Source organism: Tachypleus tridentatus, chromosome 1 (genome assembly GCF_004210375.1).
Source record: "Tachypleus tridentatus isolate NWPU-2018 chromosome 1, ASM421037v1, whole genome shotgun sequence".
Taxonomy (NCBI): Eukaryota; Metazoa; Arthropoda; class Merostomata; order Xiphosura; family Limulidae; genus Tachypleus; species Tachypleus tridentatus.
In genome coordinates this window covers 60,580,944-60,725,122 of record NC_134825.1, presented here as the reverse complement: position 1 = coordinate 60,725,122, position 144,179 = coordinate 60,580,944, and the positions used below count along the sequence as shown (strand labels likewise).

At 34.2% G+C, this 144,179-nt stretch overlaps 1 protein-coding gene and 2 long non-coding RNA genes across 4 annotated transcripts; all 3 read left to right on the top strand.

The window, feature by feature from the left end:
* Positions 1 to 25,507: 25,507 nt before the first annotated feature.
* Positions 25,508 to 96,564, top strand: LOC143249733 (uncharacterized). 2 transcript variants are annotated; one of them, XR_013027923.1, is made up of 3 exons: positions 25,508 to 25,638; positions 26,577 to 26,821; positions 95,507 to 96,564. It is a non-coding gene; the product is annotated as an uncharacterized LOC143249733 (long non-coding RNA). The 2 variants fall into 2 exon arrangements; XR_013027922.1 differs by lacking the exon at positions 95,507 to 96,564 and adding an exon at positions 31,327 to 31,499.
* An 8,581-nt stretch (positions 96,565 to 105,145) lies between these two features.
* LOC143249727 (transcription factor Sox-3-like) lies at positions 105,146 to 108,985 on the top strand. The gene is given in 2 exon segments (XM_076500049.1): positions 105,146 to 105,938; positions 105,941 to 108,985. Coding segments are annotated over 2 exon segments (1,041 nt in total). The 5' UTR covers positions 105,146 to 105,496; the 3' UTR covers positions 106,540 to 108,985.
* A 16,992-nt stretch (positions 108,986 to 125,977) lies between these two features.
* On the top strand, positions 125,978 to 140,731 carry LOC143249723 (uncharacterized). The gene is made up of 3 exons (XR_013027920.1): positions 125,978 to 126,451; positions 136,315 to 136,416; positions 139,424 to 140,731. It is a non-coding gene; the product is annotated as an uncharacterized LOC143249723 (long non-coding RNA).
* Positions 140,732 to 144,179: the final 3,448 nt, after the last annotated feature.

The following is a 144,179-nucleotide window of genomic DNA, read 5'->3' as shown; positions in this document are numbered from 1 at the left end:
TACATTGGATCCACGGAGGTAAATTGTTCGGGTGTGACATCAAGGAGACACGAAGAGTCATGACTCTGACTTTGGTAGAATATAAATTATATCTCAAAGATCAAGTTAAATAAAAATAAGTTTCAAAAACTACTGTGCAGATACTGATACTATTAAGTAATATAGTAAGCATAATTAACATCGCAGAATGACATGTATAGTGTACGGGGGTGCAACAAAACGTATGTTTAGAAAAAGGATCATCGTTACATAAATAAAAACACTTTCACACTTCCGGATTAGTTTATCGAATTTTATTCTGGAAGCGGTGCAACTTTTGAATGGAATCCTGATTAGAGTATCCAGTATCTTCTGATTATCTATAGTTCTCACTTAAGTTGCGATAGGTTAGTTTAGGAAAGGCCATTTAGACCACAGCAACGAAAACAGACATTTCTTTGTCAGCTATATTTACTACTCGCTGCATCCATGTCAAAAATATTTTTGACAAAGATTTTTGTAAATCTTTTGAGTTTATCTCTCCTTCCAGATTTCGCTTTTATTTTCATGACTTGAAGACCTAGAAGTTAACATTGTTATTAGGCCTATAAAAATTGAATACAAAATAAACAGCATTGGTTTTTTAACTCATCTACTAATTACTTTCTGAACATCATAAATATATATATCTTTATTTTACACAGACGATAATCGTACTAAAAAAACACTTTCTCGAATATTCCACAGATTACATTATTTCGATAATCTATAACGAACGCGATTTATTTGAATAGCCAGATCAAATGCTTGGTGACAGGACGACGTCAGATTCGTTTCATGCATTCATTAGCAATCGACAGTCGGACTAGCACTAACCTTCTAGAATGATTTCCATCCTATCAGTTGATATTTGTTTAACCAAATACACATTCCTATGGTTGACACGTCTTAAAAATACGTTGTAACTAGTTCGTTATAACGTTCACATGCGTAGTGAATCAGTTTCCTTGAAACAACTCTTGAATAATGTTCTCATTTAAATAAATCCTTAAATTTTCTGTTTCTCCCGAAATGTGTCTAACCATGACCTCGTGTTGTAGTTATAAAAGGCTGTAATATAATTTACTTACAATGCCAGCGGCATTATTTTGAAGTTTTATAATGTTACAGTGTTACAACAAAGTCAATTTAATGTGAAATAAATGTTGTTTTGCTTAATATCTATTGTAAGATAACTTTATAGATACTTATTATGTTTTACTATTTCAAATGGAAACAAATCTTATCGTCAAAAATTTTGGCTGAAATGCTTGTTCTGTTAACCACAAACATACACAAAAGAAGGTGTGGGACAATGGTGCAATAAGGAAATGCTGTTGTAACTATTATTGGGTTGTGTTGTTTTGTAAACTATGTTTCATATGTAATGAGAATGTAACCTTATTTGTGATTGTTCTAAATTATATGTCAAAAAGAATTGTAGGGAACAATAAAACATGTTAACTCTACTAGAAATAACCGTAGTTATATGAACATAGATACATGTAAAAGAAACTCGTGTTCATTGCGCTTCCTTGTCACTTAGTTCTTATTGAAATCAGTTTATGACCAAGCTTCTAGCCTGAGAATACATAGAAGAAAGAAATTTGTGATGGATTAACCATATGTGCCAACATTCAGGACAAAAAAACAACAACAACGCCGATTCTATTACGAGACTGCATATTACTGTATATGTAAAAACGGTTAATATGGACAGAGAAAACACTATGTAGAAGAGCGAACAACGTTTCGACCTTCTTCTGTCATCGTCAGGTTCACAAAGAAAGAAAGAAGTAACTGCCCGATAGCTGACCACATGTTTGAAGGTGGTTATGTAATTGAGTGTAGGAATGTAGAGGGCGTGCTTTGATGTTTGATTATATTTATTAATATAGGTATAAAGGTGTTCCTTTGTATTGGTTTATTTTGGGCTTGAGTTGTTGTATAAGTAAGGCTTCTTTAATTTTGCGTTTGTTTATATTTGTTTCTTTATTTAGTATTTGGGTGTTTTCTATGGTTATGTTGTGTTTATTTGATTTGCAGTGTTCGAAAACATGTGAAGGTGATTTTTTATGTTCTTTGAATCTGGTTTCCATTCTTCTACCTGATTCTCCAATATAGAAGTCGTGGCAGTTATCACATTGTATTTTATAAATAATGTTAGTGTAATTTTTACATAGTATAGACCTTAGTTTTGTACCTGGTTTTTGAATAAATTTGGTATTAACAGTTACCTCTTTCTTTCTTTGTGAACCTGACGATGACCGAAGAAGGTCGAAATGTTGTTTTAACAAGGATGTTTAATCTATTTGGATTTCTATTAGTGGAAAAGGTTTTCAGTAGTAAGTCGTCACAAATAAACAATGAGATTAAGATTTCAACTGTTAATGAGATCATAATTGTGGATGGTTATAGTTTATAGGTTGGGAAATACTATAGTCAACCATGGTAATGAAATACTTTTCGGAACTGTTTGCAATGGTTCTCTTCACCGATTGCTCAAAGAACCTACTAGACATAATGCTATATTCCACTCATTGTTAACTTTTAATATAGAAGTAGTTGAAAAGGTGGAAATTGAGAAACTTATGAATGCAAGTAACCATTCCTCTATCAGGTTCGATGTTCTGGTGCATAAGAACATCAAGAATAATTATATTTTTATCAGAAATTTAAAAAAAAAACAAATTTTGAAAGGATACGACAATAATTATCTGTTGTGAATTGAGTACTTGAGTTATTTGAAGATACTGACCAAATATGGAAAAAAATTTAAAGATAATTTTGTAAATATTGATCACAAAGCTATCCCTTATGGAAATAAATAATGCATGTGAATTACCATAATTTGAATTATAAGTATAATTAGGATGGGAATAACCTTAACAGTGTTAAGGGCAATATTTACTGAAACAAACCAAATAAAGGGTTGTATCTACTGAAATATTGAATACAAGTCTAAAGAGGTTATAATTTCATTGTACGAGTCACTGGTTAAACCATGTTTGGAGTTCTGTTCAGTCTTGGGCTCCTTACTTTAGGAGAGACATTGAAATGTGAGAAAGAGCTCAGAGGAGGGCTACTAGAATAATACCTGGAATGAGGGAATCGTCATACAGGAAGAGGTTAAGATCTCTGAAATTGTTTTCTTTTGATAAAAGAACAGTTAGAGGAAATTTGATTGACATGTTTCATTTATTTTTTAACAAAGTTGTTGCCCTTTAGAACGGGTTGAATTCGTGTGCTATGGAAGCAGTATATTTAAATGTGTGTGTTTTCTTATAACAAGGTTACATGGTGCTGTTTGTTGTGTCTACCGAGAGGAATCAAACGCTTGATTTTATCGTCGCAAATCAGAAGACTTGCCGTTGTTCCACCGGGGAACAAAGTTAAGTGAGTTTAAGAGAAAGGAATATGAATAATAAGTGCTGGCTTTGAGGTTTTTTCGGTTTGATTTGAATTTCGCGCAAAGCTACTCGAGAGCTATCTATGCTAGCCGTCCCTAATTTAACAGTGTAAGACTAGAGGGAAGGCAACTAGTTATCGCCACCCACCGCCAATTATTGGGCTACTCTTTTATCAACGAATAGTGGGATTGACCGTCACCTTATAACGCCCCCACGGCTGAAAGAGCGAGCATGTTTTGCGCGACGGGGATGCGAACCCGTGCCCTTCAGATTACGAATCGCACGCCTTAACACACTTGGCCATGCCGGGCCAGTTTTTAATAAAGTAAAATATTATTTGATATTAGATTCTTCATAAGAGCACTTGCTTCTTAGGCCTGGCATGGCCTAGCGCGTTAAGGCGTGCGCTTCGTAATCTGAGGGTCGCGGATTCGCGCCCGAGTCGCGCCAAACATGCTCGCCCTCCCAGCCGTGGGGGCGTTATAATGTGATGGTCAATCCCACTATTCGTTGGTAAAAGAGTAGCGCAAGAGTTGGCGGTGGGTGGTGATGACTAGCTGCCTTCCCTCTAGTCTTACACTGTTAAATTAGGGACGGCTAGCACAGATAGCCCTCGAGTAGCTTTGTGCGAAATTCCAAAACAAACAAACAAAACAAAACTTGCTTCTTGTTGTATTGAAATACTTATAATTTAATAACAACGATAGATGCCGGACTTTTTATGAGAGCCAATGGCTTAGGCCTGATTTTATATTACATGTTCACAACTGCGCTTGATCCTCATGTCCATATGCGTAAGCCATTACACACCTTTTTAAAAAAAACCAGTTTAACAGCTGTTGAGCTAACTAAACAAATAAATATAATTATATAATTAGTAAAACATACAAAATGAATCAATTTATTGAATCCGATGGTGTCTTAGTAGTTAACGTGTCAAGTTGTAGATCCGAGGGTTTATGGTTCGTATCCATTTGCCATATAAGATCAAAGGGTATGTGAATAATCTTCAAATCTTTCTCTTACACTAGCCGAAGAGTTGGCAGTAAGGACTGCCTTCCTTCTAATATCTCATTTCAAAATGAGGGGCAGATATCCCTTGTGTAACTTTGCGTGAACATCTAAAATAAATCAAAGCGATTGATTGATTATTACGTTTTTCTATAATAATAATAATAAACGACGTTCCATAAGTCGCCTTCCAATGGTACAGTGGTATGTTTGCGGATTTACGATGCTAGAAACTGGGTTTCACTAGCCGTGGTGTGCAGAATGCAGACAGCCCATTCTGTAGCTATGTGCTTCATTACAAACTAACACTACACTCAACAGGTGAACATCATAAAAGTAAATCATTGGTATTACTTTTGGGATATTCTGAAATAGGAGAAATTTTTATTTTGTGTCTGTGTCTGTAAAATTTTAAAAAAATAATAATTAATAAACACAAAGCAACATTAGAATACAATTAAATATTTTTATTTTATTTTGTTTAGATGAATGAGAAAAGTTGTAATTACAACGTTTAAAATAACAAGTCCAGGTGCGGATAGAGCTTCCCAGTTTAGATTATATGATCTTTGACTGATCTCGGTACACGTGTCACATTGATCCCTCTCCTGTATTCCATATTCTCCATGAAGTAAAAGGTCCAATTTCATAAAAAAAAATTCAGTTTTCCAATTGGTTTCAAAAGTTGGTATTAAAATGCACATTGCAAAACATTCTACGTTGCGCACAAAATTAAATTGAACTAAAACCCCTTGAATGAAAACAAGTTTACTATAATCAGTCTTAGAAACATGATTTTTCTTATCCAGGTTACATTCTTGATTAAGTATAACTATACAGCTGGTTCATCGAGTCTTCTAATTTTCTTAGTATTAACTTGTTTGTTTACTTTAGTGCAACGCTACATATTTATCTACCTCCGCTCTGTTCACCATGAAGAACTGAACCCTGGATTGTAACATTATAAGTCTATGAACTTATTGTTGACCTAACAGAGGGACAAACTGATTGTAATCTAATCAAAAACATTTTAGGATTGAAAAAAATGGCGGGGCAAAAAGAAAAAGGATTAGGTGTGTGACAGGAATGAATGAAATTAAAATAGGGGACAAGCTGGTAGGTAGACTTACAGCATTGTTAATAATTTTATTAATGGTCAACATGTAGCATGATGATGGGTAAAACATAATTCAAGGCCTAAATAACTAATAAATGAATATCAATGCTACAAATATATTTATCAGTTTGGCCGCCAATTTTCATTTTATTTATTTAAATCGCACACTCATTCCTTTTTAGCCACGCCTTTTTTTCACACCTAAGGTATTTTTGATTAGATATCATAACGTTTTGTCAATACACATCAACAAACCACAACAAGTAAGAAAGTGACATTTGATAGTCATCAATATTAGTTTTAGGGTCGCAACCCCAATATTCGGAACAGATCTTTACTTTACTGAACCAACTATACTATTTAAAATATATGTTGGTATTTTGTCTTCTCCTTTATAGTACCACTATGGAATTTAGATAAACAGTTTCTCATCATCAACCCCATGCAACAGATACAACCATGTCAAGCATCATTATTTATACTAATTGCTAAAGCTAAGTTAATATCATGTGACGCTAAAAGCTCCTTAATTAAGATAATTTCATAAAATGAAGTAAATTTGTGTTGAAAAGTTGGCATTGAATAATCAGTGGTAACCGTCCACTTGTTCGATTATTTTGAAAGCTTGAGCTACAAACTGCTAATTTAGTTTGCTTGTCTTAACCAATACTTATGTATCTGCATGTCCTTTCATCTTATAGTTTCACTGTTATAAATCAATCGTTTTTAATCCGAACGACAAAAATTGGAAAAGATCCATTTTTACCTTAGATGAAACTGCAGTAAAAATATTAGAGCGATAGTTCAAGGGACTTTTTGTTCAGGCATGCGCATAAAGTTTCATTAAAATTGAACGATTTTTGTTGAATAATTTTGCACATACACGTATGACTTATATTTACAGCAACTTAGGCCCTTATTTGTAGATTGAAAAGATTTATCAGTGTAAAAGTTAATTGTATTTTTCTATCAAATAAAGTTTCAGTTCTTTTGGTGCGAATAAAAAAGAAGACACTCAATGAAAAAATATGTATAATCTTTGAACATTAGAATGTACACCAAAAGATAATTAAGACAATTTTAAAATCTCATATCTTGAGATTTTGTATCCTGTGTTCTGTGGCTCTTTGATGTGCTGACAGTTGATTATTTTCCGTATCAGCTGCTCAGAGTAAGTTGTTCATTATATCTTATGATTCACAGCTTGAGTCCATACTATAAGGTCTACCTTTTGTTCTTGGCATACAAAGCCAGCTTCTGTTCAGTAATAGTAAGGATACTGAAAGCAAACTGTTCTTATTGTATACATATTTCTTTGATGGTTCATGGCTAGTCTTTAATTTAAGCTTTTAGTATTATTTAATTTATATTCCATAGTTAGATGTAATAACTGAATATTCTGATCATCAGCCTTTGAATTTTGTTGATCATTTGCTACTCAAGCAAAAAGAAAATACTCCATCAAATAAAGTTTTATGAAACTATAGACCTTCTTTAGTGCGCCTGATACATTTCAAGAAGCAGAAAGTTTAGTTTAAGAAAAACCATAAGAAATATTGATCTTATTTGTGTTTACATAACTGTTTTTGTATAAAACATGATAATAAAATATAATTAAAATAAGCTTTCTTTATTATTAAGCACAAAGTCACACAAAGTACTATTTGTATTCTACCCACCACGGGTATCGAAATCCAGTTTCTAGTGGTAGTAATTCGCAGATGTTTCGCCGTGCCACTGGGGACGATTAAAATAGGGCAGTTAGAATAGAAAAAATACAGGGTAGACATAATGTGCCTATATATAAATAGTACACGAATTTTAATCGAGAATACTTTATTCAACCAATCTTTACGTGTTATGCGATTAGAATAAAAATTTTGATTCTGTAATTAGCACAAGTGTTTATAAGACTTAAATATCTCACGCTTGATTTGAGAACCAGTTGTAGCTTATTAAAACAAACTTACATGATAAAGTTGAATGATGACGGTTACGGTCTTTATGTTACCGGGAAGATGCTGGTCAAACAAAGATCAAAGTCATCTAGAAGCTTTAAGAATAGCTATAAACTTACAATAACACAAGTTATTAATCGTGTTGTTATAGGTCACATATTTAGTTTTATTGTTTTGACCAATTCATATTTTGATATGTGATTTGAAAAGCTTTACCTTACAATAGTTTATATTTCAAAGTCGACCAGTATCTGAAAAGCAGTTTCTTAACGAATTGGAGCAAAGTTTTTATTAAAATAAAACGCTATTATTGAAATGATAAAGAAGGTTCCCAATGGAAATAAATTATCTCGGTAGTCAGTTATCATTTTTATACCACGCAAGAGAATCCCAGTTGCTATTCAACTGTGTAAAAGTAGGAGCTTTTGTGTAAGATAATATATAACTATTTTGTTAAAACCCAGTAGCTTTGAGTAAAATAAGTTATAACTTTTTTTGTTAAAGCTCAGTAATTTTGCGGCCCGGCGTGGCCAGGTGGGTTAAGGCGTGGGACTCGTAATTTGAGGGTCGCGGGTTCGAATCCCCGTCGCACCAAACATGCTTGTTTTTTCAGCCGTGGGGGTGTTATAATGCGCGGTTAATCCCACTATTCGTTGGTAAAAGAGTAACCCAAGAGTCGGCGGTGGGTGGTGATGACTAGCTGCCTTCCCTCTGGTCTTACACTGCTAAATTAGGGACGGCTAGCACAGATAGCCCTCAAGTAGCTTTGTGCGAAATTCAAAAAACAACGTTATTATGTGATACGGATCGATCCTTTGTTGGTTAAAAAAAATTTAACCGAATTCCATTTTTCTATTATTTATGAAGAAATAATTGATATTAGTACGGGATTATTTTTTTTACTTGGAACGATCTGTGTTTCAAAAAGTATTTTTTTTATAACTAAGCAAGTTATCTTCTTCATCAGAGCTCTGACTAAGCACGTATTTTGAATACGTACTTCAGTAACCGCATCTTGGTTTCTCCCGTTAGCCTGGTGTTGTATGTGGTTTGTAAGAACCAATTGAAAGCTCTTCCAACGCAGTTCAAATCACAGAGAATTTATATTATCATCAGACCAGTGAGTCCATTGAACAAGCCGAGAGACAGTGAGAAATAGACAAAATCTTTTACAACATACTGTAGCCTTTCTATACATTGTCAGCAAAGCGAGAAAAATAAAAACGCTATCTATTCACAACGTTTTCTGCCTTTGTTCATTACTTACTACAGGTTCAAAAGCTCGACAAAGCTTGTTTTATGTCCGATCCATTATTCTCCCTGTTGTAATTGCACACTTCAAGCCAACCAGTCTTACATGGTTGCACACTTTATCAAAACGCGCACTCGCTTCCACCAGGCAACACCGTCGAACCGAAAATGTACCCATGGGCAAGTAGCGAATGAATGTTATGCACCCTGAAGGTAATGAGTTTTCGTCGCAGAAAGCGTCGCCTCCAGATAAACGAAACAGTAGAGTACGCAGTTCAGACACAAACTCATTCTCTCGCTAGTATCGTTATAGAGTAGACGCGTTTTGTGCGGGCGGTCGCGAACACACTTCGAAATTATAGAAAGATTGGTCTGGAAGTATGGCTACCTGCCAACCTTAATGAAAGAAGAGCAAATTGACACTAGGAAATTGCAAATGATTAGGAAGGATACAGATGCTATACATAGCATTGGATAATGATTAAAGTAAGTTAAAAACTTTCGATTGTTTACTATAGAGATTAAACTGACTTCGAAAAAAAATGCATTGTCTTGATCGCATCTTAATAGAGGCGTATGAATAAGTAACGTACAATGTGTTTTACTCTCTAAACCAAACATTTATTATAAGCATAAGAACAGAAATACCTTCAGGAATTATAAAACACACGTGAAGCAAGAAAATAATATGCAATAGAACAATTATGTAATTGACGAGTCGTTCTTTACTTTCCCATACGATACTGAAACAAACATATGCCATTCAAAACTAGACGTCCAACTACAAATGGGATGATTCGTTTACGCAGTGAGTTTTGGTTTACGATAATCTGGAACCAGTAAAAAATCTTTCTGAGATGACTATAAGTGATCACAAGATAAATATAAAAGAAATGTGCAGTATGTATAGCACATTTACAGGAATGGACTACAATGAGGTTGCGAATACGACTTTTGCTAAGATTAACCTTTCTGTTGATGCTTTTGCCTTGTATATGTGAGATTATCATTTGCTAAGTTCACCTTTGATGTCTATAGTTCAACTAATTATATATTTATCACTGTAAGTAAACACATGTTTTTTATAAAGTGGTCAATATTTCACAATGAGTGTGCTTGTAAAACTTTGCGAAAAAAGAGAAAAACACAGTATTTAACTATCTACCTATCTGTCTATCTATCCTTGTCACGTATCTGTCTGTTATGTAACTTTTGCGGGTTTTAATTTTTTCAGCACAACAAACTTTAAATACTTTGATCTTTCTACTGACATTCTGTCTTCACTTTGTTCAGATCAGTTGTTAGAGCTTGTTACGATACAGATAATGTTCAGATCAGTTGTTAAAGCTTGTTACGATACAGATAATGTTCAGATCAGTTGTTAAAGCTTGTTACGATACAGATAATGAGTGATAGTCATAGAAACACTTCACTGCCAAGTAATGTCCAAAGCAAGTATTTGTGAAAACAGGGAAACAGTTGTATGTATCTTATCGTTAGGAAGTGCAAACAGAATGTTGTGGTTATTACTGAAACAGTTGTATGTATCTTATCGTTAGGAAGTGCAAACAGAATGTTGTGGTTATTACTGATACGCGATGTCACTTTGCACAAATTATTTGCAATGTAAACTGTTTCACATATTATAAGCCATGTTCAATTTATCAGTGTGAAACTTGTATGATTTCTATACATCCGTAAGAATACGTTCTGATGGCTTGTGAATCTTGATTTGTTCTCGCTGACTGTTTGAAAACAAATATCTCAGTACTATCCTCCTTGCATTATATATGTAAAAACAGCTGGTATGGATAGAGAGAATACTAGTAGAGGAGCGAACAACTTTTTGACCTTCTTCGGTCATCGTCACAAAGAAAAAAAGGGTTACTGACCAGTAGCTGACCACATGTTTGAAGGTGGTTGTGTAATTGAGTGTAGGTATGTAGAGGGCGTGTTTAAATGTTGGATTATATTTATTAATATAGGCATAAAGGTGTTCCTTTGCATTGGTTTATTTTGGGCTTGAGTTGTTGTATAAGTAAGGCTTATTTAATTTTGCGTTTTTTTATGTTTGTTTCTTTATTTAGTATTTGGGTGTTTTCTATGGTTATGTTGTGTTTATTTGATTTGCAGTGTTCGAAAACGTGTGAAGGTGACTTTTTGTGTTCTTTGAATCTGGTTTCCATTTTTCTACTTGTTTCTCCAATATAAAAGTCGTGGCAGTTATCACATTGTATTTTTATAGATAATGTTAGTGTTGTGTTTGTCAGTGTAGTTGTTACATAGTATAAACCTTAGTTTTGTCTGGTTTATGAATAAATATGACATTCCAGTTAATACCATATTAAACTCAGTTATGAGCTACTGTAAACCTGCTGAATTTATGAGTCAAAGTAATGGTCGGGAAACATAAAAAATAAAATCATGAAAGAGATATATTTTAAATGCTCATGAATAAAGTCAGAAAATAATTAAAATAAATTATAAAGGGAACATGAGAAAGTTATGAGAACTTGTTTGCTTGTTTTAAAGTTCGCGCAAAGAAACATGTTTATTTGTTTGATTTTTTTTAATTTTGCGCAAAACTACATGAGAGCTATTTATGCTAGCCGTCCTTAATTATAGCATTGTAAGACCTAAGGGAAGGCACTTGGTCATCACCACTAACTTAAAGGGCTATTCTTTTACCAACGAATAAGAGGATTGACCGATACTTGTAACGCTTTCATGGCAGAAAGGGTGAGATTGTTTGGTGTAACGACAATTGGAACCCGCAACCTTTAGATTTCGAGTCGAACGCCCAAACCGCCTGACCATCCCGAACCTGAACTAGGAAAGATAAAACGATTTATTCTTTTAATTTATTTCACTACATGTCTGGCTGTTTTAATAAAAGGTCCGCATGGTAAAACGATAGTAATTTGATATAAAATAGTTAGTTATTTGCTATGATGAAGTATTAAAAATAACAGTAACTGTTTCGCAACAGTGTAAATTGAATAGTAATGGATGAACAAATTAGCGATAGCTTCCAGAGTTATATAATACTCATAAAACTTCTATTTGTAAAATATTACTATCAAAGGTTTTATAGGGCATGTTGTGCGTAGGTAAATTATTTTGTATTTGATATTTTCAAAATAAACATCATCTTTGCGACAGATGGGCCAAACGGCCGGGTCAGACACTCCAGTGTTCAGGTATAATTATCTCTAGTTCATTAGACCTGTCGATAAGAGAGAGATAACAACCATTTATCAGCACCAGTCATCTACATGACACTTCTTAGCCAAATAACAGGATTGGTTTTTAAAACCTGAAGAGTTTTAAGCGGCACATTGCGGCTCGAACTCGAATCTTGATTTGTAATTTAACACGATAACCACGAGAGTATGTCCGACTCAAAGTAACTAAATTAACCTTAAGAATGAACCATGTGTAAAATTTCGGCATTTGAAGTATTAGAATGCTATTTTGTTTTTTTTCTTTTAAATTATTTTAGTGTCTTTGCTAGCACAATCTTGCTGATAAACTAAACACCAGCTATCCATATACTTTCTCGCAAACAGTAAGTATATCCTACTTAAGTGTTTTGTTTTCAAGTTACCCTTTACAGTTTCTCTTGTAAATGATAAATATATTTCTTTAAATGTAAAGTTACATAACTATTATTCGCATCTACGACTTCGATTTTTTTTCTTTTCCCGAAACTTTGAATTCATTGTACTCTCGAATTTGAGTTGTTGTTTTTTTGCCTTTTACACACTAGAAGCAAAACAATTTGGCCCTGCATAGCCAGATGGTTAAGGCACTCGACTCGTTATCTGAGGGTAGCGGATTCGAATCCCTGTCACACCAAACATGGTCGCTCTTTCAGTCGTGTGGGCTTTATAATGTGATGGTCAATCCCACTATTCGTTGGTAAAAGAGTAACCCAAGAGTTGGCGGTGAGTAGTGATGACTAGTTACCTTTCCTCTAGTCTTACACTGCTAAATCAGGGACGCCTAGCACAGATAACTCTCGTATAGCTTTGTGCAAAATTCCAAACAAACCAAAATAATCCATAGAAGGGGCTGTCGTAAGTTACGTGCGTGTATGTGTTTTTCTTTTTGCAAAACCACATTAGGCTATCTGTTATGTCCTTCGAGGGATATCGAATCCCTAATTGTAGCGTTGTAATTCCACAGGCTGATCTCTGTTTCAAGTAAATTACGAGTTTCGGTTTGTTTTGTTTGTTTGTTTGTTTTTGAATTTCGCACAAAGCTACTGGCTATCTGCACTAGTCGTCCCTAATTTAGCAGTGTAAGACTAGAGGGAAGGCAGCTAGTCATCACCACCCACCGCCAACTCTTGAGCTACTATTTTTACCAACGAATAGTGGGATTGATCGTCACATTATAACGCCCCCACGGCTGAAAGGGCGAGCATGTTTGGCGCGACGAGGATGCGAACCCGCGACCCTCAGATTACGAGTCGCACGCCTTAACACGCTTGGCCATGCCGGGCCACATACTTGTTATACAGTTCACGTGTTATGAAACATACTGATGGATTATGGCTGTGCTTGATCAAGTTAAAAATGTACAGTGTTAAACTGCTTCATTGAGTTAAGAACAAGAATCGGCCGAATTACTATCTTTTATATATACATACACACACATAAGTTAAAGTTTTGATTTATACACCTTTGTATATATGCATATGATAAAGTTTTGATATATACATATAAATCTGCGGTGAAGTTTTTAGGCTGAAATTACATGGTTTGTGATACTTTTAGATAAAACATATTATTCTCTCACTTTTTTAGTTTTGGTATTCAGCTGAAGACTGAACAGAACGTTGTAGAGGTGCTGATAAAACCCAAAGTTAGGAATGTCTTGTATTATAGAGCCGTTAGCGCAACATGATAAATAGTCTTTCGGTTGTTGCTCTTCGTCTATTGTGAGTTCTAATAAAAGCTTGCTGATGTAGATCTTCTCGTCTATCATAATCACGCAGTTAAAGACACACATACAACCAGAGTTTTGTAGATGTAATTTAGAGGCGCGTATTACACAAGATAAAACTTCAACGGATCCAGAGGTGTAGAGGATACTTGACGTGTAAAGAGTACAAGGTTTTATTTTTTATAATGACGTTAGCGTGTAGAGAGTATAAGGTTTTATTTTTTATAATAACATTAACGTGTAGAGAGTATAAGATTTTATCTTCCATAATAACATTAGCATGTAAAGAGTATAAAGTTTTATTTTTTATAATAACATTAGCGTGTAGAGAGTATAAGATTTTATTTTTCGTAATGATATTAACGTGTAGAGAGTATAAGGTTTTAATTTTATAATGATATTAATGTGTAGAGAGTATAAAGTTTTATTTTTACAGTGACATTAGTGTGTAGAGAGCATGAGGTTTTATTTTTCATAATAACATTAGCGTGCTCAAAGTATAAGGTTTTATTTTTCATAATGATATTAACGTGTAGAGAGTATAAGGTTTTAATTTTATAATGATATTAATGTGTAGAGAGTATAAAGTTTTATTTTTACAGTGACATTAGTGTGTAGAGAGCATGAGGTTTTATTTTTCATAATAACATTAGCGTGCTCAAAGTATAAGGTTTTATTTTTCATAATGACATGAGCATGTAGAAGGTAAGACATGTTTGTTTGTCTGGAACTAAGCGCAAAGCTACACCACGAGTATCGAAACTCGATTTCTAGGGGTATGATACCGTAGTCACACGGCTGTGCTACTGGAGGCAGTAAGGCATATTGTTTTCACTGACATTACCAACTTCAGAGTGTTTTTTTATCACACTAACAGCTTTCAACAAATATGTTTTGTTTATTTTTCACACAGATATTAGTGCCATGAGAGAATTGTTTCATTTTTTTTTCCTCATACTGACATTTACATGCAGAAAATAAGGTTTCATTATTTCACTCGTACATTAGCGTGTTCAGAGTGCTGCTCAGTTTTTACTCTGATATTTGCGTGCAAAGGGTAAGATTTTTTCACACTGACCTTTGTGCGTAGAGAGTAAGATTTTGAATTTACTTCACATTGTTGCTTATACACACTCGATTGCAGGAGTCAAAAGAGCCATCAGACTGTTTTAATACAATAATAATCTTGTTTACATTCGCTTGCATTCTAGTTAGTCCTAAAACCTACTTTTATTCACGTTTTTGTTTGTGTTCATCGTGACCTTTATACAACAATAATTCGTTCTAGAGCTGAGAATCATTGTATTCCGTACTATGCAACCAGGATATCATCAAGACATGAATATAAGTAGGATTTTCCCAATTAACTATCATTCAGTGAATGATAATTGATGCCACTTTTAATGGAGCCATTTTCCGCTTTTACTAATTCCTGAGATGATGGAAACTCTTCCACAAATGATAACATTTTCAATATTATGCCTCTGTCTACCTTAAACAACGACGCCTGTTGCTGTCAAATACTCTGATCCACCTAAAATAAGTTTCACATTATTATTCTTATGTTTATTAGCAAAAATTGTCAGAATTATTTTTTGTTCTTGAAATCCTGGATCTTTGCTTCTCATTTTATGGATTCAATTGGATCACCAACGATCGATATTTGTAATGAATAAGTATTGACAAAAATAGTGAAAAGTCGTCTTTCTCGTGCTATTTGAATTTGTTCTTGAAGTTAACCACAAAGCTGTACCATGGACTGTCTGCGTTCTCTCCACTACTGGTATCGAAACCAGGTATCTAACGTTGGAAATCCGCAGACGTACCGTGGTGCTACTGGGGGGGTCATGCTATTAGAGATTGTTCCTAATAATATCTGTAAACTATTATGTATATTTGAAATTGTCAGTAATATAAAAACTATGCATTAATTTTTTAAAAAATCAAAGGCAAAATTAATGTGATAGTGCTGGCATCTAGCGAACAAAAATAAAATGTGTGGATATTTTGTTAATAACATTTTATTGTGTGTTCATACAAAACTAATGCGTTATTTAACATTACTGTTATTGCTCAAGAACCAATAAAATTCCTAAGTGACACTTTGGATGTTCCTTGAAGAATACGAAAGCTAGTTATTCACTGTCTTTAACTATTTCTCCAATATATTTGAATATCTTCAAAAATAATTTATTTACTTCGTCTGCTGTTACAAATTTCACATAGATATAACATTCTCATACCTTGTGAATTATGCCTACTTTAATATTTTTGCATTTGTGGATTTTAAATATTGTTGTTTTTAGAAAGTTTTACTTTGAAACTTGCGCTCTTAAAATTTTATTAGTAACAATTCTATGTTTTTACTGATTAAGTAAACCCTCAGTGGAACAGCAATAGACACAGCAAATAGCGCAATAAGAATTTGCTCTAAAAATAAACTGTTCAAATGAAAAAATCTTGAAAATAATAGATTCATACCTTTTCATTCGTCTCAGACCCCCGCGAGTCAGTAATACGTTTAGAAGTTTACAACGCTAAAATAACATAATGTTTAGGAAAAATAAGAGACTTGTTGGTCTATCTCGGCTGTACTATCTTCTAAGCCAAACTAAAACTATTAGATAAATAACTTAACAAATTTAAAGCCACCCCTTATCATTCATATATCTATCATGCTTTCTACTAAACTCACTCAGATTTACTACATCCACAACATTCGATGGGGCAATCATCCTACTTGAGAAATAAAATTGTCTTAGCTGAAGATAACTTCTACCTTTATGACTCCTTGTTTTATAATTCTCACTGTTACGTGTGAAAAATGTTTATGTATCAACGTTATCAACTCCTTTTACAATCTTGAACATTTGAATCAGATCCCCTCTAGATCTTTTTATTGAAGAAAAAACATTAAGGATGTTAATTTCTCCTCATATGACAAACACTTCATCCAAGTAAATAATATGTAATATTAAATTTCAGGAGAAATTCTGAACATAATTATAACGAAGAGAAAACTTCATTTGTAGAACAAACTCTGTTCAGGTTGCAGAAGACACTTGAAAGTGTCCAAAGTAACTTAATGGTATAAGCGTTGAGATATATTATAGTTTGTTCCATAAGTGCGGTTTTTTATTTCTTTTGAACGTTTAACACAATATTGTATCCTTTTTACATTGCTGTAACTGTTCTAAATGATAAAATGCCTCCCAGTGGCTCAGTGGTAAAACTTTGGATTCATAGCGCCAAAACTCAGGTTTTTATACCAGTGGTAGACACAGGACAAATGTCCTATTGTGCAGCTTCATCATTAACAACACATAACTAAAGAAATGATATAATTCTTGTTTTGTTTTTGTATAGTATAGCCTTAAATGCATTCAAAAGTGTATTTAAAAAATACATGCATTCTGGGTAGATGATAAAAAAAATTGTAGTTCAAACTTGTTATTACACCAACTACGTGTCTAACTGTTTGTTAAGTACAAAGCGACACGATGGGCTATCTGTGTTCTAACCAGTGCGGGTCTTTTGTGTTTTAAGCCGTAACACACCGAGTTGCTGGAAGGCGGATGTTTAATATTAAAGAGAAAATACTTTTGTTATTATACATGAAAGTTGTGTTTGTTGTTCTAATGAGAGAAGGTGAAAAGGGCTTTGTAACTAATTGTACTGTTTTCAGGAAAGTATTTATGAACCCTTCAATTATACTTGTCATAAGAAATTAGTATTAGGCCTATTGTATTTTTAAACGTTACATTCTTAATCAAGTCCTTTAGAGATTTTCAATAATTACTACAATGTGTAATAAGAGTATACCAACCACTCTATATTTGCGATTCCCATTGCTGAGTACTCGTTTTGCTCAATTCCAGAGCTCATCAGGCCGGTTGTGATACAAAAAAACACAATAGTGGCCAGAACACTATTTACATAAGCCATTTGATACAATAACATCGTGTATATCTTTTTACAAGCCAGAAAATATACTTACATTTTTACTTGCTATGAGACATTAATTACTATTAGGCCTTTACATTTTCAAACAATACATTCCTTATCTAGTCACTTTTCAACAATTAGAAGAACTGTGAACAGTGGAAAGTAAAAACAAGTAGTCATTATCTTCAGTATTTAATAATATTGGTATTTTAAAATATGTTATGAATTTCCGTACAGACTCTCCGTAATATTCTGTCCTGTTGACGTTTTTACTATTTCATGTTTCCACTAATCACAATATACTTGTCTTTCTAAAGATTTATTTTTACTTGTCTGTACTAATATCTACTTCTGTCTACATTAAAATTTAAATCAACTTGCTAACCAACAAAAGGTGAAACATATGAAATAATTCTGATACTATATTATCGTTGAGCGATATAATAATAATAATAATAAGCAATTTGTTTTGAAGTTTTGATTTATAATTTTTAAAGTATCCTCGTAACCAACAAAAGCAAAAAATGCAGAATGAATATATTGGAATACACGCAATATAATTTGTTACAAAAGCTAATATCTAACTATACTTTTAAGGACAGATGGCAGCAGTTGTCAATAAAATGTACTTCAGTCAACAACATACCAAAATATATTTACAGCCAAAGTGTGAAGAATTCGGTAAAAGGTACCTGATACAATTCATTGTTTACCATTAAAGAAAATCAAAGAAATTGAAACGTGATTTTATGGTGTGCTAACTCATTGTTTGATATAATAATTAGTATAACAAACGTAACTCAGATTGAATTTGTTTGTTTGTGGTTGAGCACAAAGCTACACAATAGGATATCTGTGTTCTGTCCACCATGGGTATCGAAACCCGGTTTCTAGCGGTGTGAGTCTGCAGACATGCTGCTGAGGGTAACTAAGGTTGAAAAAACATAAACTTGTTCGAGGTATAATACCTTGTGTTTATCTTCTACGATCTTATTGTTTTTAACCAATTACTAAAATTTCCGTGCGCTGGCGATAAACTTTTCATGCATAGCAATAGCATTTTAAAGGTAGGTACCTATATCAGTATCATAGTACTGTCTGTTTTATGTCCACGTAACTACTAAAGGATTTTCACTAAAACTGACAATTACCTCTACGGAAACAATGAACACTGAAAAATACTATGTATCAATAATAATGTTTCTGGAAGCTTTTGTCAACATACAAAATGTGTGTTCATTATTAAGTGTTCTAGTCTATATTTCAGATGGGATTCTTCCACTAAATCTTCATTCAGTGAACAATAAACAATGCGGTTTTTCTCGGAACTGTTCTTTCCTCTTACTAGTTCTTGAGTTGACAAACGCTCCCTCGCGTCTCAGAACGGCTGGTATGAGTACTAACACTTTTATTGATAAGGAGAGAACAACGTTTCGACCTTCCTAGGCCATCTTCAGGTTAAGAAACTCTCCTTCGGTTAATTACATCTCTAATATTATTCTTCAAATCATTCTAAGCAACAACACTTGTTAGTATCAAAGCATTTGATTTATCTGGACAGTTTTAATATTAGTCTTATTGAGGCGTATTAGTCGAATTATGTCAGATATTTCTTCTCATGTAGCAATGGTGCAAAATATCAGTGCGAATTGGGGAAAGAATGTAAACAAAGTAAAATATATGTGTTTAAAGTAGCAGAACATTTGTTGTTTTAAACCTGTGCTATTCAAAAGACTATTGCTATTCCTAAAGTATAGTTGGTTTACAAAAGTGAACTGACCTGAATTGTGAATAATTCAGGAAGTTGGACATTTTTAGATGCTGTTTCTTAGTGGGGAATTAACACATTATTGTTTGTGCTGCCATCTAGTGCCATTTTTGCAGATCTTATTTCTCTCTCACTTTTTTTTAATGTAAATTTTGGTTCTACCGCGCATGGAAAAAATTTCAATGGCAGTTCTAACAATCTGTCATACAAAATACTTCATCTCTTTTTTGTCTATTGTTTGTTTTAGTATTGTCTTAATAAAGCAGAAATGAAACATTAAAAAAGAAATAAAATTAGTCTTACACCGCTAGATTAGGGACTGCTTGCGCAGATGGTCCTCGTGTAGCTTTGCGCGAAATTCAAAACAAAGAAATAAATAATTACATCCTGACTAGAATCTGGAAAAGAGAAAATTATGCAAGAAGCCTATCAGGTAAAAATCAAGGCACATTACCTGAAAATATAATAAAAATTTACAAAACGTACATTAGACCTATAATAGAATATGCATCTCCTGCCTGGATAAACATAACACAAAAATATTTACACAAACTACGAAAAATGCAAAATTCAATCTTAACCTCAGCTTATAAAGTATCACGTAGTACTTCATCCACATTCATACACAAGTATGTGGCCCGGCATGGCCAAGCGTGTTAAGGTGTTCGACTCGTAATCCGAGGGTCGCGGGTTCGAATCCCAGTCGCACAAAAACATGCCCGCCATTTCAGCCGTGGGGGCGTTATAATGTGACGATCAATCCCACTACTCGTTGGTAAAAGAGTAGCCCAAGAATTGGCGGTGGGTGGTGATGACTAGCTGCCTTCCCTCTAGTGTTACACTGCTAAATTAGGGACGGCTAGCGCAGATAGCCCTCGTGTAGCTTTGCGCAAAATTCAAAACAAGCACAAGTATGCAAACATAGAGACAATATCTGATAGACTCTTACATAATGCACTAAATTATTATAAAAAAATGATTTATTATGTGATCGCGACAGATACTATGTACGTGATGAACATAGTCCTAAGTTCCTATCTACAATGAATACATATCAAGAAATATGAACCAAGCTTGTCCCCATGAACTAAACGTTTAAAACTAGTATAATATTCTTACTTTTTATATTATTATTTTCCTCATTAAATATATATAAACTGTTGTTGTTTTGAATTAAGCACAAAGCTACACAATGGGATATCGGTGCTCTGCCTACCACGGGTAACGAAACCCGGTTTTTAGCGTTGTAAGTCCGCAGACATACGGCTGAGCCACTGGGGGCCTATAAATAGATAAATGAAATAATGGAAATATATATACATATACACAAAAGAAAAAAACACATAAATAAAAAAAGGCAACTCGAGACAACACATGGACATTGCCCTGAAAAGTGCCGGAGTACTGTGGGCTACTCTGACCCAAATGTACTACTACTACAACATAGTAGTAGCCGACACAAAAGTTAGGGATGGAGGAAGAGGTCTTGTGCACCTGACCCTCCTGGGTATCTAAAGTTCAGCATACCCAAATACCCACGAAGAAGAAAGTGAAGCAAAGCGAATACAGGAAAAACTTTAGTTTTCCTTCCAAACCAACAGTTTTTTTTTATTATTTTTAATATATATTACAAATCGAAGTTCCAGAATTTGTGAATATTTGAGAGGTCTTATGGTACTAACTGTATAATTTACGTATAATTATTATAATACATACATCATAAAGCACTATCAATGAACATATTAATTTAAATTTGATACGCTTGTTCGCTTCTTTTTTGTGGGTATTTGGGTATGTTGGATTTTAGATACCCAGGAGGGTCAGGTGCAAAAGACCTCTTCCTCCATCTTGAACTTTCATGCCAGAGATTACTATGCTGTAGTTGTAGTGCTTTCGGGCCAGAGATTACTATGCTGTAGTTGTAGTGCTTTAGGGCCAGAGAAACCCACAGTACTCCGGCCCTTTTCAGGGCAATGTCTATGTGTTGTCTCGAGTTGCCTTTTTTATTTTCCTCTTTTATATTTTATATTTTATTCTTTTATACATTTTTTCATTATTATTTTTTATTTTTCGATCTATTTATATATATTTAACAAAAAAGAAAGAAAACAAACAATAAATATTATACCAGTTCTAAGCGTCTAGTGCATGGTGGCCAGCTTAGTTTATATTTCTTAAATATGTATTCATTTGGGAGAGGTGTTTAGGACTATGTTCATCATGTATGTAATATCTAATACGTTTGTATACAAATGTGCATGTTCATCTGCGCGCACGCGTGTGTCGACTTTCCACGAGCAAATACTCCAGGGGTCAGCAGTAAGTTTACAGAATTACAATGGTAAAACCTACGAGCTCGATTTATTGCAGTAGACAGAAGGCAGATAGCACTTGGTGTAGCATTTCGCTAAAAGCAAGTGAAAACTATAGACAAAAATGTATGCGTCTTGTTAGTCTTAACTTCAAATTATTATTTTTTTTACTGTATGAAGGAAAAAGACAAAACTTATGACAATAAAATAAAACAAATGTTTTAAACTATCACAACTGTCAGAAGTCATTTTCAATTGCTCTTTACACACGAAATGGGGAAACTTTTCACATCTGTCATGCTTTTCTTTGTCCATTTCTCAACGGCAAAAACCGTCGTTTTCATTTAATGTCAGACTCTGATTTTGCAGTTGGCGTCAGATGGCGTTGCGCTTGGTTAGTATCTTTTTTTTTATTCTTATTCTTTTCTTAGCATCTGTAGAAAAAAAAAAAGGCCTCGTTTGTGATCTTTCTTTATGCCATTTGGGTTCAAAGTAAATCCACTAAACAAAGGTATTACGCCAGTATACATACAATGTGTTATATAAAACAGTAGTGGGCTATCTTCATTTTAGTCAATAGTATCGACTTTATTTTTTCGACTGTTTAATCTAGGATTATCATTGACTTTTGTGGCTGCTTTATTGTTGTATATTGTCATTTTTTGGCCGGTTGTACATATAATTTTGAAACAACTACTGTTGTCTTTGAGGGTGTTATTAAGCTAATAGCACCAAGTTCACTTAAAGAAAATGTTCATGTCCAAAGCACGCCTCCTCTTTGTAAGCTCTTTATTTAAATTAGTAGAACAACAGTTCACAAATGCCACTTTTACTATTGCAGTTCCCCAGGCTCTATTTCAATATTTTGATCCCATAGATATTCATAGGGATATGACCGGCATATTTTTGTATGGAATAACATGATTACTAGTTTCATTGTAAAGTTGCTTGAGGTATGCGATGTTTGAATGTATATGTTATAGAATCAATTTGTGTCAATTTTCCAGTTGAAAATCCTTCTTAATTATGTTTTGCATTGTTTCATGGGGTGCATGGATGGCTTTTGCTATTGACCTTTATATTAATGAATTCTTACCTATTATAAGACTTTATTCTTTGCTTACCACAGCTTGAGTACGACTTGCTACAGGTCTCTTTTTTGGTGGTCCTGGTAATCCAAGTTGATTCACATTTCTTTGTTTTCCAACACTATTAAGTACAAGTAATATACCTGTATTGGAAATCCTAAATCTTCAATCTGAACATGTCTTTATAATCTGAATGGTGATAATATTTTACGTGGAAAACTGTCACGATTCTTTCTCAAAAGCGATCAGTTTTCTATTATGTACCATTACTTTTCATGATATGACCTATAATTGTTTCAATTCTGAAGCTATTTGTTTGCTGATTCAGTAATACCGAAGAAACAGCTCAATTCGTTTGAATCTAAATGTTTCTATTCTTCTTTCAATAACTAACCTCATTCCTTGTTTGTACCTTCCGGTATTTCCTCGATAATACAAATTTACAAATACATTTCTAGTTCTTCACCAGTGTCGTCATACGATGCATTTAAATTTACAAACAACTTAAATTATTTGAATTCACCACCTAATTCTGATTAGTCATTACTACTAAGCATTTTTATCTTCGGCATTGTCTGTAATATTTTTAACCACTATGCGTTCGGCCGTCATACTCGTTTTATTCATTTCGAAATTATTATAAAAGACATTCAGAAAATGAGTGAAACTGTAATGAATTCCGCACCAGAAGTGTAGCCTTTTGGACATGTGAAATTGGCTCAGTATGGTGCAATAGATCACTGCGTTTTGTATCAATCACAGTGACCAATGTTTTTGTTTTACCTTGTAAAACACTCGATGTAAAGAAACGACAAAAAGAGAGTGAATTTACTTATTTTCCATTGTAAAATACATTGGGTTTTTAGCAGTAATTAGTGGGATTAATTGCAATATTTTTTAATTCTATATTATTAGAAACCTGTAGCCAACAAAATCATAAATACGTTATCAAGAATTTATTGAAAAAGGAAACTTAAGCAGGAGTTCTAGAGTCAACCACTCTTGTACATTTTTTGCTGACACCCTGACACTTGCGATGAAAATATGATTATAATATTAAATAAAGAAAATGTCCTTTTCTTTTTTTTCCTGATCGGTAAAACCAACCTATTAAACGTTACTCACGATGTAGCAAATGACAAATTAAATTACTGATACTTCCCAGTAGAACAAAAGGGCAGAACTTTCTTTCCTTTTTGTGATCCAGCCACATGCGAGCCGTGTGTTGGAAACTGCTGCTGTTGATTTGTGTAAAATACGTCAGAGGCTATTTGTTTGTGGTGAAGCGCGAAGCTACGCAGCGGGTATCTGCGCTGTGCCTGCAATGGGTATAGAACAACGATTTCAGCTTATCAGCCCTCGAGTTTATCGTTGACCCATTGGAGAAGGTACACGCATAAACTACCTTAATTTATTCTTGCTAGCTTCTGATACATAATATTTTTAAAGCCACGTTTTAATCGTTTGAAAGTCTAATTTTTGGATTATAGAATAGGAGAGAATGAATGATGTAACCCACACATCCGATTTTGTGTGATGATACGTAAACCACGGATCATCAGATTCACAGTTTAGCGCTAACCACCAGGAGAGATCTGGTTCTTAATTAATTAGAAGATTTATTTTTGAAGTAAGTGCTTTTTGTTAACAAATTCTAACTGGAATAAACTACGTTGATGATCTTAAGGGAGAGGGCAAATTTAATAGAAGTGATTTTTCTTGGTTTCCTTCTGTAATGAAATGAAACTCTTTTATTAACTCGCTAGTGTTTGGTTATAACAGCATCTCATACAGTTGTTGTTTACCTTTATTTCCTGAACAAGCAAGGACCAACCTAGTATCGATGTAATAACAACATACAACGGAATATACAAGTAGATATGTTTGATGTCCCCTGCTGATACAGCGGTAAGACTAAGGATTTACGACGCTAAAATCAAGGATTCGATTCCCTGCGGTGGATTCAGCAGATGACCCGATGTGCCTTTGTTATAAGAAAACACATATATGTGAGATTATTTTATTTACGATCAACTGCCCTACACACAATGAACACAATACAGAACATAAATGTTTAAATGAGTGTTTTCTGTTGTTGTTTTACAAGGTTTTTAATATTTCTTCAACAGTTAAGTTACTCAAACTATTTACAGCTTTATCAAGAATGTTCTAGGAAAATATGTAATGGCCCCCAATGGCTCAGTAGAATGTCTGAAGAATTAAAACTTTAAAAACAGGGTTTCGATACCTGTGTTGGGCACAGCATTGATAGTTCATTGTATATCTTTGTGCATAACTAGAAACAAACAAATATAACCACCGTGATGATCCTGCGGGACATCTTCTGGCTATGTTTCAGTTAGAACAAACAGAATTTTCTACTTTAATACCACGTATATATTTATGATTACAAACTGTTGTGAGCTCTTTTCTATCCTCAGTTTTTTTTCGTTCTTTTCATAAATATAAAGATGAATCACACGTACTGGATACTTTCTCTATTAAAGATCTATGAATTAGTAGACTGGAAATGTTAATGGCGAAATACGGATCGCAAGGCGTTGCCAAGTGTGGTGTAACACAGCCACACGCAGTAAAAACTACTCGCACAACGGCTTGACCCACCTGCGCTAACGTACTCAACTTTCGAGATAATCACCTCTGACAAGCGTCAGTGAAACATACACTCGACGAGCTTGTTGAAGGCGACATCTGCAGGGGCTTCAAACAAGCCGACGGTCTGAATGCAGCACGGGTTGATCAGAAGGAGATTCATGGTTATCTTTTAACGGAAAATCTAAAGAAATTCAGTAAGTGTGCCCTCATGATATATCTGCGATCCACTTTACGTATTAATTATACAGGACTGAGATTATCAAATACTTAAAACATTTAGTTTATAAATTACCTCGCGGATAATGGCTGACATTATGTACGGGCAAGCCTAACGGTAAAAAATTGATAATTATTAACACAAAAACGGAATTTTTACAACCAACCTAGTACTTCAACGAAGATTTGAAGCAATAAACATAATTATTGCACTATCAACATCTTTGACATTACTAACAAATACGTGTGTAAAAAAAAAGTCATACCTTAGTTACTAGAAAAAAATACCTGGTTATTTAGTTAAAGCTAAAGCATGTTGTTGCTTGGTTATAAGAAAATAATTGTTTAAACAAAACAAAGGATGTTTGCCTATTACCATAAAATCTTAGTTGTTTAGATAAAATCAAACTGTTTGTTGTATAGTTACCAGAAAATACCTGATTGTTTAGTTAAAGCCAAGCACGTTGTTGCTTTTTACAAAAATAATGTGTTGTTTAAGTTTTCCCAGTTACAAAAAATAGTTTGTCCATGGTTTTCTTTTAAATTTGTAATTACATCTGGTTTAAGATCATCGCTGGTTTTTTTCAGATTGGTCGTATTATTTTCTTATTTTGGTTTTCCATTTTGGACACTTTGCAATATATACAAATTACTGCTTTCATTTTCTTCACACGCGAATCGTTGTATGGACCGAGTGCTTTGTAAGTAGACAGAGCACACCAGGGGGAGGGAAGGTGGTAAGGTTGGGTGTGTATGTTTTTAATGCACCAGGTGTTTACGATGCCGGCTCTCTTTCTACCTGTATTATTTCAAGGTAAAGAGGAGATACTCACCTGGTACATATTTATATTTGTTGAAGTGTGTTTGAAACTCTGGATCGCTTTTCTGAATGTTTGCTTTTTCCTCTTCCATCTAGACTTTTTACAGGAGAACTTTTGTTCAGCTATTTTGTTTATTTATCTACTCCTCATGATACAACCCAGAATAGGCTCGTTATGAAGTGGCTTATGAAGGAGTCAGAAAAAGACTAGGAGTACCCTGTTTTCTAGACAATAACTAAAGGTAGGGAAACTGATACGGAAAATTCGTCTTCTGCGCGTTTGGAGTGTGGTCTTCAAGGTCGTTTAAAGGTTCTAGACAAACACTTTAGAAGCAAAAATAGTGAGTGAACATGTTCTTTTCTATGATTTCTATTTTTTTAAGCCTTTATTCTTTGATTGAAACATCTTACATTTTTTAGAACTCAGTTTCACGTGTCATACATGAACTATTATTTGAAATATAAACACGCGCAAAAGATTATCATGACATATTGCAAGTGTTTTGTTTTAAATCGGTTTTAAAAGCTGTTTTATTATACTTTACTTAGTATTATAATGGTGTACATGCAGAATAGTTCTCAATGCTACGCACAGATGGCGCGCATAAATCAATTACGTACCTAGAGAACTTGTTTGTTTGTTTTGGAATTTCGCACAAAGCTACTCGAGGGCTATCTGTGATAGCCGTCCCTAATTTAGCAGTGTAAGACTAGAGGGAAGGCAGCTAGTCATCAAGGTAAACTCATCAAGGTAGCCCACCGCCAACTCTTCGGCTACTCTATTACCAACGAATAGTGGGATTGACCGTCACATTATACACCCCCACGGCTGGGAGGGCGAGCATGTTTAACGCGACGCGGGCGCGAACCCGCGAATTACGAGTCGCACGCCTTACGCGCTCGGCCATGCCAGGCCAACTAGAGAACAACATTTTTAGTAGTACCTTTTCAACAGGTAAACACAATAAAACTCTTGCGATAATAAACTTTCGTTTTTGAATCTTGATGCTACAAACTACGCTATCTTTTGCTGACATTGGTCGTTTCTTCAAACGTGATATTATGCCTAAATATATTCAATTCCGTGTGGATTCAATACCACTTATTTAAGTTGTACAGGTAGATATGCTTTGTTTCATTATAAAGCTTTTTGTAATTAATTTAATCGAGTATATCTATATTCATCAAAGGGTAACATTTTCCAATGGGTTAGCGGAAAATTTAGAAACTTACAAAGATAAAATCCGGGGGTCGATTCCACATAGTGGACAAAAAGTACATTGTAGCTTGGCGCTAAAACAAGCAAAGAGTAACGTATCCCAGTGGGTCAACGGTAAATTTACTGACTTACAACGCTAAAATTCAGGGCTCGATTCCCCCTAGTGAAAAAGAGCACAGATAGTCACAGTGTGTAACTTTATGCTAAAACAAACAAAGAGTTACAAATCAATTAAAAAATCTCAACAAGTCACTAAATAAATTAAGAGGCGTTCAACATAAATCACGGGGAGTTAATTATTTTTACAATACTTGTTATCAGAAGTTGGGAACGACAGGCGTTGTGCACGAGAGAGAAGATACGACATCCATTTTCGGATTAAATAAGAAGGGTTATTGTCGTCGACCATCATCTATATCGACCCAAATGTTTTAATTAATTTTCCTTGTTTTGAAATTATTCTGTCGTTTAGCGTATTAATGAAGTGAAATTAATCAATGACATAATTATCTTGTTTGTTGTAATAATAATTACGTTGTATCTATCAGTGGAGAAACAAACAAATAAGATGAAACATTGTTTTATAAAAAAGAACATCACCGTGGAAACATTCTTTCCTTTTTATATCGGAGATGGTTGATTGTTGGGATTTCTATGTGTCACAATGATATTCAATATAATCCCTAAATTTTCTTTAAGCGTATTTTAAAAGATTGATTTTTTATTCCTGTTTTACAGTGCTTATAGTTGCTGAGTGTGAATCTGTGTATACCGATTGATAAGTACTGGTTTGTTTGAAATAATCTTAAACCAGGTAAATTTTCACTTCTTTAAGAGAACTTAATATTTATATATATAATAAAATAAGTTTGTTTGTTCGTTCTGAATTGCGCACAAAACTACACGAGAGCTATCTGCACTAGTCGTCCCTAATCTAGTGGTGTGAGAATAGAGGGAAGGCAGTTAGTCATCATCATCCACCGCCAACTTTTAGGCTGCTCGTTACCAACGAATAGGGGGATTGACCATCACATTATAACGCCTCCACGGCTGAAAGGACGAGTGTGTTTTATGGGACTATGATTATTAATGAAAGAAAAAAGAAAATGATTTTCAAAACGTCATTGCTAATTAAAACTACATATTTTTAGATAGAAACCTCAACTGATTTTCGGGCAGGTGGGTTAAGGCGTTTGACTCCAAACCTGAAGGTCATGGGTTCGAATCCCCGTCGCACCAAACATGCTCGCCGTTTCAGCTGTGGGGGCGTTATAATGTGACGGTCAGTCCCACTATTTGTTGGTAAAAGAGTAGCCTAAGAGTTGACGTTGGGTGGTGATGACTAGCTGCCTTCCCTCTAGTCTCACACTACTAGATTAGGGACGACTAGTGCAGATAATCCTCGTGTAGCTTTGCGCGAGATTCAAAACCAAACATATAAACAATTGATTTTCAAAATGTTCCGAAAGACAGTGCTGAAACAAATACGATATTGTTAAGCTATTATCTAATCCTAAATCATATTTATGAATAACTATATGACTTATGGCTTTAGTCTGTTTGTTTTTTTATACTAGTAAGACAGAATAGTGTTTTCGTTTGGTGAAACTTTCTGTATAATAATTTTTTTTAATTTAAAAAACATATTGATTATTAATCCGGAATAGCAACAGAACAATTCTGTTTTATCGCTAAATTTCAATAAATGTATTTTGTAAAAATTGGTCAACAATTACGAAGAATATGTTCTCGTTTACTATAATTAAACCTGTAATAACGTAGTGTTGAAATATAATAGTACTGCTTGTTGTCTGTCTGTGTAACTACTTCGCAGGGTGTGGATGAATCTTCACCAAAATTTGTAAGGGAGTTCATTAAGTCCATGCAGGGGTACATACAAATCTTTAGTTTTGCATTTTGAGTTTTGCAGTTTTTATGGGTGTTTCGCGTTTTTTCACTCGTACTTCGCCTTTTGTTGATAGATCTTCACCAAATCCAGCATGAAGGTTTTGTTGGATCCATGTAAATATACATGAAAATTTGCGGTTTCCCATTTTATATGTTGAAGTCTCCATGATCTCTTTTGCATTTTTTACAATTACAAATAAAGGTAGCAAGTTTTCATATCCTAAGATAACAGATAACCTTTCATTAATCATGAATTTGCGTAACTTCCCTCCAGAGAATGGGTTTGTTTGTTTGTTTTTGAATTTCGCACAAAGCTACTCGAGGGCTATCTGTGCTAGCCGTTCCTAATTTAGCAGTGTAAGGCCAGAGGGAATAGTGGGATTGACCATAACATTCTAACGCCCCCACAGCTGAAACGGCGAGCATGTTTGGTACGACCGGGATTGGAACCCGCGACCCTCGGATTACGAGTCGAACCAGGGGATGGGTACTCCAGCTAGTTATTGACTATAACAAAACAGTCTAGTTTAGTTACGTCTGTTAGGTTACATAAACCTCCAAAAATGAAAACGTTACAGGTGGTATTTCGAACTATTATTATTACCACAAATTTGACAAAAACTAAAACTTGATACAAATAGTTTAGGTAGAAGATGAAAACATTACAAATAATTTGTTCATAAAAAAGATCTTAAATATGTTAAACAATTACCACTTAAGGAAAAAAAAATATTATTTGATTTATTGGTTGGTTAACGCTTCAGAAATTTCAGTTCTATAATTTCCATGAATTTGTATACGAAAATATTTAGTTTCAGCTTGTCTTTAAATTCCTCGTGATAACTTATTTATTTTACTTGCTTCCATACCGAATTTTACTGAAGAACTAGTTTCATAAGCCCCTGTCGGCCGCACGTGTAAAGATTTTCTATTCACTAGACTAAACTTAAAGTTTTTTCTTTATCATTGAATGGGTGTTATTTTTCACTCTTTCCCGTCCAGGACCATCGGGGATTCTTTTATGTTGGAACGCTACAACTAGCTCGAGCAACATAACCATGCTGCAGACGGTGTGACAGGACTCTAGCGTTCTAGACGCTGCATGCCAACATTCAGATTCAAATATGAGGTATATTTATTATTCATGCACAATGAATTCAGAGAGACGAGTTGTCAGGGGCGGTGTTGATATATGGTTTGTATGCTGACTAAGCGTAGATGAACCGTAACACGCATATTTTTAATCCCCACACATTTCCCGCCAGTCCTGTTGTGCCTGTGGCCCGACGAGAATTTGCTACGTTGTGGTCGTTTGTCACCATGACACCAATGCAAGGATTAAAAGCAACAAGACGAATAGTTTTCTATTAAGCTCATCCTCGATCATTAGAACTAATAATAGATAGAAAATCTTCGAAGGTTTACGTGGGCTATTTGTGTTTATTTGATTGTTTCTATTCCACCCAATGTTATGCATAAATAATATGGTTTTGTTCATTACAGAAATACCTTGGCCAATTATTTTGTCTTACAGAATTAAGAAAGCATAACACGAAAACAAAAAGCATTTTAGATTTACTAATGATAAATCCTGTTTCTCTGCGTTTAATCAAGGGATTACAAGTTTATAGGCACTTTGTCAAACTGTATTTGTTCTGACGTACTCTTTGAATATGTTAATTCACAGTGTCCTGATAAATATTTTAATCATGCTTCTAGGAACAATTTTAAAAGTTTATGGAATAGCACGAAGTAAGCTCAAGGCAAACCAATAACCAATGAAGAAGAAGATTTTTTGTAAACCAATAACCAATGAAGATAGCAAACCTGTAAACCTATAACCAATGAAACTGCAGTGACAAACTTTGATTTAGTAAATTATAAAAGGTGATATTAAACTTGGACAAAGTGTTTGCACGTGTCACGTGTTGTATATTCTTAGACTGTATTCTATTCTTCCTTTTCAATGTATATACTACATGTAAATATTATTATGTATACATATTTACAATATTTACTCTTATCGTTTACTAGTTTATCGTAAGCATGATTACAACATGTATACATAACATGGATACTTTTTATGTAAACAGCTGTAATGTGTATAGCTGTAATTTAAACTATCCAAATGTATATATAACTATAATACACTTCGTCATGAAGTACAGTTATTATATGCATTGAAAAATAGTAAAATGAAACAGAAACCAAATTTTTACAGTGAAAAATATACAAAAAGAAAATCTTAATTTAGAGTAATCTTAAACAGTTTATTTACAGACAGGTTTGGGTATTGGGGTTTAAATACTTCATGGAAGCTTTAATCTATGATGTAAGCTGATTTAAAGTATGTGCTTAATAACTTACTCGCACAGTTCGATATCTATGATTCTATTATCATGTAATATAAATACTTACTTCCTGGAAAGTGGATATTAATTTTGAAATCTAAAATAAAACAGTTTTACTTTAAGATAATAAACAATAATTTATAAAGCGATAGACGGGCATTAGATATTACAGTATTCTGTAATACTGAGAAGAAGACCGGTTATTTGAGAACATTCACACAAAGATAATACAGCAGGATTATCTGTAAATAGTCGTCCTTAATTTTAAATCGACAGGTTAGAAGGCATGTAGTCAAACCACCAACTCTCGGGCTACTCTAATCAACAGGTTAGAAGACATGTCGACATGTCAATAAGTCGATGCTTATTGATTAACCAAAATTCATGTAAGTTTATAAACTTTTTATATTGAATCAAAAATGATTTTTTTTTCACCATTGTGCTTATCGATGAAGATATTTTGTATGAAATAATTGTAAATCGTAGATTTCCTCATACAAAAAACAACACCCACAATATATTTTTGCTACATTACAATCTGAATTTAAGGATTCGTTGATTAAAAAAACTCATATAAAAATGGATGAAAACGATCAGAATGTTTGTTTTCGAATTTCGCGCAAAGCTACACGAGGGCTATCTGGGCTAACCGTCCCTAATTTTGCAGTGTAAGAATAGACGGAAGGCAGCTAGTCATTACCATCCACCGCCAGCTCTTGGAGTACTCTTTTACTAACGAATAGAGGGATTGACCATCACATCATAACGCCCCCACGGATGAAAGGGCGAGCATTTTCTTGCGACGGGGATTCGAACGCCTTAACCCACCTGGTCATGCCGGGCCTCCGATCAGAATGAAGTCGTTTAAAGCGTTTGCCAATAACACTGTAAACAGAAATTTAAAAATGTGTTGTCTGTCAGCGAGAGAATTCATAATATGTTTCTGGTAATTTTCTAATATACAAAAGTAAACCTTTCCTTGCTTTGTGTTTTTTTTATGATTAGCTATAATGAGCGATTTGATTCTTAATTAGAGTATTTTCTACATACAAAAATTTTGTGACGTTTTTTTGAGATCTACACTATAGTGTTAACCATGTCTAGAATGAGGCGTGTTTCATAACACCGATACAGTCTGACATTTCTCACACGAATTTCTGGATATTTTTTATATTAGTGTGATTTATACATGTACTTCTAGAACTGGATGCCTTAAATTCTCATTTCGATTTGCACATTAAATATTTCACACCATACTTGAGATTCGTGCCTTCAGTATAGAAATAGACACGAGATATTTCACAGCATACTTGAGATTCGTGCCTTCAGTATAGAAATAGACACGAGATATTTCACAGCATACTTGAGATTCGTGCCTTCAGTATAGAAATAGACACGAGATATTTCACAGCATACTTGAGATTCGTGCCTTCAGTATAGAAATAGACACGAGATATTTCACAGCATACTTGAGATTCGTGTTCTTAGAATAGGAATAGACCTGAAATATTTCACACCATACTTGAAATTCGTGTTCTCAGTATTGGAATAGACACGAGATATTTCACAGCATACTTGAGATTCGTGTTCTTAGAATAGGAATAGACCTGAAATATTTCACACCATACTTGAAATTCGTGTTCTCAGTATTGGAATAGACATGAAATATTTCACACCATACTTGAGATTCGTGTTCTTAGTATAGGAGTAGATATGAAGTATTTCACACCATACTCGAGATTCACGTCATCAGTATAGGAATAGAAATGCCATTCAGTTTCGTTTTAAAAGTCTGGATGAACTCGGACGACGTATCTCGCGACAGTTTTGATAAAGTCTGCGAGTTGAAATTTCTCGTTGTACCAGACAACTATATGTACTGAAGACGAACTAGTTGATAACTTAATGTGAGCTGTTACCTGAAAACCTTAAAAAAAAAAGACGCTTGGTAAACTAATTTCCTAAGATATCTTTAGTATGAAATATAAATGAAGTGTAATTTAAAATCCAAAGAAATGTGTATCACACTAAACTTTCATTGCTTGACTGGCGTTCATAAGTATTATTTTAAAAACAACAGAATAGTGTTTCTGACTTAACTTCTGGTGGTATCCTTCGAATCTAATATAAACTACACATGTCATACGTGCTTAAAATTTAAAAACTGAATATTTATGTTTTTAATTTTGTCGTAGAGAGTTGGGATCTATGTTTTTCTTTGATTGTTGAATTTCGCGCAAAGCTAACAGAAGGCTGTCTGCTAAAGTAGTTCTTAATTTCGGAGCTACAGACTAGAGGGAAAACAGTTAATCAATACTTCCCAGTGCTAACTCTTGTCAGACCAAACGATCTGATTTAACTTCCATCATCATAACACAGCTACAACCCTGAAATGCGGCTTGCGTTTTTTGTTTTTGCCAGCAACAGGGTTCAGACCAATAGTTGGATCTAATGTTAGGCTAGTGTACAGTGCAGTATTTAAATCTAAATAATTCTGCTTCCATCGACTTCATACACATACTTGTCTCCTGGTTCACGTACAGTCATCTCGATCTTCGTATTTTACGCGTACTTCTGGTTCTCCTGTTCAGTTATACGAAGGAATTCTGTGTTAGTGTCATAACTTGCTGCCAATAGTTACTGAAGCACGAGTCTGGAAACGTAGAGTGACATCAGTAAAAACAGTTGTTGACAGTCGCTGATGAGAAGGACTGGAAATCATTGGAGACAAAGAAGTAGTAGATTAGTAAAAACACAAAGAGTACTACTCCTTTAAACACCACTACTGGTTACCTAGTATTACTACTGTTGAATTTATCTGTAGAGACGTATTACTTTAAACATAACAACAGGCTACTCAGTATTGTTACTGTTGAATTTATCTGTAGAGAAGTATTCCTTTAAACATCATTGCTGGTTACCCAGTATTTTTATACTGCTGAATTTATTTATAAAAAAGTTATCCTTTAAAAGACACTTACTTTTTGCCGGTATTGTTACTGCTGAATTTATCTTCAGGTATGCATTCCTTTAAACAACATTAGTGGTTACCTACTAATGTTACTGCTGAATTTATCTGTAGAGAAGTATTCCTTTAGGCTTACCCAGTATTGTTACTGATGCATTTATCTCCAGGACAGTATTAATTTAAACAACACTACTGGTTACCTAGTACTGTTACTGCTGGATTTATCTGTAGGGAAATATTCCTTTAAACATCACTACTGCTTACCCAGTATTGTTACTGATGCATTTATCTCCAGGACAGTATTACTTTAAACAACACTACTGGTTACCTAGTACTGTTACTGCTGGATTTATCTGTAGGGACATATTTATTACTTTAGACATCGTTACTGGCTACTCAGTATTGTTACTTTTGAACTTATCTGTTGGGAAGTATTCCTTTAAACATCACTACTGGTTACCTAGTATTATTACTGTTAACTTTATCTGTAGGGATGTGTTCCTTTAACCATCATTACTAGTTATACAGTATCTTTATTGCTGAATTTATTTGCAGGGAAGTATTCCTTTAAACATTACTACTGGTTACACAGTGTTGTTACTGTTGACTTTATCAGAAGGGAAGTAAGTATTCGTTTAAATAGCACTACTGGTTACCTAGTATTGTTAATGTTGAATTTATTTATAAAGAAGTTTTCCTTTAAAAGTCAATTCTGGTTACCCGGTATTGTTACTGCTGAGTCTGTCTCTAGGGATGTATTTTTTTAAACAATACTACTTGTTACCTAGTATTGTTACTGTTGACTTTATCCGTAAGGATGAATTCGTTTAAACACCACTACTGGTTACCCAGTATTGTTATTGCTGAATTTATCTATAGGGATTTGTTCCTTTAAACTTAAGTGCTGGTTATTTGGTATTGTTACTGCTAACTCTGTCTGTGAGGATGTATTTCTTTCAACATCTCTACTGGTTACTTAGTATTTTTACTGTAAAATTTATCTGCAAAGAAGTATTCCTTTAAACATGAATACTGGTTACCCATTATTGTTACTGTTGATTTTATGTGAAGGGAAATATTTCTTTAAACATTATTGCTGGTTACCCAATGTTGTTACTGCTGAATTTATCTATTGGGATTTATTTGTTTAAACACCACGACTTATTAGCCGGTATTGTTACTACTGGTTTTATCTGTAGAGATGTATTCTTTTAAAGAACACTACTGGTTACCCAGTATTGTAATACTGAATTTATCTATAGGGATTTATTCCTTTAAACATCATTACTGAGTTTCTAGTATTATTATTGCTGGTTATGATCCGTAAGGAAATGCTTCATGCAAAGTTTCTGAATGTAAAAAAACATTTTATTAGTGTTGTTCATTACGACTGATTTTGACAGTGATATGAAGAACAAATAATTACTCATATTATGAAAAATAATTTATCTTCTTTTGTCGAATCAAGGAATATTTACAGGGTAAACAGTTTCTTACTCCCTAATTTTAAAAATGTGTAAGTTTCTGGACTCAACCGGGGCCCTCGGTAAACCTGAGGACTAAAATGCCTGCCCTCTAACTTCCCGAAATAAGGTGTCATTATTCACGAAAGTATATATGTGTGTTTATATGTTGTTATTTTTATGAGGAACATCAAGTCCCTTATAATTAGAGGTAATCATTTAGTATAGTGATATTAAAACAGGCACTCAATATTTCTGTGAAGAAACCTTATTCATTGATTTTACTCAATGTACATCAAACAAGTCTCAATGGATGCATTATAAAAGTGTCCGTATAACCTAGCGATTTTCAAGTAGGAAGTGAGGCTTAAGTCGTTGGTCGAAAGTTCTCATTGATTGACTAAATGTATAAAGCCACTACGATTAATTTAGTATCTGAAAGAATTACCAGTAACACGACAATGTAACAACAAGGCCTTTATTAAAGGAACACGCAACTACAACGAAGTTTCGGTTTGATATATGCTCACGAACTTATGTAACCTTCAAATAATAAATTAGGCAGTTCGATAGAAAAATATGTAAAGTATATGAACCTATCGTCACTGACTAGTTTGAGAAACACACACATTAAAGAATAGAAAGATAAAATAAAGTGATATATTTTGTAATTGCTCTACAGAAGACAAATGATTTTATAATAACTAGAAATAATGAGAAGAATGAAAACATGCAGCTTAAAAGTAATAACCTGAAAGTATCCAACACAGAATTGTAGACCTACATGTTTTGTTTAAAACACTTTATCAGGTCGTAATATGAGGGTAGCGGGTTCGAATATCCGTCGTACCAAAGATGCTCGCTCTGTCAGCCGTGGGGACGTTATAAACTAACGATCAATCCCACTATTTGTTGGTAAAAGTGTAGCCCTAGAGTTGGCGGTAGGTGGTGATGACTAGCTGCTTTCCCTCTAGTCTTGCACTGCTAAATTAGGGACGACTAGCGCAGATAGCTCTCGTGTAGCTTTGCATGAAATTCAGAAACAAACAAACAGGTTTTCATTTATAAATATATTCATTTTGTGAAATAAAAACTATATAAATAAGGTGTAAAAAATGGAAATACTGAAATATAATAATATTTAGTCAGTGGGTAGTTTAGATGTAATTATTTTTATCTCTTTGATAAAGTTTATCCCAAGCTATGATGACCACGACTGAATAACACAACCTTTATATTGTTACGTTCAGTTTGATCTACAATGTATTAATTGGTCAGTGTTAAGTTTTCACAAACGTAAATCACTGTCATAGGATAAATAACAATTTTCTTTAACAATAATAATACTAAACAACAAGAGCAACGGTAAACAAATGAAATATTTTAAACGTTTTGTATTTTCCTTTTTGTTGATTAGCTCAAAGTGACACCACGGGCTATACGGCTATCAGAACTCGGTTTTTAGCAGCCTTTAGACTTGCCGTTCAGCACTGGAGAACGGTGGGGGCTTGGTGTTGCTATGAACGCTCTTATCGGATGTTGGAAGTTGAGACGTAATGTCATTTCCGTTTTTTTCCTATTCCAATGCACAAACCACTAAAGCATGTTTCTTATACTCTCGCGTAAAACAACAAAATTCCAGACTAGATTAAACCAATACTGTTTATTATATTCCTTCCGTTACCAAACAACAACAAAAAACCGAAACAAAACAGGAATTTTATGTATGTTACTAAAGATTTAAACATTGTGGTAAACACATTGTTACGTATTATAATTTATTTCGGACGAGTCTCAGATGTATCATGTCTCCCATGTTACGTATTACTCTTTCAAATAACCGGAAATTTTAATTTAGAAATATTAAATTTATGATATTTGTCAACAAGATTGGTAAACATAATTTTCTTTTTTCAATACAACTATATTTTAATATACAAAGAAAAACAATAAATTTTATAATAACTGTTTTTACTAATAGTTGTTAAAAATAATGACTTACAACAGTTTTATAAACATACAGACAATACTGAGTTTTGTATCCGGTCTAGAACTGAATATTTTATCAACGACTCAGGTCCACGACGATATGCCTACGGACTTATAAGGCTAACAACTTAGTTCGATACTCGTGGTGGACAGAGCACAGATAGTCCATTGTGTTGCTTTGTGTTAAACTACAAACCAAATAACTAACTGAGCATTGCAGTTAATATTTCCATACATTGAAAATGATTTGAAAAAACAACAAAAACATACTGGCAAACACTTAACATGCCTGCAATTATTCATAAACATTTGAACTAAACGTACGGACGAGTGATGAACGTCCAAAACGAAACAGATCATTAGAGTTCTGATGAGTATTTGAATATGAAGCACGAAGAACTGGAGTGTCCTTGAGTACTTCAGTGAAAGTTGCAATTTTGTTTTCAATTTCGCGCAAATCTACACAAGGGAATATATACATATAGCTGTTCCTAATTTTGTATTGATACACTAAAAGGGCAGACAGCAAGTCAACAGCACCTACCGTCAACTCTTAGGTTAGTTTTGTCTGATTGTGGTTGATGTTATTTTCAGCGTAAAGTTATATAATGGGCTATATGCATTCTGTTTATCGCGGAGAATCCGAACCCGGATCTTAGCATGTTCGGAAACTTACCGCTAATCTGCCGGAGTATGGTTGTCTTTTTTAATTTGGCTCATATTATTTTAATGCTCACACAACCCTGAAGTTTGGAGATCACTTTGGCAACATTGGGTCGCGAACCATGAACTCTTGAATTTACCAACCAGAGCCGGCTCATCAGAGCATAAGCATTTCGTGGTTTGAAAGTCTTCTGATAGTGGAATGGCTTTCAATGAATGTTCTATTCCGTATCATAACAATATCACGATAAGAATGGTAGGGGAGAAAATTGAACGTGAAGATGATTAACTGGAAACATCAGAAGGCAGAAGCTATCTGTGTTACATCCCGATCTGTGTTACATTCTGATTTGTGTTACATCCCAATCTGTGTTACATCCAGATCTGTGTTACATTCTGATTCCGAGGCTATGGTTACACTGGTTTTGCCCTTACAGCGCACGTCCGTGTTCTGTAATAATTTGCACGAAGTCATAATGTAAGTAGAAATAATAGATTTGCTGTGTACTTATGAAGTGTACTATTTAACTTTTTAAAAGTTAAAATAGAATGTATCGTATATTTAGTGCTATAAATACATAAGTTACAGAAAAACTGGAACTTTTTAAAAGTTAAAATAGAACGTGTCGTATATTTAGTGCTATAAATACATAAGTTACAGAAAAACTGGAACTTTTTAAAAGTTAAAATAGAACGTGTCGTATATTTAGTACTATAAATACATAACTTACAGGAGAAACTACAACGTTTTAAGAGTTAAGTAAAGCGTATCCTGTGTGTGTTAAGGCTATGAAGTACATCGAGTTTAGAATAGTATTGTCTGTAATAAAAATATTTTCGCCCATACATAATCCGGCTGGAGGATATGGCGATTCGTGCGGTAGGAGAGAAGTGTATGAACACCGGATTGTACAGCTACGTTCGTTCACTCCGACCAAACGATAAGAAAACGAAACATCGTCCTTAACTAATATCTATTAAAACATCTGCAAATGTAGTAGAATTTGTATACCGTACGTAGGTTACGTAAAGCTCAACTAACTTAAAAACATATATAGTATCAACACGTGTATAGTAATTGATACATGACGGGTCTACGCTGTAAAAAAAGTTAAAAGAACGAGGATAGTCGATATTGTTTCAGCCTGAGGTAGGTATAACAATGGTGATACTTATATTGTTTCAGCCTGAGGTAGGTATAACAATGGTGATACTTAATGTGGATAACGATGTAAATATATTGAAATAAGATGTAGCTGTTGATATTTTGGTACGAAGTACAAGAATGATACCTGCTGTGATAACTAAAATACTATTTTATGTAGTTAGTAACGTTCAGGATTGAGGCATGATAGTGATATCTAATGAGAAAACAATTCTTAAAAACATTAGAAGATTAATGAGGTCGTTAACGTTTCGTAATGATGTACAACAATGGTATCTAAATTAAAAAACTACTAGGAAAACACCAGGTGTAAACATACCAACGAAGCGACTGCTATAAGTTAGAGACAGTGATTGTTTATTTGCAAAAATAGGGTAGAGCTGGTAGTTGTTTCCTTTTCACTTTTTTTTTTGATACATTTAGTGTTTATTGTTTACATTTTTGTATTATTGGTGACTCTCTGAAAGTTGCTAACAACGTCTGCCATGAATTGGTTTTGTTATATTTCTTGTGTCGGTGTAAAGTATATTAACTGTTAATAAGATATTTATTGTTTGTGTGAATCATGCTTGCACCAAATGGTGACACTGTTCATGGTAGTTTTTACCACCACTTATGTGAATTGTATTTACAAAGTGTGTCAAAATCTCCTAAATGAAATTTAACTACCCTCATTAAAAAAATACCCTTTTCCCCAGTGGATCAGCGACAAGTCTGAAGGCTTATAAAGCTAAACACAGCGATTCGATCTTCATGATGGACATGACACAGGTAACCCATTGTGCAACCTGAGTTTAAAAACTAAAAAACACACCAAAAAACAGTAATAATAATAAGTTTTAAAAGAAATGAGGTTATAGCTTAGATGTAACCTTTAGTTACGTTAATATGCTATCGGTAAAGAATGTATTTTTAATTTCATACTTTTGCCATGTTGAACTTATCCAATAAAATTAGCTGAACTAACATATTGCATTGAAACTACAGCGTTTTGAAGACTATGGAGAGGGAAACGGGGAAGAGGGTTATTTGCAGTAAACGAAGCGTTAAGATAAGACCTAAATCGATTCCTCAAACCCCAGGGGTTTTATGATATCGAGTTTACGCCATGTTCAAATAATCGAAGTAATCAGCATAAATTTATTGACTCCTGAATTATGATGAGTTCTCCTGAGACTCTTGTAGTTCCATTATTATCAGGGGTGTGGCGCAACACGCCAGTAAGTAGGAAGATATGTATATATATAAGTAAATAAAACAGGATTGGCACTATAATTTATATCAACTGTATGTAGGCAATTGATACAAACTATATACCAATGACAAAAATGTGTATATAAATTAAAACCAAAAGATTTAGTATGAATTTCAAAACCAAAGCCGTTAAATGTCTCCTACAGTTTCACTCAAAAACGTAAGGGGTTTTTCGTTCAGCAGACAATTTACGAAAAAGCAAATTAATAACGAGATAGTTTGTTTGTTTTTTGAATTTTGCGCCAAGCTACACAGGGGTTATCTGCGCTAGCCGTCCCTAATTTTGCAATGTAAGACTAGAGGGAAGGCAGCTAGTCATTACCACCCACCGTCAACTCTTGGGGTACTCTTTTACCAACGAATAGTGGGATTAACCGTAGCATTATAACACCCCACGGCTGAAAGAACGAGCATGTTTGGTGCGACGGGGATTCGAACCTCGCGACATCCAGATTACGAGTCGAACGCCTTAACCCACCTGGTCATGCCGGACAACGAAGTAGTTGTAATGAAGATATGATACTGGTTAAGTGTTGGGTGTTTTTATACATATTTGATTATTTCTCACTACCTATGGAGCAGAATATGTGGCACCGCAGAAATATTTATGTAATACATTTATATTCTAGTTTAAATATATCAAAACTAACGGACTTCTGTCATATATGCACTACAAGTGTTAGTAAAGACTAGGGACATAGTAGGTGAGAAGAAACAGTTTTGCTAAGTAGGGTTGACTTGTAACTAGCGGACTGGAAGGCCTACAAAAGACAGAGTGTCGCTCTTGACCTTTCTACCTTCTGTTTTCTTACTGATCCCGTGTTTCTGTGATATGTGTGTTTGTGTTTCGCGTTACTGTAAAATAATAAGATGTGCGGATATGTATCGTTTATTAAGATATATCTTTAACTTTTTTAAAATGTGCTCCTTAAGATGGCGCTCTTGAGGCGAGCACAATCAACTCGGGAGTGAAAATTTAAAATATTTCTTTTAAGTGCAATGTTGTTTGTAAAATTGAACTAAAATATCATAACGATTTGATCATTTGTTTATTTTATAATAATTTTCAACAAATATTCGTTCTCAAGAACACTGAACATATAATTAAATTACTTCTAGAATACTTAATAAAGCAGCATGGGAATTATGCCATAATATTTTACCCTCTAATTTACCTGACCAGCGCGTTATCCCTTTACACTAGCCTCGGTAAAGTACAAACTTATCGCGAAAGTGTGTGGCAGTGTTAGTGAGGCTGTCGTAAAGAAACTCATCCAATCGTGTCTTGACGTTGTCTGCGCACCGCCTCGTTGGCGGGGCTTACCTGGCGCATGCACTGACAATAAGTAGGTAACTCAGCATTCAACTTTCCGGTATTATCTGTATTGAAAATATACCTGTTATTACTGACATCTTTTAAACATCAAATTAGAAATTCTTTAGCTGATTTTCAATATAAACTGTATTGTGTTCGAAATACATCTTTAGAAGATGATTGTAATTGCTACAAACGCTAAACTTTCTGTTTAGAGGTATACCCAATGAAATATATGTATATTTTACTCTTCGTTGCGAGACATGAGTTATGAATAATAAAACATTAGCGTTTTTGTGATAGATATTGCACTGTCTAAGAAACATAATAGCTTATAGACGTGTCATTATTTGTATAGCGAAAAGTGTTATCGTATCTCAATTAATTACAGTTGTAATTACAATCATCTATAACTTGTAGTTCTTACAAAAGTTCTCCCCCTCAGATCTGACACAACTGTTTTTATAGTGTTACTGCAGTAGAGCGCAAAATTTCCATCGCCAGACTTGTAGGAGTGTATTAATTTTATAGCTAAAGAATTACTTATCACACAGTAATGCAGTAACGCCCAGCAAAGTTACACTTAACTATTTCGTAATTAATTGCTTAAGTCGAGAAATCACTAGAAAATTTCACTTCGTGAAGTTTCATTTACTTAAAGTTCTTGGGATATATTTGATGCTTATATTTTGCTTTTTGTTGCTTCGAGTTTGTCATATAATTATTTTTTATTATCTTTAGTTATGAAGATTTGATTTTTTTTAGTAAATCATGTATATCCGAGAAATTAAACTTGAAAACAAACGACGTAATATTTGTGTGTTTTTTGTTAAACACAAAGGTACACAATGGATTATATGTCCTCAGATCACCACGGGTATTCGAAGCCTGATATTTACCGTTATAAATTTTTAGTTTCCGCTGAACTGCGCGGGGTCAAGATATAAAAGAAGGCGCTGAAGGACATTTTCGTTCGTAACTGGTATTAATTTAACTGGTTCTTTGGTTGTGTTGAAGTAATGTCTTACGCAGCAACAAAATGCAAACCATTACCTCTCAGATTTATAATTTTGTACATGTTACTTTATGATGCAAATTTTGACAAAATGTAAAACATATGTTTTTAGAAACGACACTCAATTTGTAAACGAATAAATAAATAAAATAAAAACCAATTGTTTACATACAGACAGATAAAGAATGACAAACATAACACACTAAGGAACGAACTGTAAATTTCCAATCTACAATTCCATAAACGTCGAAAATAGAAATGAAATATATAATTTGGTAAAAATTATAATAATATTTCATAGATTTATTTAAATGCCCATTAGTTTCCAAAACGATTAACCAAAGCTTAGACCAATGTCACACCCAGCAGTAAGTTTATGGACTTGCAATGCAACGATCCAGTATTCATTGTCCGTGGTCGAGAGAGCACGGAAAGCCAGCCTATGGTGCAGCTCAGTGTTTAACACCAAACAAAACCTATGTCTTTTTCGAGTTTAATCTGCACGGATGTACATCATTTACTGATAAACTTTCAAATCTTTATAATTCAATATCGGAAAACAAACAAATAAAAAAAGATAAATAATATTGAAAAAAAAACATTCCTGTACAAATTAAGTACACTGAATTTTCAAAACCAATTCTTAGAAATGTGCTCAATAGACGCTCTTGGCAGATCTCTTGTTGGAAGGGGGTGAGAGAAATCAGACAATTGCCCCTCACCCTCACATTCCTCCAGAAGGGCTTAACGCTCAGTGGGTGTTTCATAGACCAGTAATGGGATTCAATCATTACATTAAATAGTGGTTACAAAGATTGATTCAATCAGAGAGTCTGGCCATCGTCTGACCTTCCTTCCCCCCATGTTTTTATTTAATAAACCTTGAATAAGCGTCCGTTCCAAACGACTTTAGTCATCTCGAGAAGAAAAGAGATAGTTTTTAAGCGGCTGCATTTTGTGTTCTAAATACTCCGAGATTCAAATATGTTTTTTTTTCTGTTTTTCACACTAGGATTGTTTGTTTGTTTGTTTGTTTTGAATTTCGCTCAAAGCTACACGAGGGCTATCTGTGCTAGCCGTCCCTAATTTTGCAGTGTAAGACTAGAGGGAAGGCAGCTAGTCATCACCACCCACCGCCAACTCTTGGGCTACTATTTTACCAACGAGTAGTGGGATTGACCGTAAATTATAACGCCCCCGCGGCTGAAAGGGCGAGCATGTTTGGTGCGACCGGGATTCGAACCCGCGACCCTCGGATTACGAGTCGAATGCCTTAACACGCTTGGCCATGCCGGGCCTTTCACACTAGGAACTTTAATATTGTAACTCAAAACTGTTATATTTTCGGATGAACACGTTTTTAAAGAATAAACAAATTTGAACGTTTTTATTTTCTTTTTACGAATGTTAAGCAACTGTATTTGGTTTTGTTCTTTAATAATTACAATTTACTGACTTGCGTTTTTAAAACAGATCGAAATAGTTAAGTTTTACTATAATGGACGTTGCATGTATGTCAGAATCTATGTATTTAATTAGTACTCGTTCGCCATTCACTGAATGACACTGTGAACAAAAATCCATAAAACATTTAACACTTTGGGTATTTAAGATTCAGACAATTAAAAGAAAAAAACTGATACGTGCAACAACCCTTTCTTTGTAATAGAACACAGTTCTAAATAAAAGTACTTTCACTTGGACTGTAGTGAGGGTTTGATAACTTACTGTGTAGCTTTGTTTTAAAACAAACAAGTCCAATGCTTGAAATTAAAATTAAATTTAAACTGTTTCCTAACATATAACATGAAATATAAAATTAGAAGAAATTATTTCTTTTCTATATGCTGTGTTTGTTTCAGCACAAAGCAACACAATTAGTTATCTGCGATCTGTTTACCAATAGGAATCGAACTCCGGATTTTAGTGATGCAAGTCTGTATACTTACCGCTTACTCATTGGGAGACCTATACGCTATCTTGAATAATGAAATGAAACAGGAATTGAAATACCTTTTTTGTGTTGTTTTTTGTCTTGCTTCATAGCGAATCAAGTAATCCAACAGTAAAATTAGAAACTAGGTGATTTCGTACTGTTGTAAAAAAAAAAAAACTCTGTCGAAAAATTAAAAAAAAATGTTTTCCAGCATTTCCTAGCAAACACGCAACGAACAACTTTTCAAAAAAAGGAAATAATTGTAGGCATGGTTAATATCAATACTATTTCGATGAAAAATCCAAGCTATCTCAACATAGACAGTGTTATTGTCTGCCTGGTAAAAGATAAAGATTCAGAAGAAATAAAATATATATATATAACAAATAAGAGATATCAGAATATACTCAGATAGTCTTATCTGTATAGCAAGCTATAGTTTTTCTTTTACTTTATTAAGTTTTCTTAGTTGCTATAAACAGATTGCCTGAAATCAGTGATCACGAGAAAATCCACTTGTAGAGAAAAATATATCTGTAAACCTGAGTGAACCTGACGACGACCGAAGAAGGTCGAAACGTTGTTCGCTCCTCTACATAAAAATTTTCTCAACCAAAACCAGCCGTTTTTACATATATATAGACTGAAAGAGACTGTAATTCTTAACCTTACACTAGGACTATTTCACACCTATTTGAGTGTGTGTTTGTGTGTTTTTCTTATAGCAAAGCCACATAGGGCTATCTGCTCAGCCCACCGAGGGGAATCGAACCCCTGATTTTAGCGTTGTAAATCCGCAGACATACCGCTGTACTAGCGGGGGTCGCCTATTTGAGAAAGAGAACAAATGAAATACAAAAGCTTTCTTTAAACTCTCTCTTTCACACACAAACACACAGATATGTGTAGAAACGTGTGTCTATAGCGTGTCATCTTAACACCAGAAATAGATAACCCAAATTTTAACTATCCTGAACAAAGCTTAAAATTGTACTCCATTTTACTACCACAAATGGACTGCTACTGTATTTTCTGAGTGCTTAACTAAACTTCCGTTAAAAGTAGGAACCAGTACTTTGTGAACTCTAATCCTCCTGGTGCTAGGCAAGATTATAAACCTCTATTTGTTCACAGTTTTTCACTACTTCAATCCCGTACTTGTACACACACACACATACACAGCTTTTAGTGTGTTGATTGAGTTACCGTTATAGACCATCACTTCTGAAGTTACATGTACGTTTTCAACAATACCTTTAACTTGATTTTACTGAAGCAGGAAGGGGTGCAGCACGGTAACTCTAGGTGCCAAGGTGTGTGGCAAAGGGAAGAAGTAAACCTCAATATAGTGTATGTTTTTCTTTATGAAATATGACCTGAGCGCCACTTCCTTTTCGAAAATGCTTCTGACGGTATCAGAACATGAAATAACCAAACATGATAAAAATTATAGTGTCATATATCTTCTACTTGATTATTTTATAGTGTAAAGGTAAACAGACAAAAATAAGCTTAAACAGTGGTGCTAAGACAGTTAATTATGATGCTTATAACTAAGTAGGCTATTGTTTATTGCTAAGCCTATATGATCTAATAAAATGGTAACTTATAACAATGGATTTTTCTTTCGTTTTTATAAGCTTGGTCAAATAATTATGAAGATAATTCTTAGAAATAGTTAACGTTCATTCTCAGTAGTCTTTGTTTGTTGTTAAGCACAAAACTAACCAAGGGGTTGTCTGTTCTCAGTTCATGTCGGGTACCAAAACCTGGCCTTCAGATTTGCTGTTGAATGGTCGGAGGAGGACTTGTCAGTAATCAAATAATGGGTTGTCGATTGGTTACTTAATTGACTAGCTTGTCATCCAGTATGATGAGCTACATTTCGCTCTGAACTGACAGTAGAGTAAAAATTCGAAGAAAAGTAAATGAGGAATTTGTGTATGTTGTTCATACAGTGGCAAAAATGTAAAAAGGGTGCATTCTGATTGCAGGGTTAGATCCCTCCTGTCTCTGAAGGTTGGTGCTACTCGTTTGTACCGCAGAGTTCTACATCTTTACCATGGGATACAAGAGTTTTCCCAAGACCCCATGTAATAATGTACCATTGTCGAACTGTCCGTAAATATTACAAGAACACGACAATTATTTCTGTCATTCTTCTTGATTGTGTCTCCATTTGGTAAAAAAATGTTTTCAATGAACTTAAAGGTCACATTCGCCATCTTAATCCTCCTCCAGCACCAGTTAATCCATTGCAGACCATATTACCTAACGATTCCGTTACAACCAAATACGACAATGCAATGTAATCACAACAATTTAGTAAAATAGTTTATTTTTATGTTCATAAATGAACGTGGTGGATACATAGCATATAAGAAGGACATTTCGATTGCTGTACATATTAATATATACTTTGCCTTGTTCGTGTACATGTATAAAGTAAACATTAATCTTTTCCAACAAGCTCCATTGTTTTCGTTTTATGTACGAAAATATTATATCCTATTCATAAGGATTAGTACTATGACCATTTTCTGGTTTTCTTGGGAATATCACGTGTCGTGTTTTCACCACCTTTTTTTTTCATTAATTATCATCTTATTGACAAAGAAATTGGCAAGTAATTTAGTTCATGTTTTTCTTTGGTGTTTAACTAATTAATTTTTTTTCATCCGTTTTGTTTCCGCGAGAAAAAAAAATAACTTGGAAACTTGACAGTTTTTCTTTACGAACGTTTGACTCACTTGGCACCATGACTGTTCTTCCTCACAAACAAGAATAAACCACTAGCCACCTAGTGGCAAGCTGTTGTATTTGTTGAATAACGCGAAAATTTTTATACTCCTATAAAACAAATAATAAAATATGTAATTTTTCTCTAATCTTTAAATTATGAAGAATAACATCACTAAAACAATCTATAACACGCTTAAACTTTAATTATGTCAATGCGTATTTATGTAGTTTGAGCGACACGATTCATGGTTTGTATTAATAAAACTTAACGCTCCAATCTAAGATTATTAGTTTATTTGTTATTAAGAGCAAGTTTAAACAATAGACTACTTGTGCTCTGACCTCCAAGAATGTCGAACTCTTACTTTTAGTACTATAAGCTTTCAGACTTATCGCTAAGCCACTGAAGGGTCTAGTTTATGAGATAAGATCAAGTATAACCCTTCACAGTTCTTGGCTGAGCCTCTATTTTAAACCCAGATTAAATTTTTTGAATGATACTTTAAAATTTGACTTGTGCAATTAGTTTGAAAAAATATCACGGGATTTTTAACTCATAAACGAATGATGTAGAAGGTTCAGAGAAGTACAAGTTTTGAAACTGCAAACTAGAGTATCCAGCACTTTAATTACCGAAATGTTACAGGATATTGCATGAAAGGTGTAACTGTAGTGTTTCTTATCGATATTTATAGCAGGGAATGACCACGTGGTTAGGGCGTTCAACTCGGAATCTGAGGATCACGGGTTCGAATCCCCTTCACACCAAAAATGCTCGCCCTTTCAGCAGTGGGGGCGTTATAATGTGACGGGCAATTCTACTATTCATTGGTAAAAGAGTAGCCTAACAGTTTGCAGTAAATGGTGATGACTTGCTGCCTTCCTTCTAGTCTTACAGTAATAAATTAGTGGCTGTTAGCTCAGATAGTCTTTGTGTAACTTTAAACGAACTTTGAAAAAACAACAACAAATAAACCCATGAATATTACTTTTGAAACGTTAGTATTTCCTATGGATATAATTCAACTTTTGAAACGGGTAACGTGGTATCACTGGATATCACTTTAGCTCTAAAAGCAAATAAATGTATTACTTACTTTGAATATTTCTTCAGTTATAAAAGTAAGGATAACCGTAATGTTTATAAATATTATTATATTTTCTGAAACGTGTAAGTGTAATGTTTCTGAATAATACTCAAGTTTTAAAACTAGACTTTGAAAGTTTTTAAAAACTACAAGCTTTCGAAACCATAAAAAATGGTGTTTCTAAACGCTGCTATGGATTTTAAAATTTTTGAAACGTTTAAATATAAAATCGTAATTAAACAAAATTTTGAAATAAGACAATACTTTCCAAATACTAACTTTTCCAAGTATCGTTTTATATTTACAAAATATTTCCTTCGTACTTAGTGGAACATTCGCCCACTTTTATAAACAACATGTAAATTTTTGAATAAATTATATTCCAAAATTAAACAAAAGTCGTATATAGTATGTACTGACGTAAGGATAGTTAGATTATTTGTTAGAAACGCTGTCTTGATAACATTTTACGAAAGTATAATTTTACTTGTTGAAACACAAAAAAGTGACTCTCGATAGAGGGCTTGTTATAAAATAATATTTCTTATTTACTGTATGTTCATCGATGGCTTATCGCCTGAGCGTGAGAACTTATATTTCCACAATTCGAGGCCCCAATCCCGTAACAGTACAGCGTAGTCAGTATGTTGGGTATCTTTGCGTTAAAACAATGCATAGAAACAATCGATACCACTGTATTTGGTATAATGGTATGTTACTTTGAACACAACATAGTAGAGTTATTGATATTCGCTCATTTTAATACTTAACATGAGTATTAAATAAATACACGTAAGAGAATAAGTTACCCAATTATACAATTTAATTTTAACACAGAAATGAACATTACTGAATTATTTTTTCTGTTTCGTCCTCAAATAGGTATATATATAGGTATATACAAAAATATATTTTTCTGAAATATGTTGGTGAAACAACATTTTTCAATTGAGGAACCAACAAAAATGATTCCATGGTTTATTTAGTCTGTTCAATGGACGTAAGCTAATTCAATTATAAAAAAATGAATCCACATTTGTATGCATTGAGGAAGAAAGATAGCTCTATTAACCTTACGTTACAATATACATAAGAGTATTAAACACTAAGCTATATCATAAACATAATACATATATAACGCATACTACAAATTGGTTGCTCTGTTAATTAAGTGATCTGACTTTCGAATGTCATCAGTGCATTCTAATAAACAGCCGGAAATCCTTCAGATAGATATTTTAAAATGGTCTAAACATCAAACTAAGATAACTCCCTTTTGGTTACAAATATAAAAAGATATTTTCTCCTTAAAAAAATTACAAATAATTCAATAAAAAAAAGACATGTATGTCCAGAAACCAAACCAACAATAAATATTAGAGTATTAAACGAAATAAACTTACATATTCACTGGTGATGTGTATGCATACACAACTACATGTATTCATATCCCATATCTACACAATTCGTCGAGCAGGGGAACCCGACAGGGCGAGTTTGAAGTTCACCTTCATGTTGACGACCTCTGATGCTCATAACATATGCCCACGTAAATCTCTGGAAGTCCACCAGAAGATAACAAAGGCCTTTTGTGGCGTTCTGAATTAATGGTTAGGATAATGGGCTTTATACTTGGGTGACCATCTTTCATTCCGGATCAGAGAGACTTTTAGGTGATGGTCTTATAAAGACCCAGGTACTAAAATGTTGTCTGTTGATGCAAACTGAGAGAAAAAGAAGAAAAGAGAACACATCTGCTTCACTAACTTCTAACTCAGAGAGATTTGTAACGTAAACTTCCAACTGACCATACGTACTGAAACTATAGTGTTGTTGTTGTTTTGAATTAAGCACAAAGCTACACAATGGACTATATGTGCTCTGCCCACCACGGGTATCGAAACCCGGATTTTAGCGTTGTAAGTCCGCAGACATACCGCTGAGCCATTGGGGGGCTGAAACTCTAGTGTATTGAATAACATTAAACATAACTTCTAGTTGTCATTACATACTAAACCTACTATGTACTAATAATTAGCACAAAAGAGGACAAGACAAATTTTATTTACATTATTTACCTCTCTCTTTCTTATTATATATACACACACACATTTTAATATCAGAGCGGTGAAAAACCAGTAACAATTAGTCTTATCGTGTTTTCTAGTGTGTTTATTTCACAGTAAGTGGCAATTTTGGTGGACAGGAAGGAAATATTATAATATCAATCACTTTGAACCAAAATAATTCTTTAGTAACAATTGTTTTCAATGAAACACTAATATTTTTATAGTACGTAATGGGAATAAAACTGTTGTTGACAAACGTGTATTTTTCGTTCTGCGCTATCTATTTATCAGTTATGCACAATAACTAAACCATGAAAAGCAATGCTGGAGATATACAGTAAGCCATCGTTTTATTCGTTTATTGTGATGCAGAAAAGGAAGTGAAGTTCTTGGAATACAAAGCAGCCGTGTGGCAAAACAAATTTATTATTTTCTTTGTGGCTAGGTTCGGTAAACAAATTAGTGGGAGACGTAATGGGTGAAAGAACTTGTGACATCGATAAGTACAGCTGTGTTATTGAAAACAGCTGAACCAAGCAGGGCACGCTTTGCCTTACCTTTTCACCGAAATAATCTTATAGAGATGTGAATGTCTGCGAGTATCGAAACCCGATGTATTACGTTATAAGCTCTAAACTTGTAAATGGATTCTTAGTAAACTGGAAGCTGATCATTCCGTGTTTTTATTTTTTTACGAATATTTAATAGAACGTTACTGAAACGATCAAATTTCAGCAAATTATTGATAATTTATTTCTTGAGTAGGAAAATAACTGTCTTCTGTGGTTCAAATGCTGCAAGCAAACAAACAAGTCTTAGAAAAAGAAAATAAAACTAATAAGAATAGTATAAAGAAAAGATAGAAATGAATTATAGCTTTTTAGAATTAAAAAATATAGTCTATAAAGTTACATGAATACTGTAAATGGTTGAGTAAATGGTCAGTCTTAGATGTTTTATCGTTTCTTACATCGCTCTGAAAATCAGTATAGAAGTTAACCCGGCTGCACGTGCACTAGGTTTGACCACTAGAATGCCCTGTCAGAATAAACCATGTCTAATCTAGTGGTCTATATATCACAGGATGTTAAACAGGAGCTCACGTGACGATGACACCTGGCCTGGAGACCACGTGAGTGACAATGTAATGGTGTAAACTAAAGGTAGAAGCCATTGGTGCGCTTCAGTGAGTTTCAAAGGAAGAGTAGTTGAGGGCTAGGGGTTATGAGGTGATTAACTTACGGAAAACTCATGAATGGCCAATGAACAGCATAGTTTTTGCCCTACGTGTGTGTGTGTAAGGCTCGTCCGTTCTACGAGACTGTATAGAGCTTTAGACTCTTCGAACAATGATGCTACTAGTACGCTTGACTGCAAGAATCACAGGCTTTGAGGAACTTAATGTTGTCTTGACCCCCTCTGGTCAGTAGGACGAATCTTAGTTGTAAACCCAAGATTACCGTTCTGGAACCTCTAGTCTTGGTATGGCTAAAGCTATATGAAAAACTCGACCTACTTTTAAGAAATAAGACATCATTCCAGCAATATGGTGATCACTCACCTCTCCCACAACCATCAGTTCCATGCTCGGCAAAGGAATCTATTTTTAGTCGCACGAGTTGTGAGAGGACACCACACTCGTCAATCTTCACGTATCCACTCTCCCGCAGGATTAGTGGTACAAATGCAAACAAAAATTGAATCTTTTTTCCCAAATGAAGTGTCATTCTTCTTGGTAGAGGGGAGAAGCGACATCTGGGTTGAATTCAGCTAACATCGGAAGACTGTATAAATTAGCGTGTTGAATTCTATAGGCGATTCGTCTTCTCTATACTACTCATTGAAGTTTTCTTTTCATAAGCAGTTTCGATTGGAAGGATAGAGGGAAACGTTGCTGGTGGTCCGAGTTAAAATAATCCTCCTATGCATCAAATATTATAATACCAGTAACTTTAGTCTGAGTCAAAAAGCTGTATATGCACTGTTTGTTATAATACCAGTAAGTGTTAGCTATGGTGGTCATCTAGACTTCTGCTCGAACTGAAAGATAATAAAATAATTAATTTAATTGAGAGAGAAAATATAAGAAAAAGAAGTTTTAAACTACTCCAGGCAGTAACTGTTTTTAACAAAACCTACTTGTGTAAAAGTAGGTACAAAACCTTAGATGAAGCTAGAGACATTTACTTATAGAGGTGATGGTATAAACACAAAACAGTTTAGTAATGGTAATTTTTAACATGGATGAGATTTTATCAGAATATTTGATCAAGTATATCAAAAACAATAAACGTTGCACATAAAAGAGAGGTAAGTAAAACTATTATACAAACTACACTGTGAAATAGTAATGTGTAACTTAGTGAGAGAAGTATCTAAAAAAGTAAGGTCCATACAGAGGCGGAGACACACCAGCTATTATATTCACCTCTGTTTACAATTAATTCACAAAATAAAACAAAGAAAAATAAATAAAAATTCGTAGGAAATTTAAAACAGGGTACAATTATATAACTTATAATCAATCAAGACAGAAAAAAAGTTTAGGACCATTGATTAGCAAAGCTTCTATCATTTCTCTTCTCTTTATATGAGTTTCACTTCCTGGAGCTTATTGATGTTTTCCGATTTTGGCTTCTTTTAACAAATCAAAACGCAGAACGATATCTTGTTTTTTCTTTAATTTCGCCCATAGGACTTTTTTTCCTTAGTGTTTCTTAATTTATTAACTAATTCTATCTGCAGCGACATCTGGAAATTGTGTTACAAAGGTGATTATTACCAAAATTATAGGCCCAGCATGGCCAAGTGGGTTAAAGCGTTCGACTCGTAATCCAAGGGTCACGGATTTGAATCCCCGTCACACCAAACATGCTGGCCCTTTCAGCTGTGGGGGCGTTATAAAGTGACGACCAATCTCACTATTCGTTGGTGAAAGAGTAGCCCAAGAGTTGGCGGTTGGTGGTGATGACTAGCTGCTTTCCCTCTAGTCTTACACTGCAGAATTAGGGACGGCTAGCGCAGATAGTCCTCGTGTAGCTTTGTGCGAAATTCAAAAACAAAAGAAACAAACTAAAATTATAAAAAATTTTGCAGATGTAGCAGTCTGGAGAAGCTCTCCGTTCATGTAAATCTGGGGTTGTACTTTTTGATGTTTCGTTGATTTTGAAAATATCACTAATTGTGTCTTTGCTGTGTTTATTTTAATTCTGTATTTATGGCAGTATTCACTTAATCTGTTTAGTTGAGATTGTAAGTTAGTTGCGGCTATTTCTGGTGTAGGGGCAAATTGCTACATCATCAGCCAACTGTGACGAGTATCCATGATTTGGGTCTTTCAGTGGCATATTATTCACATACATGATGAAGATAATATGACTAACCACCCCTCCTTGAAGGACATCAGCTTTTGGAATGAAGAACTCCGAGAAAATTCCCTCTACGTTTTCCCTACACTTTCTATTTTCCAAAAAGTTTGATAACCAGCGAATAATTCCACGCGGTAGTCCCATTTCATACATACGGAACCGAAGACCATTGTGTCATACAGTGTCGAATGCTTTCTCGATATCGAGGAAGCAGGCAACAGTGCATTCTTTTTTATTAAAGCTATTTATTATTGTTTCAGTTAATCTATTTAAATTATCTAAATCCGTTTTGTTCCTCAGGTAATTTTGAAGTAATCTCCAAAAATGTGGAGAGTCTATTACTTATTATTCTTTCAAGAATTTTGCCAACACAGCTGGTCAGGCTGATCGGTCGATAACTATTTGGCTTATTAACTGGTCTACCTTCTTTGTGGAACATTAATATATTAGCTTGCGTCCAAGAAACTGGAATGGATCCAGAGTATAGAGATAAATTAAATATGGATAATAGGTTGTCAAATAATTTTGGAGTGCCTTTTTTGAGAAGAGTTGCTTGTATGCTACCATTTCCTGATGCTTTGATTTTGATTGCTTGTTTGAGTTCAGTTAGTATGGTTTTTTTGGTGAGCAGTAGGGTATTATAGTCATATGTGTTATTAGTGTTACTGTTAACAATATTGACTGGAAAATGTGGTTTGTATAATTCTGTGTTATTTGTTACATGATTGTTTACTTTGTTGTAGTAATAGTTGTTCATGTCTAGGTCATTATGTATTTTAAATGTGTTTTGTAGTTGATGTCTGAAAGCTTCTTCTTTTTCTTTGTTGGTTTGCGCTAATGTGTTGTTATGTTCCAATGTTGGGTATTTTCTTGTAGTGGGTTCATTTGTGAATCTTTTTAGGTTTAACTGGAACTTTCTAGGGTCGCTTTGTTCGTTAAGTTGGTAGCACAAGTTATCTCATTTTTCTTGTTTTAACAGTTTAATTTCTGCTATAATTTTATTTCTGATGTTGTTAATTTGTGTTTTTATTTCTTGTTCTATTGTTGCCATGAACTGCCTTCTTAACTGTCTTAGTTGTTTTATCATTGTTAATAGTTGTTTGATTGGTTTCTATGCGTTGTTAGTGGTTGTATGTTGTTGTTTTGGTACAGTGTCCATAGCTGCTTTTAGAAGGCACTCCATGATTATTTGACTGTAACGATCGATTTCAGATTCGTTATTTGCTGTATGCTTAATTTTGTCTGGTAGTATGTTATTTAATACTTCTTGAAATTCCTGCCAATTTGCTTTTTTGTAATCAAATTTGTCTTGTCTGTAGATTTTATCTTTATGGGGGGTGAGATCAAAGACACCATATTGGAAGATGATCGCTATCAACATCTTTTCCACATTAAAATTTATTAGCTTTTGTCTAACATCACAGGAGGTGAGACAGATGTCTAAGATATCATTTGAATTTGTCGCATAGGCAGTAGGCGTAGGTTACTATCGTGAATAAAAGTTATGTTATTATCATCTATGAATTGTAATAGGTGTCTGCAATTTGAGTTTGTGGATTTGCATCAAAAGTTCTTATGTTTGCTATTCAGATCACCTATTACAATTGCATTTTGGTTGTGCAAAATTTTTAGGACTAACAAATGATTCTAAACTTACCTGGATAAAGCAGGTAAATAACATAAAAGCTAAAATTTGGCGAAAACTAAACTATGTTAGGAGTCTAATTGGTAAATATTATGGAGCAACACCTGAAAACATCCTTAAAATATAGAAAACATATATAAAACCTGTAGTAGACTATGCAGCTCCTGCATGATTAACGTAAGTGAACAACAACTGCGAATCAAACTACAATCATTACAAAATACATTAATTACAACAGTGTATAAAGTACCCAAAACCACTTCCTCAAACTTTATGCATAAATACTCAAATACACAAACAATACCAGATAGACTTCTACGTAGTACAATAAAATATTTTGATAAAAATTGGAAAAAAAAATGAACTGTTGTGCGAACTAGACAGGTATTGCATATATGATGAAGAGAGTCCTAAACACCTCTTCCAGATAAATTTATACATTAGATCTTTAAGTTAAAATCAAGTTTAAAAAAAATAAATAAATAAAAAATATGACAAACAAAAATAATAATAAAAAACTAGTGCTAAAATAAAACAGGCCACCTATGTTCTAGACTTATAAAAAAAATAAAAAAACTGAAAGAACAATAGACATGGACATTGCCCTGAAAAGGGCCTGAGTTATGCTTATCACTCTTGCCCTCTGTATTTACTTTAAATATATTAATAAGTCCACTCAAACAATGTAAAGGAAGGAGGAGAAGGTATAGTGTACCTGACCATCCTGGGTATGCAAATATTTATATACCCAAACACCTAGAGAGAGAGAGAGCGAATTCAAACAATGTAAAGGAAGGAGAAGGAGATCTTGTGTACCTGACCATCCTGGGTATACAAAAATTTATATACCCAAACACTAAGAGAGAGAGCGAATTCAAACAATGTAAAGGAAGGAGGAGGAGGTATAGTGTACCTGACCATCCTGGGTATACAAAAATTTGGGTATTTATATACCCAAACACCTAAAGAGAGAGAGAGCGAATTCAAACAATGTAAAGGAAGGAGGAAGAGGTATAGTGTACCTGACCATCCTGAGTATACAAATATTTATATACCCAAACACCTAGAGAGAGAAAGAGCGAATTCAAACAATGTAAAGAAAGGAGGAAGAGGTCTAGTGCACCTGACCATCCTGGGTATACTAGTGCACCCAACCATCTAGAGAGAGAGAGAGACTAAAATTATAATATGATGATATAATCATCAGTTTAATTGTCTATTAAGAAAAGTAAGTGAATGAATACTACAGTTTATATACATGTTGTAAAACAACTGAATTAAATGTGAAATTGTGAATAATTTTAGATCTAATGAGTTTTGTGAGTCTTTAAGGATCGGGCGTTCCTTAGCAATGAGCAGATTTTCCCTTAATGTAGAATTTAAGGTCTGAAGTTTCTGTGGTGATGACAGAGAAATCGATATGTGATACTTTTTAATTCGCGGGAATTACGAATCCATAAAAGGAAGTGAGATAATGAGGGGAAATTTGGGGACTGTGTATACATTAGCTAGTGGTTGAAATTTGTTGTTTAATAAATTGCGTGTAATTTTCGTTAGAATATTATTATTTAATACGTGTTTATGTGGAAGAATAATAAAATAACAAGATATAAATAATGTACTTTGGTGTAACAATGATATAACCAGATTACATTTGAAGAGTGTGTTTGCACGTGTGTTTTCTTATAGCAAATCCACATCGGGATATCTGCCGTGTTCACCTCATTATAGCGTTGTAAATCCGTAGACTTACTGCTGTTTGAAGAAGTCGGGGATAAAACTATTGAAATTGTTGTAGAGGCTAGTAAAAGTTCTTTTATGATACACAGGGGTAGAACAATGTTTACTTTTTTGGTAATCCTGACGTCTGTGAACAATAAAGAATCATTTTCTTCGAGTTTGGATGTGAATTTTGATATTGGGGTGTTGGCAATTAAGGTAAGAAAGGAACTTGAAAACGTGGCTTGATTGTCGAAATAGCAAGGAAGTATAATCAACATACCCTTTGCGAAGGACAAGCTTGAATTCACGTGGGCAGTTTTCTAGCCACTTGCGTTCATGATAGCATAGAAAACTATTGGTTATCGACAGACCCAGTGGGGATCCCACGGTGATTCCTTCTAACTGGTCATAAGTGACGTCATTAAAGAAGAAATTGTTTATCCTTGTGGAGAGGATAAGAAGTTCTAGGAGTTGTTTACGAGAGAAACCAAGATACTGTTCAGTGCCTCTGAGAAAGAAAAGTTCCATGATTATATTTACAGTTTCATCATGGTGGATATTGTTATAAAGAGGTTCAATATAAAAAAAACAAACACTGACCATAGCTTATTGATCAGCAGAGGGAATTTTAGGGATTTCAGAAGCAAAGGTAAAATAATCGGTAACTGTATATTCCTTCAAGGTGAGGGGTACAAATTTAGAGAGGTTGTGTACTTTTGGTAGGTCATAACGAATATCGGGTTTTGTGCTACATTTGTGGGCAATTTGTTAAAAAGTCGTTTCAGAGAAAATGTTCTGACTTTTGAGGGTCTTGAGAAAACGTAGGATCTTAAAGGTTAAGGATAGCAAGTCTGTTTCTGTTTTTTTTTTTTAATTTACAAGGGTCATTAAACTAGTGGTCTATTTTTTCAATACATTCAGTTTTTATTTTTCATAATGACGATACTATTTATTGCCTTTCTCTGGTTTATTAACAATGATGTCTTTTTGTTTTTAAGTAAATAAAAAAATTTCTCAAATTCAGTTTAGTATGATATACAGACCTAGTCTTTGTGTTAGTATAATACAAAGACCTAGTCTTCGTATTAAACACTAATTTCAGTTTATAGATCAAGTATATAAACTTCATGGTTCGTGTATAAATATGTGTTGTGATAGTAAGGTCACGTACATCGAAAAAACTAAATCCACGTGTAAAATAGAGTCATTGAACATTTAGGAGTATCCAAAAGAACCACCCACCCACTACTTAAACTAAGCCACCATTCATTTCTTTACAGGTCATAATATTTCATTTGACGATTTCTCTACCATTATCACAGAATCTTCAAAGCTTGACCTCTACATTAAAGAAAGTCTACTCATAGCTAGAGACTGACCAATTCTTAACGACTTACAAACTTCTTTAGATCTAAAACTGTTCAAAATTTTCACACTTATATATATATATATTGTATCTCAGAACAGCTGATATGGGCATTAGTACTTTTATTGATAAGGAGAGAACAACGTTTCGACCTTCGTAAATCATCTTTAGATTAAGAAAGAGAGTTTGCAAGTGATCGTTGCTGGACACAAGTCTTAGGGATTTTATTGATGTTAGGTTATTAATTAGTATAAGTATAAAAGTGTTCCTTTATATTGGACTAATTTTGGTTTTAGTTGCTGTATAAGTAGGGATTTATTGACTTTGCCCTTTTTAATATTTGTTTCCCTACTTAGTATCTGGGTGTTTTCTATGGTTGTGCTGTGTTTATTTGATTTGCAGTGTTCAAAAACGTGTGAAGATTTTTTTTTGTTCTTTGAATCTAGTTTCCATTTTTCTGCTTGTTTCTCCAATATAGAAGTCGTAGCAGTTGTTGCATTTTATTTTATAAATAATTTTAGTGTTTTGTTTGTCAGTGTAGTTTTTATATAGTATGTACATAGTTTTGTACCTAGTTTTTGAATAAATTTGGTGTTTACTGGAATGTTGTGTTTTGTTATAAGTTTTTTTCCAAACGTTGGTTATTTTTTCGCTGATGTTGGGAACACATGGTATGCAGCAGTGTGAGGTTTTAGAGTTTGTTGTATCTTGGGATTTACTGTTGTTTGTTTGTTGTTGGTCTAGATGTGTGCATATAATATTTTCTACTGTTTTTAAAGGAAATTTGTTGATATCAATGAAGTGTTGTTTTATTTTGTTGATTTCATCGTTAATTTCATCAGGTGAACATAGTTTTGTGGCTGTGTTTATTTGGTTTCTTAAAATGTTGAGTTTTTGTTTTGTTTCATGTGCCGAGTCCTTGAGAATGTATAATCCAGTATGGGTGATTTTTCTGTGGATATATAAACATTATTTTATGTGTTCATTTACCCTTTTCTTAATAACTAAGTAATCTTATGATTATATAATTATATTATAATTTTAGTAATAATTTTCTTTGTAGCACAATTTTCAGATGTCGCTGAAGATAGAATAAATTATTCCGAAACGTTCGAATCTCAAATAAAATATTTTACGTGGTATCAACTGTCTTCATCTTCGTTACTTAGCTGTTACCAATCATAAATACAGTTTGATATTGTCTGGTATTTAGTAACAGCTCTTTCAAACCTAAAATATTCATATATTACATAAAGATGTTTAAAGATCAGAGATTTATAGCTCTCAAGACAGAGATGTCTCTTGTGCTTAATGACATTGAAGAATAAAGAATATAGATAAACTTGGGGCGTCTTGTAGTGAATATCCATAAACATAAATGTCAGTAACAAAGACCATCCAGTACATAATATATTCAATAAAGATATTGATTTGGAAAAGCAACAAGATTCAAGTGTACACAAGTTGCTTTTATAAGATATCCTTTCAACAGGTGCATACCACGAGCATCTAGAAAGTAATGAAATAGGCATCCATGCCATTCAAGTCGCTGGATCTAGCGCCTATGGTTTTCTGTGCGATTAAACTGTTTAAACTGGCGTTGGATAGTCGTCGTTCTCGTATATTAGTGGATTATCGAAAGTTAGCTGGGAAGAGTGGTGTGTTTTGCACATGTAAATCTCTTTACGAAAGCTTTTGCTATGGAAACTAAGCAGCAGAGTTGTTGTCAAGTGCATTGTCGTCAGATAGAGCGTGACCAGACGTAGCGACATGACCTGTAATGACGTTGTGAAGCTCCAAAATCTTTTTGTTTAACATACTTAACCATTTTTATATATGTACATTTATATTTGTGAGTCTTACATTTTACTTAAACATTTATTGGATAACGATTAAAAACAAAAATAACTTATTAGATACCCTATACAATAAGCTTTAGAATCACATTTACGAAATAATTAAAATGTGAAGATACACACCTATCTTTCTTGTACAGGTTCCTAAGCATTATTGACACAAGCAGACTTAAGTTAATAACAACGTAGTATGTTATTGATTCAGGCGTTATAAATGAAATTAGAAAGACTGATCGCTCTGATTTAAATTACGTGTTCATCCTGGTACTCTGAAGTGCATAGAATTGATGAAGGATGATTAAAATTTTAGGTGATGAATGAAGATAAGGCACGTGCCGTGACGTGCACAGAGAGTTTACACCATTTTATGTCCGATAAAAGTAATCCTCTTGGGTAAAACATTGAATTTTAGCCTTTACAGAAGCCTAGAGGCTAGACAGCCAGGAGATTATGTTTATTCAGAGGAGGGAAGACGAACTGATTAGGTTCTCTCCTTTCTCTCTATTCTTCACTTTTATTTCCTTTCATGACCAGGTGAAACTTTAACGTGATGAAATGTTTTTTTCTCAAACTTATGTATTCAATGGATTGATTTTTTTTTGATTGCCCAAATTCACTACTTTTTCAGGTTTACACTGAAAGCATCACGCTTATTTGATAACAGATAAATGTCATGTTATAACCAGTTTTGAGGATTGAGAATTACAAATAGTGTCGTGCATATTTTTGATATATCAACATTAAAAGTTCTATTGGTTTTGTTGAAAATTTGGAAACGTTGATTTATTCGAAGTTGTTTCTGATGTTATAAGTTAAAAATGGGCGCAACTGTCATATCACGAATAGGGTCGTTATGACATGACCTCTGTCACTGTTACATTTCACTAAGATACTTTTGTTACTAACAAAAGAGTCAGAAATGAATATAAAATGTTTATATGCAAACATTAGATAAACATCACAGTTATTCTAAGCATAAACTAATTAGATAATTAGATGCTCATTTATATTCATAACTGAAACAAAGCATATTTATTATTTTAAAATCTGGGCTGTCCAACTGGTGGTCATGGGCCTCATCCCGCTTGTGATATTGTTCTAACCTTTCCATCGATCAAAATTAAATAATTAAGATAAAAATAGAGCATCGAGTGACTTTAACATTAATACTTAGTTGCATAGTGTTGTTACATACTATTTTGGCACTTAATACCAATAAATACTGAATAAAAACCAAACTGAAAATAACGTGATCCGTTGCAAGCACAATTTTGGACAAACCTGTTTAAAAGAACATCATAAACTATTCAACATAAATATACTCTTAAGCACCACAAAGATATTGCAAGTTGTGTTATCGCAAGTGTCATAAAATATTACATATTATGTTGTAAACGAAACACTGAAGAAAACTCGGAAGGACAAGATAGCAAAAAAGCAACAAACAAAAAGTTTATTCTTTCGTGTACAAAAAATTGGTTTCTATGGAGTAAAAGAAAAATCATGTTGAATTAGAGCGGAGAGGTTTGTTTGTGGTTTTGAGCAAAGCCAAACTGTGCAATTTGTTGGGTTCACTGCAAGAAATTGAACCCAAATGTTAACATTGTAAGTTCATAAAGTTATCTCTTTCCCACCGTTAGGCTAAGAGCGTGAAAGTAATGAATAAAAAAAATTATAACTCCAAATTTTAAAGGAATAAGTATCATAAATGTTATTTTAAAGACAATTGTTATAATGATATGAACACGAACAGCATCTGAAAGAGAAATAATTAATTCTTATAACGGAAAATTCATGACGTGAATAAAGAAAATATTTACAAATACTTAAGACATGGAAAAACCGTGAAATTAAGGAAAATATAAATACGGAACGATATAGAACTTGAATGCGTGAAGAGATATAAAATAAAATTTAATGGTTGGAAAAATCATGTTCAAAATTTAAGGAAATCAGTAACAGTTTTGAGTTTGAAATTACAGACGGTTTTGAGATTGAAAATGAACAAGTGAAAAACAATGAACAATGTAGAACGACGAAAAAACAGGTGCTGTAAAGGTCAGATGTTATGGATGATATAGACTGAGGAAACTATAAACACAGTGTTGGAACATTATAGACAATATACATCGGATGAATTATCGTTTACATCAAAAGTGGAAATACTATAGACTTATAGATAAAGTCAAAAACAAAACTGGACTATGGTGGAAATTGTAATATCGTGAACACCCTAAAATTATAATACTGTAGTAATATTAAAATATTGTGGTCACCCTAAAACTAGAATACTTTAGTAATATAGACACAGTGTAGGAAGCCTTTGTGAAGTTATACGAACGAACTACAGTAGCTTAGTGTTCTTTATTGACATATGTATTTGTTATTAGTCATTTGTTTCACTACTTTATTTAAAATATGAAATGATGGAATGTAAATTGTCGATACTTTAAGATGTTAGTAACTAGCTCATACAAAATAAAAATAAACAGTAACATTCTACGGAAGAGATGGATCACATGTATGTTAGAAGATTAAAACCATGGTTAATTTTGGTAGAAAAGTGAAGTCATAGAAGCCATTGGATTTTGTAACCAATAATTAAAATATTTCTTTCTAACCAATCAAATTGCACCACGTGAGATGAGATTTTGACTTTAAGTGCTGAAAAAACAACACAAATTTTTCAAACGTTGCGTAAAAGAACTATACAACTCTTTCCACCGCTAGTTAGTTTATCATAAAAAAACTATACAACTCTCTCTACAGTTAGTTAGTTTATCATAAAAGAACTATACAACTCTTTCGACCGTTAGTTAGTTTCTCATAAAACGAACTATACAACTCTTTCGACTGTTAGTTAGTTTCTCATAAAAAGAACTATACAACTCTTTCGACTGTTAGTTAGTTTCTCAAATGTCCATGATGATATATTCTTCAATATATGACATGCTTAACCCCAGCCGGTTTGTTTTCACATATCATTATGTCATTCTTTTTTATGTTAAACAAGCCATTCTAAACTAGGTGTTTAGGTTTTTATATTAGAGAATGCTGCTACATAAAATTAAATTGTGCAAAGAGTTCCCAGGGTTCCTTTGTTCTTACTTGCGGCAAGTTGGAGCCCACAAGAACGTATTTTCGACAGCACTACTAGACTGGTAGTTCTGCTTCACTGACCAACTGAGCATGCTGATGTTGGTCTCGAGCTTCCTTGCGTGACATGTGACTAGGATATGATCATACTCTGCTCGTCAGCCTTCAATTATTATTATTTTTTAATTTGTGAAGAAACCTTTGCCAGCGAGCCGTGCATGTAGTTGTTAAATGGCATTGTCTCCCAGTTAAACCCTAGAAGGGTTTCAAATAATCAGATAATTTTTTATACGGTGGAACTCTTATTGTTACATGTTTATAGGAACGAAGTGATTTCCTAGACATTTTTTCAAATGGGCAAAGCCGTACTGATGTATAAGTTATCTGTTTATAACATACTCATTAATTAGTTCATAACCAACTTCTTTCTCTTCGTTTATCTATTGGATGGTAATATATTCTTCTTTCCATTAATTAATTAATGCTACGACTATTTAACAGTTTCTTCATCATCTATTTATCTGTTGACTTACTGGTTTGTTTATCGTTTTAGCCCTTCTTATATATACCATTGAACGTCGTAGAATATAAAATAGTCTGTTGATATTTCGACTGTAAACCAGTAATTTGTGTAATAATGATACAGGATATGACTTGTGGGTCCCACAAAAACCTAATTCATGTTGTTAGTACCACGATGTCAAGGTAGGAACTGATTGGTATACTATCATGGTAACTTCATAAACAGAACATGATTAGTTTTGTATCAAGATGCACCAACAGGTGCATCAATTGTTGATGATACGAAAACCAACACCAACAGACTTGACTGGTGTAGCATCAAGATACGAAAACCAACATAATATGATCATTGTTGTACACCAATACTACGACAGGACTTGACTGGTGTACTATCAAGATACGAAAACCAACATAATATGATCATTGTTGTACACCGATACTACGACAGGACTTGACTGGTGTACTATCAAGATACGAAAACCAACATAATATGATCATTGTTGTACACCGATACTACGACAGGACTTGACTGGTGTACTATCAAGATACGAAAACCAACAAAATATGATCATTGTTGTACACCAATACTACGACAGGACTTGACTGGCGTACTATCAAGATACGAAAACCAACATAATATGATCATTGTTGTACACCGATACTACGACAGGACGTGACTGGTGTATTATCACGGTAATATGATCAACAGAACATAATCTGTTTCGTAGTAGGATGTAAAGAAAAATACAAGTGGCAGTTTGTTTTGCAATGATGTATCTGTCAACATAACTGGACTAACCACAGTAACGAGACCATAAACAGACTGATGAGTGTTATGTCACAATATAATGGCAGAAAGGACTCATCTAATCATTTGTTAGATTATGTCACGTTTCCTGTTGAAGAACAAATGACGACAGCAGAACGAACATTTGACACGAATGGGTACAGTAACAAACATTTAATTCTTGAACGTTTTGGGATAATCATATTCCATCTTCAATAAACTATATTGATCAGGATAGATTATTAGGTACAAATATTTATACATTTAAACATTTGATGAAAGTAATTGAGATACAGAATAAAAAGGTGATATAAATTAAAATACAACCGAATAACCAAAGGATAGAATACTGCAACAATATTATACAAGTATTCATAATAGAATTGTAACGAAGCTCTGTTATTATTTCCAGTTGGGAGTTCATTTATGATAGATAAAGTTTCTTTAACTAAAAGTTCAATGTTGGAAGATTTAGATGATACAAGTTTGAAATTCGTAATCAAGATGGGTGGTTCGTGTTTCGCTAGTTTTGCGAATTGTAGAGTTTGGTTATTTAATAGTTTTTTACTAGTTTTGCTTGATACTCCATACGTTTGCAGACTCGCAGGTGTAACTGGTGTATAGTTTGGCCCATGTAAGTAGTATTGCAACCACCAAATGCATATTTATATACGATCCTGGAATACACAAAAGTAAGCGATAGGTCTTTAGATCTGAATATATTTTGTATTTTGAAAAGTGATTAAAATATCATTTGTAGTTGAGCATATGAACTGTTCTAAAAATATATGACCTGACTATGAAACTTTGCTTACCTAAAAGAGAAACGATCAATCTTAATGGACATTTATCAACAGTGTATGGTTTTTTAGGGGTTCAAATTTACGAGAAGAGAACTTGCGTGTTAGGGCTTGAATAAGGTGTAAGGGGCAACCATTGTTTATTGTACTGTTTTGTAAGGCGGGGATTTCGGTATGAAGTTAGAACAGATGTTATATGCTCTATTGTAATGACTGTGTATAACGTTACGTTTAAAGGAATTCGAAATATAACTGTTGAATGATGTTGTTTTTGAATTTCGCACAAAGCTACGCGTGCGCTATCTGTGCCTTGTTTGTTTGTTTGTTTTTGGAATTCCGCTCAAAGCTACTCGAGGGCTATCTGTGCTAGCCGTCCCTAATTTTGCAGTGTAAGACTAGAGGGAAGGCAGCTAGTCATCACCACCCACCGCCAACTCTTGGGCTACGAGCATGTTTACCAACGAATAGTGGGATTGACCGTCACTTATCTATACGTTCCTAATTTACACGGCTCACCACCCATCGCCAACTGGATCTTTTACCAACGAATAGTGGCGAGCATGTTTAGCTCGGATTACGAGTCGCACGCCTTACGCGCTTGGCCATGCCAGGCCCCCGTTGAATAAAATATGTAAACCTGTATATGTTGTTTTACAATAAACAGATGCTGTGAAATGGTTATTTAACCTTCTGATTTGAATGTCAAGAAAAGTTCATTTACCGTTTTTTTTTCTTTCTTCAGCTTATCTGTTATCAAATAACTCTCAACTTTAAATAACAACACTTTACTACAGTTAAGTCTGTTCTGAATACTTGTATAATGTTGTTGCATTATCTTATCCTTTATTTACTTGGTTGTCTTTTAATTTATTTCATACTTTTGTTCTGTATTTTAATTATTTTGTTATGAAATATTTAAACTTTATAAATATTTATACCAAATAATCTACCATGTTCAATATAGCTTGCTGAAGATGGGATACGTACGTGCCGTAACATTTGAAAATTAAATATTTGTTACTGTACACACACACACACACGTGTCAAATGTTTGTTGTTTCTGCCATCGTTTTGTTGTTTCATATTAAACTTCGATCCCCGTCGAATGATTTTGATTGCCATGTTTTTCGTTGATAAATACAAAGACTACGCAACTAAAATTTTAAAAGTAATTATATACAACCTTTCATGTATGTTGTAACACAATGTTTAAAATAATTGTTTCACTATTTACAACTTAAAGTGACAAGTATGCAGAGTCACGCCTCCCAGTGCCAAGCGGTACGTCTATGGATTTACAATGCTGGAAATGATGTTTTGATACCCGTGATGGGTAGAGCACTGATAGTTCATTGTGCAGTTTCATGATTAACTGGAAAACAAACAAACAAACAAACAAATTCAGAGCAACAGATACGAACATATTGTACTTGTTTCACTTAGGTATTGGTTCAATAGACACAAAATTCTGACAGAAAGTGTTCGTACGCCTGCGTCGTGAGTAGTCTTTTCCTCATAATTTAAAAAGTATCACGATTAGGATAATGAAAGTAAAGTGTATTATAAATATTATACTAACGCACATCTACATACATTTTTATGTAAATTAAACGACAACTAAACTGTTTATAAACAAATAATCAAAAATAGGAGGAGCAGAAAGTGTTCGTGCATCTATTTTAATGGTCATTTGTGTAGTCTTTCAGGTGAAATACTTGGCGCAATCTCTCCTTATAGTTCTCCATGATCATTTTACAGTACGTGACTGGTATTTTCTTTCATTCTTCTTTACAGAAGGCCTCCAACTCTTGCAAGTTTTTCGGATGACGCTGATGAACCCTGGTCTTCAACTCATGCCAAACATTTTCAATTGGGTTGAGATTAAGTGACTGCAATGGCCACTCCAGAACGCTTATATGGTTCCTCTGTAACCAGGATTGCACATATTTCGATGTGTGCTTAGGGTCATTATCGTGCTGGAAGATCCAACGACGCCCAAGACGCAAGTTTCGAGCATCATTCTTGATATAAGTGCCTAATATATCAACGTATTCTTCTTTTTTTTCATGATTCCGTTGACGCGGTGAAGGCTGCCTACACCAGAAGAGCTGAATGAACCCCATAGCATGATCGAGCCGCCTCCGTGTTTAACTGTAGGGACGGTGTTCTTTGGAAGATTTCATTCCCTCTTCTTACGGAAAATATTGCGAACATCATTGTGGCCGAAAGCTCGATTTTATTCTTGTCTGACCGAAGAATACTCTTCCAATAGTAAAGGGTTTATCTACATGCTTTCTTGCATACCTCAATCGTGCTTCTAAATGAACAGGCTTTAAATATGGAATTCTACGAGGACGGCATGCTTTGAACCCAGAAGAGCGTAACATGTTCGTAACTGTAGAGGTGCTTACTTCAACCCCAGTTTCCCTTACCAGTTTCTGTATGTCATTACGTGCTAAACGAGGGTTCCTACTAACTTCTCTAAGAACCTTTCTCTTGGTTCTCTTTGGCATTTTGGTCGGGCATCCGGAACGAGGGAGGTTAGCAGTTGATCCTGTGAGCTTAAACTTGACAATCACACTTTGAAACAGTATATTTCAGCAATTAGGTTGTGTAGCAATACCAGAAAGAGACACACGAGACTTGTATTTTACAACAATTTGGTTTTTTAAATCACTGGACAGTTGTTTCCTGTTCGCCATGATGACCAAGCAGATAATGACGGAGACGGCGCGAAATTGCCGGAAGTACATTTTTTGCTGGCTAAATTCCAATAATTATGAACCCAGTGTCTAGTTTTGGAATGGTATAATGTAGTTTATTCGCCAAACTAAACAAATTTTTACTGGAATATCAATGTTTTCACACGTTCTGAACTGTACGAACACTTTCTACTCCTTTTATCTTTGGTTATTTGTTTATAAACAGTTTATTTGTTGTTTAATTTACATAAACATTTATGCAGATGTGTGTTATTATAATTTTTATAATATAACATACTTCTATTAGCCAACTCGTGATATTTTCTAAGTTATGAGCAATAAACCACTCGGGACGCAGGGGTACGAACACTTTCTGTCGTAACTGTACATATACTTCCACATAGACACAAAATCTAAAAATTATATGTGTATATATATATATATACACACACACATAGACATGAAATTCTTAGAATAATATATATATACTTCCACATAGACACAAAATTTTTAGAATTATATATACTTTTACACAGACACGAAATAACTTATGAAGATAAGTATAACAGCCTTAACTAGTGACACATTAAATTGAAACTACAATTTAGTCTAGCTAGTTTGTTATAGTAATTATATCACTGCAAATGTAATTTCAAAATATATCTTACATGCCCTGTTCTAAATACTTTTTACCCTATTACTTACTTATTTTAACTTGAAAGAGCAGTCACCTTCCTTCAACTGTCTGCAGCCAGTGAAGGATGATATAGATATGGGACGTTGTGGGCTTGAGCATCCACATTTCGCTCTCTTAATTTCTAATATTCTTATGTGAGACTAGCGAATTGGAGGTTAAGACTGAGAGACGGTGTATGCCCACCACAATGTGGGTGCTATTTCCGCAGTCACCTCTAAAACCTGAGATACATTTTATAATCCCACGTTGTAGCTTGTACCCTAGGATCTTTTTTTTTAATGTAACGTATTTTGTTTAATTTTAATGTGTTTTGTTTTGGCTTAAAATTATGGTCATAATATAATTAATCAGAAGTTAGGATTTGATGCTTCTAACGCAGTTCTTCCTCATGATGTTGTTTACTTATTTAACTTCATTCAAATGTATTTATTTAATTTCACTATTACACTGCTGGCCAAAATCTTAAGGCCAATGAATATAAAGAAAAAATATGTATTTTACGTTGTTAGACTCAACCACTTATTTGAGTTGAGCTTCGAAAGATGAAAATAAGAAAAGGGAAAATAAAAATAAAAAACGTTTTTAGCATTTAATAGGGAAAATGTGAACACTATGAAATTAGCCTAAATACTACATGGTCAAAAGTATAGGACCATACCAAAAAGAAGTCCTAAACAGGGTAGGAAATGCTCAACAAGAGGTCTCAGTAATCAGTTGCACGGCCGTCATTGCTTCAAATATTCACTTTTTCATGGTCGATACCAGCGTTTGAAGAAGACTGGCTGGAATGTTATTCCAAGTAGTGAAGATGGCTTCACGAAGATCATGCATTGTTTGGAATTGACGTCCATTTCTATAGACTTCCCCTGCCATTCACCCCCAAATATTTTCAATGGGGTTTAGTTTGGGCCAACACGCTGGATGGTCCAAAAGAATTTCGTTATTCGCCATGAAAAATTCTTTGTTCTGTGGGCATTGTGGATTGCAGCGTTGTTCTGCTGAAAGATCCAGTCATTTCCACATAAGCGAGGGCCTTCAGTCAATAAGGATGCTCTCTCCAACATGCCAATGTAGCCAGCTGCTGTTTGACGCCTCTGTTTAACCTGAAGCTCCATTGTTCCATGGAAGGAGAAAGCACCCCAGATCATGATGGAACTTCTTCCACTGTGTCGTGTAGAAAATGTCTCCGGTAGGATATACTTATCGTGCCAATGACGTTGGAAGCCATCTGGGCCATCCAGGTTAAATTTTTCCTCATCAGAGAACAAAGTCTTCTTCCACTTTTCTACGTCCCATGTTTGGTGCTTCTCAGCAAAGTTTATCCGAGGTGTTTCGTGGTGTGGAAGGAGACGTGGCCTTTGAAGACGTTTACGGTTTTTAAAGCCTTTCTCTCTAAGATGCCGTCTTATTGTTCTTGAGCTGCATTCTGCGTCCATTAGGGCCTTAATCTGGTTCAACGATCAGCTGGTGTCTTGCCGGACAACCCGTCGAATTATCCTGCTCAACGCCGGCGAAATTTTCTGAGGCCGACCACTTGAAATTCTCGTTCCGTATCCTTCAGGGTCTTTTAAGAAATTTGCAACAGCAGTTTTACTACACCCAATCTCACCAACGATGGCACGTTGACCTTGCTTTTGGAGCTCGATAATTCTGCCACGTTCAAACTCTGTCAACTTTTTAGCCTTTGCCATGTTTTTACCCAATGTAACACAGGAGATGTCAGTGGGAAATATTGACAACGCTAATCCTTGAACACAAATGACTAAATTTCGTTATGTGTTTATTGATTAAAGCTTCCTTTCAGTATGGTCTTAAACTTTTGAGCAGCTAGTATTTTGGCTAATTTCATAGTGTTCACATTTTCCCTAGTAAATGCTAAAAAAGTTTTTCATTTTTATTTTCCCTTTTCTTATTTTCATCTTTCGAAGCTCAACTCAAATAAGTGGTTGAGTCTAACAACGCAAAATACATATTTTTTCTTTATGTTCATTGGCCTTAAGATTTTGGCCAGCAGTGTATATATGTATACTTGCACACAGACACTACATTCTTAGAATAATATCGATAAATATTTTGTTTTAAGTTTTTCGTCGTCTTGAAAGTTTCTTAAACAGCTTACCTGTTAATTCTTTCGACTTTAGAGATTTGTTTACTAAACACAACCTATCCGTATGCTTTTTAAGAGATGCAAGTCATGCTTGGATGATCTTTTTGTCTTAGCGGAAGTGGCATATTACTCTTCCATGTAACCGGAAGTACGCCATTTTGGGCGATATTTTCTCTGAGTGAGTATGAGAGGATCATATTTTTTTGTTCCCGAATAATTTTGATTATATATATATGTATTAACTGCGGAATACATTTGAGAAACATGGATTTTCGATGTTTCATGCATAACTCCCAATTTGAAAGACCTGATGTTATCATGGTGACATTAACTGTCGATATAGACTATATAGTGTTTTCTGTTATTGGAATTGAGTGCATTTTCTTTTTAACCATTCAGGGAAATAAATGGAGCACTTCACAACTATTAGTACACATATTATCTCTAGCTGTAACAAATAAATTTCGTATTAAAAATTGATAAATTCACAAATATTGTTATATACAGATCACAACTATTGTTATATACAGATTATCTCCATCTTGTACTAATCGACTTTACACTGAATAAGAGAAAACAGAAAGACTTACAACTACTCGTTTAAGAGTTATTTCTAGCTCCTACATATCAAATCTTCATTAAAGACAGAAATGAACAGACAAACACGCAAATATCGATTCACAAATTACCTCTATCTCCTACTTATCAACTCTACTTTAAAAACATAAACAAGCAGATAAACACACATATTGAAATACAAGTTACATTATGTAACAAAATGTTTACTTTTTCGTGCTCCTGGGCAGAAAGTGTTATTTCCCAGTTCTTATACTTAAAGTAAATGGAAAAGACTATTTTTCTCTTCAAACTTTGCCTTTGTGACCTGGGTAACGAAATTTTCAAATTTACCCATTTTCCAGAACATTCCAGGTAGATTCAGTGCTAAGTAGCTGATAGACAATTTTCTCGAACTTACAAGAATTTTCAAGAATTTTCTAGAATGTTGTAGAACTTTTCTCTTGGCTCTTTCGGTACACCTCAAAGAGGAACACAACAGCATTAAGACCTCGCTAGAAGCCTTGAAGTATGATGAGTATGGCTGGGAGGTTATCGGAGACTTCAAAATAGTGACATTCCTGATAGGTCTCTAAGGAGGCTTTACCAAGTTTCCTTGTTATCTTTGCCTTTGGGACAGCAGGGACACCGCAGCGCACTACAACAGGAAGCACTGACCACAACAGACCGAGTTCTCTGTGGGGAGGCACAATGTCAAGTGTGAGCCACTAGTGGACCTCCAGAAGATGTTGTTCCCACTATTGCATATAAAACTGGGTCTTATGAAACAATTTGCCACAGCTCTTGATAAGGAGTCTGCAGCCTCCAAGTACCTCTGAGACTTCTTCCTTAAGCTGTCTGAGGCAAAGGTAAAACAAAGCTGATGTCTTCGTTGGACCACAAATAAAGAAAATTCTGGAGTGCACAGAATTCCCCAAGAAGCTTAGTAGGAATGACACAGTGCTTTGGGGCTTCTTGGGCAATAACAAGGCCGAAAATTATGTGGAACTGGTCAAGGGTCTGGTGAAAACTTCGGCAAAATGGGCTGCAGGATGTCCCTGAAAGTCCATATCCTTGACGCTCATTTTGATAAATTCACCTCTATCAAGAAGCGTATAACGAAAACATGATGGGAAACTATATTTGGGGGCTGATATATGAAAGTGATTTACATTACAGTCGCAAATCTCGAGAAACTACTCACTTCTTGAACATTTTTGTATGACTTTAGTACAAATACATATAAATCTTGATTCATATGTTGTTTTATTCAGACCTTATGTAAATGAAAATGTGCAAATTTGCCCGTTTTTACATATAAAATAGGTTAATTTCTAAATTTCATTATCCAGGTCACAAAAGCAAATTTTGAAGGGAATAATAGCCATTTTCTGTACTTTTACAACATAAGCAATTAAGAAATAACACATAGTATCCAGGAACAAAATTTGTGCTGCATAGTGTTATCTATAGCTCCCACTTATCAAGTCTGCTTTAAAAATAAACAGGTAAATTAATTCTAGGGTAAACAGATAATTTCCAGTTCCTACTTATGAATTTTAAATAAAATAAACTGAATGAAAGTTTACAAATACTATCATTCCAGAGGTTATTAAATAGCATTACACTCATTTTGAAGAAATTCATTAATTAGCACCCAAACAGCAGTGTAAGGCCCGGCATGACCAAGTGGTTAAGGCGTTCGAGTCGTAATCTGAGGGTCGCGAGTTCGAATCCCCGTTGCACCAAACATGCTTGCCCTTTAAGCCGTGATGGCATTATAATGTTACGGTCAATCCCACTATTCATTGGTAAAAGAGTAGTCCAAGAGTGGTGATGACTAGCTGCCTTCCCTCTAGTCTTAAACAATTAAATTAGGGACGGCTCGCGCAAATAGCCCTCGTGTAGCCTTGCGCGAAATTCAAATACATGTACAAACGGCAGTGAGTAATGGAACAGAAAATGATACTCAATAGTCTGCCTTTAGAAATTATTGAAACATTACGTAGTTGTACATCTACGAAATAGTAAGACCGTTAATCATGCAAGAGAATCAGTATGCGTTAAAATATTACAATTTAGCTGAATGTTCCTCCAAGAAAAGCTGTACGAATGTTCTAGAAAAAAAAAAAGAGATAATTTTTCATTATTCTCTTAATCACAAGCTTCAAATTATAACATAATTTCCATTTGGTTTTACACAAAATTTAATCAGTTTCCTTAGTTGTTGTTTTTAATTAAGCACAAAGCTACACAATGGGCTATCTGTGCTCTGCCCACCACGGGTATCGAAACCCGGATTTTAGCGTTGTAAGTCCGCAGACATACCGCTGAGCCACTGGGGGGCCAGTTTCCTTAGCGTGCTTGGTAAGGACGTAGACAAGTTTTATGTATCGAGTCTTATTCTGATAATAAGAATTATATTTCACACACTATATTTCTTTACTTCATTGCAATAGAAATTTCCATACAGATGTTAAGCAACTTGTTTCGGCTACAGGTCTATACTAGAATACGTTTAGATAAACATTTTATTGTTTTATTGTTAAAAAAAAAACTTCTTTCTTTGTTTCTAAGTGCAGAATTACACAATAAGCTATCTGCGTTGCTCCATTGTGAGTATCAAACAACTAATTTTAGCGTTATAAGCTTACAAGTTTACTGCTGAGCCACCATAAAACATTACTAAAGAGAAAGTTGTCATTGTTCAACAGTGAATTAGAAACACTAAACGACAAAACTATATCTTTGTGATCAACAACAGAACCAGCTAAAGAAAATAAAATTATTTTTGTATTTCTTAATTATATTAAAGGTATACGTTAATATACTCTTTAGTATTTATTTTTATTATTCGTTTACTGTAGGTAATTCGTGCTAATAGTGCCCGGCATGGCCAGGTAGTTAGGGTACTCGACTCGCAGTCTTGGGTTCAAATCCCCGTCACACTAAATATGCTCGCCCTTTCAGCCGTGGGAGCGTTTTAACTATTGATTGGTAAAAGAGTAGCCCAAGAGGTGGCAGTGGGTGGTGATGACTAGCTGCCTTCCCTCTAGTCTTACAGTGCTAAATTAGGGACGGCTAGCGCCGATAGCCCTCGAATGGCTTTGTGCGAAATTCAAAAAAAACAAACCAACAATTGCACTATTAGTATTAGTTTTAAGATTTAAAATTTCTATTAAAGCAAATAAAAACATAAGATTGTTTTCTAATTAAATACGAAGCTAAACAAGAAGCTATCTGTGTTCTGCCCACCACAAATGTCGAAAAATTAGTTTCTAGTATTGTAATTCCGCTATGTCACTTGGATGGGGTCAGAATATAAGTTTACAGCAAATTTTGAAAGGAAAACAAATAACATAAATTATTATTTACGCATTTTAATCTGTAGACTCAAAATAACTCAATAGAACACACTTGACCTGCAGTCTGTATATGAATGCTATATAGGACTTCAATTTTCGTAGTAAGTCCACGTGTTGATGATTTATTTAGAACAAAATAAGTTTGAATTTTAAATAATGTATCTTTAATACTTTATAAGAGTGAACTTTCTATATCCTTGATATATACGTTTTCTCTTTATCCCAAGTGATCTTCCGCTAACGAAAAAGGTCTAGATTTCGTTTCGTTGTAAAAAATTATTAATTTATGGCTTGGTGCCTAGTGTTCTGCGGTAGAAATTGTAATTCGATTTCTGTTTTTATATTTGCATTTGGCGATAGTAAAATACTGCAAAAACGGACTTTGAGAAGTATACAATATTAACAAATAAAATAATCGAACATTTTCGCCACAATCAAATAAAAGAATTTTAGTACAGAGAATGTTCCACGTGTTTATACAGTTTAGCTCACACCTTCCGAACTAAAAACAGCAACTGAAAGTTCTATTTTCTATTCTTTCTGTTCATACCTGTACGAAGAAGGATCTTAAATACATACTGTCTAAATGATAATATTGTAGTTGTTGTTGTTTTTCATAGACTGAACGTTTTCGGTTTCTTTTTGTTCAAACTGATCAAAAACATGATTTTACTCTGATATATGTGTGTTTCAGAAAACCGTTGTCATCTACCTTACCCACTTGCTAATTTAAAATAATTATACTTCAATATAATTAAAATGTTTTAGAGAGAAACGCTACAGATTTGCTGCATATTATTAAAGTGTAAAAATAATGCTTCCCCGAATGAGGTCTCGCTATTGGTGACGATGCCAGATGATATAAATAGTAGTTAGGTAGGAGTAAGTGTGTTTGGTGAACCGGAAATAAAAACTGGTTGTAGTAAGTCTTGTTTTCACTGCAGAATCATGGCGAACTCGTCGGTCCTTGTTTTGTGATTTCTAACGTTGACTGTAGAATATGGTTTAATATATTATGACAAGTGAAAACTATTACAATGAACAGACTGTGCTACATTAGTCTAATGTGTAATAAGTATAATGTAATGTCTCACCAATACTTTGTGAATAGTAACTCTTCACTTCGTACATTTTTATGCTTGTACATTTTGTTAAAGCTAAGCCTATCCTTTTCTTCTTTTTTTTTCCGCCATGCACTTTCTCTGTGTTAATGGATTCTCATTTCCGGTTTTTCAGCTTTTTAACAGTAAATTTCCCAGACGACCGGTGTGGTTGTCGGCCTGCTTTTAATTGATCACGTGATTTTGGTGCTCCAATCTGGAAGTATAGCTTGCTCGCGTGCACGTGTCAGAAACAGCTTCTCACTCTAATCGTGATGCGAATGTCATCAATAGAATTGAATTTAACATCATCCTCTGTTGTTCCGCATGTGACTAGAAAACGGTCCAGGATGTGACGTAAAGCTCTAATTACGTTAATTAGGGAGAGAAAAAAGTTTGGATAACAAAACTGAAATTATCATCTAGTAGCCAGTTACCAGGTTACTGAACGCAGGAAAACAAGTCTTATCAATTCCATACGTTGCTAGGTTCTGCTGCAGTACTCATCGTAGAAACTGTTATATTTATATAACTGTTTTGTTAAAGCTGGAGTAGAAATGTTCTAAAACTGTTATTTTCAAGTAGATACACTTAAATGTTGGGCACTGGACGAACTTATTCAGCAAAATATAACTAGTTTAATAATATTCAGACTTTAAAAACTCGATTCATTAACGTCAAATATTCGTTTTAAGGTTTCACGTTGTAAACACATCAAAGAGCTTTCAAAATTATAAGCTGAATTAAGCTCCACCCAATCACATTTCAAATTCGAGTGTACATATTGTAAAATAATTTTTGTTTAGCTGAGTTGAAATTGGGTGTGGCTATCTGTATATTGAATATTCAATTACTCTTGTAAACCCGTATATTTGCAAACTTCACACCTCAATTTTAACGAAACTGAAGGTCGAAGCTGTGTATTTCTTACCCTTGTTAGCTACTTTCTTTGCTATATACTATTTATAAAAACAAAGAAGGAATACAGGGATTTAAGCTCCATAGCTATTTCATCAGTTTACAAAGACATGTAAAAGAAATCTTCTAGATCATTAATTAGCCATCAGATGATATGCAGACGAAAATCACAAAAGATAAATGTATTATTTATAAATTTACATATTTAGAAGCCACCCAGAATACTGCCGCAAAAAAATGCTTAAAATTTCAATTAGGAAACAAGTTGCTTTGTAGTTGTGAACAAAATTCAATTGGATGAATGTGTTTTATTAAGGAGGATAATGTTAAAAATCTAATTACAAGGCAACTTTTAACTGGATGAAAATGATGCAAATAACGATATACTGTCGTATACCATACATTCAACATGTTTTAAACCTGTTACATTTTAACTGAAAGAATGAACATAGATATAAATGTCGTACAATCTTTCAGTTTGATTAATTTGATTATAAATAAAAATAGATTGGGCTTCATTTAACCGAATATATAAAACATAGAAAATGTGTAGAAAAGGTTGAGCATCTTTAAACTGGTTTAACATAACATTGATAAAGATTTTTTTTAATAACGTAAGCTAAAACTCACAATCTTTTAAATCAGACGAGAATAAAACACAAAAAAATCCATGATATCTGAAGTTAACAAACATGACATAAAGAAAATCCATGAGCTTTGAACAGTAACACGATTTTGTTTCTTATGAAAATTAACAGATGTTCATTACCTTTATAAACAACTAAAGATCAAACAACAAAAACAGATGCTGTTTCTACTGTCGCTTAGATCTTCCTGGCGCACGTTTAGTGAAGTTTAATAGTTACATTACAAAGTGAATTTCTCACGTGTCTTAAACATGTTTATTAAAAACTGGAGTTGAAACAAATTTACAGGAGATTCTGATCATTAATTTACAGCTAGAGTATTTAAACTTTACAAAATCAAATTATAAAAATCCAATCAATTAATAGTTAATATTGCGTATACAGCGAAGCAACACTTGATGAAAATGGAAAAACTTAAGGAAACATAAGTAGAACCAAAACATTGAACAAAATTTAAAATGAAGAATAATATTAGTTAGAGGTAATTACTTGGAATACGTACACAGAAAATTAGTAGTAAAAAAACAAAAAAACTAAAATTATTGCCAAACATATTAATAATAAGATGGGATAAAATTATTGAAAAACATTAAAAATCAAACAATATGGCATTTTTTAAGCTGTTTAAAAACAACATCATAGGGAATTTTTCAAACAACTACACGTATAATTAACCATAATCACTAACGTCAGTTTATTGTTGATACAGAGGTTTTTAAGAAACTCGTATAATGAAAATCTTATGTGGTAGCTTCTCTTTTTAAATCACGTCCACAAAATAACAGCAAAAATAAAATTGCATATAATGAAAACAGTCCCTTATATTCTACTTATTTTAACGAGTCAAGTGAAATCACTACTGTTTGTGTCTTTATCAATCACTTTAACAAGCGATACATTTTTGTTATTCTGCACTATCGTATGACAATAGAAGTGCGTGAAGTCATGCTCGTGTATCATACCGAACGTTACGGTTGAGTTTCCTTCGTTTAAAGATCCATGCATCGAATCATGACACCTCTGTTAGAAATTTGTTTTAAAAGTTATCATTAGAATCACACAAGGGGTGCGCGTTAGGGCGGTCAAAACTTTTGAAAGCGTAACAGGGAATACTAATAAGGGAAGGTTGCACCTGAATAATTGTAGGTTTTATCTCATGACCTCTGTTAAAAGTAAAAATAATTTCTCAACAAATCTTACGATGTGAGTTAGCTCGCTATATTAACAGCATTTCCTTCCCAGGCTACGGCATTCTCGTCACGTATTGAACTAAAGATTCTCCGTGAAAACGCCAATTTGATCTCGATTTCTCCCTACTTAACTGTTTCAGCTAATTGTCCTCGTTAACGAAGGAAGTTATTTCGCTATCTAATTAAGTTATAACTTCAAACACTTGCCTCGGGTAGAGAGCAAAACGATAATTATCATCGCGGTGAAAATAATTGGAAAGGACAAAATACAACAACAAACAAATTGAGACGGAAATGAAGGGGGAGTGATGGTTTAGCTTCACAGATAACAGTTATAAAAACTTCGTATTATCATCTTCTTTCTTACACACCCACCTGGTTCGTTCTTTAAAAGTTGGCCAGCTTTATATGATTAAAAGTTAATCCGAAATAAACAACAACAGCAGAAAAACATTCAAAAAATACTACCTACAAAAAACACTACCTAAAAAAAACACTACACACTACCTACAAAGCAATTTATGTAAATTGCTATACTTTCTTAAATCTTCAAAGAAAAATTTAACGACATTATAGCCTTTAGTGAGCTGTAGTGGATTATTATATGCATTACACATTTTTAACTATAAAAATTGGAATTCTTAACCTGAACGGACTCTCATATGTACGTACTCTAAACGGTCGGGTCAGAGACCTCTAGGATTTAGTATGGCCTCACTACTGGTCATCAAGGCAGTCAGACAGCAGAACCCGCTGCTGAAAGGGATTTGGCGGACTCATTCATCCAAATAACACGCTCACACATGAAAGTGCGGAGCTTGTTTAGCAGCAATATGACTCGAACTCTGGATGCTTTGATCCGCAGTCCAACACGTCAACCATTAGACCTATATGATTAAATTGAAATAAAGACAACCATACTTGACTTCAAGTACTGCGATTTTCTGCCCAATATTTGTTCCAATACAACTAATAAGTCCTCAGAAAAGAGTTTAATATTTTGTATATAAAAATATTAGTTTGTTGGTAAATAAATGCCTCAGACAAAATTATTCTTACGGTTAAGCAGCTGCAACTAGTAGAGTCAGTGTCTCTGCCAGGTTCTGCATTTTTATAGGCTGGGTGTAATTTTAATCATGTTTGCGTTGAGCATTTGTTGAGACCAAGGTCATTGAAAGAATGATTGTTTGTTTGTTTGTTTTGGAATTTCGCACAAAGCTACTCGAGGGCTATCTGTGCTAGCCACCCCTAATTTAACAATGTAAGACTAGAGGGAAGGCAGCTAGTCATCACCACCCACCGCCAATTCTTGGGCTACTCTTTTACCAACGAATAGTGGGATTGACCGTCATATTATAACGCCCCCACGGCTGGGAGGGAGAGCATGTTTGGCGCGACGCGGATGCGAACCCGCGACCCTCAGATTACGAGTCGCACGCCTTAACGCGCTTGGCCATGCCGGGCCCCCCTGAAAGAATGAATACCAACGATTATCAGAGTGAAATTCTATAAATAATATGTCAGCGAAAGATGAAATACAATAACATAAATGTGATTAGAATTGCTTGTGTATATGTTTACATTATGTTATTATATTCTGTATTTTATATTTATGATTTCTTTCATTGCCACTTCGAAGGAAGCTTTTAGTATTTTCCTTTTCGGTGTTTTTAATGTGAAACATAATTTTAAAATTATTTATTTGGGACACGTGCAGAGACGTCACTAGATTCTTACAAGATACGGGGCTTGAGCCAATAGGAAATGGAATTTTTGAAGGTTCAATATGATATCAGTGATGTCGAGAAACCCACTTGTTGAGAAATTTATATGCAAAAACGGCTCGTTTGGGTTGAGAAAATATTTTACATAGAAGAGCGAACAACGTTTCGACCTTCTTCGGTCATCGTCAGGTTCACGATTTTCTCAACCCAAACGAGCCGTTTTTGCATATAAATTTCAATATGATATCGATCGTGGTTTTCTATTCTGATTTTTGAAGACACCAACTGGAGATTCGAATCACTGTCAGTGATAACTGGGGCACGGGTTTTGTATACTACTGCCTAGTGACCTCTGAACGCGAGACTAAAAGAACAGGCCAGAAGCCCAAGGTTCGAGCATAGCTATTTCTAATTTTGAGCCTCTTACTAGATCGAGTGCACTCACTATCTACACGGCTATTTTTGACTCTCATGATTATAACTCTTCCATCCCAGTATATCGAGTGGATAAAGCGGCTACAAATCAACTGCAAGTCATTGATCTTTAGTGAGAAAAAAAAATAATTACAGGGCCTTATAAAACAAACATTCAGCTATTGTTTCGGACACAAGTCTCATCTCTAGTAACGTGAAGCAGATTTATTTTGGTATTAACATAAAAAGCATGGAATTGCAGTTTGATACCCTACGGTCAGTCACTTTTGGGGGAACTAATATCTTGAGAAAGTGATTGTTGGAGAAGCAGCCTCAAGTGGTATTTAAGAAACGATCTGAAACTATTTTATTCATGTATTGAGAGGGATTAAAGCTTTTCACTACAGATACAAAAGTAATGGAAAAATGTGAACCTGACTGAGGTTTGGTCTCTCTACTGTGTTGCTGTTACGCACCACAAAATTATAAATCTTAAAACCTAATGAGGAGATGATCTGAAATGCATTCCAGTTATGTGAACACCTAAATACTGCTTTCAGTGATTTCTTACTTATGAGGCCCGGCATGACCAGATGGTTAAGGCGCTTGACTTGTAATCTGAAGGTCGCGGGTTCGAATCCCCGTCACACCAAACATGCTCGCCCTTTCAGCCGTGGGAGCTATATAATGACGGTCAATCCTACTATTTGTTGGTAAAAAAGTAGCTCAAGAGTTAGCGGTGGGCGGTGATGATTAGCTGCCTTCCTTTAGCCTTACATTGCTGAATTAGGAACGGCTAGTTCAGATAGCCATTGTGTAGCTTTGCATGAACTTCGAAAACAAACAATCTTACTTATGAAAACATATTAGACAGAAAAATATTTATCATACTTTCGGTCTGAAGATGGTGACAAAAGTTAGTGCTTATGTTTCTAACTGACGTATTGTCCTTGACACAAAGGATTCGATATCCGTGGTAGGCACCATATTGATAACTTATTGTCTGACTTTGTGTTTAATTACAAACAAAAATAAATTAACTTATTATTTGAATAATTATGTGAGTAGTATGTCAGGTATTTAAAATATCTACTGGAACTTTAATAAGCTATCTTTTAACTCAGTACTTTATTTTTTGTCATATCTTCTTCGTACACGTGTGTTATGTCTCTGGTGAGGTTTGTGCAGAACATGGTGATCGAAAAAATCATAGCATCAAATAAAATACATTGTGAAAATGTAAATATTATGGTTCAATTTCTCAATCATAAAAACGATTGCCCAGGTCATAAAAATTATCAAAATCATGCCCTATTATAGACAGCTTTCTTACAATCTTAATTAACAGGACTACGACAAAAAGATTATGAATTGTGATGGAAAAAAATTCTGCAGTCAGTCATCAATTCATCACTTTTGTTAGGCCTAAAAATAATTCTCATAGATCCGCCATTCTAAGCGCGCAATACAAAAGAATCAAAGTGAATATATATATATATGCGTGTTACGAATATTGATCATGTACAAATTTGCCTTGTGTGTTTTTATTTACTACGCATTCTCAGTCAGAAGTGGGGCTCGCCAGATTTTACCTCAAACAGCGGTTGTTTTATTTGCTCATAAGCAGTGCTGTTGTTCTTCCACTGTTAATTTTTTTTCTTTTTTTTTTGTTTCTGTGTGTGCAAACACACGAAGGATAACATCAATCGAGTCACACATGAGCTAGACCGGTTGGATTACAACTCTTGAATTAATACTTAAAACAGTATCACTTGTTATATTTTTTATTGGCAATCCGTTTTGGACTATTTAAAAACGAGGTGATTAATGTTGGTCATTATGATATTCCTTTTAAAATAGTTTGGCTGATTTAGAAATTAACTCGATTAGTTGCTTGCTACTTGCACAGGTATATTTGGTTTAGAAAATAATGCTGGTCTCTATTCACCGTTGAGTGTGTGTTTTCTTATAGCAAAGTCTCATTGGACTATCTGCCGAGCCCACCAAGGTGAATCGAATCTCTGATTTTTGAGTTCTTAATCCGTAGACATACCGCTGTACTCGTGGAAGACCCGTTCACCGTTGAATAGATTTACAATTATCTTTTTTTGTGTGTTAATTGGTGGAGTTTATAATTTCCATTTTTTATTTTGACATACGTAGCTGATTTCACGTTTTTATCTCTGGTCTCCGTCAGGTTTTATGAATTCTTATTGAAGACAGTTGAATTGGAAACATGGTATTTCTAGTAACCTGTGAATATAAGTAAGCGTTGAAGGGAATGTATTCAATAATCGTTCTTTCTTAAAACATATTCATCTATAAAAGTTTACAAATTTTGGATTCAAATGAACTGCTAAATAACACATTCCAGAGGCCACATGAACGCTACACTGTAGAAAATTACCTGGCCCTAATCTGTAATACAACAGTTAAATAAGTGATAAAAATATTTTCACTGCAACAATAAAAAAAAAAAAAAAGGCCTTCCGCTAGTACAGTGGTAAGCCTACGGATTTACAACGTTAAAATCAGGGATTCGATTCCCCCCCGGTGGGCACAGCAGATAGCCTGATGTGGCTTTACAATAAGAAAACACAAACAAACAAGGAAAAAAGAACAACAACTTTTAATTAACACACATGTGTAAAGAGAGGGCTGACTACATTGTATTAAAACTATTTTGTACTTCCAAGTCACCTGACAATTAAAGCTGTTATAAATTTTGCCGTGAAACAGTATGTATCAGAACTATATGCTAAGATTTATATACTATATAGCGTCTAGTCTTGAAGATAATGCTATGTTAATTCCAGAGATTTGGATTTGCATTTGCTCAAATCTATTATTTCAAGGTTTGAAGCTAAACCAATTCATCTTTCATAATGAAGTGAAACATCATTAATGAAAAGAGCACGTGGTGAACTTTTTATTATTGCTTAATTTACTCAGGAATTATTAGACATGTCATGAACCACAATTACAGTTAAATACACATGTATTAAGATAGTGATTTGCCCGCCAGTTTGGCTTCAGGAAAAATGAAAACCTATTTTATGAGAAAACCAGCTATCTTAAACGCCATAATAGACGTCGCATACACCTCTTGATCTAACGGCTTTTGTCTAATAATCTAATTTATATGTTGATTCTTGGATTTATCCGTTTTTGTCTTTTGGTGAAAGTGCTTCTGCAAAGCTAGCACACTCGTACAATATATAAAGTTTGTTTTAACAATATAACATGTGTTAAAAGTACATGAAATAATTTGAATTAAAAATACGATGAAATGAGAAAAACGTGTTTGAATTTCGCGTAAAGCTACACAAAGGCTATCTGCACTGGCCGTTCCTAATTTAGCAGGGAGCTAGTCATCACCACCCACCACCAATTCCCGGATTACTCTTTTGGTAACAAATAGTGGGATTGACTGTAACATTATAACGCCCACACGGCTGAAAGGGGGGAGTTTTTGGTGCGACTGGGATTCGAACTCAAGCATCCTCGCCACCTGGCCACGCCGGTGCCGTTAGAAAAATATGAGGCTCTTTGTTACTTGATGTAAGCGCAAATCCTTTCATGAAATATAACAGCAACATTTTATTAAGGCATTACTCTTACCAAGAAGTCCTGTTAAGTTGGTTGAAATGTAAATATTAAGATTTAGCTTTACTACGGTAAGTTCTGTTAACTATCATATGTACATTTAGTTAGTTAGTTATCACCATTAGATTCCATCTAGGAACATAGGGCCGCAATCGCTTGCGGATTCTTCAACAGGTATTTAAGTGAGCAGGTTGTTAGCCCACTGCACCGAGCCGTCCCTAATTTAGCAGTGTAAGACTAGAGGGAAGGCAGCTAGTCATCACCACCCACCGCCAACTCTTGGGCTACTCTTTTACCAACGAGTAGTGGGATTGACCCACTACTACACTGCCCGAGGGTTGCGGGCACAAACCCGCGACCCTCGGATTACGAGTCGCACGCCTTACGCGCTTGGCCATGCCGGGCCATATGTACATTTAATACTTACAAATACGAAACAACATTAAGAAATAGTAGTAATACGATAAAGTAAAGTAACACAAGAAATACTGAATAATATATAATAAAATGTATTACCTAAAATAAGCAAAAAGTAATTACTAAATAACACATCTGTGACACTTTAATCTACTTTAGAATGTGACACAAAACTCCAACATGCATGGTATTATATTTCACTTTGAAATAGTATTTGATCGTTTCTAAAATTATCTTACTTGGTTTCGTCATGCCGGCTGACAATGTCGTAATAACTGTGAAACGTTTTCAAACGTTTAATTTGCCCTTAAAACCCCCAACCACGTGTGTGTGTTTTGTTTATTGTTATTTTTTATTTTACAAAGTAATTTAGCTGACCTTCATTTCTCGTGCAACTTTGCGCGAAATTCAAACCAAACGAAACTTTTATCCAACTTAAAGTGTCATTAAAGTGTTTTTTGTTGCGTCAATTATTAAATATTCATTAGCAATTACTTGTCTATTTCTTTTTTAACTAAATTTTTCAAATTATTATTTTACTTAAGATTTTGTTCAATCTTCTTTTCGTTTGTTTTGTTTTGTTTCGAAGTTAAGCCCAAAGCTTTACAGTGTGCTATGCGTGTTTTGCCCACCACGGGTATCGAAACCTTGTTTCTAGCGTTGTAAGTACGCATACATATATCACTGTGCCACTGGTGGTGGGGCTCTTCTATTTGACATAAACATTAAGAATCGATACTATGGACCTGCCACTAGTCATGTTGTTTTTTCTCCCCAGGTGAAATGTGACATTTTTTTATTTTTTAACTAACGTTCGTGCTGATGTGGACGTAAAGGTTGCAATAAATACGTAGACGACAGCGTCTAGAATTTTCCGCACACTGGGAGATACATATAAAAGCGACGATTCTGCTATAGTTTATTTGAAGCCTTACGGCGCTATTGAAAAATTTTTACTTTTTGAGTACTCTACAATATGCGGTGGAAGTTGAGTGGGTCGATCCATTTATATATATATATTTATATATTTATATATATATATATATATAGACACAAGGGTGATAAAATAAAACAAACTTCTCTTTTTTTTTAATTCAAGCACGTGAACGAACCAACCCAAACTTTCATCTTTTCACAAAGACGATGACGAATGTTGCCCAGAAAACTAAACGAGAATTATTCAAGAAGGGATGTCATGTAGAGGGAACTCAACATCGGAAAAGGGAGGTAATACAGAAAGAACTCATCACAAGGAGAGGGGGGCATACAAAGGGAACTAATCACCATAGTTTTAATGCATTTCGAGAAAAATCTATCACTCCTACATGATAGAATAAAGTTTCCACGGCGAGGGAGCTCGTGCCGCACACAAATTCCGAAGGACAAGCAGTAATTCGTCTCTATTGTGTTAAGTCTCAACTAAAGATGTGTCTCCAACATAAATACTAAACTCTGAAAAGATTTTGAACTATATTATTTGTCTTGGGTCCGATTTTCAAAGAAGGACTTCTCTTATCGGATTTCTTATTGCATTGTAGAAAATAAAAATAAAAGCACTAACGCCATAACATATATTTGATACTTGGAAATATTTGGTAAAGATGCGCTGTCCTCATTTCATTGTCGTAAAAGCAAAGACTCTTCTCTGCCAGAATGAACGTTACTGCTATTAGAACGCTTAGTCGCGAAACAGAATATTGATTATATTCGTCTCAGTAGAAATTAATATTTAAGACATTTAACGAACATTTTCGTAACAAGATTTTAAATAGAGTTTTGGTTTGGTGTGTATTGAATTTCTCGCAAAGCTACACGAGAGTTATCAGTGCAAGCTGTCTCTAATTTAACAGTTAAGACTGGAGAGAAGGCAACTAGTCATCACCACCCGCCATCATACTCTTGGGCTGCTCTTTTACCAACGGATAAAAGGGCGAGCATGTTTGGTGTAACGGGGATCCGACCGTGTGACCCTCGGATTAGGAGTAGAGTGCCTTAACCACCTGGCCTTACTGGGCCTATAGAGTTTTGATTGCTGTATAAACTTTTGTCATAAAAACTAAACATAATAGGTCCTCTTAATCCCCGATAATTAGTAATGGTAACTTTTAACTCTTATTATGTCTTTCATATACTAGCCTGCTTGATGAGTACTAGTGTTGCGCGGAAAGCCTCGTTGGCACTGGATATGAAAAAGGTAGAATGATTGACATATTGTAACATGTTCCCCTTTTCTTTTACTTCTAGGTTCTTAGAAGTACTAATGTAATTTCCTCCCGTTGACACTGCGGTTGTTTTAATCGTTACAGGAACAAGAACAGTTTGCTGGTTGTTGTGGATGATAGAAAAGTTACTTGAAAATAAAGAAATACAATAAATATAAACAAATAATCGATGTTAAAATAAAAATAAAGTAAATAGATAATGTTATGTTATCAATTCTTACCCTAAAAATCAAATTGATACATGATTTAAATACATTGGTAAAAATTATAGTTCACTTGCTTACGCTCGATTCGTATTCTGAGAATCGCAACTTTGAATTACCGTTACACAAAACATGTTCACCACTTTCAGCTGTTGGGGACGTTATATTGTTACGTTAAATCCCACTATTCGTTGGTAAAAGAGTAGGCTGTGGATGGTGATGACTAGTTGCCTTCCTTCTATTCTTACACTGGCTTTCCTTGTATTCTTACACTGGCTTTCCTTGTATTCTTACACTGGCTTTCCTTGTATTCTTACACTGGCTTTCCTTGTATTCTTACACTGGCTTTCCTTGTATTCTTACACTGGCTTTCCTTGTATTCTTACACTGGCTTTCCTTGTATTCTTACACTGGCCTTCCTTGTATTCTTACACTGGCTTTCCTTGTATTCTTACACTGGCTTTCCTTGTATTCTTACACTGGCTTTCCTTGTATTCTTACACTGGCTTTCCTTGTATTCTTACACTGGTTTTCCTTGTATTCTTACACTGGCTTTCCTTGTATTCTTACACTGGCTTTCCTTGTATTCTTACACTGGCCTTCCTTGTATTCTTACACTGGCTTTCCTTGTATTCTTACACTGGCCTTCCTTGTATTCTTACACTGGCTTTCCTTGTATTCTTACACTGGCTTTCCTTGTATTCTTACACTGGCTTTCCTTGTATTCTTACACTGGCTTTCCTTGTATTCTTACACTGGCTTTCCTTGTATTCTTACACTGGCTTTCCTTGTATTCTTGCACTGGCTTTCCTTGTATTCTTACACTGGCTTTCCTTGTATTCTTACACTGGCTTTCCTTGTATTCTTACACTGCTACGTTAGGCACGATGTGCACAGGTAGCGCTCATCTTCTCATCTAGTTTTGCACGAAATTCAAACATTATGTTTCGCTGAGTGTCACTGGACACTGCCATTTTGTGTCCCTTCTCGAGACAGAGATCTTTCTTGACCATATTCCATGCTGTTTCTAAGATACTTGACGATATTTTACGCTGAACTTTGCGTTTGTGCATTATTACCTGTTACAAGGCGCCACACTTTGATGATCTTGGCTGCAAATCTCTTTTTACATAGTTCTCCAAGTTTTTCAATATTCTTTCGTTTTCATACACCATTAAGAACAAAGTATACTCCACTTTTGGGAACTCCAACTCCCTAATTAGAACACATCTGTATCATCTTAACCTATACATATCTTACATGGAAAAGGGCTTTTATATAATATATTTCAGTTTCCCTTAGTAAGCTTTCGATTTCGTAGTTTGTATTGTTTCTTGGTAATTTGTGAAGAGGGCGTAGTCAAGACTTCAACATACCAGTTTGCAGAAGGAAAAACCTGATGCTGCTAAACATAAATAGTGTGTGTGTTTTCTTATAGCAAAGCTACATCGAGTTATCTGCTGAGTCTAGCAAGGGGAATCGAACTCCTGATTTTATCACTGTAAATCCATAGACTAACTGCTGTACCAGCGGGGGACTTCATACAGTGAAGCAAGTTCCTTGTTAAAGTGGATGATGATGGCTGGTTTCCTAATCTTTGACCAGTAGCTTAAAATTAATACAACTATGTTTGAATCCTTGTATTTTTTTATCCGGCCGTTTAGTTCACGTGCTAACAGTGTACAGTTCAGACTAAACAATCAATTTCAAATTCTTTGTAACACCTGCCACACGAGCCAGCCCAGCATCTTTTAGTACTGAGTCTAGTATGGTAAATATAGTTGGTGGTCATTCCATAAACCAGTGATTTAGGGTTATGTCGATAGATCTTGAGGAAAGAAGCTTGGCACAACTTCTAAAACGAAAAAGGAAAAATACAGCACAACATAAAACAAATAAGGATATTGATGAAAATATGACATGAACAGAAATGGCACATCACTTGTCCCTTTGATTTCAGACTTGTCTTAGAGAGGTGGTAAGCGAACGCCACTTTTATTATTTTTTCATAATCATGATCGCTGCTGAAAATTCTTGAAATACCTAAATTCCCAACGTCCTGTCGTGAAATTAGCACGCGAGATTTAAAATGATAATAATTTACCGTTTTTTAGACATCCGTATTAACAATAATACTAATGAAGTTTGTACATTATCTACAGGAAGCTTCTTCCCGTTAAAATACACAAGAAATCTTGTAACATGCTTATTGAACACAGTTTACAAACCGCGTTCCACGCACCGTAATTTACACTCAGAAAATTATTTCGTACTGGATACTATAAAACGTAACGGCTCCCCACAATATTTATTTGGAAAAACTATCAAAATATTTTTTTTAACTAAGAAACCTACATATCCACCTGGGCTACTAACCGTACCTAACTGTTTTTTAATTTGAGAATAACCATAGAAATCATCCGCTTCAACTTCAATACTGTAGCTTTAGGCTTTACTGCGCCGTTAGTGTCACAAAAGATTAAAACTAATCTTTTCTTATATAAGATTTCAATCCTCCGTTTTTAAGATAATGAAGAGAATAACCATAGAAATCATCCGCTTCAACTTCAATACTGTAGCTTTAGGCTTTACTGCGCCGTTAGTGTCACAAAAGATTAAAACTAATCTTTTCTTATATAAGATTTCAATCCTCCGTTTTTAAGATAATGATACTATTGTGCCCGGTTTCTCGTTTTTTATGTTTCGCTGTAAATGCAGTAATTAACTGACGATCTTCGATTCAACTGGTGTATCAAATCGACTGGGTTATGTTTAAATAAGTTATTTCCTCATTCGATCTGGACAGAAGATGTAGCTTAACTGCTCAATTGAAACCATCATAACCACAACTAGAACATTTCAAGTAAGTTTCATTGTTAGATCGTTTTATTTTACAACGCTAAAAGATTCAGTTTTAATTTGAGTGCTTCTCTTCATATATAACGAAAATATCTTCACACATATTCATTTTTACTTTAATAAAATAAATAAAACCAGAAAAAGTAAAAATAGGCTTCATACAGCTTTGTAGATTCAAAACATTTGTGTTCTTTGAATAGGTGTAACAAAGGCGTTTATCTCCAAAAACAAAACCTGTAGCTGTGAATTACAAAAATGATATGTTTGGAAAACACTGGAATATTACAAACCCAACTATACCTGAGAAGGTGGCATTAAGAAACAGAAATATTCAATCATTTATTGGAAGTATAATTAAAATTATACAATATTGCGTATAACTATAGCAGTCTGGTGGACGTCAATGAGACATACAACAGGCATTAAAATATCCACTATTATATTGTGTCAAGTGTGCATCCAACATCCAATTAGTTTAAATGGCGAAACTTCCTTTGACGAGAGAGGTCAAGGGAAAACACCACCTACCATGCATCCTGAATTATGTGATGCGTTGTGAAATAATAAAGTGTGCAGACCAAGAATTTCTGTCATAATATTCCAAACGTATTCTGTTAATTTTTTCAGATATCTATTATGTTTTCATTTTTTATTCAAAATCAAAAATATCATTCAACTGTAATTAACGATTTCTTATCTTGAATAAAATTCAAATTGAAAGCTGACAACGTGAACGATAAACATAAATAAATTAATTATTGCATTCACTTTGTATTATTTATACTCCCTCTAAGGGATTTTAAATGTTGCAGCTGAAAATCGTTTGAAGTGTCATTCAGTGTAAATCTCTTAACGATACTCTGTTCATGGTAACTATCATAAAACGTAGATGTCACTATGACTTTATCATATTTCACAGTGTTAAAACTATGCTTTGAATGGTTGACGATATAATACTGATATGAACAGTACGAGACTGAAACGTCCTTTCGGTATTTATTAAACCATTTGACATTGCGAGGGCCTGGTATGATCAGGTAGGTTAAGGCGTGCAACTCGTAATCTGAGGGTCGCGGGTTCGCATCCCCGTTGCACCAAACATGCTCGTCCTTTCAGCCGTGGGGGCATTATAATGTGACGGTAAATCCCACTATTCGTTGGTAAAAGAGTAGCCCAAAAGTTGTCGGTGGGTGGTGATGACTAGCTGCCTTCCCTCTAGTCTTACACTGTTAAATTAGGGACGGCGAGCGCAGATAGCCCTCGAGTAGCTTCGCGCGAAATTAAAAAATAAACAGACGTCACGAGACTGAAACGTCTTTACAGTATGTATTAACCCTTTCGTCGGAAGTATAAACCGGTCTCCATATTTATTTTACAAAGTTAAAATGATAAAAACTGATTTACCAATATAATATATATTTGTAAATATAGTTTACACAACAGACCTAGTTCTTTAAACGGTACCCAAAGCAGCATTTAGATCTGGCTTTCTAAATCAGTAGCATTTCAAAAGCATAAATGATACACTAGAAACTGATAAAATGTAATCAGAAAGAAGTATCTAGATAAAGACACAATATTTAGGAACTAGTTTTTCAGTTTTGACCACAGTTGTTAAAAATGCCCTAGTGGAAACATATTTATTTATTCACTGATTGCGCATTTTTCCTACGTGTTTTTTTATATGTCAAGCTTGCTATATTTAAAGCATCCGTTTTAAGCTCCTGCAATAAACACTACGAGGCTATTACTTGCGTAAGTGTCAAATGTATCTCGGTTGAAGCAAACAATTTTCTTCGCATCACGAGAGTAAATATCTGGAAATGAACATGTAAAAATTATAAAAGTAAATTACTTATGAATACATATCGAAAGATGCAATTAAAAATACGGCAAGTATAAAACATATTTATGTGAAAGCACACTGATTGCTTTTTATCAAGAGAAATCAAATTAAACAGAAATAGAAATAAAATAATTTTCGACAGTTTTAAACTCATTCTGTTTGTTGCTCTACAGATGTCGCTCTTATCAGTTTGATGGTGCTTGGATTTAGCTTGTGGTTTTACCGTTATTTCTTAGATTCTTTAAAAATTGGAAAACAAGTAAACAAATATTTCGACAAAACTGTAACAAAAAGAAGTTTTTTATGATTTTAGACTTTTATAGTCGGAAGATATGCTCAAGGAAATAGTCGACTATCTAATCTGTATAAAAGTCAATTTGTTTTACGTCACGTCACGCTTAATTTCTCGATATAGGAAGTCATAAGACCCAAAGTGCGTTTATCCATATAGAATAATTGGATTATTATCTGCCCATTACGAGTTTAGTGACAGGAATGTACAGTTGTTATGAAACTTTATAAGTGTAGTGAGTGTTGCTAAAATAAGCCTAAAGTAAAGACGCAGTATGGGTTGGTTCACTTAGCTTGGAACCAAGTGTATAAGAGTTATCTTGAAAGTGAAAATATTGACTGAATTTTAAACTCAAATCGTTTCTGAATTAAACTATTTTCTGTTATATCACCAACATCTTCAATAAAAACAAATCTCTCTAATTAACGGAGATTGTAAATTAAGAAAGCGACGAATATTTTTCCAGTTTTATTGTCTTTACATTTCAGTTTATACTTTTGCCACACAGACTGATAACAATATTAAGTTATACTTTTGTTTCTAAGCCATTCTGGAGACGTAGTGTTACCAAAACACGTTGCTTTTTCCACATATTAGACATTGTTACTCTGATTTTTACTCATAATTGTTTTATGAATACGCCATGAATTCATTTTATGAATAGTATTAATTTTGATTGGTTCACGTAAGAGATTTAATATTATACAGTTATTTTAATATATATGTTTGTTTCAGTTTAATATAGATTTAGAAATGAACGTAACTAGTATTGTTGAATGTGTGTTGCGAATGTTCTGACTGTCCTCTAAATTTGTTGGTGAATTTCGGGTGTAAGAATCAATATATGTTTTACATTATTGCCAACTGAACTTTCGAGAGCCTTGCCTTAAAGCTTATTAAAGTAAACCAATGCAACGCGGACAGACAGTTTTATATGATGTTGGTTTGTTACAGTTAGTATACTATAAACCTCGGAAACTATAACTGCAATAAACGTTTATTAACCAGAAAACTAAAGATATTTGATCAGGAACGTTTATAAATATCAAACATTATAAGCCATTTAACTCAGTGAATTAACTTCGGTCGTCAGTATTTCTACAATAATACTGAATATCTTCGTCAGAAAAAAAACATCATGTAAACGGCGAGATGTTAACCATTAAGCGAAGTGAAACAAAATCAAGATTGCTTCTCGTGAACGTTGATCAAATATTCAGTTTCAGGCCAGATAGAAGATTCAGTGTTTTTTGTAACTTTGTAAAACTTTTGTATATAAATCATTATTTGTAATAACCGTTATTATAAATTGTATATTAAAATATATTTATGTTAAGGAAGAAAATTTTGTATATCAATCTTGTTGACAAATATCATAAATTTGATACATATTGATATTCAAGTAACTTCTAAGTTAAAGTCAAAATTTCCGGCTATTTGAAAAACATAATACGTAGTATAATAAATCGAAGACTTGTTAGGGATAAATTATATTACGTCGTTTTTGACAGGCTAGACGCTAGTCTATTTGCGTTATCTGTATAGAAAATTATGTGTAGTGGTTGTTGAAAAAGATTTAAAAAGTGCTGTAGGTCAAAGTTAACTTCTCGGTGGTTTGACCTACAACCTTTATCTATGTTACCTAGTTGTTTAAGAAAATATCAGATATAAATATGTATTTAATTTGAATGGCAATTACTAATATTTTTACTGAAATTACTTCAGTGATGTTTTAGTCGAAATTTTATCCTTTAAAGAATTTTAACTTTCTTGTAGCTTTATGCCACAAAAAACATTTAACTTTAATAACTGCAGACGAAGTTAATAATCAATATATTTCTTTATTGATTTTCAGAAACCGTGCAAGCAAGGAAAACAAGGGGAATGGTTTTAGGACTTGGATTTCTGGTGAGATAAGTATTTAGACGAGAGGAACATTAAGTGTTAATGTCAATAAAATGTGTCTTTTAAATCATACCCCGGTAAATTTATGGACTTACAATGCTAAAATTCGGTGCCCGATTCCGCGCGGTGAACACAGTAGATAACCCGATGTGGTTTGTTCTAAAACAAGAGAACAAGAAGTCAGTGAAATCGAGATTAAGTGATGACAAAAAGTGCATTTCCAGAAATGGTGCTGATGTTGTTTATTAATGTAGAGTAAAACGACTTTCTTCGCAATACAATAAAGTGCAGCAGGCATGTTTATGAAAACAATATTACGTGAAATAAATAAATACATATATTTATTGAAAGTGGTACTACTGTTGTTTGTTAATAAACATTAATACGATTATTTCAAGTTTCACTAAATTAAAATACTTTGAATATGGGGAATGTAATAATTTATACGATTATGGATATATATATTTTTCCGCAAGATAATAAAGTGCGACTCTTTCCTGTCATGTGCATCACGCATGAAAGTTGACAAGACTTGATTATTACGACGCGCTTATAACGACGTCAACAAAACGTATATTGTACAATGGTTAGTTTACCAGTACCTCAAAACTACGTTATCTTGGAATATTTTAGTTTATCATTTCTATCTCGAATATAGTCAGTCTTATATGCTCGAACTAAATGTTACACACATACATGGCCCGGCATGGCACGTGGTTAGGGGACTTGAATATTAATCTGAAAGCTGCTGGTTTGCCTTCCCGTCACATCAAACATTCTCACCCTTTCAGCCGTGGGGTCGTTATAAACTTACAATCAATCCCATTATTCGTTAGTAAAAGAGTAGCTCATGAGTTGGCGATGGATAATGATAACTAACTGCTTTATCTCTAGTTTTACACCGCTAAATTAGAGACGGCTAGCGCAGATAACTCTCCTGTATCTTTGCGCGAAATTTAAAACAAATATAAATATATATTCGTGGACAGAGACTGTATGTTGGTTACAATAAACGTTATTCTTGATTTAGTTGTTGTTTGTTATTTTTAAGTGGTTTCAATGAAGTTATCTTTCTTATAGCTGAAATGGCAATTACTTAAGTTTTATCTCCTCTATTTCCAATTGTACAAAAACGGAACAAAATGGAACAAAAATATTCGCTTGTTTCTTCAGAGAACACAAACGTAAGAACTACTGAATACAGTCCAACAATCAAGTTATTTTTACATTCATAATCTACATTTTCTATTGAATACACTAGTAGATGATGAACATGTCTCTTTATCTACCTCAGTTCCACCGTCAGTTCGTATATCTATCTATCTGAAATGAAAATAAAACGTCAAGTACATGGTGTTCAGAAATCATGCTACAAAACAAAAAACCGTTTCCGCACACCATGAATGATGTTTCACAGTATACTTCGTATCACACTTTTCTTTTTTTTGTATTTATTTTATTCTCGTATATCTCAGTCGGTATGATCTCGTATATTATTATACAATGCATGTGACGCAACATATCAAGATTCACGCGCCCTGCTGAATAGTAATCTGAACATCGTTCAAACCGTATTACAAACACGTTAGTGGAGCCATTTTGAGTTCGTGAATACAACACATACACCGATGGCAACAATAATAAAAACGACTTTGAGTACAAATCTCACGATACACGAAAGTGAATCGTTTGTATAGTAAGACTGCATGATATGTTGAAATATGTATTCTTTGTTAACATGTTCTATACGTTTGACGTTTTCTTCTTGCGTTGCCATCCGAGCTATTTTAACTTGTTGATTTTAGCCGCAGCATAATGGCTCATAAAATAACTTTGTTTTGTTTTTTTAGCTGCGATATATGGTCTCATACAATGACTCTGAGTTTTTTGTTATTGTTGTTGTCTCAACTTATGAACTTTCATGGTTAAACATACAATCGTGGCCCGAAGAGTAGAGAGGTTGAATATAGTAGTTTGAACGTCCAGCCCATCTGGTATATACATGATCAGTCAGGTGACCCTGTGAGTTGGTTCTATGACAACTGGGCAACAGAACAATTCTGCGACAGTAACTTATGTCGCAAAATAAGTCGTCGACTGAAGAAGTTGTCGAAATACAAATATTCGACAGCAAATTGTCGACAATTGTGTCATGAAATGGATTTGTTATTATATTTACATTTACTTAAGGGAATATATGCATGTTTATATGTACATGAATCAGGTTTGCAACGTATACGAATAATTTGTTGCATTTTGAATATACAAATACAAAATACAGTGATTTGATACAGACAAAATAAATTTGTGAAGCATTGAATTTATTACTTCGAAAATGAATTGAATAAGGAAAGAATATAAAAAATATTGATATTTAATGTATTATATTAAAAACTAAAAATGACGCAATTATGATTTATACAGTAAAAAAATTAGTCTTGCCAAAGAGTTGAGCTAATTATTTTACTTCGATAGCCATAAGTAGTTGCCTAGCCTATTATCGGCGTATATTACCGATATATTCGATACATTGGTATCTCCACTAGTTTGTAATATTGTTGGCAAATGGGTTGTCGCGGAATTTTCAATCGACTAATAATATTGTCAATGAATTGAGTGTCGCCGAGTTGGCTTTAGTCTTGTTGACCCTGAACCGTAGGCTCTTTTTTCACTGGTCCAATCAGTTGATGGTCTTGTAATTTTGACACCAATAAACCTGCTCTTGTCAAAAGATCATAACGTAGATTAGCATCCTTACAAAGTGCAGTTGGTTTCAAATGACGAGTCATGTCTTTAATAGATTCTTATATAAAATCATCACGGAAGGGTTTAGATCGGTAAAAGGTAACCACATCAACTAAATCGCTCTCAAATTTGAACATCTGAAAGTCATCGTGAACTGTGTGGGTGAATAAACTGTTACATTCGGACCTCACATACATTACTATAACTTTTTCGCAGTTTTTACTTGCTATAGATATCTAAACAAAGTTCTCTTTCACACCATTTACAAATAGCCAAAGCTTTGTTAAGCAGATAACGTAACTTTTTAAGATTGTCGCATTATTGAAGATGTCTTCACAGTGTTCACTGAAACACAGGTAATTCAACACTGATATTTTCATTGCATCCTCACTTCTGATGTTTCAGTTTTCTTGCAGCATACACTGAGTGGTCAGATTTTGTATATCTGTTTTAATTCCTGAACCTGATCCAACATAGCATACGTTAATAACATACAAAATAACAGTGCTTAAATCAGTTACAAGGCTCATGGGCTTCTGTACAGTTTGACTTTGCATTTTGTGTTCGAGATAACGATCCAGCTAAGTTTGATGGGAAACTTTTACTTAAAATAATTGTTTATAGCTCACCTCACTTACACTATATTTAAATTCAGTTGGTTTAATGAGGATTACAATTACTTTAGGGTATTGTGCCACAAGATTTCTATATTTTTAGCCGCGGCATATCGGCTCATAGGATGGTTTGAGCTTTCAAGTACAAACTTTTAACTCCGTCATCTTTTGATCGATTTGACATCTAATTACAGTTTTGGACGCATGACTGATTTGTTAAACCACGACCTAGATCTCATAGATTATTTTACTTTAATCCCACCTAAAATATTTTCAGTTTGAGGTTAAGTTGGTAAACATCCGAATGAGTAATGAAGTCGAATTAGGTATACGCGTGTCCAACGTTTGGTATCACAGATACACAAAAATATAGCACATAAAGAGGGAGACAAAGTTTCATAGATTAATATAGTCTAATTTTGCCTAAAATAATTTGAAGTGCCGCAGTTATTGAAGATTCTCTCTTGTTTATTAACCATGCACTCTTTTATTTATTCATTCGTTTATTTATTTTTGGTGAAAATAAATCTTATTTTTCCTACATTCTAACGTTATCCTTCTAATAGAATAGGTTGTACAGGTTTAGGTTTTGATATCAATTTTTACAAAAGTAAACCTCAATAAAAGAGGTTCGGAGAAAAATTAGGATGTGATCGCAATTTTAATAACGATAAACCTCATTCAAAATATGATATTACAAATTTAGGAGCTCCCAACTACAATAACAGCAAACTCAATCAAAATAAATTAGTACAGAAACAGATTGGAATTACAATTCTATTAAAGGCAAACTCAGTCAAAGTATTTTTTTGTATATAAATAGATGGGAATCCCAATCCCTATAAAGATAATTACAATCAAAGTAGATTAGCATGTAAACAGCTTGTGATTCCAATTTTAATAAAATCAAACTTAATCAAAACATGGTATTATATAAACATATTGTGATCCGAGTTCTAACCAAGGTAAATTCAACCAAAGTAAAGTCATATAGGACAATTATTTGTCATAGTAGATTAATGTATGATTAGATTAAGAACCCAACCCTTAAGAAGATTACCTTCTTTCAAAGCAGTACAGTTGCGAATTCCTCTTCAACCATTATGAAGATTGTGTGTGAAGCTCTCGGAACACATTATTGAGCTATGGTATTTTTAAGTAAGACAGTTTTTGTACATTGATAGCTCATGATTAATGAAGTCCAGAAGACCAGGTATATATCATTTCCAGGTTTCTGAATAAGACAAATTCGTTTAAACAAAGCTTAACTCCCGAGGGAAAAAAAACACCTTTCAAAAATATACAGGCTTTCGTGTCTTTCGTCTTTTGATAAATATTCCTCCAGAAGTTTAACGTTCTTGTATGGCATTAACAGAAGGTACCAAAACAATATATGTGACATGCATGTGGTAAAAAAAACCAAAACAAGAAACACATGTCTATTACATACATAGTTTAAAGGTTGTACTTATATAGTTTATCAATGTTTAACCCAGTTGAAGCAACCCTATCAATTATCTACCTATTTCACGATGGGGAAGAGGCATGCTACCGACGGGAAGTGCCAAATATTTCAAGAACCTGTAATGTGGCGTTTCAGTGTTTGAAAATGAAACTTCCCTCGTACCTATAAATGATGCCAAGACCGCTACTTTGTGAACACTAGAAAACAATGTGGACATACCGAGCGAGATAGTTTGGATTGGTTTTGAATTTCGCTCAAAGCTACTCGAGGGCTATCTCCGCTAGCCGTCCCTAATTTAGCAGTGTAAAACTAGAGGGAAGGCAGTTAGTCATCACCACCCACCTTCAACTCTTGGGCTACTCTTTTATCAACGAATAGTGGGATTGATTGTCACATTATAATGCCTCCACAGCTGAAAGGGCGAGCATGTTTGGTGCGATGGGGATACGAACATGCGACCCTCAGATTACGAGTTGAGTACCTTAACCACCTGGCAATGTCGGGCCGAGCGAGATAGTGTATGTGCCATAGTCTAATTGTCAGTATGACGTCCCTATCATGCTCTACTGATATTTCGGTTTATTTCGCGAGCGAGACGTGATGCACAAGATTTTCCTCACAATTACAACAATTATTGGGGTAGACTCAACACACAACGCTAAAATCTACGCTTTCAGCCGTGGGGGTGTTATAAAGTCACGCTCAATCCCACTATTCGTTAGTAAAAGAGTAGCCCAAAAGTTAGCTATGAGTGGTGATGATTAGCTGCTTTCCCTCTAGTCTTACACCGCTAAACTATCTGCTATAGAGTAGATAGCCCTCGTGTAGCTTTACGCGAAATTCATAACAAACAAACACTTCGGTCCTGATTATTTCCTGACTTTTTTATACGTCATTGTTTGGTTTACATTCTGAAGGTTTCGTGACTTAGAAGATCGCTCTTTGGGATGTAATTTTATGGCCTGTGAAGAAGTTTAGATACAATTTTTAAACTTAAAATAGATAACATGTACTAATTATACAATTGCTATAAATATACATGCACATATGTAGATTGAACACGTTTTACAAAAAATTAATTTAACATTAATTTACCTTATAAAAGGTAGTTCACTTCGTTTGTATTCCTTTATTGGGCCCGGCATGGCCGAGTGGTTAAGGTACTCGACTCGTTATCTCAGGGTCGCGGATTTGAATCCCTGTCACACCAAACTAGCGCAAATAGCCCTCGTGTAGCTTTGCGCAAAATTCAAAACAAAATTTTTAGTTACTAGTTTGTAATAATTACCTTCGTTTTAACCTACGTAATTATTTGCGTTAAATACGTCTTTGTTTATCGTACTATAGGCAATAATAGTTTGGTTTTCAAAAATACACACATTTGTAAATAATGAAAAAAGTACTGTTTTTTTCTCTTGAGCAAACGTTAGAGTCTCAGAAATATCATCTTTATATGTGTTATAGAATATCATCCAATTTAAATAACCATATAGATAGAATGAATATGAACTATAGAGAAAGGATTCTAATAGTCTCCCATGGTACAGCGGTAAGTCTCGCGATTTACAACATTAAAATTCAATTCCCTCAGCAGATAGCCCGATGTGGTTTTACTATAAGAAAACACACACATAACATTCTAATAAATATATGAAATTTCGACTCCAAGATTTAAGAATGTTATTTGTTTGTTTTTCTTAAATATACAAATCCAACAAAAATTATTCCAAGTGGCTCAGTGACACATTTGAAAGCTTATAACATTAAATACTGGGTTTCGATACTCGAGGTAGGCACAGCGTAGATAGAATTAGTCTTTTGTGTACCTCTGTATTTAATAAAAACAAACCTAACAAGTCCCATAATTTAAGCAGTAACATGTTGACTAGAAAGGTTTGTCCTTTCAGTTGCTATAGTTGATTCATGAATCAATAACCCTATCAATAGAGTGGAAGCACAAAAGTACTGATATGAGTTTCAGTCGTCGTGTTCATATTTTAACTTGCTTTGAAGATATTACGGTCCAGTGAGGCACGACAATGGTTCCATGTTCTAACAATGTCTTATTAAACCAATGATTAAGTGTCCAGAAAGAAAGTGATAGTTTACATACATACACACACATACATATATCTTTATATATAGTAAAATGAAACAAAAAGAGCTAAAAAATTGGAAAAATTGATTTTGTATTCCATGATATTTATTGAACTGACTGAAGGTGCAAATCTAATTTAATCTATAGTTTTTCAAGGAAAAATAGTAGGAAAATTTTATAATTTTAACTAAAAATGTAGATTTTAAATGAAGGCTGCTGTCTGTGAAGTTTCAAAATAACGTTTAAAATTTCAGAAGAAAGTACAAGCGGTTCAAGCATTTGTTATTAGTAAATAAACTATAGACTTGGATATAAGGATTCAAGAAATTCTTGTTAACTTGCTGATAGTGAAGATCCGAGTTAAAATAATGATAGCAAGTTAAATTTGAGTTTTGGAAATTATTTTTTGTACTCCAGAACCTTGGCCTTTTCATGGCTTAAGAATAAAGCTGAGTACATATAACGATAAAAATAGTGTTTCGATACCTGCAGTGTGTAGATATCAGATAGACCAATATGTAACTATGGGCTTAACAGCAAACGAACCAACTAAAAACTATGAAATCTACCCACCCACCCCAAAAAAACAAACAACAACAACGACTGTAAAACTTTAATAATTATGTACTTTCGAGGGTGCACTCAAAGAATAATATTGGATTCTTGAACGACACTTTATGTAACACATGGTCTAAGAAGTCAGGCCAGAAACCACAACATTCATTACAGTCGTTCATAATTTAAAGCCGCTGACCAACAGGAGTGCAACATTCAACATCACCCCCGGTCTACATCTATACTCTTAGCTAAGTAGCGGAATTGACAATTACTTTTGCATCGCGTCCACAGGCGAAACTGTGGAGCGTGTTCAAGAGCAAACCGCAGGCTAGATCTTTGAACCTTCCGATACGCAGGCCGTATGCTAACCACAAGGCTCAAGAAACAAACAAACAAAAGATACAAAGAAACAAAAATATTGTATGTTTTTTTTATCAAAACAAACTGAACTACTTAGCAGCTTGGAACGGTAAAGGTTCTAATGCAAACAAATAGGTGCAAACTAATGTGTTTTTCTATAATTCTAAGTCCTTACACTACATACTTAAAAAAGCGAGAGAAAGAGAGACTTGATTGGAATGAACAGTCATCAGACACGGATGAAGGTGGCCCGGCATGGCCAGGTGGGTTAAGGCGTTCGACTCGTAATCTGAGGGTCGCGGGTTCGAATTTCCGTCGAACCAAACAATCTCGCCCTTTCAGCCGTGGGGGCGTTATAATGCTACGGTCAATCTCAGTATTCGTTGGTAAAAGAGTAGCCCAAGAGTTGGCGGTGGGTGTGATGCCTTCTCTCTAGTCTTATACTACTAAATTAAGGACGGCTAGCGCAGATAGCCCTCGAGTAGCTTTGCACGAAATTCAAAAACAAACACAAGGATGAAGGTGAGTAACTCTTAAGTACATTTCAATAAAACTGTGGTATAAATAAACAAATCATGGTTTAATAAAAGTTTGTCTTAAGGTGTAGATTTCAAAATAAAACGTAACGAAGATTTATTGCACTACTTTAAAACTAGTATTTACCTATTATTCAATAATACGGTGTGACATTGTATATTAATTCGTCTTAACATTAAGTCAAGAGAACTTATGAGGATAAAGTTTAAGCTTTGAAAAACAATTTCAGTTATTTGACCATCTTATTAAATATTTATCAGCTATCAGCTTACATTGGTTACTTAAAAAGAAAACTAATTAATTAAGTTTATTTCACAGCGAACTGGGTGAGTTACTGTCATTAGATAAAAAAATAACAATATATGAAATTTGTGAGAAATTGCCCATATACGTTTAATGTCTAATAGACAGTCTATTTGAATTAAAATTGGTTATATTTTATGACCGAAGTATTAAACGGAGATTGAACTGCGCTTTGAATTTAGCTTATTAAATAAAATCAATTTATTATTTTGTAATATTTTCATCCTAGCGACTGGAGTAAAAATTATGTCAAAATAGTATTATCTTAAGCCGCCACTAGATCGCAGCACTAGTGCACTGACTATTAATTTTTCACTTTCTGAACATTGTTCGAGGTAGCTATTTTATATACGAAATGCACCACTTGAGTTAATAAAAATGTAGCATCTGTTAGGTGAAAGTAAACATGCATAAATGTCGACAATGAAAATATATTATACCACACATGAAAACATTTTTTTAAACTAGAAGTAAACGATAATGAACTGAATTGTTCACGTACTTTGTCAGATAATCTTTAGTGTAGGAGTTAAATGAAAACTTAAATAATTGTAATAAGAACTGTTAGCCTTTAGTTTAAATGCAGCTGACACAAATGACTTCCATCCCAACAAGCAATTCTTTAAATTGCCAATTATGATCATTGTAAAATGCCACTAAATATGAGATTTTTTCGAGACAATGTAGGCTTTGCCTCTTAAAAGAACATGTTTTTCGTTTAAATTATTTGCCCAGGTAAACCCATATGTACGATGTTCAGTAAGCCTCTATAAACCACGCCTCTCGTGTAACGTCATAGACAAAGCGTTCGTCATTCGAGCTCCTAACAAATGAACAAAAGCGAGCTAGAGTAGTTCGACAAGTTTCTGATTGGCTGTATGCCATGTGCAAGTAGGACTACTGTCAATCAATACAGCGTGGACTTGTGGTTGATTTGGCCAGAGAAAAACAAGCACTTGAACGTGCTGGACGTTTCAGTTAGAAGGCTTTTCGTATTCAACAAACTGCGTTTATACCAAGAACTCTATCCTCAGCTGTACTATCTCTCCATTGCCGCGAGAGGGCACTAGAAGAATTAACGTTCGTGAATAGGAAAAAAAAACTGGGCTGGCTAGCGTGGAACAACATGAGTTGGCGTTGAGCCCACCTGAGTTTCTCGTTTTCTGTTAGAACATCCGTCTATTACTGTTGTGTAGTTTTAATCTAACTGCAACCGTGGCCACGCTGGACCGAGATTACTCAATTTACCATCCATTTGGGATGGTCAGCTCGGCTGTAGGTGCAGGCCAGCATCATGGAATCGAGCACGAACTAAAAATGACCGGTGGTCTTCCGACAATCCATAGTCACACCTCTCTACCTATGGTTACTTGTCCTTCGCCGAATTCCTCACCATCTTCGCTCAGTCACTCACAAAGTGGAAACGAGTGTGGAGGCAGCAGCAACAAAAACAAGAAGGATGCAGATAGGGTGAAGCGGCCGATGAACGCCTTCATGGTTTGGTCTAGAGGTCAGAGAAGAAAGATGGCTCAAGAAAACCCCAAGATGCACAACTCCGAGATCAGCAAGCGGTTGGGAGCTGAGTGGAAATTGCTTTCGGAGGCTGAAAAACGACCTTTTATTGACGAAGCCAAACGACTTCGAGCAGTGCACATGAAAGAACACCCAGATTATAAATACCGCCCTCGACGAAAAACCAAAACCCGATGAAGAAGGATAAGTACCCAATGGCTACGGGTTTGATCTCAACCGACGGCCGGGCTCCCACTTCTGCCGTTCAGCAAGTCAGCCGGGAAATGTACCAAATGAGCGGCTATATGCCCAATGGTTATCCCACTATGATGCAGGAGGCATACCAGCAACATGCAGCCGCTTCGTACGGGTCTCAAATGGTTGCTAACAATGCCCTTTATTCGCGATATGAAATGGCCCAGCTGTCCACGCCAATGACCACAGGCTCTAACATGAGCATGCCTTACATAAACGGTAACTCCAACTATTCTATGCCTATGTCATATTCACCCATGCAAACCACGAGTCCCATGTCTGCCCCATGTTCCATCAAATCGGAACCTAGCCACAGCCCTGGCGTCCAGACCCCGCCGTGTGCCATGACAGCGGCAGCCGTAGCTGCAGCGGCAGGAAGAAGACCGGGTTGTACTTCTGACCTCCGTGATATGATTAGTATGTATCTGCCGGGCGATAGCAACGGTGACCCCAGTGTTCAGAGACTTCAGCTTCAAAGTCACTATCATCAAACTGACCCAATCGGAGCTGGTACTATGCCTTTAACACATATGTGACTACTAAACGACTTTAGTATATTATCAGTCCGAGGAAGTATTCACAGATGTTGAGAGATAGTGGAAGATTGATTAATGATCAGAGGCTAGCTTGTGCGCAAGTGGTGATTATAAAGAAATATCAACGGCCAGAAAAAATATTGTACAGTGTCTATTTCCTTGTCTTGTTTCAATAACGCTTGGGCTGCACATGAGGAAACCCACACTGAGGTCCAAATTCGTAAGTGTGTTTCATTCGTAGTTGTATATATAAATATATATATACTTATATAACATTGCACGTGGACACATCTTTCTTTTTGACCACGTCTGCTCAAGACCGGAAAAACGTTCTTGCTTTTTCCTTCGTAAAGTAAATATTGAATGTGTTAGTGTTAAAGAATGACAACTGAAGATGATAATCTAACTAATATAGGCGAAGAGGGCATAAAATAGTAGCCACTGAGTGCCGTTCAGGTGATCTTCCAGTTGTAGTATTGGGTGCGAATGTACGACATACGACAGGCCTGGGACGAGCACAGTTAACTCTGTAGCAATGCCTGGCAGCATCCATGTAGCTAATTTTAAAGTCATAATTTATAAGCCATTTACATGTAACTCGAGCTGGGCTAGGAATTTACTTTAATGGTATCTACATGTACATACTGTCACTGTAACATTTATTATTCTGTTGCCGATTGTTGTTTGAGGAATAAGCTGGTATGGCGAAAACAGGTAATCAACAGATCTGTAAGTTATTTAAAGTAAAATTGGTTCATAGAAGAGACAACAAAAAACAGGGTGTAAATATTTAAAATTAAAATGCGTATAAATAAAAAATAATAATTTCGATTTTCTTTTTAGAATTTAAGTTACATGTTCATACTGTATTTTAAATGGTTGGCGAACAAATGAATGTGGATTCTGATATGTTTGCGTTATTAGGTGGAACAAGATGGCTACTTGATCTATTTATGTTGTCTAATTATTGAAGGATTTTTCTTGGTAATATGTTCCGATCGTCTGTTTAGTAGAAAGGAAGGTGTAATTAGCAGAGTAAGTAATCAATTTCACATCGTTATTCTGATAAAATATTTTTCTCCGGAAGTCGTTTGAGAGGCTGTTTGTTTTCGAGTTCATATAGGTTTAAAGTAAATTTGCTTTTCGAATAATTTCCAATTCAAAAACAAATAAAATTCTGAAATCTCAAACTGAGTCTGAAAATTTGGCAAGATTTTATCGTGGTTGCAACACGTAATAAAGTATTAAAAGTATTATTCATTTTTGTCCATAAATGTGTGTTAGTATCGTTTCAGAAAATAGAAAAGAATTACCCTAAATAGCATAAAATTAATTACGTGTTGTGAGACTAAACAAAAAGTCTCCAATCAATCACCATTTGAGTTCGGAGCTGTTTGTAGTTCTTAATATTACTTCTGTTTACAAAATGAAAAATGTGAGATCCACACAAAGACATAAAATTCAGAAGAAATTAAAACGATTGTGAGCACTAGAAGTTTAAACAAGGGTTATTTAATATAGGTAAGATTATGCACTCGGATTTCTGTCTAAAATTTAAACATTAAAAGCTTCCTTTGGTGTATTTGATTCTTTTCTAAGGTATACCTTTAATATTTTGCTTGTTTCAGCCACTAAACCAATATTTTGAATTTAACCAAACAATTTTAATCGCACATATTATCTTTGAGTGATTTTATGTGTTATCATATTTCAAATGAGTCGTCGGCTTGGTGGACATACAAAAAACTGTGGTCATCTTAGTTTATTCTGAACTTTCGAAAAATACAAAATACAAATTAGATTTAAAAAATTAAAATAAAACTTGTTTTAACGGTAGTCAAATATGAGTTATAGTTGTTTATTGAAGACAATGGTAAGATATTGTTTGGTACTGTTTTAGTTACTTTATTAATCACAACGACTTTGATACACTATATTATCATTTGGAAGGGATAATTGGGCCATAATATTTAAATTAAAGAGAAAATCGTAGAAAATATTTAAAAGATTTATACGTTGAATTGTGATTTTTCGGATTAGTTTTTCCTATTTGTTTCGAAAACTCCTATTTCTCATTACTTCTAAATTGTTTTTTTTTTGTTGCTTTATTGAACTATAGAAAATGTATTTCGTCATTAAGCTATAATAAACTTTAAATTAAGTTTGGTTGTTTTTTTTAACAAAAAGTTAAAGAAAAAGTTGTTTATTAGACACAAGTGGCCTTTGTTAAATTTGAAAACTCCTAGCAATACCCAAGTAGAAACCAAGTTATATTCCGTTTACAGAAAACTGAACTGAAAACATAGAAAGTGGATATGCACATGCTTGTTTAGTAAATTAATTGTGGTCTCCTATATATATGTGTGTAAAAAATAAACAAAAATGAATCTCTAATCAGAGTTCAGACAGATGAAATGAGAGAAACTAGCAAAAAATAAATAGAAAATAGAGAGAATGAAGTAGATGGTTATATAACCCCTAATTATCTGATTTGAAACAAATTAAGGGAAGTTCAATCATGAAAGGTTCTATGGGTCAGTAAAGGTAAAGCCATAAATATTAATTCATAATTGCAACTTTGGTTTTTGAAGCACTGCATCATTGAGTTTTCACTCGAAATGGGAATAACAGGGTAAGTGTGTAGTGTGGAAACAAGCCTCTTTTATATATGTTGCAGGATACTTTAAAACGTAATGTCGTATATGGAATACAGTTTGTTACGTGTAACTCAATAGGCTGCTGCATCAGCACAAATCTTTGGACCAGGTTATGTTTTCGAATAAAAAGGGTTATTAAGTGTACACTGTACTCGTCCTAAGGCTAATAAATATCTTGGCACAATTCTATTTATGAGTCACTTTTCTTATTTTATTTAATACAACTACTAGTTATGTTTTGTAAAAGCTTATGCAGACAACTTGCACCAAAAACATTTAAACGGTTGATTACCGTGGTAATTTTAAATGTTATTTATACATTGGATTTTAAAGTTCGGCATATTTTGTGAGCCCGCCCTGAGCAGAACACAAACCATCATCTAAGTAAGACGTGTATTTGGAATGTTAAAGTCATGTATAAACTCCTGTTAATATATTGGAGACTTTAAGCTAGGATCTGATTGTAGAATATATCGATTTTTTTTTTTTGTACTGAAGATGCTAATTATGCTAACACACCGCAAAAATAGAAAAAACATAGAATGATTTTTATTCGGTATTTCATCACCATGACAAACTAAATTTTGTTATTAGGTAATCCAAAATCATTTAGCAGATTTATTTAGACGCAACGATGACTGGCAAAATCTAGTTAGGTGATATTCTTGGTATATTATAGATTACATGCGTATGATTTGTCTTTTGCAATTGACGTCCTAGTGAAAATGATAGAAGGAGATAAGCATTTATATAAGATACACATTTTTAATTATATATGACATTCAGTCTGTGACAAATTTATTATTATGCTCTTTGTTACGATATATTAAACCTCTTTAACAATGCGCTAATAAACTTTGGGAGAACAAGTTCACTTGTGACTGCTTGTCAGCGGTTGTAACCTGCAACTTATGTCTCATAATCAAATCGATTAATAAGGTACTTTTCGGTTGCAAAACGTGTGATTAAACTAACGAAACCTTAAACTAACGTTAATTATATTACTTCTGTTTCACTAGAGTTTCCACAAGCTCAGCCTTGAAGATCAATGAACAACTCAGTAACATTTGAAGAGTAAAAATTTTCGAATTCTGTCTCCCATCAAAACAGTCTGAGGTTACATAACAACATAATCTGTTCCTCGCATAAGCCGTAGCTGTTTTATTACAAAACAGTCTCATGTTACATAACAACATAATCTGTTCCTCGCATAAGCCGTAGCTGTTTTATTACAAAACAGTCTGAGGTTACATAACAACATAATCTGTTCCTCGCATAAGCCGTAGCTGTTTTATTACAAAACAGTCTCAGGTTACATAACAACATAATCTGTTCCTCGCATAAGCCGTAGCTGTTTTATTACAAAACAGTCTGAGGTTACATAACAACATAATCTGTTCCTCGCATAAGCCGTAGCTGTTTTATTACAAAACAGTCTGAGGTTACATAACAACATAATCTGTTCCTCGCATAAGCCGTAGCTGTTTTATTACAAAACAGTCTCAGGTTACATAACAACATAATCTGTTCCTCGCATAAGCCGTAGCTGTTTTATTAGACACTTACTCAACAAATATAAATTAAAGAATTGTTAACTCGAGTATTTCTGTGATACATGATACAGACTCTAAAGCAATTGAAGTGAAGTGTATAAAGAGTATATTAAGAACCGGCTTGTAAAATCGCCTTAGCTTTTCAAGCGTTCTGACAATAACTGATATCTGTGAGTTTTTTTAGGCTATCAATTATCTACAATTCAGTGACAAAAACAAAAAGTGAATATCAATGATAAAGATTAAAGGGCGGAGTGTTCTCTACGTGCACTGTATCATGATGGTTTAAGCACCCTATTTGAGTTTCTGACTTTTCTTTCGATTTGGTTTGTTTTGAATTTCGCGCAAAGCTACACGAGGGCTATCTGCGCTAGCCGTCCCTGATTTAGCAGTGTAAGACTAGAGGGAAGGCAGCTAGTCATCACCACCCACCGCCATCTCTTGTGCTACTCTTTTACCAACAAATAGTGGGATTGACCGTCACTTTATATTCCCCCACGGTTGAAAGAGAGAGAATATTTGGAGTGACAGGGATTTGAACCTGCGACCCTCAGATTACGAGTAGAGTGCCTTTGGCATCTGGCCATACCGAGCCCTCTTCTTTCGGTCTATTATCTATAATTTATAGTTGTTTTGTATCTTTCTATTTTTTCAGTAAAGCAGGAATATAAAAAGTCTAATTTTTTATTGGTCCCGAAGTATTTTTGGAAACCAACTAGTATGTTTGAACAGAACAAATGATTAGTATTATGTGTATAGCTAACTAAACACGAATAACATACGAGTTCTTAGAATTTAGGCTTCGTTGAATTTGGAGGTTGTTAAAACAGAACTTGATTCACCAGAACTGTTCCAAACCGTTTACTCTTGTAAAAACAAGCTGCATTAGGACGAAAACAAAAGCACCTGCAGTTAATGTGTTTTATGACAGTTTTTAGGCCTATTGATTTTACCAATATTTTGTCAGCTTTCAGCGTTTAAACCACAACTTTTTTAAAAGTATTATTTGTACATATAAATAGCATTTCATAGAATTTTTTGTCCCTCGTTGTCCAGCCAAACGGGAGAGTTCTGGTATTGGACGAAAAGCTTACTGAGCAGTGACAAATGTGAAATCAAATATAGTGTTGTTGTTTTTTCATGGACGTCTAATTTTGAGCCTTAATGAACAACAACACCTGCAGTTAACTCGTTTTTATAAGCATGTTTATGTCTGGTGGTTTTCTTATACTTCGCTGGCTTTTGACGTTCATAATACATAATAATAACAATATTAAAAACGCTAAAAATTTATTGTTAGTTTTTGGTAGAATGTTTGAGTATTATGAGTAAACTAAGCGTTACAATACCGTAAATTAACGTACAGTGAGTTACAATTATGAACAGTTATTCCGTAAACGTTATGCTATTTCATTGTGATTGTTTATAGCTATTTTATTGTATTGTATATGTAAAACGGGGTTTAATTTCAGCTAACGTTTCCTATAGCACAGCCTCAAGCTTTGTTATGAAGATATAAATTCTTATGGTTTTGGACTAAGTCGGCAAACTCCAAATTGTTATGTTTTTAATTATAATTATCACACTTCTGTATTTTGATTTTTATATATTTATTCAATTATTGTAACATATACAATGTTGTGTTTTTCTTTTTCTTTAACAATATTGTAAACACCTGAATCATTACTTTTACACGGCTAATATTTTTTATTTTATTTATTGTCCGATTTCCGTTGTTTTCGTAGTAGTTCGTGTACTGTTGCTTAGCACTGCTTTGTTTTGTTTTTGTGGCATAATAATAAACTTATATAGCGCATATATAATTATTTAATCTGTCATAAGACATTTTGTCAGACATATTAAATATTTTTAACACTACATTGTTAGTCTAGTCTCTTAGAGATTTAAAGAATTGGAAAAGTACTAATAAACAGTATTACGTATGTAATGATACGTATCTATGAACTGAAATAAACGATTCTTCACCTTGAAACTGCGAAATATGATCCCTGTTTTAAGAAAAAACATATAACGAATATAAGGTTGTTAATAATTTTAAACTATTTACGCTTAACTAGCCTATGAAATATCCCCCTTATTCTGCACGTGTTTGGTTTGTACATTTGAAAGTTTCGAGATCTTTGCTAATTAAACTTTTGTTTTACGTTACGCCAAAATTTTTTCTGTTGAAATTATACAGAGGTGGCTTTGCTAAATTTAAAACACACGCACACAAGTAAAGCTCCTTCAGGTTGATTATTCTCTGATTTTCACTTAGATTTGTAACTTGTTTTAGTGGATGTTTACCAATTAGTTCGCGATTAGTTTATTTTTCAAATTGCTGTCTTTAATAATAAATCTGTATATGCTTTGTTTTAATGAATGTTTCTTAATAATTTTTATGTGGCTAAGAAAAAATTAGTAATTTTTCTGAAGAAAAAGGAACGAATTATGAATATATTTTATCCATTGTCAAGTCCACACTTAAGGATGTCTTTTGGTCGTTATAATTCAATATTAAAGAAAGTAAACTAAAATTTGTGGTCATATTTTGTTTTAGAAACTGTAGGAAACCTTTGAGTTGGGTCTAAAGCAAGTTATATTCAGCTACATGTGTACGGATAGATTTTTCTGTGCATCTGTCTGTTTCCGATGGTGTTGTCCATTTCAAGCGCAAGCGTCATCCAAGTGCTTTATTTTATTAAACACTTTCATATGATAATGTATGCACATGTATCGAATAAAACAAACAAACAAACAAACAAACAACATCTGCACATTATTTCCATGGTATTGCCTGTTTTTACTACCAGAAAGAAAAAGATGAATTATGTAGTGAAGCATTATACTGTGATTTATAAGCCACAAATCTTTCTTGGCTGTTTCTTTTAGAAATACAGAATGACCCACAAAAAAAGTAACCTCATTTTTAAAGCTCAAATAATTATAGTAAATGAACATACAGACCAGCTTGTTACTATTTTATACAACAACTTAACTGTATGTTTACTGATACATTGTTTGAGATGATCAAACCCGATTTCACCAGCGTTCAAATAATCATAACATCTACAACAGAGTGCCCGACATCGAGTTACATAATATTCAATGCTGATTTGATGGAGAGTGTTGATGATCTATTGCTTTAATTCATCTATGGCTTTGAGTTTATTTTTAACCATCCTCAAATGTTATCTGAGATAAAAATAAAACTTTCAGAATCGATATTCAGAAGTGTCATAACTTAAAGGATGGGTATCTTTTATAAGTCACCCTATACTTTTCTTCTCATGCGTGGCTGTATTACTTGATAATTTTATGTGAAATACATATTTATTGTTTTAGTCAGATTAAAATGAAATACCTAGATTGATATTTGTACTAAATATACAACGACAGTGAGAAACAGAAGTGACTGTTTATATTTATTTCGGAACAGATACTTCAACTGAACTTTTGATGTTTCCGTAGGTTGTACAAAAAAAAAAAAGTCTGAATGACAGTGACACGTCTATCCGTACAAATGTAACGTATAATATAAAGAATACAAGTAATGTTGTAACAACGTATTACTTTTCTGTCCTGAGAAGCGGCAAAACCAATTAAGTTTCTGTTTCCCTTGAACAGAACAAGAGCTTGAAGAACCTTATTCACTTACATTATTGTTCTACGGATGTTTGTGTGAGTGTTTGTGTCGGCAATAAGTCTTTGATAAAAGAAAAAAGTTTGTGTATTATAGTTTTTAAGACACAGAGTTAGAGAATTCTTTGATAACTTGGTCAAAGATATTGCCACCAACCTTAGACATAAAATAAAAAATAGTGTGTTAAAAATTAAAGGTGTTTTATGCACCTCTCATGTGCAAAGTGGATATAGTATCGTCAAGGAAACAATTTTTATGTCATTACAACAAGTGGAGTGAGACCTGTGTTTCCTAGAACACTCGTTTTTGGAACGTTTCGAATTATCTGAATCATTCGTGTTTTACCTTGAACATTTTCATTTTCAAATTACGTGAGTTTATTCACGGTCGGAATGTACAGGTTCGGCATATATGTGATGTTTATATTCCGCTAACCATAACAACTCATTTATAGTTTTAAAAAGAGAGTCACATATTCACCAGAGAACGTAGAGATGAAGACTGAGTCTTTCTGATTCCTGTGGTGTTATCGATCTAATGAATGATGATTATCAACAACACATGGTAAAGTCCCTTCAAATCAATAAGTTAATCTGAAAGTAATAAGTTAATGTGCATGGCCATAGTTCACCAAAACTGATTCGATAGTTAGTGTTATATTGTTTGTTTGTTAAATATAAGGCCAAAAAATGCACATATTTTCATAAGACTAACCTTCCCTTTATATACGTTGGCTCACTGAAACATATATCATGAGAACTTAAATAAAAGGTTGGGTTATTTTAAATGTAACAGAATCTCCTTTGAGAGAATCATTATATGAATAAAATATTGTCATTTAATCATCTTAGTTTTATATGCCCATCTTTCATACATTAATATCGATACAATTACATTGCATATAATTTTACTTTTACTTCATAGCATTCTCTTTTTTAGTGTGAATGATTCATAACATGTTGTACGTTAGTGTGAATGAGTCCTATTTACCATGTTACAACATGCTGTATGTTAGTGTGAATGAGTCTTGTTTACCATGTCACAACATGCTGTATGTTAGTGTGAATGAGTCCTGTTTACCATGTTACAACATGCTGCATGCGACTGTGAATGATTTATATAGTGATTGCTCACCTCAGAAAAACAAAACATAATTAACTTCAATGAAGTCGGCAAATTAGCGATGAGGGTGGAGTGAAATTTCGGCCGTGTCAGGGTTCTAGACTTTTCAAATGGCAGGTGGTTGACTCAACTCACCGACCGTGAATCCTCCAGTATAGGTGCAATCGTGTTCGCCCGGGTATGAACTCCTGCAAAGTGTGAATCGGTTGCAGTTTGCTTTTCCTGCCGATCAGGTGGACGGGCCAGGCGACCCAAGTAAAACTTCCGCTCGTCCCTTACCTGCTCTCCAACTCCACTGATAATTTCCTGTCATTTCGTCATAAACACAATCAAACCTTGACTGTCCTGTTTTGCAAATGACTAAAAGCTCGCCAGCTAACAGTTTGTTGTTTTGTAAATCCTAAATCCTCTTGAATCTACACGCGAAATAGTACAGCTTGACGGCAAGCCTCGTTCAATCTCCTTTTTTAAATGCGGGTTCAGTCAGTAACACATTTCATTACTGCTTTGAGATAGGCGTATATGTTACAGATATACCACTATAAAGTGAATGTACAAACATTGTGTGACTCAAGTGGTAACACGAATATACAATTTCATTTTACCTGTATGTTGCTGAGAGTTAAATCGGCACGTGTACACAAATAAATTTTGTAAGTGGCATTAGCAGAGACAACGTGACAGTCTTACGTTTCTAAGAAAACTCAGTATCTATTCAGAAAAGCGATTAACTTTAAACTCTGAAGAAAATCAACGACTTCTTGTTTACAGGGGCTGATAAATACAATCAGCTAAGAATTCTATTAGTTGAAACTCATGTGATCTAGAAATAAAAATTTTAAGACGATTGAAAACTAAGAAAGTAAACAGATTTTGTATCTATTTGCCCACATCACATGTTAGAGAGGAACAAAGAGGACATGGATGAGAAGATAGATTAGTCAGTTACCAAATCAACAGGTAATTCATTAATTAGTACATAAGTTACAAAATCTAATAATAACTTTTAAGAATTATTTTTCAGATAAATATAATTTATTTAAGAAAACCAACGACAGAAGAAAAAACCCTCTGAAATAGTTTACTGGTTCTTTACAAAGTCCTTAGAAGCTTCAGGGAGCATATGACTTCAATGAAATCCTCGTAAAAACATGTAATACGTTTTACAGAATCCTTGAAAAGCTATATCATACTGTGAAAGTTTCAGAAACATTATTTGTTATATTCTTTATGAATTCTTCAATTTAAAAGAGTTCTAGAAAAACCTCTAAGGAATTCGTAAACGATAAAGCTCTCTTTAAAGAAATCCTCTCAAGTCTTAAGACCATCAAATCTTCTGTGACGTCCTTTGAATGTCCTTTAACAAATTTTAAAACATCATATTGCCTATATGAGGTCCTTAAAACATCTATAACACAAATAACACTAATACAGTTCTCCACACAATGAAAAGCTCTTTACAAAGTTGTTGAAAAAGTCCCTAATTAGGACCTGAAGAATGACACTTGCTCTGAAGTACTTTAAAAAATAGGAAACACGTAAACTCTGTGGAAAAAAGTCTTCTACGAATATTCTAGGAAAAAACTCCATATAAAATAAGATAAGACAAACTCATTTTGAATATTTTGAAAAAAATATTGAAAGTTTCTATAAGTTCAAAAAAATCCAACCCTTCTAACAAAATGTTTGAATAAATATAAATCTATGAAGTTGTTGGAAGATCTTTATGGTAAATTAAAACTATAACAACACCCTATGAAAAACATTCCTCGGGGTTGATGGTTTATAATTAAGCACAAAACTACACAATGGGCTGTTCGTGCTTTGCCCATCATGGGTATTAAAACCCAGTTTCTAGCGGTGTGAGTCTGCAAACATACCGCTGTGCCACTGGGAGATAATTCCTCAAGAAAATTATAAAAAAGAAAAAGAAACATTAATTCTTGATGGAAACTTTATTCGGTTGAACAAAAATCTTCATTTAGTTCTCAATTATTTTAAACTATTTCACTCACATAATAGGTGCTGTCAATAGTTGAGGTGTGGGGGTGTGGGCATAGTTAAATAATTGTTAGTGGTTGATAATGTCACATTGTCGTGTTGTCATCCTTTCTCCAAATAGATACAATTTAAAACATTAGTTGAACACATTTATTTTTACATTTTAAACAATAACAACGTTTTAAGTATATTGTAGAGCTTTCAAACACGCACTTTGAGTTTGTTGCGGCCCAGTAGTTAGCGTGTTGGGCTGCGAATAGAGGGTTCAGAGTTCAAAACGTGAAGCCGCTGAACACGCCCCAAGTTTTCACCAGTAAGCTTATTTAAAAAACGAGATTCGCTCCCGATACTGAGTTCATGAATCCGAAAAAAAAAGTCTTCATGACGACGGGTGCTAGCTGTTAGCTAGCTACTAACTTCCTTGTAGTCAGTAGTTCAAAATTAAGGATGGCTACATCTGAATATTAGGGATCTCTGACCTATTCGTTTAGCCCATGTAAGCATAGGATGCTGTTTAAGTTGAAAATTCCAAATCCGGATCATGCTTTTTCAAAAAAGAGTCCCATGCTTTATTTGTACTTTTCCTTTTTGCATAACTAATTTTACACTAATGTATTTTGCCAATCGCTTACATGACTTCAAGATGTATCGACAAAGAATTTATTTATAATACATCTCATTAATTTCTGAGCGATAAATCTAAACGTAATCCACCAAATAACGATTACTAAGTTATCAGTTAATGTTGATAATGCTCCATCATTAATTTTCTAATTCCAAATACTTTTAAACATCTTATTATATGATAACAATACATTATAGCTATTGTTCTTGATAACGTCCAAGGTAAGGGAGGAAATATACTTTATACTTGTATTAATTTAGAGACATTGTTCTGATTTCATGTCTTTATTGAATGGACGATCTAAACAAAAACGTTTAAACACACCGCGTAACACCAGTTGTAGACTATCCCTGCGGACTTATACTGCTAGAAACCGGGTTTCAATGGCCGTGGTAAGAAAAGCAAAGATATTCCATTGTGTAGCTCTGTGCTCAACTACAAACATCAAACCTTAAGGCCTCCAGTGCTCTATGGACAGCAAAAATACGTCTACGTCATTTTTACCAACATTTAGTTAAAAGAGGTTGGAAATGAAAAGTGTCATATGACATTATATCTTAACACGTCTTTGAGTGGACCACTAAAACTGTACGGTGTTAAAATAAAATTGACATAGATACAACACAGTAAACAATACTATATATTTGTATTCTCGTGAAATTTATTTTTTCAACGCTGACATTTTGTGAATAACAGTCTACACAATTTGGATATGTAATATCAGTTTAAATCTTAATACCCTTGTATGTATCTGGTATGTGATTCATTTTAGGTCTCTGACATACATTGATTATTACTTTATGACCCTAACATCCATTGTTTAAAGTTGGTTATAACTTTATAACCCTGACATCCAGTGTACAATTCAAGTTGATATTCCGTTATTCGGTTAGTTTTATAAGCTTACCTTCATTTTGTGGTATATTTGCAACAATAAACCTACTTGCCTAACCTTGATTAATTAGTGTATAAAGTACAATTCTACATGTGTACAACTGCTATTATTGGTATGTATTATTTGAAGTCATCAGTATATTCTCAAGTAACACACATGTTAGTTACCAATCTCACACCTAATGTTTTTAATTTATAGATGTCTTATGCCAGGGCTTCTCAAACCTTTTCAGTATCATTCACTCCAGTTCGAAATAACAACAACATAAAAGTACTAAAGTAAAATGCATAATAATAATAAGTAATGATTTGTTCGCTCTTAAATGTATGCTATAACTCCATCATTCTGGTTAACATGATTCTGATGTTACTGACCCCTTGTGAGTCATTCAATAAGTTGAGAAGCTCTGCTTTATACTATTAGAGAGAGGATAAGTTCATTGATATTGTGGTTAATATATTACGAGCTGTGTTTCATGGTTGGGAGTGTAATGACGTTACGTACATAGCACCAATGCTAGGTTAGGTAAACCCATGTTTAAACACAAATTTTATACGCTATTAAACTTTAAAATGCAAAATATGGATCTGTTAATACATTTTGAAAAACTCATTTTATTTCAGCGCTGCCTACACACTTTACTGATTATGTATTTTTGATCTAATTCTGAGTAGAGCAAGTTAAAACTACACACACAAACATATATATATATATATAAAGATATATGAATGTGTCACAATAATACCAGGTAATTTATTATATGATTCTAAAGCAGTCATGTTTTGTAACATGTATGTAATACTGTCTGTGACTCAAAAACACAACATAATCATCGAATATCTTCTAATTATAATTCTGGGAAAGACATACAGATAATGTTGACCTGTTCACATTCACTAACTATTTATACGGGTTATAAAGTTTTAACTTTGCTATTTATAGTATATATATATATATATATACACTATAAATAACAAAATATCTTTGTATATCATACAAAGACATTTTCATATGTAGAGGTGCTGTATGCGCTACAGATAATATATCAATTGTATCTTTTTGACTTAGATATGCCAGTTGTTACACAAGCTGATTTGATAAGTGGCTGGGTATTATAAACGAGTTAAAAGCTTTAAATGTAACCTACAGAACGAGGTATAGAGGTCTGAGTACATTATACTAAAATTATTTTGAATATGAAAAACAGAAAAACACGTAACAATTGCGAATTTATATCTGCTACATATTCACTTCGCCTGTTTTTTTTTGTTTTTTTTTGTAAGTTGTTCAATGAAACCAAAAATTGACCTCTTTTAGGAAGGATATATAATAGCCCTTTTAGACTTAAAATATTCATATATTTTGACCATAAATATGTGTTCATAGAGGGATTGAGAATTTTAAGATGGAGATATCTCTTGTATGTAATGGCGTTATGAAATAGAGAAGTACGGATCAACTAAGACCATCCAAAGAGAGACTTGCAACAAGTCGTATCTCATCCGCAATAACCAAAGTGCGGAATTTTGTTATAGGCTAGTATTCACGAACATAAAGATCAGTGGCAAAATCTGTTAAAATGACCCTGGAAACAGCATGCAGCATAAGCAAGAACGATAACAGTCTAGAACCGAAACCAATAGGGGACGAGCTAACCAAGATAAGGCTTCCAACCGAACCTCCCGTTCAACGGTTGCATGCCTCAAGCAGTTGGAGAATGAAAAGGGTATCCAAGGTGTTCCATACGACGACATTCAGGTCAAGCCGTAAGATTTTTGTGCAACTGAATTCTTCGAAGTGGGTATGAGGGATATATTTTAAACATGACAGCCTTATAATGGAACATTTTACAGTTGAAACTGTAAGGTTTATTATAAAGATGCACAATGATCAGGTAATAATCGGATATAGCGAAACAAACTTTAACGCTGTGTTTAAGCTTCAAAATCGATTTAATATAACGTCCTAAGCCTCTGTATAAATTAAGGATCCGATGGTTTTAGGATTTAACTGGCGCTTTAGCTAACAAAATTTTATTACTGTACTACGAATGTTATAATCAGTAGGAAGCATTTACCAAGAAACAATACAGAAATTTGTGATAGTATAACAATAAACTATTTATGCATGTGAAGTATATTATACTTATCAATAACTCGTTCAAATTTGTTTGTTTGTTTTTGAATTTTGCGCAAGAATACAAGATGGTATTCTGCACTAGCCATCCCTAATTTATCAGTGTAAGACTAAACGGAAGTCAGCTAGACATCACCACCCACTGTCAACTCTTGAGCTACTCTTTTACCAACAAATATTGGGATGGACCGCGCATTATAACGCTCTAACAGCTGAAAGGACAAGCATGTTTGGTGTGACAGGTATTCGAACCCGTGACCCTCAAATTGCGAGCCGAGCACCCTAACCACATGACCAATCTGTTCAGATATACCTTTTTATGACTGTCTATTTACACACAAACATGAATGTGATGTATAATCATTGGACGAAGCTTACTTTATATATATGAATATTCAATGAGTTTGTGTGAGTGCACATGTGTAGCTGTTCTAAATAAATCCATTCTTGTTAGTGAAGTTGTGAGCATGATATTACACGTGATCTTGGCGTAATGTAAGAGTCTACAAGAAGAGGAATGTAATGGATTTATGTATTTTCTTATAGCAAAGCCACATGGGCTATCTGCTGAATCCAACGAGAGGAATCGAACCCCTGATTTCAGCGTTGTAAATTCGTGGACTTATCAGTGTACCAGCAGGGGACTAATATATTTGTAAATCTGGACCTATTACGTTGAAAAATATGCGTATTTCTGTACATTTTGCTTTTTGAACGTATAATTTTAAATTGTGTGATTATGAATTATTAAGCGTTAATAAATGTACAGCAGATAGTGGTATTGTTCTGTTAGTAGAAAAACATCGCTTCTAAACGGATTTACAATCAGTTGTACGTATAATTTCCTAATACATTAGGAACAATAAAACTATCTCTGTCTATTATACAAAACTAGGGACACTTCATCGAGTAGAGAACTATCTGCATTTAAAACTTTATTACCGACCAGGTTTGAAGTATAATTGACAATGATATTACGTTTCGGGTAGAAGAGATGCTGTGGTTTTGCAGAGTTAAACGGTTTAAAACTAAACATTTTTTTTTCCATTATTTTAACACTACGTAATGTATAACAAATTCGCTTAAATTGACATATGAATACAACGTTAAAAAAGGATAATGAAAATGAAATAAGGTTTTGTAAGCTTTTCAGAAGTACTGCTGTATATAACGTAGTTTATACACAACACAGATAGTGTTATTCAATGTGGTGAAAAATTGGTTCAAATAACATGGATTCGATCCTTTAGGTAGATACAACACAGACAACACTTTGGTACTTTGTGCTGAAATAAAACAACAATAAAACAACGTCATGTTTTTGGGGTATTTCTAATTTGTTCAAGAGAAAATTTACTCACGTGTAACAAAGACGAAATAATTGCTTTGAGGCTCGTTGTCAATCGTTCAGAAATCCTATTAAGTAATATAAACGTTATTTGTTCATATGTTAATGAAACACTGTCACACTCCTATTAAGTTTCGTTATTTTACACTTACCGTTACATATAATTACTTCAAAGGAATAAATTTTCGAATGGTGACGTTATCATTATTAGGCTTAAAATTTTTTTTTTTTTTTTTCATTTTACAATTATACCGCTGGGACAATGGTAAGTCTCCGGATTTACAATATTAAATTTAGGGATTCCATTTCCCTAGCCCGATATGGTTTTGCTATGATAAAGGCACACACAACTTTAAAATAAATTTGTTTGGCTATTGTTTTACATTTAAGAGAAACTAATTCTAAAATACCTGTATTCGGGATATAACATATCTAATTAAAAACACCTTAAGTGTTAAAAAGGGTGCAGCTAAAAAAGGATTGAATGTGTGACTTAAAAGAACGAGCACCCCGTTAATACAGCGGTATGTCTCCGGATTTATAATGCTAGAATCAGGGGTTCGATTCCTCTCTGTGGGATCAACAGATAGCCTGATGTGGCTTTACTATAAGAAATCACAAACACCATGTTAAAGGAATGAAATCAAAACTGGTGGCCAAACTGGTAACTACACTTATAATATTGATAGGATTTTTACAGCAAATATTCATTCGTTAGTTAGCCACGTCGCTTTTTAATAAGAATAATTTTATACAATTTAATAAATTTTTGCTAAAAGTTGATATTGAATAATTAATAATAACCGTCCACCCGTATAATTATTTTGAAAACTTGAGCTAGAAACTGCTAATCTAGTTTGCTTGGTCTAATAAATACATATGTTTTTGCACGTTATTTCACCTTATAAATTTCTTAATGTAAGTCATTCATCTTTAATGCGAATAACAGAATTATAAGTGGTTTACTCTTACTTTTAGGTGAAACTATAGCAAACATGTAAGACCGATAGTTCACGTAACTTTTTGTGCAGGCATGTGCAAAATTTTTCATTAAATGTTTAACGGATTTTTTTGAATAACTTTTCACCTGTAGTTTAAATGTATATATAATGTTTTAAAACTTCTAATTGTAGAATGGAAAGATATTTTAGTGTTTTACATTTTTTAAAAAAAATCCAACAAAGTTAAATACGTTTTTCTCTGAAATAAAGTTTCAGTATTTCTGGTGTGAAGAAGAAAAAAAAAAGAAGGAAGGAACTCAATCCAAATTGGTGATGTTATATCTCAGGTAGTTCTTAATGTTATATCTCAGGTAGTTCTTAATGTTATATCTCAGGTAGTTCCTAATGTTATATCTCAGGTAGTTCTTAATGTTATATCTCAGGTAGTTCTTAATGTTATATCTCAGATAGTTCTTAATGTTATATCTCAGGTACTTCTTAATGTTATATCTCAGGTAGTTCTTAATGTTATATCTCAGGTAGTTTTTAATGTTATATCTCAGGTAGTTCCTAATGGATTGCCTTGAAATTTTGCATGTAAAGTAAGGATCGAGTAAAGCTTTTCCATGAAAGATATATGGTAATTTGTATCAACAGAGTCCGAAATATAGAAGGTAGAATATCGCTAAACCATCAGTTCCGTTAATGATATACAGTGTGTTTTATAGGTTGTTTTGTATGTCTTTATTATATTAAAACGAGTCTGATTATGCAAATCATCAGTTCACGTGACAGACAAAGCTAATATAAAGCTATGGCAGAGCGGAATGTATAAGAACTACATTTTGATATTGTTTTTTAGGTAGTGTGATGCCATTGAAAAGTTGATCGCCTTAGGAAGGACGTTAACAGCCCTTTCCCACCCAAAATATTCATACGCTAAGACAAGAACAATATATTCAGATCACGGATTTAGAATTTTTTTTAGAAAAAGAATATTTGATAACAAGGGGCACCAGTATCGTCCAGAAAAAGACTTGAAATTAGTCACATCAAAGCCGTGGTAAGCAAAGCGGGTGTCTTGTAACAAATGGTGATCCTCGAACACACAGGTAAATGATGAAAGTCTTTCACCTTACCAGACAGCAGCAAGAAATATCATTAAGAAGAACACTTGCCTGTAAAAGAGGCCAACATGAAACTGGTTGAGCAAGATAAAGTTTCCAGTCATGTCTCTCGTTCTTTTGTCGCATATCTCAATAAATCGGTTGAATGAAACTCCATGTGAATACTTGTTGGTAAAGTCGCTGAACACAGTGTGTATGGATTTCAAAAAGAATTAATTATTGAAAGAATGCTGAGAGACTATCGTCCTCGTACTTACGTAAGTTAGTTTATGAAAGTAAGGAGGTAGGAGAAGTGTACTTAGGACATGACAGCTTTAAGACGTAACTGAAAGAGATCTGCAAGGATATTGTCAAGATGCACGGTGGTTAGATAAAGTACGACTGGACATGATGTTATGTATCACATCTTTGGACTCCAAAATCGCTTAAGTATAAACTTCTCACCTCCTCTATGGTTGTACATTTTATTCCAATAACTTTCATGAATCATATTAAACAATAAGATCTGTGTTCCTGTAAACAGCAATATCCTAAGATTGCGTTTTATTTTTTCAGGTAATTTTCTTATTGCGGAGTAATAAAAAATTATTCATATTTAAACTGAAGAAGTAGAAAAGCTATCTTGGTCAGTTTGTGTGGAATTAAGCACATAACCATACATTGGGCTATCTGTACTCTGCCCACCACGGAGTATCGAAACCCGGGTTATCGCGATGGGAGTCCTCAGACATACCGCTATGCCACTGGTAAGCATATCAGTCAGACTTAACTTACGATAAACCCTGTTTCGAAGACTTGTTTGATTTGAAGTTGAGCACAAAGTTGTACAATAGGCTATCTGTACTCTTCCCGGTTTCTGTTCTAAGTCCGCAGACACGCCGTTGTGCTCTCTTATAACGAGAAGACTGATGAGACGCTAAGAAGGTGTGATTGATTTAAACTTACTGCGAGTAATAAATCGGTTATTGAGAAATCATTCACGTTACATATGGTAATTTTCATCTTTAGTTTACTAAATCTCTGAAAATTTGTTAATGTCACAAAGTTTATCAGTTCAGAAGTTTTATCGAAGTAGGTCTTAATATTATGGTGTGGGGGTAACGACCGTGGTTTTAGCATTAGTACAATGATAATAATAATAATAATGTATAAAATGGACTGAATAATTTGAATAAGATTCGTCAGAAACTCACATTATAGGAACTTGGTGACATTAGCCCGGACCTGGGTGTAAAAGCAACCTTTCTGACAACTCACTCGTTCCGCGCGAGCGCCGTTTTACGCCACGCTTGAGATGTTGCGCGTGCAGAAAACGTGCGGCTTCGCGCCTTCTCAAAAGCAATTTAGTAAGCAGTATCTGCTTTGGTTTATTGTAGTTTGCGCGAGGCTAGCCAGCTTGTCCTTACTCCTCCCAATTCACTGTACCTCAAAGTAAATGAGTTGTTTTTAGTTTCAGGTCAATCGTTGTATTATTGTAGGACTGTGAAATGTAGAACACTATAAAGTTAAATGTTAATATTTTTAGGGAAGTAATAAGGCCGAACTATAAGACTCGAGGGCAAAAGGCTCACTTCATATTTAAATATAAATGACTGCATCGTTGGTTTGCAAACAATTTAAAATATAAAGCCAAGAAATTGAAAACAAGCGCAGGAATCGCACGAGCGGGCTAGAGCTCGTATCGTGGAACAAGAGATGAAGTGAGCCTTATGATAATTTCCAGTGCGTGACGTTAACGTACACCTGTTATTTTTTTCGATGACTCCTGCGAAAAGGAAGTGATCACTAGTAAATGTAAACGTGTTAAAGCAGACATAGAGGGGTGGAAGACTACCTTCACCGTGTGATTGACTGTAGTAATAAGGTAAATTTTGTCATTCTTTGTTTAACCTATGAAATAATAGAATTATAAACTGTTTCAACTAGTTTTTCTCGTTTCGTCACAAAAATTTCAATAACTTACTCTAGGCCTAAGCAAAGCAGCACTGTTAAACTAGTTTTGGCTATTCTGTTGAATGAGCTGTATCGATTATAAATATACATACACATACATACCTATAGACACATGGTTAATTACACAATTCTTTAAGCTGTTGCTTCTAATACATTTAGTTTTAATAATTTTTTTCAAGGAACGGGTGTCTCCTTATTAGTTAAATTAAGCGTTGACTGTGCACAAAATGAACAACATAAATGTTCATTGTTATTTATTGCTGAAAAAAAAGGACTACAGCAGTTCTTTTAACCAATATTTTTTTTAATGAACAGCGTCGTGTTCTTCCCAGCGATACACGATCCCATAATAAGTTTCTGAACTAGAGAGGCCCGGCATGGCCAAGTGGTTAAGGCACTCGACTCGTAATCCGAGGGTCGCGGGTTCGAATTCCCCTCGCACCAAATATTCTCGCCCTTTCAATCGTGGGAACGTTATAAAATTACGGTCAATCCTTCTATTCGTTGGTAAAAAGAGAAAAAGAGTAGCCTAAGAGTTGGCGGTGGGTGGTGATGACTAGCTGCCTTTCCTCTAGTCTTACACTGATAAACTTGGGACGGCTAGCACATATACCCCTCGTATAGTTTTGCGCGAAATTCAAAACAAACAAGAAACAAACCCCTGAACTAGAGAAATTTACCACCATGCTCATCAAGTGTGGTCGTTTTATGAAAATAATGCTCACTGTGCGCGGGTTTCTTTCTTCTGTGAGTTTTGAGTAAATTTGCATGGTTGTAAAAAAAAAAAAGGTACTGTTCCTAGTTTATGTGGAAACTTTTTATAAGAACATATTAACGATTTTATGCCAAGAAGGAACTTCTTCAAATTTATACAGGTAAGTAGGTTTGTTAAAAGTAGAAACGTGCGAGAAGGTATCATTCAGTGATTCTAAAGTGTTTGATGTTATATATGAATATATTACACAATACCCAGGTGGTAGTTATCTCGGAAAAGAGGTGGGGATAATCTTCATAAGAGACTTAAACGTGGCGAGTTTATGAGGATTACGTGGCATGACCACAAAATGTGGCATTTATAGACGATTATGTTATATTTCGGACTATCCAAGCGGAAGAAGCAAAGTTGTCTCGTGAAGCGAATGAAGACGGAGTCATGGTGATTCTATGGGGATTAGGGAGTATGACCCCAAAAACAACGTTTCTAGACTTCAAAGGGAACAATAAATATTAAAAATAAATCTGGTAAAATGCTGACATGAAGTATATGTCCCACCATGTCTCTTTGGTTCCTCCAGTTCTGTGAGATTCGTCCGTTATTTGAAACTTGCCAATTGCTATTAGTGAAACCGGTAATTATTATAAAAACAGCTTGTAGCCAGAGGCAGTTTGATTAGTCGAACTGGTTGCAAGTTATGAAAGATTTTCTGGCGTTTTATACGTGCACACTGTTTGAGCATAACTCTGTCTTACATTTTTATATAGACAGATAATTGAAGCGGATGAAATCACAAGGGAAATAATTAATTTTACGAAATATTTTCGCTCACGAAAGTAAAACATACACTAATTTACTTGTTGAAGTTTATAATAAAATAAAACATACACTAGTTTATTCGTTAAAGTTTATAATAAAATAAAACATACACTAGTTTACTCGTTGAAGTTTATTTATAATAAAATAAAACATACACTAGTTTACTCGTTAAAGTTTATAATAAAATTAAAACATACACTAGTTTACTGGCTAAAGTTTATAATAAAATAAAACATACACTAGTTTACTGGCTAAAGTTTATAATAAAATAAAACATACACCAGTTTATTTGTTAAAGTTTATAATAAAATAAAACATACATTAGTTTAGTCGCCGAAGTTTCGGCGCGTGTGACGACAATGTGTTTGCTTATCTGTTTTATCAAATTTCGATAGTTAATTACTCGGGGCTATCAGTGCTAGCCGTCTCTGATTTAGAAATGTTTTTTCGTGTTTGTTTGTTTGTTTGAAATTAAGCACAAAACCACACAGTGGGCTATCTATGTTCTGCCCGCCACGGGTATCAAAACCCAGTTTCTAGCGGTGTGAGTCTGCAGGCGTGCTGCTGTGCCATTGAGGAGTTATTTATAAATGATAAATAAGAGGGAATGCAGCCAAACAATATCGCCACCGTCAACTCTTAAGCTACTCTTCACCAATAAAAACTGTTAGTGACAGTCACATTATAAACCTTCAAGGCTGAAAGGTTGAAGATGTTTTATGATTGGATTCAAACATGTTTGCACATCTATACTGATATATAAATAAGTTAAAAGTTAAATAGGGGCCCGGGACGGCCAAGTGTGTTAAGGTGTTCGACTCGTGATCCGAGGGTCGCGGGTTCGAATCCCGGTCGCACCAAACATGCTCGCCCTCCCAGCCGTGGGGGCGTTATAATGTTACGGTCAATTCCACTATTCGTTGGTAAAAGAGTAACCCTAGAGTTGGCGGTGGGTGGTGGTGACTAGCTGCCTTCCCTCTAGTCTTACACTACTAAATTAGGGACGGCTAGCGCAGATAGCCCTCGAGTAGCTTTGTTCGAAATTCAAAAACAAGCAAACAAAAGAAACAAAAGTTAAATAATTGACTTAAAATGCAGCCATAATTTCGTTAGTGTGAAATAAAAATGACAGCAATACTTTTTATTCAGAAGGAAGAATATTTCAACAATATGAGACAAGGAACATCAGAAATGTCTGATTTTAGACTAAAATATACGAAAAATGTCGCATGTTAAATGTGATAGTAGGACAGAAGCAGTGTGTATGTGCTTTAGAATGTTATGAATGCTGTTATAAAACTGCACAGTGACTTTCCGAACACCCTGTAGAATGTGAATAAAGTCATCTATTATTTAACATTATGGAGGATCTAATTTCGCGCAGAGAATACGACAATTTTTATACAATATTCTACAAACAAGTTAAAACGCATTTCGGTAAGATGTTTCAAATGTCTTATGAAATAACATTTTAAAATATTTCTATAAACTGCTTATGATGTAATTCCTTATGGCCTGTTCATAAAATTGCTTGTTTTTACATTTTGAATCTCGTTTTTCCGTTTGTTAGTGCAATAAAAATACACACAGGCCTATTATGTTGATGACGATTCAATTACGACAATTGGTACAAAAATAAAAATAAAAGTAAGATCAAATTTTTGTTTGGCTGACGGCCCAAACTTAAAAGACTCGATGTTTCAGTAACTCTACTCTGTCACCATTAAGAGTGAAATCCTTCATGACAAACGGGTAATTAACAAAAATAAAATATTACTTCTGGTTCCAAAGATTAAAAAAAAAGATATTTCAGATGAAAAAAGTATACATCAAACTGAATGTGAATCAACTAAAAGCCTGTTGATTAAACGAAACGTAATTTGAAATATTGTCTTAATGAACATAAAAGTTGTGTACGTAACATGAAAATGTTAACTTCTCTTGTTGAACATATTGTTGAAACAGGTTATTCAATATCATGGTATAACACTTTTAAATTAACCTAATAGTCAAAGTAAATTAAATATTAGAGATTCAATAGAAATTCTGTGCTGTAATATAAATAATCAGCTGGCAATAATGCATAGAATACATTGCCTTTATATATTAATTGAACGAGTTAAGCCTTTACTTTATAAAACTACCTGCTTTTCATGTTGGTTTTACTCACATTGATGATAGAGCGAAACTATTGAAACGTGTACAGTCTTTTTAACTTTATCTGTCGACCAAATAAAAAAAATAATGTACATTTCAAACGTTTATTTGTTTTTAATCTTTAAAATCATTTTGATGATATTCTAACTTCAAGCCCCCTGGTGTACTACATCATCAATTGTTTAGTTGAGTAAACGTTTTGCTTAGAAATAAAATTCTTAAAGTGTATACATTTGTCTAAAACTGAAATATCAGTTTAAAACCAAAACCAAAAGAGAAGTTGATACACTCGAAAGTAACATTGTTCTATAAATAAATTTTAACAAAGTATTTCAAGAAGATGATGACGTGACTATATATATATATGCACACATACCTGCATTTTGTTATCACTTGTAAAAATAAGTGTTTTAAAGGATAGTCATGATAGTTAAAATATTTAAAGTGACCATAAAGCACAGTACAAGAGATGAATAGCAGATGTTAAATTACCTTGATTAAATGAAAACCACGTGCTTTGAAATAAGGGCAGCTGTACTACCATATCAATATGTCTCCTTTTTAGTAGATTTAGTAATGGAAACGTATTTTGGGAAAATATCGGACCAAGATATGCTTCTATATACGTGTATGTGTATATATAAACATATACTCTAAGACGAAGATGTTTAAATACGTTCCGCGGAAGTTACTGTAAATTTAAAGGTTTTACCCGATTTCAGCATAAGCTCAAAGTTTAATGCAAATCTATGTCTAACCAGTTTCAAAAGGAACGTGCTTGCATTTTGTTTATTGAATAGTTCAGCGTGTGAGTGAATCTATTGAAAAATGTTACCACGTAAAGTCACCATCGATTCAAAAAATTTGTGATTCTAAAATAATTAATTGATAAAAAAGATATATTCAATATACCAATAACCCTAACATTTCTTATTCTACTCCTCTGTGATGTGATGTTTCATCATTTCTGTATAGTGTACAAGATAACCAATTATGGATAAAACGTAGCACGGGTAGAGCCTACAAAAGTATAGAGCCATAAGCTCTCCTGCTTCTTGCTAAAATATACGTATTATATTCTTTACAGATATAAGTATTCTTAGCTTTAGTGAATCGAGCACTTTAATGACGGGGATAAGTGTACCCTGAATACTCAAGTATGATTTTCTTAAATACACGATAATTCATAGCTACAATGATTTGCCGTATTTGTTAACCGCAGATGATTGTTGTATGAACATTCTGAGGTCAAAGTTAAGCAGATATTAATGTACCCAATTAGAGTTTTATTTTTGGTTCATAAACGACGTAGCTCAAAATGCATTGAATATCTTTAGGTAATTCGTGAAATATATCAGAACTAGCTATTGAATCAAATAGTCAAATCAGTTTCAATATTAAGAAGAAGAAATAAAAAAGACAATATTATTGTCCATTGGCTACCGTGTGGATTATATTATCCAACGTTAATAATCCAATAATGTTCATTCGTCATCACGTGACAGTGTTAATGTATACTGGTTATCGGAAGGCAGGATTTGATAAATGTACACTAACTATCACGTGGCAGGATTAGACTAATATACACTGGTTATCACGTGACAGGATTAGATTAAGATACACTAGTTATCAAGTGGCAGGATTAGACTAATATACACTGGTTATCACGTGACAGGATTAGATTAAGATACACTATCACGTGACAGGATTAGACTAATATACACTAGTTATCACGTGACAGAAGTAGATGAATGTACACTGACTAGCATGGGGTGAGATTAAAATAGTGTAAACTGGCGGTTTACAGTCAGTAATCCTAACATGTAATGGACAGTATATATTGATCTAATCCTGGTACGTCATAGTTAGTGTTCATTAGTCTAGTTGTGACTTACCAGGATTGGATCAATATATACTGACCATTACATGTTAGGATTACTGACTGTCAAGTGTTAGAATTAAACCAATGTGCGCTAGCTATAATGTGAGAGAAATATGTTAATATACACTGACTAATATGAAGAGGGATTATAATAATGTACACTGGATATCATGTGATACGATTACATTAATGTCACTGACCATCACGTGGCAAGATTATAATCAAGTATACTGGACATTATGACAGATGCATGATTTGAACGATGACTAATTTATACTAGGTTACATGAGAACTTACAGAAGTTGTCACGATTTTAGCCTACTTACTGTAATTTTACGAACAACATATGGTTTAAACAAGTTACTGTTCTAGTAATTCTTTCAAAACTGAATCTTGCTCCACATTTCATTTTGGCGTACAAAATTAACTACTAGTAGTGAAACGATATATTCTATGTATTTATATGATTTGCGGGTGTACAACTGCAACTTTACAACAATAGAAAAATTAAACACTTAGTTGTTTATCACTCTTCGTTTGTCACGGTTATTAACAACCACGTAAACGATAAGTTTCAGTTTATTATATAGTAGTGGCGTTGTGAATGTTGTGTACTTTCATTTAGTCGTTTTTAGTAGAAGCTAACAATGCTGACGTCACTTTCATGCTTTGGTATTTCGTGTTGTTATTTCATCGTATATTTCTTTTATAGTTTTCTAAGAAACATGAGTATATGTATGTACTTTATTTGCAAGTTGTTGTTTTTTATCTTAGTCCGGCCCAACATGGCTAGGTGGTTAAGGTGCTCGATTCGTAATCTGAGGGTCGCGGGTTCGAATCTCTGTCATACCAAACATACGCGCCCTTTCAGCCGTGGGGGCGTTATTATGTTATGCTCAATCCCATTATTCGTTGGTAAAAGAGTAGCCTAAGAGTCGACGGTGGGTGGCGATGACTAGCTGCCTTCCCTCTAGTCTTGTACTGCTAAATGAGGGACAGCTAGTGTAGATATCCCTCATGTAGCTTTGCGCGAAATTAAAAAAACAAAACAAAACAGTCTCAGTTCGAGTATTTCAGCATAACCAAATTTTCTTCTAGAAATGTGTGGTTCAGTGTCAGGAGCAAGGAAGGATTTGATAAGCAAAAGTTCGATGTTTCATTCAACTCAGATAGACATTTGTACAACATTATGTTTAACAGAAGACAAACAAAACATTTGGATCTGGTATCTGGTTATGGGGTTGCCCTTGCCCAATACAACAGAGTACCTTTAGTTAATGTGTGATAATCGATATCTTGTTTTGTAAACCGACTGTGAATAGGGCCACAGGCTACGACTGCTATTTGATGAATTGCGGGCATACGTTTAGTGTTGGAGGTTCAAACCATCAGTAGTAGATTAATAATGGGGCAAAAGGGGCATAGAAAGGGGGTGAGAAAGGCTCAGCTGCACCCGTTGTTAATAAGGGGCAGGTGTGACTACGAACATGCCCTACCCTGTTCGCCCTACCTTTCCAAGGCAGATGGTGACAACTTGGAAGTCACAGCAAGTTTTGCGTGCGTTTCTTGCCCTCATTAAGGATCAGAGGACATGTGACACACACGTAGCTCGCAACAGATGACCGAATGCAGTCTTCCTGCAGAATTACTGCTCAGGATCGTTTAGAATTCTTCGTCCCACATCAATTTTTTTTCCAGTTTGGTTTGCATTTGGTTTCGTTGTTCATAGTACAATACCAGCTATTGTAAACATGCTATACTGCTATTAGTGAAGAGAACATAATTCATGAATACTTGTCTAGTTGTAATGAATTTATAAATATGCTTCAGTATTGTTATGTCCTTACTGCTGAAAGAAACTACATCCCTAATATAACCTCTTAGGGTTATAGGGTTTCTTGAATGATAACATTGTATTACAGTTTTCTTAGAATTGGGACTGAAAGTTTTACAAATGTCCCTCAGTGATATGTCTGCGGACTTATCACACGAGAAACTCGACTCGTAATGTCACGGTGGCGGGTTCGAATCCCCATCACAACAAACGTGCTCGCTTTTACAGCCGTATGGGCGTTATAATGTGACGGTAAATCTCATTATTCGTTGTTAAAAGAGTAGCCCAAGAGTTGGCGGTGGGTGGTGATGACTAACAGCCTTCCCTCTAGTCTTTCACTGCTAAATTAGGGACGGCTAGAGCAGATAGCCCTCGTATAGCTTCGTGCGATATTCTAAACAAACCAAACCTCTGAGTAGTGTATCAAAGGTAATCTACCTATAGCTCAGATCTGAAGAAAACAAATACGTACCAGTATCGTAAAAAATTCAATAACGTGTTCAATCCATTGAACACATTATAAACTAACTACACCACACATAGTGCTTAGACCCTAAGCGTTTGATACATATTAATTTCCATACTTGAAGAATAACGTATGTTTAATTGGTTTGTGGTTCTTCATGAACTAAACTAAACCTTACATATAGGCGGTAGACAACAACGATTGATTCTGGGTTTTCTGTTCATAACATCAGGTAAATAAATCCATAAAATTTATCATAATTCTACTTGATTCCTCAGATATTTTGAAGTTAATACGTTGCTCTGATTTTGAGTTACTAAGAACCTGTTATCTTTACCTAAGTACTAAACAGAAAGAGTAAAGTAGTTATAACAGCAGTCTAAGATCTCTCCACGTGTTGCTTTGATTTGTATGAATAAATCAAATTATACATTTTAAAGTTTTTTTTGAAAACAATAACAACATGATTTTTGAGTTATGTATTGGTTGTGAAGCTAAATTTCTTTTCTATGTCCCTTTACCAAATTTTAAAGATGTATAATTTGATTACTTTTTGAAAATATGGAAATATTTGAGTTCAATATTAGAGGGAGCATCACTGTGGATGGCTACGATGGCTTTAATAGCTTTGTGATCAATAAAACTAAAACTTTAGCGCCATCAAAGGCTGTTCAAAGTTTCCATCGTTTTCTTGAGTTTATTTTGTTTGTTTATTTGTTTGAATTTCGCGGAAAGCTGCATGAAGGCTATCGGCGCTAGTCGTCCCTAATTTAGCAGTGTAAGACTACAGGGAAGGCAACTAGTCATCACCACCCACCGCCAACTCTTGAGCTACTATTTTACCAATGAATAGTGGGATTGACCGTCATATTATAACGCCAATACGGCTGAAAGAGCGAGCACGTTTGTGTGATGGTTATTTGAACCCGCAACCTTTAGATTACGAGTTGAGCGCCTTAAATACCTGGCCATGTTGGGCTATTCTTGGGTTTAATGGCATTAATGTGGTTGTAAATGTTAATGCTATACAGATCGAACTGTATTTATTACATGCAAATTGACATAAAGAGGCTCGGTATGGCCATGTGGTTAAGGGGCTCGACTTGTAATCCGAGGATCTCGGGTTCGAATCCCCTTCATACCAACCATGTTCGCCCTTTCACCCGTGGGGGCATTATAATGTGACGGTCAATCCCACTATTCGTTAGCAAACGAGTAGCCCAAGAGTTGGCGGTGGGTGGTGATGACTAGTTGCCTTTCCTGTAGTCTTACACTACCCTAGTGTAGCTTTCCGCGAAATTCAAAAACAAACAAACAAACTTTACATAATGTGATATAGAAAAGTTGCATTTGTACACTAATATAAATTTTGTGAAGTTTATAAATCATTTTGGCAAAATGATTTTAACAATCAAACACAACAGCTTATATAAGACTTTTCTTTGCTTAAAATTCGTGTGACACGTTTACTGTAGGAACGATATTTTTTATAATAACTATTACCAGGACTTCACATTCAACCGTGAATTACCAGTTTGTGATACAACCGTTTCGGAGACGACTGTCAGTTTACAAAAGAAATAATCTTAAGATAAGCAGATATGAAAAATGAGTTATCTTATTAATGTCAAAGGCCGAGCGTCAACCAGTGAACGCTGTTGCTAATAACTTTCCTCACCCGCTGTGTATCCCAGCTTATGGGAGATCTCCGATGAACGAACGTAGGGACGGACCAACTTCTGAAGATTGGATGCCTGAAGTTTTGTGCCAGAAAGAAAGGGTTTTCTAATTATTTCAACGGCGAACGCGAACTTTATCATTTATAAATCATTATCATCTTTGATCATAATGTATTGTTAGAATTAATGTTTTATTTAAGAAAGAACTGTTTACAATTCCAGTGCTCTTTTGACAACGCACCGATAAAGGGTTACTTTTTCCTACTTTGTCCTCATGAGACCTATATTCGCTAATTGGTCATGAACAGGCAATATGACGCAAAGGTAAGATTTTGTTTAGTAAAGTATTTTATAAAACATATGGTTGTTTCCATACTAATAACTTTTAAATTAATTTATTTCTCTTTTGATAGCGGAAACGTATATTCTAAACTACGATGTTAAAATCCAGGGAGTCTGGGCTGCAATATGAAAGATTTGTGGTTCGAGTCCCGATCTGTTGAACACTGTCCACCCTTGTAACTACGACAATAAATTCCGCTATTCACTTTAGAATAGGAGCATAGATGGAGGGTGTTGGTAACAAGTTGTTATTGCTTTTGTCATTGGTTCTAATTAAGGGTGGATACCCCTGATCCATAAGGGTATCTGATTTGGCCGTTTATTCCATGTATCCCATAAGATTCTGTTTAGTTTGACAACACCGAATACTTAAACAACAAACCTAGTATAAAACAGGATTTCGTAGAGTGTTTCTATATCAATTGTGGCCAATAAGAAAGTCATATTGGTTGATTGAATGGAAATCACTGACGAATTAAGGTGTTATAATTTTTGATCATCCAACAAAAATAAATTTAAACAAACACGATTAAGCGACACATTATTTCTTAACTTACACGTTTGGTACAAATGGACGTAGTGTGCCATTTAATAGCAGAGCCACATTCGGCTATATGCTGTGTCCACCGAAGGGAATCGAATTCCTGATTTTAGCATTGTAAATTCGTGGACTTACTGTTGTCCCATCAGGGGAAAGCATGGATAGCATATGTAAATCTATCAGTCAAATCGCGTTTGCGGTTAAGAGTGTTTGTTCTTGAAACAAATGCATTGGTTAACCCTGTACAGGTAAACAAATAGTTGTGTTTGTTCTTGAAGGAAAACGGTTATTTTTACAACTTGAAAAGCTACAAGAATGATAAGTCTGGTGATTATCAAATGATAATCTAAGGGTGTGATAAACTGTATAGTTGAAGAGACGTATTTATTGAGGAAAAGGAAAACACAGTACACTTCAAATACAAACAATATATATATATATCGCTCAACAGAACATAGGGAAAAGACGAACAATACAACAATTTTGTTTGAACGTTCAGGAAATTCTTTTCCAATGCTCTAAATTCTATTTAAAACATTCAAAGTCCTGACGTTATATCCACGTGAAAAGATCGAATATTCAGTTATTCAGAAGAACATACTTCCTTGTAATATTTTATACCATAATTATTCAAGAATAACAAAAGGCCAAAAAATATTATGAACATGATAAAATGATAAAAATTAACATGATTTTGAAACTCCCAGAGACTGAAAAGTTGGAGACATTTTGTAGCATTGACTCGTGTTCCATATACTTTGGATATGATATGTTTAGGGCTTCAACAAAATCTGTTATTTCCCTTCCTAAACATAAGAAAAACACACGATTCCTGTATTTGTCATGTGATCGAATTGTAGCATAAGTGAACAACTTTGTTTTATAAGTTAATTAAAGTCAGGAGCTATCAAAATACAAGCACACTAACACTCCCTCTTCAACGGTGTTATATTCTTTCCTAGATCAAATGAGAATCTCTACAAACAGTGTTAAAGTAATACTTTCTGGTATTACATACGAGATAAGTACTTGGAAGCAAGGTTAAATTAGTAGATATAATAACCATAACAAAGTCACGCGAACTTAAACACAGGAATTTTAATGTTACATTCACTCTCTCATCCTGAACGGATTGATGTTACATTCACTCTCTCATCCTGAACGGATTGATGTTACATTCACTCTCTCATCCTGAACGGATTGATGTTACATTCACTCTCTCATCCTGAACGGATTGATGTTACATTCACTCTCTCATCCTGAACGGATTGATGTTACATTCACTCTCTCATCCTGAACGGATTGATGTTACATTCACTCTCTCATCTTGAACGGAACTGTCACCCCTTTTTTTCTTTGTGGTTTCAACCTCTACTCTGAAATATAAAAAGTGTGGCGAGCAAGTAAAAAACAACAACAGCTGACACGTAGTGACAATATATATGTATTCTAAATTTTAGCCGCTTTTAGAAAAACTGTTATTATTACGTTATTTTAAAATTCCTACTTTATTCTGTAAGCCATTCTGTCTCTTTCCATAAGTCCCCCGCTGGTGAAGCAGTAAGTATACGGATTTACAACGTTAAAATCAAACGTTCGATTCCTCTCGGTGGACTCAGCAGATAGCCAGAAGTGGCTTCGCTATCAGAAAACACACACTCTTCATATACTAAATTAACCGTATCGTCCAATGGTGAACTGATGTTATATAACAAAATATTTTATGGTTCCAGTAAAATTATTTTTAATTTTGTGAATTAAGTTATTATTCACTTCAACTAGAAACTATCATGTTTTTTGTTTTTTTTACTTAATATACACATTTCGATGGATTTTGATCTAAAAGTTATTCTGGCATTGTCGACTTTATAGTAGCGTTTATCGGCGAATATAAAATTCAGACCACAAGCCAATGGTTTAAATGTGCAATACAAGCTACCTTGTTTAATACCATTGTCGGTTACAATAAAAGCTCCAGTTTCAAAAGATATTACAGAGATATATTTCCAAGTAAAAAAACAAAAAAAAAAATAAAAAATAAAAGAGGAGTATAACAGTTACAATTTGAAGTTAAGCCTAACAGTAACGAAGTTCCTCACGTTTCTTTGTTTCTCAACAAATTAATCATTTCGTCTGCGTTATAAAATAATTTTAACAATCATTTCAATACCCCATTGGAATACATCGCACATATAAAGAATAGCATTTCCAAGAATAACGTTGACCCTAATGTAGACTTCATTACATTAAAGAAATAGTCGTTTCTAAGTGTAAGAACACATTCTATAGTTTCTAATTTAAAGGTAAACCTACTCTTACTTTAAAGGTGAATAAACATTCTTCTTGTTGGAAACCCGCTGATATTTAAGGACTTTTAACAATTTATTTTTTGTGCTTTTAACTTTGATTCATTTACTTTTGAAAGTAACTGATACACCTTTTAAATAGGTTCTTTGTCCACCCCCGCCTAGTGGCACAGCGGCATGTGTGTGGACTTACAACTCTAGAAATCGGATTTCGATACCTGTGGTGAGCAGAGAACAGACAAGCAGCTCATTGTGGAGCCTCTTGCTTAACTTCAAACACACCAAAACTCTTTGGTTTTAAAGGATTGCTATAAACAAGTCTTTCACATGTAAAAAACACTAATAAAAAAGTGCAACTTTCCACTTTCAAGAAGGACAGTTTCATATAAAGTGAACGGATCTACATGGAATCACGAGAAGCGTTGTTTTACATGAGAAAGGACCTGCTGAGAATCGTAATTCTTGAAGGAACAAAAAGCAGAATTTTTCTTTTAAAGTATGACTTTCTTTTCACATTACATTCGGTTTCCTCCATCTGTTAGGTAGGTTCTTGTTTATACACAGTTTTTTTTTTTAATTCACCAACGAAGGTTTGCTTGTTTTTGAATTTCGCGCAAAGCTACACGCGGGCTACCTGCGCTAGCCGTCCCTAATTTAGCAGTGAAAGAATAGAGGGAAGGCAGCTAGTCATCACCATCCACCGCCAACTCTTGGGCTACTCTTTTACAAACGAATAGTGGGATTGGCCGTCAAATTATAACGCCTCCACGGCTGAAAAGGCGAGAATATTTGGTGTGACTGGGATTAGAACCCGCGACCCTCAGATTATGAATTGAATGCCTTAATACACTTGGCCATGCCAGGCCTACCAAAGAAAGAAATCCCTTCTTCTTAAAACTTGTTCCACCCAGGTTAAAACTGATCCTTCAGTATACAGACTGAGGTCTTCCATTTTTGTTAGTTTATCCATTTTGAAAGTTAGTTTTCTACCTGAGATCTTTTAAAGTGGGTTTTGCATCACATAACTGGGGCTATTTCACTTTCAGAGTAATTCTCTGGGTTATAATGCGATACTCACCCAAGGTTCGTTGTTTTGAATATTAGACATGTTAATATTTATGTTTTAAACACACATATTCTAAATAGTTCTAGTCAATAAATTGAACAGGGATAAAACGTACAGATTAGAAATGCTTGCCATCACAGCTGTTGCGTGCACAAGCATTTCGTTATTTGACGTTAAGCCTCTGTGGGTTCGCAAAGCAAGACTGTTCGTTGAACTTTTTTCACGACACACAACATATTAACAACTCTAAAGCTATTTTAAACGAATTTTGATTATTGTCCGTGACTTTATACACTATTTTGTCTATCTTGTTTATGCAAGCTAATGTTGTTTCTTGTATACTGAAAAATAATAAAGGGAAAAATCTTTTTTTATTAATTTAAATAGAGGTTTCGCATTATTTATAGATTTATAAAATGGTTAATTTCAATAAGGGTTCCTTGTGGGCCACTGAAGATAACACAAGGGGTAAGCAAACCTATTATCAACAAAGCTTTTGCCATAGGTAGTTTGAAAATTGCTGATAATATTGCCAGGTACAAACTACCGTATACTATTAATGAGTTTAACATGGTGCTCTGAAAGAAACAGAGTGCATTACATTATCTGTCCTCTTTGAATGTGTAAGCTGTATTTTATTAAGTTCAACACCGCAGGCTACAGAGTTTGTTTCTTTAAAAGACCAAAACTCAAATCTAATTGTTAAGGTTTATTAAAGTTCGAGAACTACAACTACATAAAGTTTATGTACTACTGTTGTGAAGATGATAACAGTACTTAACTAACAGTTTTACAACAAACATCTCTGTCTATACTCTGTGAAATAGCAAACACATAGCAAACACTTTGATTACAACTATTAAAAGTGAGGTGCTATTTCTTTATTGAGCAACATTATACACGTCGCATGTACAACTCGGCTTCAAGACAAACGGCAGATTGACAGTCATTTCTTTCAAGTGCGAAAAGGCTTATCTCCACGATGTTAAGTCACTTTGACTGGTCAAGTTAGAAATATTTTTAAGCATAATAAATATTAAGAAACACTGTCTTTGGTTTCATATATATTTTATTACATTTCTATTAATAAGCCACTCAGGGATTTCTAACTAGACGCGTAGAAAGACTAGTTCTTCCTTTGTTTCGTGTCTCCAACATGTCATACCTCTGAAGGTTTCTGTTCAATGACAACATTGACCAACTATTGGATAAGCAGCAAACAAAAGTTTGTCAAACATGTTTGCATTTTGGGATTTTGTAAAAAGCTATAGGAGAGCTTTCTGTTTTAGATATTCCCACCTTTAAATTGATAGGCTAGAAAAGAAGTGGATAGTCAATATCACATACTATCAACTCTTGGGCTACTCTTGTCAGACCGAATTGTGGGAGCTGAGCAGAACGTGGTTAAAATTTGGGGTGGTTTATGCGAAACAATAAAACATTTGATGCAACATTAAATAAAACTGAACAATTAGAATAATATTATTTTAATGAAAATAATTAAAATAATAAATCAATAATGAAGTGAAAAACAGTCAAACAGAAAACAATAACAACAACAACGATCCATTCATCAGCATGGAAAGATAATGAAATACCTACTGGCATTCAAAAACAGAGAAATTAAAGCTACATCAAAAGACATATGAATAGATTGTGGGAAATATTAGTTCAACTTCTAATAGAAAGGCTAGAGCTGCTGAACTATTATACTGAAAAGAAAGGTACCAAGTTACCTACAGGTGTTGAGGCACCTTTGTCTATATCTACTTGCATAAGGTTACTTGTCTGCTGGTATAGAAAATCAGATATTTGCCTGCTGTGTTCACTACAGAGTGATTCGTTCACTTTCATTTAAAACCTGGCTCAGTTACTGGATTGAAAACGACCTTCTTTTATATAATTGTATAAAATAATATTGGTCCATCTACCGATAAGTAAAAACCCTGTTTTCTCTATTCAGTTAACTAGGCAGTAGTCCATCTACTGGACTGGAAAGATAACTGTTTATTTGGTGAACTGGACAAACTGGAACAAACAGTGATTTATTATTAGCATGTAAAAAATGTTTATCTATTGACACAGAAATAAAGCGGTTCATCGTCTGTGTCATTGAAAAAGAAAAGGCGGTGTGGCTTCTGCTATAAAAGGCAGTAAAAGTGACTGTATAGCTAAGGTAGTGGCTTTATAACTTATAAATATCTTGTAATGTTGAAATAATGCTATATTTATGCTGGACATTGTTTTATAATTCGCTCAATACAATATAGATATATTTAACCTGTATAGCAAGTAGTATCGTATGCAACATATAAATTAGGTCATATAAATGAGTCCTCCAAGTCTTTTCACATTAAAATAAAACAGGAAGTGAGGTATGTTGTTGAAACGGAAACTAACAACAATTTTCATATTACGACACCTTATTTGTAATAGTGTTTTGTTCGAACTGCATTACCATATTTCGTTTCCTAAATTTTTATTCTATCTGTATAATGTTATCTTACTCATTAAGATTCAATAACAACAAAAATATACAAGCCAGAAATTAAATAATGTGTTTTTGGTAAGTTACACATTATGTCAATGATAAGACGTTAAACTGTTTTCAATATTGTTGTATATGTAGGTTTAACTTGTTCTCTAACAGTATAAAAACTTGTATTATTTTCTTTCAACCGTGTAGACAATATAAAAAATAAAATGTTAGTGATATGCTTGTAGGACTGTTGAGATACAAAATAAGTTTGATAAACAGCTTAACATGCTAACTTGTTATTTCTTTATTTGTACTAGACATGTGATGATTTATTTACTTTAAAACATGCAGCACAGTTTAACTAGGTTTTTTTTTTTGTAGTTCTGCACAAATTTATACAGTAGCCTATCTGTGCTTTGCTCTCCATGGGTGTCGGACCTCTGTTTTTAGCGTGGTAAGTCTACAGACATGACGCTGTGCCACTGGAAGGCGTTTAACTTGATGAGTTAAGAAATTGTATTCACCACTAGAATTTCTTGAAAAGAAACTGTGACTCTTAATTTGTTTTTCAAAAATATTACATTAAAAGTATTTTAATGTAACATTTGTATCACCTAATAAGTTAAGAAAATTAATGCCATTGATAACCTTTCCTTCAATAACACGCTAATAATATACACAATCATTTTTTACAAAACATGTTTAAAAATTGGAAACCGTATCACGTCAAATAATGCGTGAGCCGAAGTTTTGTTCACTAGAATAAGTACAAAGTTGATTACACTGTTTGATTTCAATTCTCCAAAATATAAGTTCAAGCACTGGAGAATATCACTTATCTACATATTGATATATTTATTATACGAGTAATAGTCGTTTATATAGAGCGAGTAAAGGAATCTTGCATTGGAAATTGACAATGTGATATACAAATAACGCAAGTCGAATACTATAAGAGAGTAAAATTGAGAAATAAAAAGTTTGTTTTATGGATGACAGGAGAAACAAGCAGATAAATGGAAAGGTTTCCTTAAAACGTGAACATGAACATAAATGAATGGACAAAAGGAAAAATGATTGAAAGGCAAAAGTAACTGGTAAAATATTTTGAGGACAGCTTTCTTCAAATCATTAAAGGGATAATTGTTTGGACACAATGTTTGGTGGTGGAAATGGTAAACTAAAGGACAATAACTGTTGGATGAGTCATTTACAAATTAGGAAGACAGATGCATTAGCAATAAAAAATATGGCGACCAGAACCATTGTTTTACTAAATGGTTTAACTGATAAATTAAAAAAATAATAGTCATAAGTAAACACTTTGAACAAACAGAAGATCTGTTTAACCAA